The 125,470-nt window shown below is 39.4% G+C and overlaps 4 protein-coding genes and 1 non-coding gene across 10 annotated transcripts in view; 1 reads left to right on the forward strand and 4 right to left on the reverse strand.

Annotated features, from left to right (window-relative positions):
* Positions 1-652, reverse strand: part of LOC131525822 (E3 ubiquitin-protein ligase TRIM39-like) — a 13,118-nt gene extending 12,466 nt beyond the window's left edge. Inside the window, exon 1 of the mRNA XM_058753776.1 lies at positions 575-652. The gene's annotated coding sequence lies outside the window, so the exon portion shown is untranslated. The remainder of the gene's footprint in view (positions 1-574) is intronic.
* An 11,659-nt stretch (positions 653-12,311) lies between these two features.
* On the reverse strand, positions 12,312-16,526 carry LOC131526354 (nucleoside diphosphate kinase B). Of its 2 annotated transcripts, none has more exons than XM_058754617.1 (5): positions 16,372-16,526; positions 14,585-14,717; positions 13,747-13,848; positions 13,511-13,623; positions 12,312-12,555 (listed from the first exon to the last, which is right to left on the reverse strand). In XM_058754617.1, the coding sequence occupies exons 1-5, from the start codon at positions 16,503-16,505 to the stop codon at positions 12,438-12,440; spliced, it is 600 nt and encodes a 199-aa protein (XP_058610600.1). In that variant the 5' UTR covers positions 16,506-16,526; the 3' UTR covers positions 12,312-12,437. The 2 variants fall into 2 exon arrangements, with proteins under 2 accessions (XP_058610600.1, XP_058610601.1); XM_058754618.1 differs by having other exon boundaries at positions 16,358-16,495.
* Positions 16,527-21,270: 4,744 nt separating this feature from the next.
* Positions 21,271-91,343, reverse strand: LOC131525450 (NACHT, LRR and PYD domains-containing protein 12-like). 4 transcript variants are annotated; one of them, XM_058753069.1, is made up of 14 exons: positions 91,228-91,343; positions 81,061-81,160; positions 80,787-80,882; positions 74,990-75,118; positions 70,609-70,662; positions 68,687-70,399; positions 66,978-67,067; positions 50,239-50,412; positions 47,767-47,940; positions 47,203-47,376; positions 29,909-30,082; positions 27,166-27,339; positions 22,855-23,028; positions 21,271-22,231 (listed from the first exon to the last, which is right to left on the reverse strand). In XM_058753069.1, the coding sequence occupies exons 2-14, from the start codon at positions 81,108-81,110 to the stop codon at positions 22,216-22,218; spliced, it is 3,192 nt and encodes a 1,063-aa protein (XP_058609052.1). In that variant the 5' UTR covers positions 81,111-81,160; positions 91,228-91,343; the 3' UTR covers positions 21,271-22,215. The 4 variants fall into 4 exon arrangements, with proteins under 4 accessions (XP_058609052.1, XP_058609051.1, XP_058609053.1 ...); XM_058753068.1 differs by lacking the exon at positions 91,228-91,343 and adding an exon at positions 84,798-85,276; XM_058753070.1 differs by lacking the exon at positions 91,228-91,343 and adding an exon at positions 84,798-85,275 and having other exon boundaries at positions 74,990-75,103.
* trnaa-agc (transfer RNA alanine (anticodon AGC)) lies at positions 27,926-28,000 on the reverse strand. Its single transcript has one exon. It is a non-coding gene; the product is annotated as a tRNA-Ala (tRNA).
* A 19,233-nt stretch (positions 91,344-110,576) lies between the features above and the next one.
* Positions 110,577-120,854, forward strand: utp18 (UTP18 small subunit processome component). 2 transcript variants are annotated; one of them, XM_058753075.1, is made up of 13 exons: positions 110,577-110,995; positions 112,331-112,461; positions 112,555-112,650; positions 112,733-112,800; positions 113,518-113,615; positions 114,141-114,266; positions 114,888-115,062; positions 115,170-115,270; positions 116,100-116,190; positions 117,348-117,471; positions 118,975-119,149; positions 120,046-120,188; positions 120,713-120,854. In XM_058753075.1, the coding sequence occupies exons 1-13, from the start codon at positions 110,771-110,773 to the stop codon at positions 120,735-120,737; spliced, it is 1,578 nt and encodes a 525-aa protein (XP_058609058.1). In that variant the 5' UTR covers positions 110,577-110,770; the 3' UTR covers positions 120,738-120,854. The 2 variants fall into 2 exon arrangements, with proteins under 2 accessions (XP_058609058.1, XP_058609059.1); XM_058753076.1 differs by having other exon boundaries at positions 113,521-113,615.
* Positions 120,855-125,470: the final 4,616 nt, after the last annotated feature.

The raw sequence follows: 125,470 nt of genomic DNA on the forward strand, positions 1-125,470 counted from the left end.
TGAATGCTCAATCACACAGCACTAGATGTGCAGACACATCTCACAACAAAGGTCAATCTTGTAAAATGCTGAAAATCAGGTTTAACAACGTCTGGTTGAGTTCCTTTACTGATGTTCTAATTACTGTTTCAACATACAGCGCATAAACTGCATCTACTTCTTACTTATTCAGTTATAGACTCTTGCATGGCTCTCTTTATAAGTCGAGTATCTCGTTTAAGAGTACAGTGCTGGTAGTTGATGGATCTGATGAAGTGTAGACTCCAAACCAACACTGTGACTGAAGAACACTAACAGACAGTCCAACTGTAAATATAAAAAAACCCAAAACAAACAAACAAACAAACAAACAAACAAAAAAAACACTTGAAACCTAACACTCATTTTATACTCGTAATGAATGAATCATCTAACAATGAAATGGATTTAATTGAGAACTGTGATAATGATTTCTGATATCACGGTTATAAACTCTAGTGAGCAGCACCAGCCTACAAAAACAGAAACTTCATTTCTTGTTATACTGGAAGCAAAGCAGGCTTTATGGACAGATCCCCAGATTCAGCTGACTTACCTCTGATGTTGTGTTCAATCTTCTTGTATTGGTGTGCAGTGGATCTGTTTATCTTGACAGCGCAGGTCTCTGTGTGCATGCTGTCTTGTGTGCGATCCGGTCCAGTTGAACATGTTTTCCTTCAGCACTCACAGGGATTGGCCACGGCTCCCAAAAGCAGTCGAGTAAGTCTGACAGGCTAGGCCAGTGCGTATTAGACACAGCCAAAATATGTGAGAGGAACAGAAGTGTGTCAGGGAAGGAGAATTACCCTTTGAAACATGGGCAGATGTGACAGGATCAGTCAAAGTGATCCACTGAGTAACATACCAATTACAGAAGAGTCTGATTCAGCTTCAGATGCCTTCCGCCAGAGAACCTGCACAGAACCACACATCCAGCAACACTCCAGGCTTAGAATCTGGCTTTTAAAAAAGAAAAAAGAAACATTGGTTTGTGAGGAAAACATGTATTTCATAAAACAAACAAAAAAAGAACTTGAACACCTCAATAAATCAAGCCTCAGTAAAGCTCTTGCAACCACACGAATCATATTACAAATCAGGATCACAACAGAAAAAACAATAATAATAACAACTATTATAAAAGTAACAAAAACATATCAAAAGAAAATACATGCAGAATATTCACCGTAACTCATAATGGAGGAAAACAAAAACAACCATGCCCAATTTACATCACCGTATTTATATAACTAGATAAATAAATAGGGGTATGTAGATTTATATTTCATTTTTTCATATTACGGGTACCGTGCTGGGATCTTCACTAACCCCCAAAGATCTCAATGGTTCTTCCCACATTCTGTTAAATGACATAAGTTTACCCATAAGATGGAATAATAATGGCTTTCCTTGCCAGCATCAACAAAGGATGAATAATGTCTTTATGTTCCTGTAAAGGTGGAGGCAAAATTCAGAGTAAACACACAATAGGTGAAGCTTTAACTGTAACTGCAAACATCTGAAAGGGCCTTACAAATTACATTTTTACACTTCATATAGTTAGCTGACATCTGTTTGTTAAATTTGCTGTATCTATATGGTGACACATAGGCTTGATGTACTATGTAAAACTGCATTTCTCTAAATTGATTGCAAACAGAAATAGATACTGGGAGTTTAATAATGTTTTACCATGAAGCAGCATCAATATCATACCCAGTGTTTTTACTCCAAGATTTCTGAAGATCAGTAAGCTTATTCTGCCTATGCTCATATAACATTGTAGTTCAGACACTTTTTTTGTATCTAAATATTACTCAAAAAAACATTTCTTAAGAAAATGGTTGTAATTTCCAATGGAGAGTCCACCATTCCTAGTGCTAACATAATGCCTAACTTGTAAATATTTATAAAAATCTTTTTGCGCAATATGAAAATGAGACGTAATCTTATCAAATGTCATAAATTCACCTTTGTAGAATAGATCATATATATGATTTACACCAGCTTGTTTTCATGAGGAAAAATATGCTCCCATTTTAGGACACAGACCAGAATTTTCTCCCAGCGAGAAGAGAATAGATAAGGGTCGTTTATAATGAAGAAATCTTTTAATAGCAGACCAACCTTTCAACGTTGCAAATATAAAAGAAAAATGATTCAATTCAAAAGGAACTGACATCTTTTCATCTAAGAGATTTGCTAATTCAGAAGAACCCACGTCTGGCAGATCAGCGTGCTACCTGTTTCTTATCCAAAACAGAAGGAAGAACTGTTAGAGTATCTATAGTGTAAATGTAGACATATTATATATTCAGATATACCAAGATGGTGCATTCATAAGAGGAAGTGCCACGCCAGATATGGCAGAATAAGTGCCATGCATCACTCATTTAGGCCTGCACTTCTGAATTGCCTGGACCAACCTGAATTTTTTTCTAACACTATTTGAGCATAAGAAACAACATTTATGATACAGTTCATGTCAGATTGTGTTGCTGGTTTTGTAGAGATTTTAGGATTTTGCCATTCAGATGGCAAATACGGCTGCTAAATGAACAAACTTTCCTTAAAAGGGACTTTGGTAAAGGTCATCTGAAATATAGTGGATTAAAAATACATGCTTTTATTCAAAAATGCAGTCGAGCAATATCATTGATATTCCATCCAGTTGCAAAGAGGCCAAAAAGATACTAAAGTAATCAAGTACATTTACTGTAAACCTTTGCACCACTGCCTTCTGCACTTCCACAAAAAACACAATATCACCATTTCCATATGTTATGGTATCTGCATATGGTTTAGCCCTGGTTGGATGGCACTATGGGATACACTTCACCACACAATAAAGAAAGGCAATGTGTCATTCTAAACTCATCATTTTATTTATTCATTTTAACTAAAAATGTTTAATGAAACGCAGTTTTAGGAAATTCCTGTTCTATTAAAGAAAGCAAGACACCTACATTTTGGATGGGATGAGTAAATCTACTTAAACCTTATAATGCAGTTTTGTTTCATGTTTGTGTATTGTGTGTAGAGTCTGAGTCATGCTGACTTTGGCCTGATATTACAGCTTCTTTCTGCCGCATGCCATTGCATCACCACTGAAATATCTGAATAGATCTGTTTCTTTCCTTAAATGTCACTGTTGTTTGACATGCAATATTATGAATTTTGGAAAAATTTTGATAAACAAATGATGTGTTCATGCAATGTGATTGCTAACAACACCTATGTGATTTCGAACCCACTTTTCCGATGTGATATGTGATGAGAAAAGGAAGAAAAGCGAGTTTGGCTGAAGACAGTTTCGAACCCTAGTCGATCACATCACACGCTACGTCCCTGTGCATTACTCTCCAACCACTGCAGACGCTATTTGACTCTGTCCAACGAGATGATATGAATGACACCAGTGTGTTTATCCTTGACCTTTTTCTTGAAATGTAACAAGTTTTTTTTCTCGAAACACAATGACTTTTTTTTCTCACAATTAAATGAGTTTATTATCAACATTTTATCTCAACTTTTTTTCTTGAAATCTAATGAGTTTTATCTCAAAACATAATTTCAACATTTTATTTCAACATTTTTCTTGAAATTTAATGAGTTTTATCTCAAAACATAATTTCAACATTTTATTTCGACATTTTTCTTGAAATTTAATTACTTTAATCTCATATTATAATGACTTTAATCTCAAAATGTTTTTTTTATTTTTTATTATTGCTTGGCCTTAATCCTCTTCCATATCCTTCACTGTAGAATGCTTCAAGCATAGCCGCTACCATCTTGTGCTGATGACATCATTTGGAGTCTATGCAGTAGTGATTCATTTGGAGCCAGACTCTGTGCAGTAGTGATTCATTTGGAGCCAGACTCTGCGCAGTAGTGATTCATTTGGAGCCAGACTCTGTGCAGTAGTGATTCATTTGGAGCCAGACTCTGTGCAGTAGTGATTCATTTGGAGCCAGACTCTGTGCAGAAGTGATTCATTTGGAGCCAGACTCTGCGCAGTAGTGATTCATTTGGAGCCTGAGTCTGTGCAGTAGTGTTTGGAGCCTGAGTCTGCGCAGTAGTGATTCATTTAGAGCCAGACTCTGTGCAATAGTGATTCATTTGGAGCCAGACTCTGCGGAGTAGTGATTCATTTGGAGCCAGACTCTGCGCAGTAGTGATTCATTTGGAGCCAGAGTCTGTGCAGTAGTGATTCATTTGGAGCCAGACTCTGCGCAGTAGTGATTCATTTGGAGCCAGACTCTGTGCAGTAGTGATTCATTTAGAGCCAGACTCTGTGCAATAGTGATTCATTTGGAGCCAGACTCTGTGCAGTAGTGATTCATTTGGAGGCTGAGTCTGCGAGTAGTGATTCATTTGGAGCCAGAGTCTGTGCAGTAGTGATTCATTTGGAGCCTGAGTCTGCGCAGTAGTGATTCATTTGAGCCAGACTCTGTGCAATAGTGATTCATTTGAGCCAGACTCTGTGCAGTAGTGATTCATTTGGAGCCAGACTCTGTGCAGTAGTGATTCATTTGGAGCCAGACTCTGTGCAGTAGTGATTCATTTGGAGCCAGACTCTGCAGTAGTGATTCATTTGAGCCAGACTCTGCGCAGTAGTGATTCATTTGGAGCCAGAGTCTGTGCAGTAGTGATTCATTTGGAGCCTGAGTCTGCAGTAGTGATTCATTTGGAGCTGAGTCTGTGCAGTAGTGATTCATTTGGAGCCTGAGTCTGTGCAGTAGTGATTCATTTAGAGCCAGACTCTGTGCAGTAGTGATTCATTTGGAGCCAGACTCTGCAGTAGTGATTCATTTGGAGCCTGAGTCTGTGCAGTAGTGATTAGTTTGTAGGCTGAGTCTGCGCAGTAGTGATTAGTTTGTAGGCTGAGTCTGCGCAGTAGTGATTCATTTGGAGCCTGAGTCTGTGCAGTAGTGATTCAGTTTGTAGGCTGAGTCTGCGCAGTAGTGATTCATTTGGAGCCTGAGTCTGTGCAGTAGTGATTCATTTGGAGCCTGAGTCTGCGCAGTAGTGATTAGTTTGTAGGCTGAGTCTGCGCAGTAGTGATTCATTTGGAGCCAGAGTCTGTGCAGTAGTGATTCATTTAGAGCCAGACTCTGTGCAGTAGTCATTCATTTGGAGCCAGACTCTGTGCAGTAGTGATTCAGTTTGTAGGCTGAGTCTGTGCAGTAGTGATTAGTTTGTAGGCTGAGTCTGCGCAGTAGTGATTCATTTGTAGGCTGAGTCTGCGCAGTAGTGATTAGTTTGTAGGCTGAGTCTGCGCAGTAGTGATTCATTTGGAGCCAGAGTCTGTGCAGTAGTGATTCATTTGTAGGCCAGACTCTGTGCAGTAGTGATTCATTTGGAGCCAGAGTCTGTGCAGTAGTGATTCATTTGGAGCCAGAGTCTGCGCAGTAGTGATTCAGTTTGTAGGCTGAGTCTGCGCAGTAGTGATTCATTTAGAGCCAGACTCTGTGCAGTAGTCATTCATTTGGAGCCAGACTCTGTGCAGTAGTGATTCATTTGTAGGCTGAGTCTGCGCAGTAGTGATTAGTTTGTAGGCTGAGTCTGCGCAGTAGTGATTCATTTAGAGCCAGACTCTGTGCAGTAGTGATTCATTTAGAGCCAGACTCTGTGCAGTAGTGATTCATTTGGAGCCAGACTCTGTGCAGTAGTGATTCATTTGGAGCCAGAGTAGTGATTCATTTGAGCCTGAGTCTGCGCAGTAGTGATTAGTTTGTAGGCTGAGTCTGCGCAGTAGTGATTAGTTTGTAGGCTGAGTCTGTGCAGTAGTGATTAGTTTGTAGGCTGAGTCTGCGCAGTAGTGATTCATTTGGAGCCTGAGTCTGTGCAGTAGTGATTCATTTAGAGCCAGACTCTGTGCAGTAGTGATTCATTTGGAGCCAGACTCTGTGCAGTAGTGATTCATTTGGAGCCTGAGTCTGTGCAGTAGTGATTAGTTTGTAGGCTGAGTCTGCGCAGTAGTGATTAGTTTGTAGGCTGAGTCTGCGCAGTAGTGATTAGTTTGTAGGCTGAGTCTGCGCAGTAGTGATTCATTTGGAGCCTGAGTCTGTGCAGTAGTGATTAGTTTGTAGGCTGAGTCTGCGCAGTAGTGATTCATTTGGAGCCTGAGTCTGTGCAGTAGTGATTAGTTTGTAGGCTGAGTCTGTGCAGTAGTGATTAGTTTGTAGGCTGAGTCTGCGCAGTAGTAATTCATTTAGAGCCAGACTCTGTGCAGTAGTGATTCATTTAGAGCCAGACTCTGTGCAGTAGTCATTCATTTGGAGCCAGACTCTGTGCAGTAGTGATTCATTTGTAGGCTGAGTCTGCGCAGTAGTGATTAGTTTGTAGGCTGAGTCTGCGCAGTAGTGATTCATTTAGAGCCAGACTCTGTGCAGTAGTGATTCATTTAGAGCCAGACTCTGTGCAGTAGTCATTCATTTAGAGCCAGACTCTGTGCAGTAGTGATTCATTTGGAGCCAGACTCTGTGCAGTAGTGATTCATTTGGAGCCTGAGTCTGCGCAGTAGTGATTAGTTTGTAGGCTGAGTCTGCGCAGTAGTGATTAGTTTGTAGGCTGAGTCTGTGCAGTAGTGATTAGTTTGTAGGCTGAGTCTGCGCAGTAGTGATTAGTTTGTAGGCTGAGTCTGCGCAGTAGTGATTCATTTGGAGCCTGAGTCTGTGCAGTAGTGATTAGTTTGTAGGCTGAGTCTGCGCAGTAGTGATTCATTTGGAACCAGACTCTGCGCAGTAGTGATTCATTTGGAGCCAGACTCTGCGCAGTAGTGATTCATTTGGAGCCTGAGTCTGTGCAGTAGTGATTAGATGGTAGGCTGAGTCTGCGCAGTAGTGATTAGTTTGTAGGCTGAGTCTGCGCAGTAGTGATTAGTTTGTAGGCTGAGTCTGCGCAGTAGTGATTAGTTTGTAGGCTGAGTCTGTGCAGTAGTGATTCATTTAGAGCCAGACTCTGTGCAGTAGTGATTCATTTGGAGCCAGACTCTGTGCAGTAGTGATTCATTTGGAGCCTGAGTCTGTGCAGTAGTGATTAGTCTGTAGGCTGAGTCTGCGCAGTAGTGATTAGTTTGTAGGCTGAGTCTGCGCAGTAGTGATTAGTTTGTAGGCTGAGTCTGCGCAGTAGTGATTCATTTAGAGCCAGACTCTGTGCAGTAGTGATTCATTTAGAGCCAGACTCTGTGCAGTAGTCATTCATTTGGAGCCAGACTCTGTGCAGTAGTGATTCATTTGTAGGCTGAGTCTGTGCAGTAGTGATTAGTTTGTAGGCTGAGTCTGCGCAGTAGTGATTCATTTAGAGCCAGACTCTGTGCAGTAGTGATTCATTTAGAGCCAGACTCTGTGCAGTAGTGATTCATTGGAGCCAGACTCTGTGCAGTAGTGATTCATTTGGAGCCTGAGTCTGCGCAGTAGTGATTAGTTTGTAGGCTGAGTCTGCGCAGTAGTGATTAGTTTGTAGGCTGAGTCTGCGCAGTAGTGATTAGTTTGTAGGCTGAGTCTGCGCAGTAGTGATTCATTTGGAACCAGACTCTGCGCAGTAGTGATTCATTTGGAGCCAGACTCTGCGCAGTAGTGATTCATTTGGAGCCAGACTCTGCGCAGTAGTGATTCATTTGGAGCCAGACTCTGCGCAGTAGTGATTCATTTGGAGCCAGACTCTGCGCAGTAGTGATTCATTTGGAGCCTGAGTCTGTGCAGTAGTGATTAGATGGTAGGCTGAGTCTGCGCAGTAGTGATTAGTTTGTAGGCTGAGTCTGCGCAGTAGTGATTAGTTTGTAGGCTGAGTCTGCGCAGTAGTGATTAGTTTGTAGGCTGAGTCTGCGCAGTAGTGATTCATTTGGAGCCTGAGTCTGTGCAGTAGTGATTAGTTTGTAGGCTGAGTCTGCGCAGTAGTGATTCATTTGGAGCCTGAGTCTGCGCAGTAGTGATTAGTTTGTAGGCTGAGTCTGTGCAGTAGTGATTCATTTAGAGCCAGACTGTGCAGTAGTGATTCATTTGGAGCCAGACTCTGTGCAGTAGTGATTCATTTGGAGCCTGAGTCTGTGCAGTAGTGATTAGTTTGTAGGCTGAGTCTGCGCAGTAGTGATTAGTTTGTAGGCTGAGTCTGCGCAGTAGTGATTCATTTAGAGCCAGACTCTGTGCAGTAGTGATTCATTTAGAGCCAGACTCTGTGCAGTAGTGATTCATTTGGAGCCAGACTCTGTGCAGTAGTGATTCATTTGGAGCCTGAGTCTGCGCAGTAGTGATTAGTTTGTAGGCTGAGTCTGCGCAGTAGTGATTAGTTTGTAGGCTGAGTCTGCGCAGTAGTGATTAGTTTGTAGGCTGAGTCTGCGCAGTAGTGATTCATTTGGAGCCAGACTCTGTGCAGTAGTGATTCATTTGGAGCCAGACTCTGCGCAGTAGTGATTCATTTGGAGCCAGACTCTGTGCAGTAGTGATTCATTTGGAGCCAGACTCTGCGCAGTAGTGATTCATTTGGAGCCAGACTCTGCGCAGTAGTGATTCATTTGGAGCCAGACTCTGCGCAGTAGTGATTCATTTGGAGCCTGAGTCTGTGCAGTAGTGATTAGATGGTAGGCTGAGTCTGCGCAGTAGTGATTAGTTTGTAGGCTGAGTCTGCGCAGTAGTGATTCATTTGGAGCCTGAGTCTGCGCAGTAGTGATTAGTTTGTAGGCTGAGTCTGTGCAGTAGTGATTAGTTTGTAGGCTGAGTCTGTGCAGTAGTGATTAGTTTGTAGGCTGAGTCTGTGCAGTAGTGATTAGTTTGTAGGCTGAGTCTGCGCAGTAGTGATTAGTTTGTAGGCTGAGTCTGCGCAGTAGTGATTCATTTGGAGCCAGACTCTGTGCAGTAGTGATTAGTTTGTAGGCTGAGTCTGCGCAGTAGTGATTCATTTAGAGCCAGACTCTGTGCAGTAGTGATTCATTTGTAGGCTGAGTCTGTGCAGTAGTGATTAGTTTGTAGGCTGAGTCTGCGCAGTAGTGATTCATTTAGAGCCAGACTCTGTGCAGTAGTGATTCATTTGTAGGCTGAGTCTGTGCAGTAGTGATTAGTTTGTAGGCTGAGTCTGTGCAGTAGTGATTCATTTGGAGCCAGACTCTGTGCAGTAGTGATTAGTTTGTAGGCTGAGTCTGCGCAGTAGTGATTCATTTGGAGCCAGACTCTGTGCAGTAGTGATTAGTTTGTAGGCTGAGTCTGTGCAGTAGTGATTAGTTTGTAGGCTGAGTCTGTGCAGTAGTGATTAGTTTGTAGGCTGAGTCTGTGCAGTAGTGATTAGTTTGCAGGCCGAGTCTTTGCAGTAGTGATCATGAGTTGGAGCCGCAGTATCAAAGTCCCACCCAAACTCCCACAGACCCAAACGCAAGGAAACAATCATGAGTATCAAATTACAAAATAAAAGCAAACTTATTAGAAAATTTAACATGCATCAGCGTGATAAGAACTACCTACAATGATGGAAACCATCTTTGTGAAAAATGTATTTGAAGAGTAATTGATTTTTTAGTTTGCCTCACGTCCCATTTGTTTACACAGAGAGGGTGGGGTTTATGACCTATTCTGCAGCCAGCTATCAGATGGTGATTGAAATGTTTTGGCTTCACTTTTCAGGACGTGTGCGGCACATTTGCCTGGGACAGAAGACTCCCCAGTGAGGTCATCCAGATTGGAAATAACTGAAAAAGGGCCTGTTCATGTGTTCTTCTCCAAAAACAAATCTCCTTATGTTTGCATCACTTTTAGCCCATGGCAGCATACTTCCTGCATAATACTTACTCAAATGCATGTTTTCTTCTCTCTTTTGAGCATAAAGCTGTCTGTAGTTGTCAACAGCTGTGATCTTATGTGCCACAGCTTTGAGATGTAGATGGTGACCAGCAATCTCTGGTGATGGTATCCCTGACCTGTCATCTGGAAACATGTCACATTCAATTATGCTGGGTAAGGAGATTTTGGTTTTACCATCAGATGATTCCACTACAAAGTTTCTTGCAGTGCAGTGCAAAATAACTGCAGGCCATGTTTTTTTCTTTAATGTCAAAGAGTTGTTGCTTTGTTCATCAAAGACAACATATAGCTTTCTCTTGCTGGATATGCTTTCCCTATGAACAACTTCAGTCAGCTGATGCTACAGCAGAGGAAGAACTAGCCAAACTTTAAAGCATCAAAACCAACTACATGTATTCTGGATCCTATACCTACTAACCTACTAAGAGTTTGTGCGCGTGTTGCAGGGCGTGGGCTGGTGTTTTGTCTGGCCGGATCCTGTTGAGCACCCTGTCTAAATCAGAGTTACAATTACTTTGCTTGTATCATCTGACCTTGGCTTTTCTAGCACTATCAGATTGAAACTACAGACCATGACATTCTGTTGAATAGGCTCGAGAATTATGTTGGCATTTGTGGACCCACCACAAATCTATTACCCAGCTGCTACTAGTTTGTGTGTGTGTTAAGGATAAGTTATCAGTCCAAACACAAATTAAGTACGGAGTGCCACAGGGATCAGTCTTAAGTTCTTACTTTTCTTCTTGTATATACTTCCATTGGAGGACATTATGGCTGCTTTTACATTACATTTCAATTCTGATTTTTTTCCGTCCCATGTGAGACAGATCAGATACGACCCATGAATGTAGAAGCAGGAAAAAAAGCACATGGATTCAGACTGGATAGTCCCATCAGTGAGTTGTATGTAATTGTAAAAATGACAGTGACGAATGATCTCAGTTCAAGTGGACAGTTATCCTGGTGTTGGGATACCTTTACGCAGTTGCTGCGGATTAAAGCAATCTTCCCCTCCCCTGGGATGTGATTTCAACGGAAGGGAAAACAGCAGAAGAAACACGATTGGCCCCAGGTTTGGGCTGGTTTTATGCAGGCCTGGTAACCCTGTTTCCGGATCAGTAAATCTACCTTGGGTTATTTCGCCAAGTGTGCAGTGTAAAAGCAGATATCAGATATGGGTCCCTTTTGAAAGTAGATGTAAGATGGATGGTCTTCACATCAAAAGAAATTGGATGTGTTCAACAAATCAGAATTGGTTATCAAGACCTGCAGTGTAAATCAGGTACTATAGCATTAGTTTCCACTGATGATACTCAGCTTTGTATTTTCTCCAGACCTCCACATTGGCCAAGTTGGCTAAGTGTATTAGGGATCTCAAAGACAAAAGTATTTGTTTCTTTTTATTGGACCAAAAACCCCTGAACACAAGACTATAGAATATAAATATAGTCTTTAGATGTATTATTGTTTCTCTGTTTTCTACATTTATGAGTGTTATTTTTGATTGTAATCTGTGCTGATCATAATTTCAGTGTCTGCAGAACAGCCTTTTTCCACCGTAGAAATACCCTAGTGAGACTTAAATGTACAGTATGTGTATTTCAAATACATTTTAGTATATGTACTTAATAAAAATACCCTGCAATGGTTCTTTAGCTATACTAAGCTGGTATACTTACAGTATTAAAAATTGAAACTAATTTTGTACTTAATGCATTTTAATTGTGCTGAAGTCCAATACATACTGAAGTATATTTGGTTGTGCTAAAGTGGAACTATTGCAAGTATATTTCAGGTACACTTCAAATATCTTGCATTTAAAGACTGATATTATTCAAAGAGCATAGTCCTCATCAATAATGACATTAAAACACATTTTAGACTCAACATTAAGAAATGTGTATTGTGCAGAAGTAGTACTCCAAAAAGTTTAATTATTTTTATATAAGCCTCAAGTGATAGGTCAGTAAATATGTTAACATATTTGAACTATACTTTGTGAGAAAAACGCATTTTAAATATTAAATTTGTACCCAAGACAGATGCAGTCTGTTCAGTGACTACAACTGAGAAACAATCATATCATCCCAAATTTCATCACTTCATTGGTTGTCAGTTAATATTGGTTTTAAAATTCTGCTTATTTAACAAAGCTTTCAATGGTCTAGCACCATTACTGGTTACATTTGGCGCTACAGTTGTGTAACGCAAACTTAACACTGTGAAAAATAAGGTCAGAATTATGAAATGAGATGTTGCAAATCCCTTAAAAAAAAAAAACCTTTGATGGAAACTGATTTGACGCATTTTGTAATTTAGGCATGCGATAAAGTGGCAGAACTTCAGTTGGGACTTTAAAAAGTTCACATTAGGGAATTCTTCACGTAACACTTAGTTGGTATAGAAGTGTCAATATTTGAGCTAGCTTATACCCGGCTAGCTTAGACAGTCACTGTGCTTTTAAGAATAAAGTGAAGAATATAAAGATGACTCCAAAAATGCGAGATATCACAATTTATTTGAACAAGTGCTTCAGAAAAGACGGGATCACAAATAAACTCGGGTCCATTACTGATAACTGGTCTGGGAAGAAAGGCATTCAGTGTTTGGTAGGTGGTCTGCAGTTTACTCATAGATCCAGCTTTGAGCACAGCTCTTGTAAGACACCAGCTCCTCAGGCTTGAACCACAAGCTGATCTCTTTATTTGCACTGTCCACAGAGTCACTGCCGTGGATGATGTTCCTGGAGGAAAAGAAAAGAAAAGTCAGTCATCTGACTATTGCCTTCTCTTATCTTCATAGATCACACTGAAAGCCTAATGGAGGTACCACGAGTACACGGACGATCAATCATGAAAGCGGGGTGATTACAAAAAATAAATAAAAAATTCTGATTGGTTGTGCCATTTTGGGTGATATCTGAGGTCTGATTTGTTGGCGTTAGAGAGCATGTTGTCCAGACCAGCAAAATAAAGTGAAACTGGATTTAAAAGGCCACAGTGATCCTGGAATGACTTTGCTCATGAAATACAGTTAAGTGCATGATGTGCAGCGCCACATACATAGCGTTATAATGAGATCAGGATCGTAAAGTTGTGAATTCTTTTTGCTTTACTTGCCAGTATTTCAGCGTGCTGCTATGGGAAGAGCTCATGCACAGTGGGAGAAACCCTCACTGGATATCACCAAACTCAGCTGAAGCTATCTGCATCCTTTTGTGCAGACAGAAGCTGTAATGTTACATTTATGTAGTCTCTCTAGGATTAATCTCACAGAACGGTTTGAGTCTACTGGAGTTCATCTCTTCAGCTTCACCTCACACAGCTGATCCTTTTCCAACAACACTGATGCATCAATCTAGCAGTGCTGACTTTTAAAAAAAAAAAAAAAAAAACAAACAAACACTACTGTGTGCACATTTTCATTGACATGTTCATGTCAAAATTAATTTTGGCAAGACTTAAAATATTTTCATTATCTGCACAAACATTCATTTTTCTGAGACCTGTCAAAGATCGGAATGAGAAATTGACAAATACAAAAAAACAACATCATGGCCACCAAGTGAGAGAAACCCCCCCCAAAACAATCGTTTACAAAACCAGCTATTATGGCGATGAACAAACGGGCCCAAGCCCCAGGGTTGGCGGAAACGAAACCAACCTGGTTAGCTCAGTCAAGCGGGTTCATAGACTCACCTGCCCACTTCAATGCAGAAGTCTCCCCTGATGGTGCCGGGTTTGGAGTCCGCAGGGTTGGTCTCTCCCAGCATCACTCTTCCCGTCTTCACAACATTCAGACCCTCCCACACCTGAGAGAGAGAGAGAGAGAGAGAGAGAGAGAGAGAGAGAGAGAGAGAGAGAGAGAGAGAGACTGTCTGTAAGAGACTCGAGCGCAGGCTTCAGCGTTCAGCTCAGCGGAGAGCAGCTCTTACCATCGCAGCCACCGGCCCGGAGCCCATGTACTTCACCAGTCCTGGGTAGAACGGCCGGTCCTTCAGGTCGATGTAATGCTGCTTCAGCAGGTCCTCAGACGCCTGTCACCAAACCACGGCACACCGTTAACCATCTGCACCACTCCAGAGGAACTCACTCACTCACCCCCGGTCAATAAACCAGCACTACAGCGAAGTCTACGGTCCAGTCAGGACCATCTGCTCCACACATCAGCTTTATTAACGCCTCACAAACATAAAAACTGAAGTACGGCAGAGAAGTCTTTGATTATCTAATAAATATTCAATTCCATGAACTTTGAAACAGCCATAAAAACCACGTGTTCTTCTCACTGGAGAACAACGCCACACGATCTGATTTTTAGGTGCTGCTCAAACCAACCTGCACTTTTTTCCTTTTTTAAAGAAAATATAAGTTACAGAGTACATTTAATGTGTTTACAACGTCAGGTTTCTTTAATACTAAAATAGGCATTTAATAATAGCAATGTCATCAAGTTATTACTTTAAAGAGATTTTTTTTAAATAAGTTTTAAGTTAATTATATATTTAATAGTTTCAGATTTCTAATTCACTTGAGTAAATATTACATCAAATATGAATTTAAATGCAGCAATTGTAATGCACGTTATTTACCATCTTTAATTTAACAGTAAATACAGTAGTCAACATTTGAAGAGGATCATTATAGTGTAAGTGAAATAATAATGTATATACTGATCTACCACTACAGATTACATGAAGCTCAGCAGGTCTGTGAATAAAGGGCTGATGGCAGATCAAGCAGAATAATCTTCCAGATCAGAGGTCGACGCACCTGGAGAAACTTCAAGGCCACCAGCCTGAAGCCCTTCTGCTCGAAGCGCTTGATGATGTCTCCGATCAGGCCTCTCTGGACGCCGTCCGGTTTGATGGCAATGAAGGTGCGCTCGGTTTTGGCAGCCATAGTTCTGAGAGACAAGAACACATCAATCCATGATACTGGTTACACAGATGAGCGGTCCGAGAAGCATCTGAAGGACGTCGACGGCACAGATGAAGCCACGGGGGCCAAACACGTGCGATCGACAGGAACGAAGGGACACGAGATGTTGGAGTAATGAACAAAATAAGCCCACAATTAGATAATTGATATTTACATTGTCAGTAAAAAGGATGTTGAAATTTGAGTTGACTGCACTGGAGATTAATAACTACTCAGAAAACTGTCATCAATAGATTAATCTAGATCAATATTAATCTTCAAGATAAAGAGGTCACCGCTCACGCACGCGAACGCAAGCTTTCTGAAGAGCACTTAAGACCCAAATGAAGAAAGACCTGCACAAATTAAACCGCATGGTATCACAGAAAATCTCTAAATAAATCTGGCATCATTTTCCTTAAACATGCTACGGCACATTCAGCTGCAAAACAGGGTTACATGAGACATGCTTTAATATTTACAAGCGTACTGAAATTTGTTTATGTTCTCATATCAAAAGACATGAGGCAGAGTCCATCAATACTGGATTATACTGATGTGATCAGGTTTAAGAGAAAGGCAATAAAAAGATTGAGCCGATACTAATAAAATCTGTTCAGAACGTGTTACACAATGTTCTCAGTCTCTAAAGCCAGATACAGTTTATTGTGCAATCAAAATAACTTCTAAGTAATTACGCATGCATTATGGGGGACTTTTGATCATAAAGGAGCCCAAAACACACTGACTCTTAAAAGCCTGTGCTTTATGACTTGCAGCTGCTCATTTACACACATGAGCCGTGAAGCATGTAACCCAAGCATGCGCAGCTTTAACTGTGAGAGGGTCCCCATGTGACGTCACGGGTGCTCATGCCTGCTGTTAGACGACGTCACTATCCTGACGTGTCAGGCCGGTCACGTGACCCCCATTCTGGAAACACTCGCGCGGTCAAAGAAGGTTAGGGTTAGAAGGCATACAGCAAGGACTACTGGGCATGCGCACATCAATATAGCGAAATTTGTCACTGTACAATAATTATTATTTTTGCATTGTTGTAAGGGGTAGGCTTAGGGTTGGAGTAGACGTTAATAAAACTAATAGGTAGAAGATTTCATTTATTATTAACTTCCGGTTTTAGCGGTATAGTTCCTAAGATGTCAGCCTGCAGATGGCGTGCACGCGCCGGTATGCAGCGGTTCTGGCCCGTTATAACGCTACTGTAGAAAGCCCTGGTTTCTGTGGAGCAGCTGCACCGGTGCGAACAAACACGCCTGCATTCACCGTACAGCACGAGCTTAAAACACACTTCACACCGAACCCGAGCTCAAGTCAAACACGAGAGACGCGCGAGCCAGGAACAGCCGCGGCAGCCATATTCGCCACGTTACCGCGCTGCTGCACGACGCGCGTCCTCCTCGACGCTTTTACAGGATTCCGTCGTGTGTGTGAAAGCGACAGAAACGCAGAAAACAAGTGTTCGCTTGTAAAAACGAAGGCAGTTGCTCGACCACACAAGTAACGTGACTTCAGCGTGTTCCGTGACCGCTTCAAATGAGAAAGCGCTAGTCTGCATATGATTAGCACGACCTTCCGTGAACAAAACAGCGCAGCACAGGCACTTACACACAGACACACACCTGACGGATGAGCTGGAGCTTCTGTGGAGCGGATCTGAGGACGCAGAGGCGAGGCGAGGCGAGCGGAAGAGCGACGCGTCGCCGCAGAGCTCATATAAACGCGGCTGCGGGGGCGGGGCTGATGACGCACACATTACATATTCATATTCATATCTAAAATCACTGCTCCAGCCTCATGACGTTTAATCTCGGATTCTGAATATACAGATTAAAGACCAAAAAAAAAAAAAACTAATTCATCTGGATTATAGATTGAAAATGACTTTAATACTTTAAAACGAATTTAATTTAGGGCAGTGTGGGGTAACCCCTCCCACATACATTTTAATTTTAACTATGGACTACGTTGACGAGAGTGATGTAGAAGTTTTCATGATGAAGTTTACACTGGTGATGTACCGGAGAGAAAACTGATTTCACAGTAAATAATCTAACTTTCAGCAGCAAGAAAAAAGAAGTGTTTAAAGCTTGTTGTTTTGTAGAACATCACAGTTATATGAGAACAGTAGTAGGGCCTGTAGATAGAGAGTACGTGTTATTTAATAAACATATAATTCAGTCATTTTTGAGACATGGGACAAAGCATTTGTAACTGCTATCAGGTTTAAAAAAATAAACATATTTTCAATTGTAAATGTTATGGGGATTAATAACATCACCTCCAGCTCAACCTGGCAAAGACTGAGCTTCTTGTCTTTCCCGCCGCTGCAACTCTACAGCATGACATCACGATCCAGTTAGGTTCATCAACAATTACCCCATCAACTTCGGTCAGAAATCTTGGTGTAATCTTTGATGACCAGCTGACCTTCAAAGACCACATTGCAAAGACTGCTCGATCTTGCAGGTTTGCACTACACAACATCAGAAAGATCAGGCCCTTTCTGACGGAGCATGCTGCACAACTTCTTGTCCAGGCCCTTGTCATTTCTAGGCTGGACTACTGCAATGCTCTTCTGGCTGGACTTCCATCAAACACAGTCAAACCTCTACAAATGATTCAGAATGCAGCGGCACGACTGGTCTTCAAGGAACCCAAAAGAGCCCATGTTACACCTCTCTTTATCTCCTGCACTGGCTCCCGGTCGCAGCTCGCATCAAGTTCAAGACACTGATGCTTGCTCATAGAACAACCACAGGCTCAGCACCCGCCTACATGCACTCACTATTAAGAATCTACATCCCCTCCAGAAGTCTGAGATCTGCTAGTGAGCGACGCCTCGTGGTACCATCACAGAGAGGCTCACAATCACTCTCCAGAACATTCTCCTTCACCGCTCCTGGCTGCTGGAATGATCTTCCCACCCGATCCGGAGCGCGGGATCCCTGCCAATCTTCAAGCAACAGCTGAAAACTCATCTCTTTCTCTTTATTTATTCCTTCCCTTGCTAGCTTGTACTTATTTAAACAATGCCTGAGACTCGGTGTTACGAGCACTTCGTCTGTCTGACTGCCTCTTCAAGATGAATCGCTTTATGTGTTCCCCAATTGTAAGTTGCTTTGGATAAAAGTGTCTGCAACATGACTAAATGTAATAATAGAATGTATTTAACACAATTATCCCCTTCAATTTAATTGTATTATTATTATATCAAATCCATGACACTTATTGTCTTCTCACTACATCTAAAGCGGTGTGTCCACAGAGAAGGGTCCAATCATTCATATGCTATAAAATGAATAAAAATGTTTTTAATGATGAAAAAGCTTGTTTTATCAAAAGTAACACTTAACAGTATCACATATCAAAGCAAGGTTGTTTTTCAGTGACAAGTGCGTGTTTAATAAGGTTTCAAAGTTGTGTCCACACTTTTTGTCAACACCGTCAGACATTTATTAAAATGTAATAAAATCAGGGAATATCAGGGGCAGCTGTCGCTCTAAAGGACCCCTCGTCACAGTCCTCCTCTGCAGAGTACATCACTGTCAGACAGGCTCTGGTCAATTTTATAATTGTAGAATATTTTAAATTTTAATATTTTAAATATTGCCAAATTTGTCAACACCGTCAGATTTTGTGTTCCAATAATATATCAAAATACTTAAATGTGACTCTTGAACAAAAGCTTTACAAAAAATAACATACTCACTGTTTGTTGTGTTTATTTTAATACAGTAATTGATTGATCCAATGTATTTGATAGTTAAAAAGACCACAAATTCAGGTTTTCGTCGCAGATCTGTCAACTCCATCAGATGTTCAAAATATGTACATCATCGAAAGAATACATCAGGAATTGTTTCTTCAGAAGAACTGAGACATCTGCTGGAAAGCCACAAGCGTGCATCTGGCACATCTTACACTGTTTGGTCATTTAACATTCATATATTTACTTCATGTATTCTCCTTATGGCAAATATTTCTGTACCTATTACTGCTTTATGGAAATATCTAGTGCATTTTATTTGCCATGATATAAGGAATTTGTCTTGTTTCAGATTCACTACAGAAAACACATTAACACAAATACAGTATAACTCTCTGTATAGAAAAATATGCAATGTAAGAAGATAATATGTAGCAGAGGGTAACACTTTACAGCAACGCCTCATTTAATAACATTAGTTAAAGCATTAACTAACATGAACTTACAGTGAGCAATAAATTAATTACTACATTATTTATTTATATTAATAATTACATTATTTATTAATGCTGTGCTTGTCAGTTTTTCTTTAATTTTTAATGTTAATTGTCTTTTTCCTTATAACAGGTCTGATAACAGTAACAGAAAGTGACTCCACGCTGTCTACGGCGAGTGGAAGGCTACTCAGAACACGTCCCACTCTCTGTGAAAAGAAGAGAGATATATGCTTGTCAGCACGGAAAGAACTACAAGAAGACTCCCACAACAGATGATTTGGTATGTACCGCTACACATCTTGTTCACCACACTGGTGATGAATTCAGTGTGGAGGTGTCTAATTCTGATCCTGGAGGGCCACTTTGCCACAGATTTGAGTGATTTTGAAGACCTTTATTAGCTGATATAAGCAATCACAGCTTAGGGCTGTAAATAAACTTCTGTAAGGTGGCCCTCCAGGTGCAGGTTTGGACACCCCTGGTTTAGTTTATGTTATGCTAAAGTAGTAAAAAAAATAACAAATGTAAGTTTGAGAATTGTTAAATGGTTAGTTTACCCAAAAATGACAATTCTGTCATTAATTACTCCAAGACTTTTGTTCATCTGAGAGATGTCTGTCCCGCCATTGAGAGCTACGTAATTACCACTTTCAAGCTCCAGAAAGATAGTAAAGACATCACTAGTAATCTACGTGACTCCAATGGTTTAACCTCGGTTGTAAATGTTTTCTTTTTTTCTTTTAAAAAAAAAAAAATAACACACTTTATTTGGCCCAAAGTATGTGGACAGTCCAGTCTAATTAACAGGTTTGGCTATACCAGTAATTTCTGTGTGAACAAATCTTGATTCTGCACTGCACAGTGGCTTTGTTGGAATAGCCAAGCCTGTATATTAAAAGGAGGTGTCCAAGTACATTTGCATTAAATTCAGGTAAAGTAAATTAGAAAATACAAGTTGTACCCCTTTTCCATTGACTTTTAATCTCCCCTGTACTCTCCCTGACAGCCAAGATCAAGTTGCCCCCCTCTGAGCAAAAATAACTACTCGACCACCTTCGTGACACAGCTAGCGCACCAAGTGAATCAGCTTGTGATAGGGAGGTGGAAAGACTGAAGGAGAGCAAAGTTTACAAATCCCGTGAAGTCAGGAATTATGTTGATAGAAGGTGGTTATGTGTTCGGGAGGTGAGGTTCTGCACTGGACATGTTCTGTATTCCACATTTCATGTTCAGTTGTTGTACATTTAGACAGGTAGAAGGTAAAAGGACAAGGCAGGCATTTAGAGAACTTCCATTCTCTTTGTGCTTGTTATTTACTTGTTCCATTCTTTCTGCAGAACCTATTTGTATCAAGGTAATGTTTTTGTTGTTGTTTTCCAGAGGTGGTGTAGGGCCTATGCACCGCATGGATTCTCTGTGGCAGTCACCACCAACAATGGAGTTGAGGCGCTCAATAAATCACCGAAGAACTTCTAACTCAGATTTTCTGGCACAGGAAGTCTTTCATCTATGCTTGAAACTCTAGTATGTTGCTGTCATACAGTAGACTCAACTTCATCTACAGTAGTGAATGCAAGACTTACAATCCAGCTGTTCCAGCATTCCTGAAAGATAGACCCAGAAGTTTTGTCAAACATTGCTTGAACAGCATCAAGGCAGCTTCCAGCTATTCCAAAGAGCACATAGAGGTGCTTGGAAAGGAATCTTTTAAGGTCAAGAGTGAGACAACTTCTGCATGGTACAAAGTAGAACTTGGTAACTCTGAAAAATATCCGTCATGTGCAGGGGCGTGTCTATATGGTGCCCAGGGGTGGCACCGGCCCCCCCTGAAATTTGGCTGGCCACCCCAGGTGCCCCCCGTACCAGTTGTCTTGCGATGGGCTTGTTTTTAGTACATTTCTAACTGCATCTGGCGGATCTTGGCATGTGTAGGCAGCTGCCTAGGGCCGCTTTCTTCTCTTCTTTTTAATTTTAGGGTGATCTAAATGACAAATGTTGAGAGCGCATAATGTTATGCGATCATGTAATGCGCGAGCACGAATCTCTCCACTCGCAAGCGGATTTCCTTCACTCACACAAAACTGGACGTGTGCTTTTAAATATACATTGTTCTTTTATGAATTGACTCGGGTTTCGCTCAGATATTGCTTGTATACTCAAACGTTATCCTCGAGAAGAATTTTTAAATATATTTTCACAAAATATACAGGTGCATCTCAATAAATTAGAATGTCGTGGAAAAGTTCATTTATTTCAGTAATTCAACTCAAATTGTGAAACTCGTATTAAATAAATTCAATGCACACAGACTGAAGTAGTTTAAATCTTTGGTTCTTTTAATTGTGATGATTTAGGCTCACATTTAACAAAAACCCACCAATTCACTCTCAACACTCTTTTTTCCCACAAATTTATTCACAGACTCATTTATTAATATATTGTGTAAAACAATGACTGGCATGTAAAAGACTTATTTATATAGAGTGAATACTTTCTTTGCTTTATTTTCATAGCACAAACTGATTTATTATCTGAAACAATACAAAAATGGCTGGCTCGTCTGGGACGTAAAGGCAGCTTTTTCCACCTTTTGATCACAAGATGTCGTTAGTGTGCATTGTCTTGAAAAGCTTCGAGTAATGAACCTTTTTAAGATACAGTTGAGGGGATGCCTCTGTGCTTCACAAAGCTTCATTTTTCCATCACTACGTAATGGTGTCGAATGAACACGCAAGAAAATGAAGATGATGAAAAACAGTCTTTAACTAATCTACCCACCAGGAATATCCACATGGAGGAAAGTAAATGACACATGTTGACTTTAACAATATCTGACAAAACTAAACTGAACAAACAGGAACTTAAGTACACCAGCAAACTATTATAATTAACAAGACACAGGTGAACCAAATGACATAATCAGACATGAGGGAAAACTAGGTCAAGGAACACAAGAGGAATGAAAAACAAACAAAAGTCCATGTGGTGGTGACATGAGTGTCTATGTATCATATTGAATCAAGATTAATAAAAATATTCCACAATCCCTACATTTTTTTATTTATACTGTACATTTATACAAATAAAATGGTTAATCTATGAATGAAAAACTGTAATTTGCTGCTCCGAAAATAAAAGGCGTTTCAGAGGATCACTGAAATCTAAATTAATTCTTAAATTATAACAATGAAGTCACTGCATCTTCAGTCTCTGTAGTGGATCCATATTCACCATCAGATGATCATGAGAAGATAAGACTGTCATCTAATATAAGTCCTAAAATAAAACACAAAGAGTATGAGACATTATGTTTTTCACATCTTTCATAAGAAAACTTAGCACTAACTAGATAAGGTATATTAATTCATTCTCAAACATGATAATATAGCTTCTATCTGATGCTGAAAGTCAACGTCACAAAATCAAAAGGACATGAAAGGTTATTTTCACACAACAGACAGCTGATACAGAACCAGCAGAAATGACCATTACACACATATTGGTAACACTTTAGAATACTGTTCCGTCGTTAATGAATAACTACACAGGAACGAGTGACTAATGCATTATTAACATTGTAGTAACTACTATTAACTAACAAGAAACTCTGATTAATGATTTATTAAGTAATAGTGCTCAGTTGAAACTGGTAGCTCACTATTAGCTAACCAATAACTACTATTTTTTTCATATATCCTGAGAACTCCTAAGAACTACTGTATACAGGTTCATATATGACATACAAAAACTTAAGATGAATTTAAGAATCATTATCTCATGGTCTAAGACCTAAATATTCACAAACACATGGTGTGACTGACCCTGGTACAATTCCCTTTTATTTCTAGTGGGTAAAACGGCCATTTGAACTTAAAATGAAAAGTGTTAACTATTGTTACCATAATGTCTCCAGTTTGTAATTGGGATCATCCTTCATAGCAGAGAGCAGCTTCACTCCTGAGTCTCTTAGTTTATTCCCAGACAGATTCAGGAATCTCAAGTGTGAGGGGTTTGATCTCAGAGCTGAAGCCAAAGCAGCACAACCTTCATCTGTGATGCCACAGTCATACAGCCTGTAGAGAACAAAGACACAACGTTTCACTCTCTCAGATCAAACATGAAGAAATGCATACCTTGACTCTAGGGGTCAAACAACTAAAAATCAAGTCAAAATTCTTGGGGTGATTCTGGAGACAGACCTTAATTTTAGTAGTCATGTCAAAGCAGTAACTAAATCAGCATACTATCATCTCAAAAATATTGCAAGAATTAGATGTTTTGTTTCCAGTCAAGACTTGGAGAAACTTGCTCATGCCTTTATCACAAGCAGGGTGGGTTATTGCAATGGTCTTCTCACCGGCCTTCCAAAGAAGACCATTAGACAGCTGCAGCTCATCCAGAACGCTGCTGCCAGGATTCTGACTAGAACCAGAAAATCTGAGCATATTACACCAGTCCTCAGGTCCTTACACTGGCTTCCAGTTACATTTAGGAGTGATTTTAAAGTACTTTTACTCGTTTAGAAATCACTCAATGGCCTAGGACCTAAATACATTGCAGATATGCTCACTGAATATAAACCTAACAGACCACTCAGATCATTAGGACTGAGTCAGTTAGAAATACCAAAGGTTCACACAAAACAAGGGGAGTCCGCTTTTAGCTATTATGCCGCCCGCAGCTGGAACCAGCTTCCAGAAGAGATCAGATGTGCTAAAACATTAGCCACATTTAAATCCTGACTCAAAACTCATCTGTTTAGCTATGCATTTTTTGAATGAGCACTGTGCTACGTCTGAACTAATTACACTGTATTTATGTATAATCATTTTCAATTCTTAGCTGTTTTAAATTCATTTAATAATTTCCTTGTTTTCATTGCTGTGATTATTTTTATTTTTATTGTTACTTTTTTTAATGACTATTTCACTTGCTTTTATGTAAAGCACTTTGAATTACCACTGTGTATGAAATGTGCTATATAAATAAACTTGCGTTGCCTTGCCTAAATTGACATGTTTCCCTTACACATGCAAACAAACGGCCACTCTTATCATGTTCCTTTTGTGATCGCGCTAGTTCCAGTGATTTATTTCTTATTCGTTTTCTGATAATGCATCTTGATTTTGGGCTCGGTGCTACAGGTCCGAGGCTATTAGCCCCGCCCGGTCCGTTTGAAGCACTGGCTCGCACTGGCCTGACAGTGGAAAAGTGGCTAATGGTAGTCAGGGCTGGTTCTAGACATTTGGAGGCCCTAGGCAAAATTAATGTTGGAGGCCCCTCACAACACCTAACCTTTGTATTTATACAACATTTAATTTTCAAATTTGTATATTTTTTACATATGTACATATTAATCAAACTTTATTATTATTATTATTATTATTATTACTACTATTATCAGTTGGATTCCTACATCAGTATGTCCAATGTTTTGGATACTTTCCAGTCGGGTTATCTACAAAGCACAGAAACTGTATTGTTGAAAGTTAACAATGACCTTTTGCAAGTTCTTGATACTGGTTCACATGCGGTTCTTGTTTTGTTGGATTTAAGTGCGGCATTCGATTCAATTGATCATAGTATTCTCCTACATCGGTTGGGAAAGTTGGTGGTTATTCAGGGTGTCGCTTTGCAGTGGTTGGCTTCTTATCTCAAAGACAGAACCTTCTCAGTGAGCATTGGGAAGTATTTTTCTTTGTCGGCTCCGTTGTCATGCGGTGTGCCCCAAGGGTCCATTTTAGGACCTCTTCTCTTTTCACTTTACATGCTTCCCCTGGGTGCCATTTTTAAAAAATATAAATATATCTCCTACCACTGCTATGCAGACGATACCCAGTTTTATCTTCCAGCAAAAACTGACAGCAGTGACTCTTTGGATGTGCTTTACAACTGTTTTGAGGAGATAAAAGGTTGGATGGCTAATCATTTTCTACAATTAAACAAAAGCAAAAGTGAAATTCTGATTTTAGGCCACTCTAGAACTTCATCTGTTTTTAATTTAGGGTCTCTCTCTGAAATCTTAGGGTTGCATTCGATTCGTTACTCAACTTTGAGAAACAAATTAGCACAGTGGTAAAGGGCAGCTTTTTCCATCTGAGATTAATTGCTAAACTAAAACAGTCATTGCCCCACAAAGATTTGGAGACTGTAATCCATTCTTTCATAACATCACGTACTGTAACTCCCTTTATTGTGGCCTAACTTACGGTTATATCAAACCAGTAACATATGCTCAAATCACCACGTTAGATGGATCTTGGTCTGTGTCACTGAGCGCAAAATGTATTTATAACACACCTGGGTAACACTTTATAATAGCGTTCTGTTGTAAGTCATTTATAAGTGATTAGTTAATGATTAACTAATAATTTACAAAACATGACTTTATGTTCACAAATCATTATTAAGTAATATGCTAACGATTTACAAATCTATGGTAAGTTATCTTAAAAAAAATAGCATATCATAAAATTATCAAACAGATCCTTAGTAAATGGTTAATAAGTTACTAATTAATATATTATTAATCACTTAAAAATCATTCAAATGTCAATATTGTACCATTATCTCACTGCGTTAAAAATACTCCATGTGTGTCAGAGAAGACATCTGTCTACACCCTCACTAGTCAGCCCTTACATTGCAGTACACACTACAAAGTATTCAAAACCTGTTGTGTAAACGCATGAATAAATCATTTACAAAGTTTTCTGCATCCCCTAATCTAAAGTGTAAACTAGTTATTGGATGCTAGTTGCTAGCATGGATGCTTTCATAACATCACGCCTGGATTAATTACCAAAAGGGTGTATTCACACCTGTCTTGTTTGGTTCAATTGAATCAAACTCAAGTTTGTTTCCTCCTTTGGTGCGGTTCTTTTTGGAAGGTGTGAATACAGTAAATCGCACTCGGGTGCAGACCAAACAACCGTACTGAGACCCATCTGAAGAGGTGGTCTTGGTCCACTTCCAAACGAACTCTGGTACAGTTGAATCGATGAATGGATGACCTGAAGCACACGTGTGGTTTTTGTTTACAGTTTCTGGTTCACTTGCAAAAAGGGCAGTGTGAAAGTGAACCGCAGCAAAGTAAAACAATCAACATTGTATTTGGTCCAGACCAAAGCAAGTGAACTAGTGGACTTTCCTGGTGTGGATACATCCTAAGTGTTATGTTAAAGCAGTAATGTAATCATCAGCAGAATTTAGAAGATACACACATCTGAGGTACTTTTGAGGTACATTTTTGACTTTTTGATTTTAAAACAAAATTTTTTTTAGTTATCTTGCTACCAAAATTAGCTCCCAACATGATGTCATTGATTTTAAACACAAATTCAAAGTGCTGTGTCTGGGCATGCTAGCGGCACCTGCTTTTTTAAACTCGTAATTAACCACCGAATTATCTATCCAGAAATTACTCCGACCCGACAGAAAAAGTTTATATTTAGAATACATTGCAATAACTCCAAAATAATGATGACAACTTGAAAACCTGCATTAGGAGGAGTACGGGGTGCCGTAACGGGGGGGTGGGGGTGGGCATTTCTGCCAAGGGTGACCCCCTCCCCCGGAACACAATCACAGGGGGGGCCCAAGTCAATATGCTTTTCAGGGGGCCCAGAAACTATAGCAGCGTCCCTGGGAGGAATACTCCTGTGCGTGCCTATTTAGCCTTTTCCTTCAGCACCGGAAGGATATGTTCTTTTCAGTGAACATTCAGAAGGTGGGACCCACTTTGAAATGGCTACATTAATTGGTTTAACTGCAGGAGAGTGAAAGTTCAACTATATGCAATGAACAAAGAGGCTAGTATTTTGCTGGCCATCTTGGATGGTACGGTTATGGAGGCCCAGCCACAAAGCCCTAGGCAATTGCCTGCTCTGCCCATAGGTAGCGCCAGCCCCAAAGTAAGTTGATTTACACCAAACATTTGCAACATTACAACAAAAACTCTTTACAGTAACCTGTGTCTGTCATCTTGTTTGCAGCTTGTTTGGTTTATTTAACTGTTAGTTTTACTTTCTTTTGGACGATAGTAATAAATTCAGATCTAAATTGTCCTTTTCAGGTAGACTCCTCACCCCTGCCTTCAACTGCTGACAGGATCTGACGGTTCAAGCAGGAATTTGTTGCTGAACGCCAAAGGAGATACTGTATTGTATGCACTATCTACAAGTGAGTTTTTATGGTAGAGATGATCTTACCTCAATTCCTCCAGTTTACAGTGAGGATTCTCCAGTCCAGCAGAGAGCAGCTTTAATCCTGTATCTCCAAGCTGATTATATGACAGATGTAGTTTTATCAGGTGTGAGGGGTTTGATCTCAGAGCTGAAGCCAGAGCAGCACAACTTTCATCTGCTACACCACAATCCAACAACCTGTAGAGAACAATGACACTCTTCACAACCTCAGATCAACAGAAACTTTGTTATCAAAAAGAAACCAGCAACATATGCTCAAATCACCATGTTAGATGGATCTTGGTCTGTGTCACTGACCGCAAAATTGATTTATAACACACCTGGGTAACACTTTATAATAGCGTTCTGTTATAAGTAATTTATAAGTGATTAGTTAATGATTAACTAATAATTTACAAAACATGACTTTGTTCACAAATGATTATTAAGTAATATGCTAAAGATTTACAAATCTGTGGTAAGTTATCTTAAAAAAATAGCGTATCATGAAATAATCAAACAGATCCTTAGTAAATGGTTAAGTTACTAATTAATATATTATTAATCACTTAAAAATCATTCAAATGATCTGCAAGTGTATACAAGGCATTTACAACACTTTCTGCATCAAAGATCTACGAATGATGAGTAAAACATTTACAACTGATTAATAGTTTACATTTATGCATTTTTACATTTTACATTTATGCATTTAGCAGACGCTTTTATCCAAAGCGACTTACATTGCATTCAAGTTACAGTTTTTACATTTTTTATCAGCTCTTGCTTTCCCTGGGAATCGAACCCATGATCTTGGCGTTGCTAGCGCCATGCTCTACTATTTGAGCTACAGGAAAGCCTACACTTTAGAATAGGGGATGCAGAAAGTGTTGTAAATGCCTTGTATACACTTACAGATAATTTGTAATAGGTAAGAAAAATATACAAATAATGTGTAACACATTTACAAGTAATGAATAGTTTACACTTTAGGGGATGCAGAAACTTTGTAAATGATTTATTAATGTGTTTACACAACAGGTTTTGAATACTTTGTAGTGTGTACTGTAAAGGCTGACTAGTGAGGGTGTAGACAGATGTCTTCTCTGACACACATGGAGTATTTTTAACGCAGTGAAATAATAGTACAATATTGACATTTGAATGATTTTAAAGTGATTAATAATATATTAACTAGTAACTTATTAACCATTTACTAAGGATCTGTTTGATTATTTCATGATATGCTATTTTTTTTAAGTTAACTTACCACAGATTTGTAAATCATTAGCTATTTCTTAATCATTTGTGAACGTATAGTCATGTTTTGTAAATGATTAGTTAATCATCATCTAATCACTTGTAAATTATTTATAACAATCTACAAAACATAGATATAAATATTAACATATCACTTATTAATCATTTATGAACGCATAGTCATGTTTTGAAAATGATTAGTTCATCATTAACTAATTACTTGTAAATTACTTGTAAATGAATTAACAAAACATACACAAATTGTTAGCATATCACTTATTAATCGCTTATGAATGTTTTGTAAATGATTAGTTCATCATTAACTCATCACTTATAACTTACAACTGAACGTTATTATAAAGTGTTACCCACACCTGCAGTCAAGAAGGAAAAATATATTTTTTGGTAACACTTTAGAATAGGGAACACTAATTCACTATTAACTATGACTTTTCCCTCAATAAATTACTAATTTGCTGCTTATTAATAGTTAGTAAGGTAGTTGTTAAGTTTAGGTATTGGGTAGGATTAGGGATGTAGAATAAGGTCATGTAGAATAAGGCATTAATATGTGCTTAATTAGTTCTAATAAATGGCTAATATTCTAGTAATATGCATGCTAATAAGCAACTAGTTAAGAGACCCTAAAATAAAGTGTTACCTATTTTTCTTGTATGTTCATCATTTGTGCAATATCTTTTCTAAATAGTTCAATATGTCATTGAGTTTTTCTGTTATTCTAAGAGATTACGTCTGTGTGAGAGAGAAAGATTATACATAACTGATAAAACAAATTAAAACAGAAAAATAACAGAAAACATATTTTTAAAAATAACAGAATGGGTTATCTTTCAGCTCAAGTCTACCTCACAGTCATTCCGAAAAATCAACTTAAATGGGTGTGGATGGCTGTGAGAAGGAGGGGAGAAAACGGGCATGAGCATCTGTCATCTGTCAGTGACCAATGCCGGCTTGCATTAAACAAGGGTAAGTTGTAGTATTTTTGTGTCTGGTGAAGTTAAATTCCTATTAAATACATTACAGTAAATATCATCTGTTTTTTGTTTTTCTTCCATGTAAAAGATTACATACATGCACTATAAATGCATATATTGGAAAATAATTTAAATAATTATTATTTAATTATTAAATAATTATTAATAATTTAAATTTAATTAACCGGTACAAAGTACCTTCATGACACTGACAATAAAGTTGGACAGTGGTTTAAATTGTTTGTGTGTAGCAACCATTTTTCTAATGAGAGCTACAAGAATCTTCTATGCCAAAGTAAACGCTTCAAACTGAAAAAATATTAATTCTCTTACATCATGAGCAGACGTGATATTAAATTTACAAATTATAATTTGATCACGTTGTTAAAATAGTTTTGCTTGTAATGAATGAAATAATAGTTTCTCCTTAATTTTAATTTTGATGTTACTTTATGAATCATTAAAATTGCAAAATTCACAGTGACTCAGGTGAGAGTCACGTATGGTCTTACCACAGTCCCTCCAGGTTACAATGAGGATTTTCTAGTACAGCAAAGAGCAGCTTCACTTTTGAGTCTCCGAGTTTATTCCCATTTAGATCCAGTTTTCTCAGGTGCGAGGGGTTTGATCTCAGAGCTGAAGCCAGAGCAGCACAACCTTCATCTGTGATACCACACTTACTCAACCTGTAGAGAACAATGACACACTCTTTAGTCTCTCTTTAGCCTATATGTTTTAAAACAGGAATGTTTTCTGATTGTAAGTCTTAAAAATGAATATCTTTACAAATTGTTGTTTAACATCTAACCATATATTTTCTGATGGGTTAGGATGAATCCATTTGTATATTTTGAATCTGACTGGCCAGAAAGTAGTGGCAGCAATGTGGTGCTTCCAGTCCGCCTTGTGGTTTTGGTTTCTGTAGAGTAGTCAATTTAATTCTTGGTGTCTTTTTTTTCCAGCAAAATTTGGCAATAATTGAGCCTATAGATTTTATCTCCTGGGTGGCAAAAGCACTGGCAATAATTCATACGATAATCATCTATGTGAGACAGGTGATCCTGTAAGCGCCCCCACATCACCTCCGTAAACAAAGTGTGAAGATCATCAAATTCTTCTAGAATACTTTGAATTTTTTGGAAGAAGACGCATTGTGAGGAATAAGCCTTGTGTTTACCTCAGAAGAAGAATATGATGCAACGCATGGCTTGATCCAGTGGAGGAGACCATTTCTGATGAGCAAGTAATTTATCCTTACTTATATTAGTGTTATTGTGGCATAAACTACACAATTTACTAATTGGACATTTCCCAAACTATAATTCCAGACTAAAATGTGTGAAATCGAGTGCAACATTTTGAAATATGATAGGCAACCTTTCATCACCTCTAAATGTTGTACGATGCGAGGATGTTTTTATACTCTATATACTATAAAATAATACAATCTAAAAGTAAGCTTATATGAAGTAAGACAGGCATGAGTGTTTGCACTGTAACATGATGAATGTTAGAGTCTAAGAATGCTTAGACCAATGTTTACTGTGAAATACTCTGTTTGCAAATATCTGAATGAATGAATAAATGATGCATTTATATAGCACTTTGTGCATTACTGTACACCCAAAGCGCTTTACAATCATGTGTGTGTGTGTGTGTGTTTGTGTGGGGGGGGGTCTCTCCGCAACCACCACCAGTGTGCAGCATCCACTTGGATAATGTGACAGCCACAGTACAACGGCGCCAGTGCGCTCACCACACACCAGCTGCAGGTGGAGAGGAGAGATAGAATCAATTCAGTGGATGGGGATTATTAGGAGGCCAAGATTGACAAGGGCCAGTGGCGGCAATTTGGCCAGGAAATCTGCTCAAATGTAGACGTTTATAACCTCCTTAACAATAATAATTTAGTTTCTCAGATATAAAAATATGTTTTTGTACTGTATGATAATACATACAAAGCATGTGTGCATCTATTACTACAAAATCTTTTTTTTGTTTGTTTTTGCCATGAGTGCCATATTAGTGATTGTTAATGTAATAATATAGTTGCTCCTCATATCAACATGCTCACTGATTTATGCATGCATTTATTTTAGGGCTGCCAAAATAACGCGTTAACTTAATTAGTTATGAAAAAATAACATGATTCAAATATTTTAACACAGTTAATGCACTGGCCCCGCCCCCAGACCTGTACATCATCTTACATTTCAGTTGACTGTTGACAAATATGATGCAGGGCAACAACTCCGTAAATGCAGTTATGCCATAAAATTCAAGATATTGGTGCAGAAATGCTGCTGTATAAATTTTTGCCTCATATTTATATCATACGATATCACACGAGCAGGGAGAGCAGTAACCTATTACATGAGAGCTGATTTTGTCACAGATTTTATACAACAGTTCAGCGAGGGGTAGCAAACACGTAGACCAAATAATAGCAGACAAAGAAACAAAGATGAACACAAGCTTTATATACTAAACGTAATCAAGAGGAAACAGAAACAGGTGTGGAGCTAATTAACTAATCAGGGGAACTAAGGAAACTAGGTCAAACTGTAACATTTCGCTCCCTTCCCGGAACAAACGAAGGACAAAAGCAGTCTAACAGAGGAGGGAGGGTGGGGGTTCTGGAGGTGGGTGTGGAGCAGGAGGGGGGCAGGTAACGGGAAGGGGGCACAGTTCATAGGGCCAGGGTGGAGTAGATGGAGGAAGGAGCCAGGGAGGAGCCCGGAGCAGGAGGAGCCAGGTGGCAATCCAGAGGTCAGCCAGGATGGCGGCCCACGGTGGAGTTGACGGCGGGAGGAGCCATGGTGGAGAAGGGCCTGACGACACCAGGGGACTGACTGACGGAGACTGAGCTGCTGGAGGTCGAGACCCAGGTGGAACTGAGCAGACTGGTAGTGGTTGAGGAGAGACCCCCCACATGATTGTAAAGCGCTTTGGGTGTATTGCAATACACAATAAAGCGCTATATAAAAATGCCTCATTCATTCATTCATTCAGACAGAGAGGGATCAAACTGAGGATCCGGAGGGCCAAGGCAGAACTGAAGGCTCAGGCGACTGAGGCGAGGATCCGGAAGACCGCAGTGGAGATGGTGCGACTGAGGCTGAAGGTGGAGCTGGAGGAAGGAGGAGCCTGACAGAGCCAGAGGGATGGAGTGAAGAAGCAAAGCCAGAGGAATGGAGTCGAGGAGGCGGATAGTCAACGACTGACCAAGGCAGGGCCGGAGGGACGAGGGAGCCTGGTGGAGCCAGTGGGATGACGAGCCATGGTGGAGATGAAGGAGCTAGGAGCCGAGGTGGAGCCGATGGGTCGGAGGACCGAAGTGTAGTCCAAGGCTTGAAGGCTGGAAGTGGAGACAGGGATCCGCATGTCTGGGCGGAGCTGGAGACTGGAAGTCCTGAGGCGGCGGAACAGAGTGCATGGCAAGCGCTGACTGAGGGTGAGCTGAGGGACTGACAGGCATCAGTGGAGATGGAAGTGAGGAACTAGCTGGTTTGAGAGGAGAGGTTGGGAGGGAACACAGGAGGACATGAACTGGACGGAACCAGCGGAGACGCAGGAGATTCAGGCTCAGGCTCTGTGGCGATGATGGGCTCAGTCACAGCGGGCTCAGGCTCTCCGTCTGCAGTGGGCTCAGGCAGTAGCCCCGTGTAGTGGGGTGACGGCTGGGTGGTCTCTGGTTCGGGAGTGGGGCTGGAGATATCCTCCTCTGAGGGGCAGACAGAAAAATACAGTCCATTATTCTCCAGCACCCACTCCACACAAGCGGCGAAATCCTCCTTGGGACCGTTCGCTGGCAGGCGTGCCTTACACCGCTTACTCAAGCTGGAGATGTAGAAGGCATGAAGCGGCGGTCGGGAAGTGGGTAAGGCACGCCAGATCGAGAAAGTCCCTGGTATGGTCCTCCAGCGAACGGTCCATCTGCTCCAGGCACAGGAGTTCGACGGCGGGCAGATTCATACCAGGAGAGGACCAAGAAAAAATAAACAGAAAGTAACAGAAAAGCTATTCTGTTACGTGTTGATACTAATAAAGAGCACGACGAAGAAGTATCCACAAAACAGAGTCTTTTAATGAGAATTCACACAAGAAACAGAAATAATCCAGGAGCAAGGGTAGCAAACACGTAGATCAAATAATAGCAGACAAAGAAACAAAGATGAACACAGGCTTTATATACTAAACGTAATCAAGGAAAAACAGAAACGGGTGTGGAGCTAATTAACTAATCAGGGGAACTAAGGAAACTAGGTCAAACTGTAACATTTCGCTCCTTCCCGGAACAAACGAAGGACAAAAGCAGTCTAACAGAGGAGGGAGGGTGGGGTTCTGGAGGTGGGTGTGGAGCAGGAGGGGCAGGTAACGGGAAGGGGCACAGTTCATAGGGCCAGGGTGGAGTAGATGGAGGAAGGAGCCAGGAGGAGCCGGAGCAGGAGGAGCCAGGTGGCAATCCAGAGGTCAGCCAGGATGGCGGCCCACGGTGGAGTTGACGGCGGGAGGAGCCATGGTGGAGAAGGGCCTGGCGACACCAGGGACTGACTGACGGAGACTGAGCTGCTGGAGGTCGAGACCCAGGTGGAACTGAGCAGACTGGTAGTGGTTGAGGAGAGACCCCCCACATGATTGTAAAGCGCTTTGGGTGTATTGCAATACACAATAAAGCGCTATATAAAAATGCCTCATTCATTCATTCATTCAGACAGAGAGGGATCAAACTGAGGATCCGGAGGGCCAAGGCAGAACTGAAGGCTCAGGCGACTGAGGCGAGGATCCGGAAGACCGCAGTGGAGATGGTGCGACTGAGGCTGAAGGTGGAGCTGGAGGGAAGGAGGAGCCTGACAGAGCCAGAGGGATGGAGTGAAGAAGCAAAGCCAGAGGAATGGAGTCCCGAGGAGGCGGATAGTCAACGACTGACCAAGGCAGGGCCGGAGGGACGAGGGAGCCTGGTGGAGCCAGTGGGATGACGAGCCATGGTGGAGATGAAGGAGCTAGGAGCCGAGGTGGAGCCGATGGGTCGGAGGACCGAAGTGTAGTCCAAGGCTTGAAGGCTGGAAGTGGAGACAGGGGATCCGCATGTCTGGGCGGAGCTGGAGACTGGAAGTCCTGAGGCGGCGGAACAGAGTGCATGGCAAGCGCTGACTGAGGGTGAGCTGAGGGACTGACAGGCATCAGTGGAGATGGAAGTGAGGAACTAGCTGGTTTGAGAGGAGAGGTTGGGAGGGAACACAGGAGGACATGAACTGGACGGAACCAGCGGAGACGCAGGAGATTCAGGCTCAGGCTCTGTGGCGATGATGGGCTCAGTCACAGCGGGCTCAGGCTCTCCGTCTGCAGTGGGCTCAGGCAGTAGCCCCGTGTAGTGGGGTGACGGCTGGGTGGTCTCTGGTTCGGGAGTGGGGCTGGAGATATCCTCCTCTGAGGGGCAGACAGAAAAATACAGTCCATTATTCTCCAGCACCCACTCCACACAAGCGGCGAAATCCTCCTTGGGACCGTTCGCTGGCAGGCGTGCCTTACACCGCTTACTCAAGCTGGAGATGTAGAAGACGCAGAGCGAGCGGTCGGGGAAGTGGGTAAGGCACGCCAGATCGAGAAAGTCCCTGGTATGGTCCTCCAGCGAACGGTCCATCTGCTCCAGGCACAGGAGTTCGACGGCGGGCAGATTCATACCAGGAGAGGACCAAGAAAAAAAAATAAACAGAAAGTAACAGAAAAGCTATTCTGTTACGTGTTGATACTAATAAAGAGCACGACGAAGAAGTATCCACAAAACAGAGTCTTTTAATGAGAATTCACACAAGAAACAGAAATAATCCAGGAGCAAGGGGTAGCAAACACGTAGATCAAATAATAGCAGACAAAGAAACAAAGATGAACACAGGCTTTATATACTAAACGTAATCAAGGAAAAACAGAAACGGGTGTGGAGCTAATGAACTAATCAGGGGAACTAAGGAAACTAGGTCAAACTGTAACTGTAAATGTTGTTTCAAACCTTTCTTTTGTGGAACATAAAAGAAGGTGTTTTGAAGACTGTTGACCAAAAGCTGACTTTCATTGTATGAAAAAAAAATATATATATATATTTTATGTTCCATAGTTTACGTTACGCCGTTGTAGCCTAAATGTTTGTGTAATACATTTTATGTTAAATCAAATAAAAGATTTCTTTCTAAAGCTAAATTGTGTAATGTTTACTAGATACCTTTTTTTTTGTTGGTATTTTTAAAATTTATTTTGCGATTAATTAGATTAATTAATCGACATGTAATTAATTTGATTAAAAATCTGAATCGACTGACAGCCCTAATTTATTTATTTATTTTTAGAGACCAGACACCTGCAGCACAGATAAGTCCTGCTGATTTTTTAATGAGTCTTTTCAAACAGTTTTTTCTTTGAGAGCTCTGCACCAACATCAGATGTTCAGCTACACTGGGCTGAAGTTCTACATGAATATGGTAAAATAAGCTCCATAACTATTGATGATGGGTTGTTGTTTTTCTTGAATCCATGGAAAGAAGCATGAAACACTCTGGAAATACCAGGTATGGTTTACTTGTTTCAACAGTTGAACAGTATCTATTTTCTCTAAATGGCACAAAGGTGCGTGACTGTTCAAGTCTCTGTGTTTAGATCAGTGTGCTCAATAATGTGTCCTTGACCGTCATTATGTATATGTTGATTACACTGTGTTAAACAGCCCCTCCTAACTTTAGTTTTACAAGTGTCTGCAGGACTGTTAGGAGAGGTGGAGGTGTAGCTGCTCTATTTAAAGATGTCTATCAATGCAAGCAAGTGTCATTTGGTCAGTATTTGTCTTTTGAATACCAAGGTATTGTGCTGAAAGGTGCTCCACACATTATTTATCATTATTTACAGGCCTCCAAAATACTCTCCAGCCATCAATGATTTTGATCAATGTTATCAATGATTTCCTCAGAGTTTGACTGTTTTGCTATTGCAGGGGATTTTAATATTCACATAGATAATGCAGAAATCAAAACTACAAAAGAAATTATAACTGTTTTAAACACTTTTGACCTGATTCAGCATGTGCTTGGACCCACACACAATCGTGGACACACTCTAGATTTACTAATCAGTAGAGGTCTGAACATCTGATCACTTCTGTATTTTCTTTGATATATTGATCTCTGTTACCACTGAATCTAGATCTGTCTCTGTCAGAAAGAGATGCATTAACGAGAACACTAGTGCGCTATTTATGAAGGCTATATCTTTAACACCAAGCATTTCTGCAGATCTTCTCCTGGATTCATTTAACTCAAAAGTTAAAATGTTATTGATGATATTGCTCCAGTAAAGGTCAGCAAAAAGACAAAAATCATCTTGGAGAAAATCAACAGCAGTTCAGAGTATGAAAAGACAATGCAGAAAAGCTGAGAGGATGTGGCGGAAGATGAAACTTGAAATTCACTATAGCATCTTTAAAGACAGCCTCACTTCTTTATGGGAAGTTTCCAAACTCCCTGAAAGCTACAGTTGTTAAGCCCCTTCTGAAAAAGCGCAATCTTGATAACACCATGTTGATCAACTATAGACCAATATCAAATCTTCCTTTCATATGTAAGATTATTGAAAAGGTAGTTTTTAATCAGCTGAACAACTACTTAAACTCAAATGGATACCTGGACAATTTTCAATCTGGTTTCCGAGCACATCATAGCACAGAGACTCGGACTGGAGCCGTATAAAGTACTCTCGATTCTGTAGTGGCTTCGACTGTAAGAGAAGCGATACTCTGTACTGACCCCAGCACTCCGTGATCTACATTTGGGATATACAAACGACCAACGATACTGTAAAAGAGCTAAAAGCAGAAGTTGAAAACAGACACGTGACCAGGTCGATTCTGTTCAAGCAGCTGCACGTGAGGATAAGAGGACAGTCACAAAATTAAGAAATCAGCTGGAGCAACTCACTGAAAAAATTACGAACATTGAAGATAGGACGTGTGACTAGTGGGGTTGCCGGAGGGGGCGTAAGGCTCCGATGCAGCTGTCTTCATCAGAACTAATCTTTCCAAGTGGATCCCTTCCCTGAAAGGCCGTGACATCGAGATTGACCGGGCCCATCGTGTGTATGACGGAAGGAAAAACTCTGATCGGCCGCATACTCTCATCTTCCGTGTACTAAGATGGCATGACAGATCGGCGATCCTGAAAGGTACTCAGCAGGCATATCTGGTGAAATATACGCAAGACAATGTCACGCTACTATTTTTTCCCGACTTTAGTCCAGCCACAACTAGCCCAAGAAAAAGAGCTTTAATCCAGTCTTGAAGATGACAGCACTTGGTCTCCAGCGTTTCTTTGGGATGCGGATGATGGTGGAGCGTTTGAAGCAGGAAGGGACTTCGCACAGCTCCAATGATCTGTTGAAGATCTGTGTGAAGATGGGGGCCAGCTGGTCAGCACAGGATTTCAGACAGGCTGGTGTAACACAATCTGGGCCTGGTGCTTTCTTTCTCTTCTGCTTCCTGAAGATCTGACGCACATCATCTTCACTGATCTGAAGTGCAGGAGTGGGGGAGAGGGGATTGCAGGAGGTGTTAATGGATCCATGGAGAGAAGGTCAGAATGGGAGTGGGGTGTGAGACTTTTTTCAAACCTGTAATAAAATTCATTCAAATCGTCGGCCAGTTGTTGATTCACCACAGTGCGGTGTCACACAGATGGTGTCTTGTAGTTGGTGATGTCTTTCAGATCTTTCCACACTGATGCAGGGTCGCTGGCAGAAAACTGATTTCTCAGCTTTTCAGAATAGTTTCTCTTTGCCACTCTGATCTCCTTTGTCAGTGTGTTTTTGGCCCGTTTATACAAGACTCTGTCCTAGGGCTGCACGATTAATCGAATGCGAATGCTTTCAGATGGAGCAGCATTTACTACACAGAGCTGTAGTTCAATGAAAAACTACACAAAATTGCATTCATAATTGCAGAAATCAAAGATATCGCTCTGCGATTATGAAAGTTGTTTGTGTAGCTGGTCAGTAAACTATGTCTCTGTGTAGTAAATGCTGCTCCTTCTGAAAGCACATGAAAATGCCACATTTAATAAAATGCTTTTACTCCAAACTCACTTCATAACGTCAGTCGAGTGTTTGAAATAAATCCTTCTGTGAGATGATGTGGCTTCTTAAACAGAATAATTAAGGCACGGAATATTTCATAGTATTCTAAGCAGTGATAAAAGCTCTCGATTAGCATTGCATTATTATATACTTTATTATAATAAAAATTATAATAAGACAAACTCAGATGAACCACATATTGTCGTAGTCATGTGTTTATTAGTCACATTGAATCAATGAAAGCAGTTAAATCTTTTCCTGGATTTCCTAGATTTCTTCTGCGGGGTGGTATTTGGAGTTTCTGCGTGAGAGTGCCCTCTGGCCTCCAGATGGAGATTTACTACTGATCACAGAACCGTGCTTCACTGAACGATACGCATGACAATCGCAGCTTCTGCCTAATTGCGATTTATCACCTTTACGATTTAATTTCGATTAATTATGCAGCCCTACTGTAAGAGGATCCTCACTCCTGTAAGAATCTTCTTTGGCCTGACAGAGCTGTCTGAGTTTTGCAGTGAACCACAGTTTGTCATTGTTGTAAGTCAAATGAGTCCTGTCAGGAATGCACATATTCTCACAGAAACTGATATATGATATTGCAGAATCTGTGAGCTCATCAAGATCGTTGGCAGCAGCTTCAAAAACACTCCAATCAGTGCAGTCGAACCAGGCTTGTAAATCTCACTCTGCTTCATTAGTCCATCTTTTTACAGTCCTTATTAAAGATTTAGCTGATTTCAGCTGATTTCTCCCTGTAGGTCGGCATCAGATGAATCAAACAGTGATCAGAGAGCCCCAAAACTGCCCGTGGGACAGTGATATGCATCCTTTATTGTGGTGTAACAGTTCTCCAATACATGTGACCCATGCTAGCAAAATGAGTTGGAATGCACACGGGTTAATTTTGAGCTACAGACAAAAAAAGTGAAAAATGTTGATTTTGGTCGAATTTCAGGTTTTCACAAAAATGATTTCATTAAGCCCTCGTCTACCAATCTCAATGCTCCAAATAGTAATTAAACATCTAAAATTATCTATATTTCTATGTTTTCTGAGAGGAGTACCTTTTTCTCTGCTCGCTTCTTGCGCTACCACTGACTGACATATGAATTGCGCACATAATGGCGCTTCCGCCATTGAAGTATACTATTCACGCAAACAATCTTTTGTCTTCAATTTCAAATCTGAAGAAGATACCATGAAAAATTTGATTTTTAACTATATCTAGCCACGCCCCAATACATTTGGTAAATAAAGAAAATTTACCAAATGTATTGAGTTCTACAAATTATTTTAGTCATTATACATACCACTGCATGTTTTTCAATTATAAAATTATTATAGACAGATTATTCTTATTGTATTTTTTTAGTGGTCAATTAAATAACTTATATGATGTCTAAGATTCTGAGTAATAAAAAGAAAGAGAAAAAAAAATTGCTCGCGTACATACTCTGATTGCCAGCCATACACTGATATTGCCAGACATTCACACTGATTGTTGGTAATAGCCAGTAATCACACGCTGATGTGCGGTAATACAGATGATAATCATACAGATATGGGCCATATAGTCCATAATAGCCGATCCATATTCATACTGATAGCTGCCATTCAGAGTAATCACACGCTGATTATCAGCAGTGTTGGGCATGTTACTTAAAAAAATTAATTAGTTATAGTTACTAGTTACTTCTCACAAATAGTAACTGAGTAAGTGACTCAGTTACATCATTATAAAAGTAACTAATTACCACGGAAAGTAACTATTGTGTTACTTAAAAAAAAAAAAAAGTTCAAATATGTCAAATAACTTGGATGCCCCCAATATTAAATTTATGTTAAATGAAGGAAATGGACACTAAATAGAATAAATTATTATTACAATACATTGTACACTAATCTACACTATTTTAATGTTACTGTGGGACAATGTGAGAGACACCCATCAAATTCAATATATTATTGTAAATATTATCAACCCTCTATGGGCACCTTGGCAATAGAATTGTCTTTGGCTAGTAAATTTTTACCATTGGCTAGTTTACTCACCAGACTAATATTAATTATCTGATATACTATTTTATATCATATACAGTCTGTGTATATATATATATATATATATTATATCTTATGTTTGTAAAATGGAAATTTTTTTTTAAGTATCTGACACAGCATCAGTCAGTCAAGCATCATAATATGATATTATGATAATTTAGCATTGTATGATATAACTTTAGTAATTATAATAACCATGTATGTATGCATTTTTGTCATGTTGACTGAACTTAGGACTGGTGGTGGTGCTTAAGATATTGTTTGTCATTTAGTGTTTCTATAAAAAAGGGGGGAAAACTAAAAATAATAGGCTAATGATAAGATAACAAAACTACTACGAATTCTACTACTAATAACAATATAAAACACACTAAGGATTAATGAGCTGCTGGGTTCATGAATATTAATCACGTTGTCTGCGTTCGCTCAAATTGATTTGCTGAAATCAAAACAGGGACGATAATAGGTGAGCGCCAGCCAATGAGAGTGTCGTTTGCGCATTAGTTCCGCCCACTACAAGAGAACCCGGCAGTTCTTAAAAGCTGAAGAATTCCAAAGGAACTCCGTTATTTTGACAGGAAAATATAACAAAGAATATTGTTTACATGTAGCGCATCACTTCTGCATGTCTCTTTCTATGTGTGTGAGAGACAAAGCAACAGCGAGGTGTCCTCCTTCACACTAGAGTTTATGGTACGTCAAATACAGGTACACTGCGCATCCATTCAGATGAACTGAAAAATAAAATTATAGTAATATTATAATAAATTATAGTAACGCCGCATTTTATTGTAACGGTAACGGCGTTGTAACGGGGGAAACAGTAATTCGTTTGATTACTCGTTACTGAAAAAAATAATGCCGTTAGTAACGCCATTTATTTATAACGCCGTTATTCCCATCATTGATTATCAGCCACACAGATGCTAATCATACAGGTACAGCCACATTACCCACAAAACACAAACACACATATATGAAAAAAAAAAAAGAAAAAAAAAAAAGTTTATTTTGTCCAAAAAGCCGATCGCTAAGTTCCGCCCCCATAAGATGACAGGTGCGTCACAGCCGTCACGAGAGAGCGCCAAATTCAAATATACAATTTTCCCCCTTTATTTGGATGGTCTCATTCTGTGTGTAACACTGTATACTACAAAACCATGTGTTTTTTTACAACGAAACGATATATATATATATATATTAGTGCTGTCAATCGATTAAATTTTTTTAATCGTGTTAATCGCAGTCGTGGACTGTGATTAATCATGATTAATCACAAATTTAAAATACTAGGATTTACCTGTAAATGTGTTGAAAAAGAAATGCATGACAAACTAGTTTAAGGAAACAGAACCTTTCACACTTCCGCGAGGTATGAGACATAATCCTTATTATTCTTTTATCATTACTCTTTTGTTTTTATTCAGCCATTATCAGCCTTTAAACTGGCAATAAAACGTTTACCAAGCCACATCACTTCAGTCCCAGTATACATTTACCCAACTATTATCAAAAGTATTTCTAAATAAATACAACAAACATTTCTTGCGTCCTTACATGAAGTACTATGACAAAATGCATTATAAAGAATAATTGGACCTGTTCTGCAGCTGCATTAGAGCTAACATTAGCATCATGCTACATAAGACAGTTTATGAGATTAATAATACACTTTTACTCAGAACTCACTTCAAACCACCATCGAGTGTTTGTAATAACTTCCTTTAACGATCACGTGTGGAATTTGGTCGTTTACTGTTGTTAAAATATGCTATAGCCTTTTATATCACTGCACAAAATAGCATTTCAGATGTACACATTCATTCAAAAAAAAAAAATCACATACGAATATCCTATCGTAATCGTGTGTTTATTATCTTATATAATCTATAGTGGCTGTTGTCAAGTTTATTTCTGCTGTGTAAAAGACATGCATGCTCTGCTGAAACTCACGTTGTTTGATGTTACAACTGCCTCTCCGTTCTTAAATTGCCAGGTATACATTCCAAGTATAATACACATTCCGAGTATAATATTATTTGTCTATATACACTTTGGGTGGCCGCGGTACATTACAAAAGTAGCCCAAAAAACCGCAAACCACGGCTCTGTAATTTTTCCCGCGACTGTATTTTCAAAATAGCCCACTTGTGTCGTTACCCTGGCAACACTGGTTCGCTGTACCCTCATCACACAATGATAGATAACCTTCCGCGCTGCGATGACGGGAAGAAGTTGGGGTCAAACCTTATCAAACGATTAATTTGCTATATATATATAGTTCTATTTGTGTTTTAAAGTTATTTATAATAAGTCATGTGAAGTGTACTGTTAAGGCTCATTTTAGATAATAAAGTTTGTTAAATTGTTAAATACCCTGCCTCCATTACATATTTTGTGACATCATTATAAGTGTTTGATCACCACATGAGTTATTATTGCTAAAAATATGTTTATGTACAGTGCCGTGAAAAGGTTTTTGCCCCCTTCCTGTTTTTTTTTTGTTTGTTTTTTTTAAATTGCATATTTGTCACACTTGAATGATTTAGATTATCAAACAAATTTTGATATTACACAAAGGTAACCCGAGTAAATACAAAATGCAGTTTTGAAATAATGATTTCATTTATTAAGGGAAAAAAAGCTGTCCAAACCTGCCTGGCACTACGTGAGAAAGTAATTGCCCCTTAAATCTAATAACTGGTTGTGCCACCCTTTGCAGTAGCAAATGCAATCAAGAATTTCGTGATAACTGGCAATGAGTCTTTCACATCACTGTGGAGGAATTTTGGTCCACTCTTCTTTGCAGAATTGTTTTAATTCAGCAACATTGGAGGGTTTTCAAGCATGAATAGACTGTTTAAGGTCATGCCACAGCATCTCAATTGGATTTAAGTCCAGACTTTGACTTGGTCACTCCAAAACCTTATTTTTGTTTTTCTTGAGCCATTCAGAGGTGGACTTGCTGGTGTGTGTGGGATCATTTTCCTGCTGCATAATCCAAGTGTACTTGAGCTTGAGGTCACAAACTGACGTCTGGACATTCTCCTTCAGGATTTTCTGATAGAGTGCAGAATTTGTGGTTCCATCAATTATGGCAAGTCATCCAGGTCCTGAAGCTTCAAAGCAGCCCCACACCATCACATTACCACCACCATGTTTGACTGTTGGTATGATGTTCTTTTTATGCTGTGTTGGTTTTAAGCCAGATGTAACGGGACACACACCTTCCAAAAAGTTCAACTTTTGTCTCATTAGTCCACAGAAACATATCTAAATTGCGACCTATGCTCTCAACGTCAAATGCAGAAATATTAATTCATGCGTTTATGACCTCAAGTTTAGACTATTGTAATGCTTTATTGGGTGGTTGTTCTGCACGCTTGATCAACAAACTACAGTTAGTCCAAAACGCAGCAGCTAGAGTCCTTACTAGAACCAGGAAATATGACCATATTAGCCCGGTTCTGTCAACACTGCACTGGCTCCCTATCAAACATCGGATAGATTTTAAAATCTTGTTAATTACTTATAAAGCCCTGAATGGTTTAGCTCCTCAGTACTTGAGCGAGCTCTTGTCACATTATAGTCCTCCACGACCGCAGCGTTTTCGAAACTCTGGCCGTTTGATAATACCTAGAATATCAAAATCTACTGCGGGCGGCAGATCCTTTTCCTATTTAGCACCCAAACTCTGGAACAATCTACCTAACACTGTTCGGGAGGCAGACACACTCTGTCAGTTTAAATCTAGATTAAAGACCCATCTCTTTAGCCTGGCTTACACATAACACACTAATACGCTTCTATTATTCAAATCCGTTAAAGGATTGTTAGGCTGCATTAATTAGATCAACCGGAACCGGGAACACTCCCCATAACACGCGATGTACTCATTACATTGTAAGAAGAATGGCATCTACGCTAATATTTGTCTGTTTCTTTCTTATTCCAAGGTCACCATAGCCACCCGATCCTGTCCGTATCCTGCCCAGATGGCCACTGCAGTCACCAGATCCAGTTCGCATCCAGATCAGATGGTGGATCAGCACCCAGAGACAACCTCTACAGCCCTGAATGTCAGTGGAGACCAGGACACCTAGATGAGCCCCAGAGACAGATCCCCAGTGAGGACCCCGCCACCTAGACAGCCATCGGGAAAAGACCACTGGAACCAGTTGAGCCCTTACAATCTGACTTTGCTGCAGTTGGAACAAACTGCTGGTTCGTCTGGCCAGAGGAGAACTGGCCCCCCGACTGAGCCTGGTTTCTCCCAATGTTTTTTTCTCCATTCTGTCACCAATGGAGGTTTGGTTCCTTGCCGCTGTCGCCTCTGGCTTGCTTAGTTGGGGACACTTCATTTCCAGAGATATCGCCGACCTGATTGACACTATTTAAACTGAACTGAGCTGGACGATGACATCACTGAATTCAATAATGAAATGCCTTTGACTGAAAATTGAGTGTTTAATCTCGTCATTTTACATTATTGACACACTATTTTCCTATTTTGATATTGTGCAGTTGCTTTGACACAATTTGTATTGTTAAAAGTGCTATATACAGGTGCATCTCAATAAATTTGAATGTTGTGAAAGTGTTCATTTTTTCTTGTAAGTTATTTCAAAAAGTGAAACTTTCATATATTTTAGATTCATTGCATGTAAAGTAAAATATTTCAAAAGTTTTTTGTGTTTTAATTTTGATGATTAGAGCTTATAGCTCATGAAAGTCAAAAATCAGTATCTCAAAATATTAGAATATTTACATTTGAGTTTCAATAAATGACCATCCCTACAGTATAAATTCCGGGTATCTCTTGTTCTTTGAAACCACAATAATGAAGAAGACTGCTGACTTGGCAATCAAATTAGTTAGATTAGTTTGAAAGATAACAAGAAATATGGTGGGAATTAAGTTATATATTATCACTTTAAACAACAGGGAGTGAAAGTAAGGTAGAGATTCAATAAAAAGCGAAGCTACACGGAGCTACAATTGCAAACCTCTCAGCAGCACAACAGACAGGAACAGACTGAAGCAATCGATAACAGACTCAGCAATCCAACTGAAACCCACCGATGGTGTGTGTACTGCCGAATGTTCAGCAATTCATCCCTGGTGAAATTGATTGTAGGAATATAGCTAAAAACAGGACAAACTAACAAAAACATAAAAACAACTGTGGAGCATGCCACCGAGGCTGCCATCTGCGGCACCATCTTGGCATCAAGCATTTTGCTATAATTTGATCGCAACATATAATCACTGCTTGTCTGAATACGTCATTAATGTACTGCATGTTTTTTTTCTGTACATATCTGCCATATAGACATCACCTTGATAGAGTCACCACTGATAAGCTACTCCTAAATATAATATAAAAACTTAAATTTTCTATGAAGATGCCTTGCAACGATTTTTACTGTGATAAGCACATACAAATAAACGTAATTTTAATTGAATTAAATTGAATCTAGGCAGTGTTATTATAAAGCTTAGCAATATGATTGCTCACTGTATCCCGGGAAGGGAAATTATACCATAGGTTGAGTGCTCAAACAAAGTTTTGAAAGTATTTGCCATCCACGATACTGATCGGGCGCATATCTTTACAGATTATTTTTTGTTTTTGTTTTTGAGTGATTTCTTCTTCTTTTGCTGGAGGTAGCAGTTTTGTGGTATCCATGGTGTAAAATCAAGTTACCCAGGACTGTTTTAATGCTGGCCCTTCGTCATGACACTCGAGAAAACCGCTAAGGATGAATGTGCGTTCTCAAGTCAGATGTTATGGAGCGAAATAGCAGCGGTTTTGTAGTGGAACCCAACGATAAATAGAGGACACTCTAGTTCAAAATAAGAAATATAGAGAAAGGTATCGAGGGAGATTGAGATTAATAAAAGGAGTGTGCGGTTATTGAGCTGTGCATGTCCTGATGTCCCACCTATGAACATTTGAGATATAACAATCTGTTACATGGTGTCATAAATGGGATTGACGACCTGCAAAGAAAAATTAAGTGAAAAAGAGCCATGCTGGATACGGACTGCTAGGGGAAAAAAATCAGCACGGAGGTGATAGAGAACTAGCTTGCGAAAAGAAAAGAAAAGAAAAGAAACAACGGAGCAGTGCGCCCAGAATCACGAGTGAGTGAACACTGTATAAATATGGATCAGATATTGTCACTGACACCTCCGGGAGGTGATTTCGATGAGCCCAGTTCATGGCCACAGTGGATGGGTCACTTTGAACAATTCAGCGTAGCATCGGGCCTTGCAGATAAAGACTCCGAATATCAGGTAAACTCGCTTCTTTACATTATGGGGGAGAAAAGTGACAATATTTTAACGACAATATTTAAACCTTATTTTACAAATCTGTACATACAGTATATGCTGCTCACAGTTCGTGCTGAATACAGTGTAATCAGAATTTAACCATTAATATGTTTATAAGAAACTGAAAAAAGCATAAATGTCAGAGCATGTCAAAACTTCCCCAGGGCCCAAAAACACCTCCAGACCCCCAGAGGGTTAAATACAATCCCAAACACTGATTTTTCTCACTATAAGCTATTTAAAAAATGTCTCTCTGAGCACCAGATCATGTGACTATCAAGAGAGATGATCTTACCTCAAATTCTCCAGTTTACAGTGAGGATTCTCCAGTACACCAGAGAGCACCTTCACTCCTGAATCTCCAAGCTCATTCACAGAAAGATCCAGTATTCTCAGGTGTGAGGGGTTGGATCTCAGAGCTGAAGCCAGAGCAGCACAACCTCCATCTCTTACACCACAATTACTCAACCTGTAGAGAACAATGACACACTCTTTAGTCTCTCTGTAGTCTATATGTTTTAAAGATTACTAATAATGTATCTCTGTATGATATAATGTAACTGATATTCATCTAATCATTTTTGCACTAACAGTGTTATAGATGGAAACAGACAATGAGAAAAGATTAATTTGATCAATGTAAATGTGAATTAAATGAGATTCCTCTTCAGATATCAGAAATTAATATTCTTCATTTTGCTCATGTTTCTGCACCTATTTTTTCATCATATTTATCATTATTGCTTGTTTCTTTGTGTACTATTTTTATTTCATTAGTTTACTTTTGGTTTTACTATAAACTATTTAAAAATATTTATCTCTGAGCACCAGATCACTTGACTATCAGAGATGATCTTACCTCAAATTCTCCAGTTTACAGTTAGGATCTTCCAGTGCATCAGAGAACGGCTTCACTCCTGAGTCTCCTAGGTTATTTTCAGACAAATCCAGTATTCTCAGGTGTGAGGGGTTTGATCTCAGAGCTGAAGCCAGAGTAGCACAACCTTCATCTCTGACACCACACTTCCACAACCTGTAGAAAACATTGACACACTCTTCATTCTCTCAGTAGCCATATATCTTAAAGTTTACTAATAAACCATCTCTGTATGATAATATGCATGTATGTTTTGGGGTGTGTATTTTACCCTTTGTGGATGTGTTTTTGCCATGTGCTTTTTGCATCTGATGCTAGTGTGCTGCAAAGAGCAACCACTTTAGCTGTGTCCCAACTCTGTCCTTCGAAGGCTGCATTCGAAGACCGAATGAGTCATACTGGTGCAACAAAGGCTGTCCCTATTTGAAGCCTCCTTCAAATGTGGCTTCAAATTGTGTCTTTCGTACAAAAACAATTTAAAGTGGTTTAAATAATTAGTTCTCAACTCCAGTCCTCAGAACCCACTGCTCTGCACATTTTGTATGTCTCTCTTATCTGTTCATTTCATGGAGCTCTCTACTAATGAGCTGATGAGCTGAATCAGGTGTGTTAAACAAGTCCCGAGGACTGGTGTTGAGAACCACTGGTTTAAATGTTGACATATCTTACTAAGAAGAAATTTAATAAATAGTTTTCACTTTTTATTATGTACATAAATGGACCATGGTGAAAATATTCAAACAGGTTGTGAATCCAGTTTTGTTTTCAGATAGTTGAAATGTAACTTTTTTTTTTTAAAGTCCAGTACAAACGTCACTGCTGCTCATCAACAGCAGCTGTCACTGTTGCTAGCGACAAGTGCAATCCTCCGTCAGCTAGACCATCCCATTTAACAAGCCTCAGTCTGACCTTCACAGCCTTCGAAGGCATGGCCTATACGGTCTAAGTCCTTCAAAGAATGCTGTCTCTGAATTGGGACACAGCTTATAAGAGGGCAGTAAGAAGACTGCTTCAGAGAGGTTCACTTCCTCCCTGCACCAGACTTGTATAAAGCTGTTGAGTGTGAAAACTTGCATGTTGTCCTACTGAATTACAATGGGTGTGCACACTTTGTGGATACATGTTCTATGGTGATTAAACAGTGCTGTAGTGTTCTCATTCAGGTATAGTAATATTTTTTGACTATTGTTACAGTATTTGAAGGTCTTGTATCTGTCATAATAATTATTTTTGTTTTGCTGTAGGGTGAGGGTGCCATTTTATTTTGAAATACTAAATGTTTATCCCTGTTTTTGTTAGTAAGGGAGTAGAGGGAAGCCTATATGTTGTTTATATATTTTCTTTAACATATAGGACATTTAATTCCCCTCTTAGCAATTAGTAACTCTTTTTGTTTGTTGTTTGGCCAGGCCTTCTTCTGAAGACATTGATTGCTTCCATTTTCTTTGTATAATTAAAAATAAACTATTTTTATTTGCTACGCAAGTGGTTGCTTTACATTTCTGGGGAAGAGGACTGAAGGGAATCCTCCATGGTTTACATTTATGTTTCTTCTTTTGGTTTAATTTTCACATTTTACTCCCTCTCCCAACTCTAGACTGATTAACATTGGCTACGTTTACATGCAACCAAATAATCTGTTAGTAATCAGATTGATGGCTCAATTGGACTGAAAAGCCTACACCTTAATCGATCCGACTGAGCTCGATCTGAATGAAATTTTCATCAGATTGAAAGGGGTGGTTTATTCCTTTTCTAGTATGATTGAGAATGCGTAAACACTTGATCGGACTGAAAACCGAAACTGAAAGGACTGATCATGTGTAATGACATAGAAATAGCGTATGACTCCGGGAATGAGCCGTTCCTTTTGAATAAAATGTTGCATAAATGACTCTGTCATTATAAATCTCTTTTCATTCATCATCTATGAAGTGGAGCAGGACAAGCTATTCTCCTACACTGTTTCTTTATTTGTTTTAAAGAGCTGACTTAATATTTATCTCTTCTGGTCATAATTTGGTGACAATGAGCATATAAACCTCTGTGCTGTCCTGCTTATATTTATCATGCAGTAAAAAATAAAAGAAGAAAAAAAGGAATAAACCACCCTTTTCAATCTGATTGAAATTTCATTCAGATTGAGCTCAATTGGATTAATTAAGGTGTTTACATGAAGGCTTTTCAGTCCAATTGAGCCATCAATCCACTGAGAAAAGATTAATTTGATCAATATAAAATGTCAATTAAATGAGATTTCAGTTATCAGATATTAATATTCTTCATTTTGCTCATGTTTCTGCACCTATTCTTTTCATCATCATATTTATCGTTAGTACTTGGTTCTTTGTGTACTATTTTTATTTCATTAGTTTACTTCTGGTTTGACTATAAACTATTTAAAAATATGTCTCTCCGAGCACTAGATCATGTAACTATGAGAGATAATCTTACCTCAAATTCTCCAGTTTACTTTGAGGATTCTCCAGTACAGCAGAGAACAGCTTCAGTCCTGAGTCTCCAATTTTATTCTCAGACAGATCCAGTATTCTCAGGTATGAGGGGTTTGATCTCAGAGCTGAAGCCAGAGCAGCACAACCTCCATCTGTGATACCACAACTACTCAACCTGTAGAGAACATTAACACAACTCTTCACTCTCTCAGATCAAAACATACATTTCCCAAAAGTATAATAAATCGAAATCAATCTTTTTGTGAGTCAGGGCTACCTCGGGGCATGAAATCATCTAGAAGGCTTTTAGTTTGTTGTACTGATCAATATTTAATTTATTCTATATATAACATGGTGGTGTTTAAAAAAAACTTTTACTTTGCTTTTAATCTCCATCATATGCATAGTGAATAAATGAAATATACTGATATCCTGATTCAATCTTACAAACGTTTAAGGTTCTTTTTTATTCAACAACCATTCCTGATTTAAAAAAAAAAAAAATTATATATTTTATCGGCGGTTAACGTGCTGCGTTAACGCGAGACTCTTATCGGGCGATAAAAAAAATATCGCCGTTAATCTATTCTCAAAGTTGGGCTGGGAGCTGGGTCTATACTACGCAAGCTATGATGACTTTCACCTGATATTTTAGCGCGGATGTATACCTAGCCGAATTGCACTGTAGGGGGCAAGAACGAGTCTTCGAACCTGTGTGTATGCGTGCTAACATGGATGCAGCTATGAAGCCGCCGGGTTTGCTTCAGGGAAAATTTATTTTTAAGAAGCTTCCCAATGGAAATCGGCAAGTCATTTCTGTCTCTACGTTACATGGTCGCGCTCTCTGTATCGCGCGCACAGCGGAGTTCCGCCCCGGTTCGCACACACACACACACGTAAGCGCACACACAAGTAAGCACACTCCCACTCCTATTTGTAAATATTAAGCCGCAAAACGTCTATTTAAATATGACTTCTGCGTGTCTCTGTGTTAATGTATGGTACAGACGCGCGGGTTTGTTCACTACTCATACAGAAGACCGCGTGACGCTTGCGGCGATATTAACGTCTGTCGTCTCACTAAATGAGGACATAAATACATGAACAACATCTCCAGAACTGCTCTGAGAGTCACTTCACGAGCACTCGAGCATTTCATTTGAGAAAAACTATCCTCATATCATATACACAGAAACGTAAAGGTATTCACGGCAACCCGTCAAAAAAAAAAAGTTCGGTTTCACTTGAAGACATCGGGCAGAACATAATAGGCTTTTATTAAAACCTTATCTTTAAGGAATAATCATACAATGTCTTCAATGTTATTATCAATATTAAATTCTTGATGACTGCTAGTTGTTTACTACTAGTAGTGAACTTATTCTGATCTACTTGGCAGAATTCAAATGAGCCATTTTAATCTAGATTAATTCCAAGATTAATCTAGATTAAAAAAAATTAATCTATGCCCACCACTAATATATATATATATATATATATATATATATATATATATATATATATATACACACATACATATACATATATATATATATATATATATATATATATATATATATATATATATATATATATATATATATATATATACACGCACATATACATATATACACACACTGAAATATGTGCATTTATAATTTTCTGAATATTTCACTGCCACAAATTTTAAGTGTCATTTCAGTGGCAACAATAAGTGTTGGATTTTTGCTTTTGGTCGAAAATTAGTTTTTTTTTTTTTTTGGAACATTCCAAACCTTACACTCTTAAAAGTGCTGGGTTATTTCTGTAAACACATTGTTGGGTTAATTGTGCTGGGTCAAAATTCTGGGTTGTTTGAGATACTGTAAACACATAGTTGGGTTGTTAGTGCTGGGTCAAATGGACAGCAAGGGGTTCTTTCACCACTGAACACCTGGGTTGGGTTATTTTGACCCAACCAGTTTGTTTATTTTTCCTCTTCATCGAATTTTCTAGATTCTTCACTCGTCTCGTCGTCAGACGGTCAAGCAACTCGCAGCAAGCAGGATTATGAGGTAAATTAATATGATGATATGATTATTTACCTCTATTTTTAATAAACTGTGGTAATAGCACAGCACACTGATTTCATGGTTAATGTGATATTTGATCTGTCGCTTGCGGGTTAAAGTTATTCTGTGAATGAAGTTGCCGCCTACATTTTTTTTTTTGTTGACAAAAAAGGCCTCAACAATCTCTTTATAGTTATATAAAAGTTATGTGTATAAATTATATATATATATATATATATATATATATATATATATGTATGTGTATATGTGTGTGTGTGTGTGTGTGTGTGTGTGCGCATGCATGCGCTAAGTTGTATATACTTATTTTAACGCCTCATGGAAAAGGTATGAACTATCGTTACGTCAGAAATACAGGGTTAAGTTAACTTACTGTCTGTGTAACGTTTCTTTATGGCTTTGTAATGTTTTGTCAGAATTATATCATTTCGTACTAAAATTGTTCTTTTAAGGTTTTTTGGTTTTTTTCAAATTAATGTCTGCGACGTGCCGAATCCAACAATAACTTCCATTTTTCAAGCTCTTTTTTCTCAGGTAACGTTAGCTGCATAGCTACCCTTAACCTTAGATCGATAGCTTCAGTCTGTTGTGCTGCTGAGAGGTTTGTGTTTGTAGCTCCGTGTACCTTCGCTATTTATTGAATCTCTACCTTACTTTCACTCCCTTTTGTCTAAAGTGATAATATATAACTTAATTCCCACCATATTTCTGGTGTTATCTTTCAAACTAATCTAACTAATTTGATCGTCCGCTTTTAAAACCGTGAGTGCAGCTTGTTAGTCAGTTAGCTTTTCACTCGCGGTTCCATTTGCATTTCTATTCGCGCCTATTATTATTTTATTTTTTTTCTTTTTCTTCCTTGCTCCGTTTTTCACTAGCTCATCAAACAACAGTGGTAAGTTGGTATCATTCATCAATCACGGCGAGTAATGGCTTCTTCTCCTGCTATTGTTGTTTGCACTGTTTGCCACATGTATAGTTTATCTGTCTCTGTCAGCAGCGAGGGATTCACATGTGATAAATGCAGGGAAATAGTTACAGTGAGGAAAATAAGTATTTGAACACCCTGCTATTTTGCAAGTTCTCCCACTTAGAAATCATGGAGGGGTCTGAAATTGTCATCGTAGGTGCATGTTCCACTGTGAGAGACATAATCTAAAAAAAAATCCAGAAATCACAATGTATGATTTTTAACTATTTATTTGTATGATACAGCTGCAAATAAGTATTTGAACACCTGAGAAAATCAATGTTAATATTTGGTACAGTAGCCTTTGTTTGCAATTACAGCGGTCAAACGTTTCCTGTAGTTTTTCAGCAGGTTTGCACACACTGCAGGAGGGATTTTGGCCCACTCCTCCACACAGATCTTCTCTAGATCAGTCAGGTTTCTGGCCTGTCGCTGAGAAACACGGAGTTTGAGCTCCCTCCAAAGATTCTCTATTGGGTTTAGGTCTGGAGACTGGCTAGGCCACGCCAGAACCTTGATATGCTTCTTACAGAGCCACTCCTTGGTTATCCTGGCTGTGTGCTTGGTCATTGTCATGTTGGAAGACCCAGCCTCGACCCATCTTCAATGCTCTAACTGAGGGAAGGAGGTTGTTCCCCAAAATCTCGCAATACATGGCCCCGGTCATCCTCTCCTTAATACAGTGCAGTCGCCCTGTCCCATGTGCAGAAAAACACCCCAAAGCATGATGCTACCACCCCATGCTTCACAGTAGGGATGGTGTTGTTGGGATGGTACTCATCATTCTTCTTCCTCCAAACACGTTTAGTGGAATTATGACCAAAAGTTCTATTTTGGTCTCATCTGACCACATGACTTTCTCCCATGACTCCTCTGGATCATCCAAATGGTCATTGGCAAACTTAAGTCGGGCTGGACATGTGCTGGTTTAAGCAGGGGAACCTTCCGTGCCATGCATGATTTCAAACCATGACGCCTTAGTGTATTACCAACAGTAACCTTGGAAACGGTGGTCCCAGCTCTTTTCAGGTCATTGACCAGCTCCTCCCGTGTAGTTCTGGGCTGATTTCTCATCTTTCTTAGGATCATTGAGACCCCACGAGGTGAGATCTTGCATGGAGCCCCAGTCCGAGGGAGATTGACAGTCATGATTAGCTTCTTCCATTTTCTAATGATTGCTCCAACAGTGGACCTTTTTCACCAAGCTGCTTGGCAATTTCCCGTAGCCCTTTCCAGCCTTGTGGAGGTGTACAATTTTGTCTCTAGTGTCTTTGGACAGCTCTTTGGTCTTGGCCATGTTAGTAGTTGGATTCTTACTGATTGTATGGGGTGGACAGGTGTCTTTATGCAGCTAACGACCTCAAACAGGTGCATCTAATTTAGGAAAATAAATGGAGTGGAGGTGGACATTTTAAAGGCAGACTAACAGGTCTTTGAGGGTCAGAATTCTAGCTGATAGACAGGTGTTCAAATACTTATTTGCAGCTGTATCATACAAATAAATAGTTAAAAATCATACATTGTGATTTCTGGATTTTTTTTAGATTATGTCTCTCACAGTGGACATGCACCCACGATGACAATTTCAGACCCCTCCATGATTTCTAAGTGGGAGAACTTGCAAAATAGCAGGGTGTTCAAATACTTATTTTCCTCACTGTAGGCTGACAGAGAAGGTTTTAGAACTAGAGACATGCATCCAAACTTTAGTTGAGGACAGTAAGAATGTGAGGGCTGTAGATACTGCTTTGGATGTGACTAGCTCAGGGAGTCTTGTACATTGTTTGGTTTCGGTTGAGCCCGTGCAGCAGGGCCTGCACCTGGGTGACTGTGAGGCGGCCTAGTTGCGGGTCAAAACACCACTCTTCCGTTCCGATCAGAATATCAAACAGGTTCTCCTCACTCAGTGAAGCACCCACTGAGAAACCTGATGAAAGTGCTCTAGTTATTGGCGATTCTATTGTACGGAACGTGAAAATAGAGACACCAGCCACCATAGTCCATTGTTTACTGGGAGCCAGAGCGCCTGACATCTTGGCAAATTTAAAAGTGCTGACTAATGCTAAACGTAAATTCAGTAAGATTGTTATCCACGTCGGTGCTAATGATGTTCGACTTCGCCAGTCGGAGATCACCAAAAATAATGTTAAAGAGGTGTGTGAACTTGCAAATACGATGTCAGACACTGTAATATGCTCTGGTCCGCTCCCTGCTTACCGGGGTGATGAGATTCATAGCAGACTGTCGTCACTTAATGGCTGGATGTCTAAGTGGTGCCCGCAAAATAAGAATTTTTGGGGCAGACCTGACCTGTTGAAAAGAGATGGTGTTCATCCCTCCTGGGGTGGTGTCGCTCTTCTCTCTAGAAATATGGCACATAGTCTTAGAGTTTGTACTTGACTAACTGGGGCCCAGGTCAGGAAGCAGACAGACTGGCTAAACCGATCGTCTGCTAGCCGCCTCACGTCACAGAAGTCAGTTAACTCTCAGCACATAGAGACTCCTTCACCTAGATATCACTCTATAGAGACTGTGTCTGTTCCCCGAACTAGAAAATACAGAAAACATGTGTAGACCTCAAGGTTAGACTATTGTAATGCTTTATTGGGTGGTTGTTCTGCACGCTTGATCAACAAACTACAGTTGGTCCAAAATGCAGCAGCTAGAGTCCTTACTAGAACCAGGAAATATGACCATATTAGCCCGGTTCTGTCAACACTGCACTGGCTCCCTATCAAACATCGGATAGATTTTAAAATCTTGTTAATTACTTATAAAGCCCTGAATGGTTTAGCTCCTCAGTACTTGAGCGAGCTCTTATCGCATTATAGTCCTCCACGTCCGCTGCGTTCTCAAAACTCTGGCCGTTTGATAATACCTAGAATATCAAAATCGACTGCGGGCGGCAGATCCTTTTCCTATTTAGCACCCAAACTCTGGAACAATCTACCTAACACTGTTCGGGAGGCAGACACACTCTGTCAGTTTAAATCTAGATTAAAGACCCATCTCTTTATCCTGGCGTACACATAACACATTAATACGCTTCTATTATTCAAATCCGTTAAAGGATTGTTAGGCTGCATTAATTAGATCAACCGAACCGAACACTCCCCATAACACACGATGTACTCGTTACATCGTAAGTAGAATGGCATTTACGCTAATATTTGTCTGTTTCTTTCCTAGTCTGTTTCTCAGTCCGTATCAGATCAGATGGTGGATCAGCACCAAGAGATGATGTCTACAGCCCTGATCGTCAGCGGAGACCAGGACACCTAGATGACCCCCAGATGACCCCCAGAGACATATCCCCAGTGATGACCTCGATTAAAATACAATAAAACTAAAAATATAACAATTAACTAAAAATATAATAAAATACCTAACTACATAATACTATTATTGTTAGAAACTGCAACAAAATAAAGAATAGAAATATAAACTTTTGAACTGCGGGTTTCGTCTGGTCAGAGGAGAACTGACCCCCGACTGAGTCTGGTTTCTCTCAAGGTTTTTTTCTCCATTCTGTCTCGGAGGGAGTTTTGGTTCCTTGCCGCTGTCGCCTCTGGCTTGCTCAGTTGGGGACACTTAATTTCTAGCGATTATCGCCGATTTGATTGCACAGATACTATTTAAACTAAACTGAGCTAGACAATGACATCTCTGAATTCAATAATGAAATGCCTTTAACTGAAAATTGAGTGTTTAATCTTATCATTATACATTACTGACACTCTATCCTCCAATTTGATGCTGTTAAGTGTTTTGACACAATCTGTATTGTTAAAAGCGCTATATAAATAAAGGTGACTTGACTTGACTTGACTATTGATGATAGTCAGAGATATGGCTGAGAGCTGATGTCGATAGTCAAGGCGATATTACAGGAGCTGCCCCACATCTTTAAAATTTGAGCACATTATTTTCTGCGAGTGTACACAGCAGCAGCACCTCTGCCAGAACGTCACTAACATATTCCTAATAAATTGCATTATGTTTGTCACAGGAAGTCATAAATGTAGGTTAACTAAGTCACACTTCAGCCATGCCATTGTCACATGGTTTGCCTGTGTCATTTGTTTCTGATCCAATCCATTTAAATCCAATCCAATCTGATCCAAGCTACTGTATTTAAAGGAATGAAGACATTTTCACAGAAAAAGTGGTTCAATGTGTCATTTTGATAGTGAGATCAGTTTCACAGTTTGCACTGTATTATTCTTATGGTTTAAATGCTGAAAGGGAGAGTGCTTTCAAAGTCCTGCCCACTCTGCTTCCCCAATCAATATACAAGAACGGAGGAAAGGTCTTCAGACCCACAACCAGAATCCTGGAAGTTATTCATTTGATGTACAACCTGTAAGTATTTTATTTTATTTTATTTTTTTTAGGCCACTAGTATTTTCAGCAGTTAAAAAAATGTTTTTAAGTCAGTTATTTCTATCTTTTGCTGTAGTGTCAGTATGAAATATCAGTTTACATTTCCAAACATTCATTTTGTCATTAATTGCAATAATCCAGTGAATGTCTGACAACAGCCAGTGCTCCACACAGATCTGATCAGATCATCTTCCAGTCTTATCTGATGCTTCAAGAAACCTACCTGAAAAGCTACAGTACTGTTAAAAGTTTTAGACACTTGTGAAAAAATGCTGTAAAATGGGGATACTGTCAAAAATAATGTAATAAATAGATTTCCTTCATCAATTAATTTCTATTAACTAAATTAAATCAACATTTGGTGTGAACATCCTTTGCATTTAAAGCAGATTTTGCCCTCGGTGCACTTGTGCATAGTTTTTCAGGAAGCTTTACAGGGAGGTTTCTTGAAGCGTTTTGGAGACACAGTTCTTCTGGATTGAGTCTCAGTTTGTTCGGTTTCTTCATGTCATTCCAGACAGACTGATGATGATCAGATCACATCTCTGTGTGGAGCACTGGCTGTTTTCAAACTCTTTGTGCAAACAAAAATCTCACTGGATTATTACAATTAATGGCAAAATCAATGTTTGGAAATGTAAACTGATATTTCCTACAGACACATTACAGCAAAATATCAAAAACTTTGATCAAAAGACTTAAAACCTTTTTTATTTTAGCTGGCTAAAATACTAGTGGCCTAAAACTTTTGCACAGTACTGTATATATATATATATATATATATATATATATAGGGCGCTTTAAATATCCCATAATTTATGCCAAGTTGGTTGGATGAAATTTAGGTAGACAACCAAGAAGTGCCAGTAAGCAGAAAGAAACCTAATCAGTAACACAATAAATATTTAGTTTGAGCAACCTTTACCAGACCCAGTTCACAGGAGATCTCAGATGGTTTGGCTGATTTCCATAAAATACACTTAAACGTTATTTATTTAAGTCAACTTAAATGTTACAACTTGTAAAGTTATGTTGCAAGACTAAGTGTCGTGTAATTAACAGGTGGGGACCGACATGGTGATGCATTCCTGCACATTCTGTGCCTTGGTGACGAGACAGCGACATCCCACACCTTCACCATTGTTTCGGGGCATGCCATTGAAACAGACTTGTTTCTTGAGGCTTTTATCTTTTTCAAGTCCTTTTTTGTGCTTGATGTTAGCTACACTAACATCTTCCTTCCTGGGAATTTCTCCAGCATGCAGTATATCATATTGATGGACATGAGTCTTCATGTGTGAGGTATTTGAGGGCAACAGTTTTTTCTGGCCACTTGTAACGTTTTAATTTTTTGTCACATGTGTTGTCTGTTGTAGGTCTCTTTGTTTGGCTCAGGTTTAATGGCACAATGTTTGGACTGATTCTCATGTGGCAATAATCAATTTCATAGTGTTATGATGCTGCAATGTTGACAAAGAATAGGAATCTACAGTACCTAGTTTACAAAGTTTTGTGTTTTAAAGAAACTGATCTACAAAAAACATCGTTTTATTTGTGTCTGTAGGGGTTGGGTGTAATGTGTAACAGTAGCACTCATTCACAAATTGTTTTAAAAAGAAGTGTGAAAACTCATTAAATTGATAAACAGTTGCATTTTTTGTGTTGTGTAACTGTTTTACAGAAAAATAATAATTTTACATTCCTTTGTGATTGTTATTTATTATTATTGGTAATATTGGTAAATATAAAGGTAACAAGGCAATGAGACAACAAATGACCACGGCATGCCGCCATTCTTCTAATGGAATGCCGCTGAATCCCGTGAGCATGTTTAGAATTTAAATAAATGTGTTGTGCTTCACAGAATATCCACCTGATGGCGCATGGAACAACATACTGGATCTACAGGCCAGACCAAATTGCTCGTAAACACTGCAATTATTTGTCTTTATCACCGAGTGTTAAATATGCTTATATATTATTACAGTACGTTTCATTTTAAAAATAGAATTAACATAATTATCAGTGTCTGATAAATTGACTTGATGTAATGTTGTGATTGTGAGAAAACATTCACAATAAAATATAAATAAAATAGTATTAGACAAATGTTTGATATGGTAATACGGACACTGAAAAAATGTATTTACACATGACTGCATGAGTGTAAAGCGGATCTTTATTTAATGTCCTTTCTAAACAATTTCTTGCGCTAGCACTGTAGCCTATGCAACTTTTTAATAAACTGGGTAAATTCCTGACAAATAACAGTTTACATGCTTATGACGTTTGCGTTGTATGAATGTACAGACTTCTACGGTGACTGGGAGGGGACATGTTTGGTAGTTTTGTCGTGGCCACAACATTAACTCGTGGGAACGTGATAATATGTCATGGTCATGAGTTCATTTTTGTATCCTTTTCTAGAAACCAGGAATTATTCGAAATGGATATAGGCTACATTAATATTTTATTTTGAATATTTCATTTCATTCGCATTTTAAAACAAATGTGAATGGAAACGAAATGAAATGAAAAACCGCTGTTTACACGGCCTAGACCTATTAATTACGAGCCAAAACAGAATTAAATATTATAGCCATATGTTCAATTTCCTTTAAAGTGAACTTCCAGTAAAATTCCTGTAAGCACCAGAAATAAAGCCTAATAAAAGCTTTACTGGCATGTTGGACATTTACAGTATTTATAAAACATTAAGTATGAACGTTAAGCAAGAGATCTAAATGTAAGGAAAGTAAATAAAATGCAGAACGAATATAAAAACCAATCATCATCAAATATTATGGAAAAAAAGACGATCTGTTAATGGATTTACAGGACTGTGGGATGGATGGAAATGTTTTCTTGTATATTCTTTTAACATGTATGCATGATACACGTCATTGGAATGCTGTAGGCGATGTTGCGCGCACAGTCTGTAACGTTAGCCTATAGCTACCTATGGTTAATATAATAATTTCTAAATTACGCACTTTTAGCATTCTTAATTCAAAACAAAATATTAATTTATCTATTTCTGTTAATCACCGTTTTCTATGGTCACGCAGGGTTGTTTACGCATTAAACTCGAGAAAAAAAAACTCTTATTACTGTGATATATTTTTTACAATTGTATTGCAAAAGAACTGCAGCATTGCCGCGTTCAATTAGCTAAAACAGTACAAAAATAAAAGAGTGCAAAATTAAAATAGTACAAAGACGCATCACATAAATTGCAGACACGCGTCTTTTCAGGGCAGTCTCTTCGTCTCTCTCACAGTCTCTCATAAAACAAAACAAAACGAAGCATCAGTGCATATTATACATATAATTTTGTACATTGCACGCCAATTGCAAAAAAAGCAAACAAACAAAAAACAAAACAAACGAGGCTTTTCCTGAAACAGACACTTTGCCTAAACTTGCTCTGCAAGTTTGAAACACTCATCAGCCACCAGACGCTCTCCGTATGAAAGAGCAGCGATTTACTATCTTTCACAACAACAATCCTCTGCGAATTCATCAGTCATCGCGTGGTCATAATTCCCACATTACGGTGACGGTATCTGCGTTCTGTCTCATAATTCACTTATGTGTCCGTACAATACATTATTTGCATTGGGTCACAGTAGAGTAAGTTTTGAGCAAAAACATGACTCTCATACTGTCACTCTGAAATACACTATGACTTTCTGAAAAGCCCTGCATGGATTGAGGCGCGTGAACCGGCGGTCTCTATTAAGCGGGAGCGCTGTTAAAGTCTCTTTCTAAACGTATTGTTGTTTGTATTGTCATGTTCCAGTGTTTCACTTGCTGATGCTATTTTCACACACACTCGCGCTTCTGTGAACAGAGAAAACATAATAAAACTATAAATAAAAAAAGGAATGTTTAGGCCTATATGCAAAATATATTTCATTTAAATATTACAGATAAAAAAAATGAAAGAAAACAGAGTTTCGGTTCATTGTGGCGCGCTCCAAATATCTAGGAAAGGAAACAGATACATTCATTTTCTTTTCGTTATTTTACAAAATTTGAATATCTTTGGTAATTTATGAATTATGTCTTAGAGCCCTGCACGGGCTAATGCAGAGATGGATCATCATCTTTGCAACACTGACACAGAAAACACTAGTTTATTAGTAAGTAATTCAAATATCTCCTTACTATTTCCTGCGTACACATTTATGGTAATTACTTTTGCTGTGGCTTTACTTTTACTTTTATTTGAGCGCAGAACTCTTCATCTGCGCTGACGGCGCGCGCGCTGCTGCTGCGGGACTCTAAACACCGTCGAGCCGCTCTTCACAGTCGCGGCACGGTCTCGTGTTGTTTCCACCAGCTCGGCAATTTCTTTTCATCACTAACTGATGGATGTCTAAAATATAAAAATAAGGAGAAAACTAAAACAGGCCCGAGGCCCGGCCCGCGTCTGAACTATGACGTGAAAATTGGCCCGAGGACCGGCCCTAGGGATGTAAAAAAGTCGGGGCCCGTCGGGCCCGGGCCGAAATGCAGGGCTCTATTATGTCTTGCTTTTATCTGCATGACCACAAATTCCAGAGCAACAGTTTACTCTCTTGGAAGTAAAAAAATCCAGTGGTCGAGCCGCCGCCTCACACACGCACACACAAAATATTATTGTTCACCAGACTAAAAATTAAATAATCATGTGAACTTAATAACACAATATAAGCACAACAATAATGTTCAAACATGACAAGCAAAAACATTAACAACTGAATCATTAATATTTTATTTCTTTCAGCTGTACATAAACAATATAGGCTAGGCTACATAAAAAAATGTGGTTCTCACGTTTATGAGCTCTGTCACTTGCTGTCAATAGGCACCTGACAGAGGCGTGTAACACATTTGTTGCATATTATTGGCTTTAGGACATGCTATAACTGAGAATAAAACAATACTGCCCCCTACTGTTAACGTACTTCATGTGCCAGAGGACTTCACTACTGGCCACATCTAGCAGCGGCAGGTCATGGGATCCCTTTCCCTATGATGCACATTTTTTATGGCCACATCTGTAATGGGTTGTCTTAAGAATAACTTTCAAAAGCCTAGGAGAAACCACGGCAGAACACTGTATAACGTCTCGGTTAAGTATGTAACCCTTGTTCTCTAAAGGAGGGAACAGAGACTATGTCAGAACGATGGACGAATTGGGATCTTGCCTGCGAGCCCTATCAAAACGAGTCAATGCCCATTGGTGTGCAAGATTTGCATCGTGCACCATGCCCCGCATAGCAGGTATATAAGAAAGAGCACAATCGCACATTCAGTTTTTCGCTAAGGAGCCAAGACTGTGTCCTGGCCGTTCAGCAGTGGTTCAGCAATAGTGGCGACAGGACGTAACGTTTCTGGTCCCTCCTTCAGGAAATGAGGGTTACATACGTAACCGAGACATGTAGGAGGTAACATGTGGAAATTACACACATCGACTGACCAGGGTAGTACTACATATGGAAAGTCTCACGTAACCGAGTTTGATGGTCTGAGTGAGCCAGCGAGATGGCCTGGGGAGCACTAGCCAGGCCCCCAGAGACCATGCAAGCAGGAACACATGGGGTGCTTTTTATCCCTGTGTTCACCAAACCCATCTTGAGTGTTTGCTGCTAAAAAGCTCATTTTTTAGTTTCATCTGACCATAGAAGCCAGTCCCATTTGAAGTTCCAGTCGTGTCTGATACTGAATATGCTGGAGTATGTGTTTGGATGAGCGAGGAGAATTTCTCTTGAAACCCTCCCAAACAACATGTGCTGATGTAGCTGCTGTTTGACTATTTATTTTTAAGGTTTTCTGACCCCGAGACTCAACTATTTTCTGCAATTCTCCAGCTGTGGTCCTCGGAGAGTCTTTAGCTGCTCAAACTCTCCTCCTCACCGTGCATTAGGACGATATAGACACACGTCCTCTTCCAGGCAGTTTCCTAACATTTTATGTTGATTGGAAATTCTTAATTATTGCTCTGATGGTGGAGATGGGAATTTTCACTGCTCTAGCTCTGTTCTTAAAGCCACTTCACTAATTTGTGAAGCTCAATTATCTTTTGCTGCACATCAGAAATGTATTATTTGTTTTTTTCATTGTGATGGATGATTAAGGGAATTTGGGCTTTGTTTTTCCTCCTATTTATATTTTTTAAAGTTTTAAATAGAAGATATTTACAGTTATAATTTTAATAAAAAATAATACTTTCTTTAGTTATACAAGGCATATTTGTTAAATGAAAACTACGAATCGAACAGATTTGCATTTAAAATGGTATTTTCATGTAATTTGACGAACTTCCGGTTTAAGCCACGCCCACATCCGGATCTATCCGAATACAGATACAAATAATTTTGAGATTGTCACAGATACAGATAATGGCTCCGCTGCACACCCCTATTTATTACTTTTTGTCTGTATTGTTTTGAAAATTTAATAAATCTTAAGAAAAAAATAATAATACTTGATGGCTGCTCTGTCAATTCTTCGTCATCAGTTAGGAACCTGTGCTATTTGATGGCTTTCCTTTTGAAAACCACGTTTCTAGCATCTGTAAAACTGCATTTTCCAATCTCGTTTTAAAAACTTGCTAATTACTTAAAGCCCTGAATGATTTAGCACCTCAGTACTTGAGCGAGATCCTTTTCCTCTTTAGTGCCTCTGGAATATAGAGGCGCTAAATAGTAACTCTGGAATAATCTTCCTAACATTGTTTGACGCACTCTGTGAGTTTAAATCTAGATTAAAGACCCATCTCTTTAACCTGTCTTACACATAACACACTAATACGTTTTTATAATATTAAAATCCGTTAAAGAATTATTAGGCCTCACTAATTAGGTCAACCGGGAATGGGAAGACTTCCCATAACACACAATGTACTTGTTACATCGTAAGAAGAATGGCATCTACGCTAATATTAGTCTGTTTATTTCTTATTCCGAGGTCACCGTAGCCACCAGGTCCAGTCCGTATCCAGATCAGATGGTGGATCAGCACTTAGAGATGACCTCTACAGCCCTGAATGTCAGCGGAGACCAGGACAACTAGATGAGCCCCAGAGACAGATCTCTAGTGAAGACCTCGTCACATAGATGGCCATTGGGACAAGACCACGGGAACCAGATGAGTCCTTTGCACAATCTGACTTTGCTGCAGCATGGAACAAACTGCCGTTTCATCTGGTCAGAGGAGAACTGACCCCCGACTGAGCCTGGTTTCTCCCAAGGTTTTTTCTCCATTCTGTCACCGATGGAGTTTTGTTTCCTTGCCGCTGTCGTCTCGGTCTTGCTTAGTTGGGTACACTTAATTTCCAGCGATATCGTCGACTTGATTGCACAGATACTATTTAATTAGCTGGGCGATGACATTACTGAACTCAATGATGCACTGCCTTTAACTGAAAATTGAGTGTTTACTATTGTCCTTTTTCATTATTGACACTATTTTCCTATTTGATACTGTAAAGCTGCTTTATAAATAAAGGTGACTTGACTTGACTAGGACCTTTTCAGTTAATATCAGTCAGTCTTATTCTAAATCTGCTTCATTGTGGTGTTCCCCAAGGTTCAATTCTTGGTCCAATCTTGTTCTTACGGTATATGCTGCCCTTAGGTTCTATTTTTCAAAAGCATGGAATTTCTTTTCACTGTTTTGCTGACAACACTCAGGTGCAACTACCTTTACAGAAACAGGACAAGAGGACAATTACATCTGTACTAAACTGTCTGTATGAAGTTAAACTATGGATGTCAGCAATTATTTTTTTATTTAAAATGAAAGACCAAGGTAATTTGGTTCGGAAACTCGGAGTCTCAAGTCCTCTCTGATTTGGGGAACCTGGCTCCTTTCTGTAAATCGATAGTTAAGAATCTTGGGGTTCAGTTTAAAGTCTCTCTGAAATTTGATAAACAGATCATCTCTGTGGTTAAATCTTGTTTCTTTCATTTGAGATTACTAACTAAGGTAAAACCATTTCTGTCACCTAGCAATTTTGAAAATCTTATTCATGCCTTTATTTTTGTAAGACTGGACTACTGTAATTCTCTGTATGCGGGTGTGAGCCAATCGCTGCTAACTCTCTTACAATTAGTGCAGAATGCTGCTGATAGATTACTGACAGGTGTTTGTAAACACCAGCATGTGACACCTATTTTAGCTACTTTACATTGGATTCTAATTCATTACAGGGTCGATTTTAAACTACTTATCTTAGTATATAAAGTTTTACACAATTTTGCACCCTCTTATTTAATTGATCTTTTACATGTACACAAACCTCAATGGAATTTAAGGTCATCAAACCAGATGAGTCCCTAGATCAGTCCCTAGGACACGATTAAAATTGAGTGGTGACCGGGCGTTTTCAGTGGTGGCCCCAAAGCACTGGAATAGCTTGCCTTTATATCTTAGACTTTTACCTACATTGGGTTCTTTTAAAATAAATTTGAGATTGCATTTATTAGAGTTGGCTTTTGACTCTACAGATTGATTTAACAAAGTGTCTCTCGTTCTTTCAATGTTTGATTTACTTGCTAATTATGTATTAGTCTTTTTCTTTCTGTGATGTTGGTCTCATTTTTATTAGTTGTTGTTATTGTACACCACATTGGTCAACCTTGCATTGTTTTAATTGTGCTCTATGAATAAAACAAACAAAAACAAAAAATCCTGTTTCTGAGCTCTACATGCAGTTATTTTGACCTCAGGGCTTGGTTTTTGCTCTGATAAGCATTTTGAGCTGTTAAGACATTTATTTTATTTTGGCATTTTGCCTTTAAGATGAATTTGCCACAGGTTAACTTCACTTGAAGTGTAGTAACATCTACAAGCAATATAAATACTCCTGAGCTAAATTTCAACTGTCCCAGATAAGGGTTTAAATACTTATGCAATGGAATCTTTTTTTCCTTTTTTTTTTTAAAATAAATTTGCCAAGATGTTAAACCTGTTTTAACTTTGCCATTATGGTGTATGGAGTTTAGAATGATGTGGGGAAAAAAGTAATTAAGGCAGCAACATAAAATGTGAAAAAATTAAGGGTATGAATACTTTCGCAAGGCACTGTATTTACCTCCGCTAAAACATTACACAGAAAGTAATTTTAATCATGTCTCAGTTTCTAAAAATGAAAAGAAACACATTTCCAACAATGCTGTTAAATCAGAAGCCTAGCAGGTCAGATAGGGACAGGGTTTAAAAGCTGAAGTGTGACACTCATACATTTTTTAAGCCATTATTATATAATTTTTAAGTATGAAATGTTATAAGGTTTTAACAGTGATGACTGTTGTCAGTGTTACTTACTCAACTGATCTAGTTGCTGTAACCACAGGCAGCAGTTTCTGAAGAACTTCATCTGCTGTATTTTGTGCTTTCTGGGAGACAAATGCATCACTATTTGAAAATAAAAATAAATAAAAGTAAATTATTCATGCCAATAAAGCTAATAATATTCATAATAAAATACATAAAACATTAATAAATAATACATTCCTTAAATACCCTCAAATATATTTCAATTAAATAAACATTGCTTTAAAAGCAACGTGAAAAAGTGTTTATTTAGACATATCAGATTTTTGTCCATCCTTAAAGTTGAGCTAACTTAAGTAAATAAATAAATAAATAAATAAATAAATAAATAAATAAGTAGGTAGGTAGGACAACCTATTGGATTCAAATTTTAAAGTTAACTCCAACAATTAGCTACAGTTAAAATCAACTTAAATACTTTTGTTCACCTAATGAGTACCAGGTAGTCTTTTGAACTTCTGAACTAAAGAATGTTTAGCAATGCAAGTAGTAACAATCTTTTATTTTTATTTATTTTTTAATCTCCAAGCAAGAATTGTAGCTGCTTGCATGGCTAAATACTCAATATTCTTTAGTTGCCTTGAAAAGACGCTTTACTGTAAGTTCAAAAGACTTCTTGTTGCTCATTATATGAACAGAAGTATTTAAGTTGACTTTAACTGAAGTGAATTAGATGAGTTAACTCAAAAAGTTAAATGTGAGAGGTTGCCTTATTTTTTCTTTATTTTTTATTTTTTCTTCAGTGCATGGTTATCATTATGTCAACCATGGCAGTTTCAGGTGTGGCAGAACAATAATTTAGCAATTTCACTCCCATAATCAGATATCGCCCCCTCTCCCGGAAGCTCCGAGAATCTCCCGCATATTGATATTGGGTGCTTCTCAAACGGAAGGCTGCATCCTAGTGAGGTTGCCTCTTTCCTAGTCCAGTCCTTCTGAGGCTTGTAGGCTCACATGTACTCACACATGTTCCTGCCCCCACGGTCATGGCACAGACATACTATTAAAACTTAATTTTGAAAAAAAATTCTTTGTATTAAAAATCTGATAGCACTTTAATTTTACAGTCCTGTTCCCAATGTGCATACTATTACTAACTGGGTAATAACTACTGTAGGTATTAACCCAGAACCTGCCCCCTAAACCTAACCCATGTAGTTACTTTATTTTAACCAGTACTTTCTTAGGCGTCTGTGGTCTTCCAGTTGCTTACATTAATGGCAGTTCAGTGTTAAGTGATTAATTCATACCCAAAACAAAATAAAACATGTATGCCTTCAACTTCAAAAACATTATTTTTGTCTTACATTTCATAATGAACTCAGATAAGTTCAGTTCCAACTCATTTTCCATCAGTTCTTTTTTGTGAATTGGAAAAAGTGTGCAAAGGATTGAGGGTGACTGAAGGACAAAAAGGATACACTTTATGCATTCTTCAAAATGAGCTACATTAAGGATGCGAAGAGAAAGGCTGCTTTCAAAGGTTCCTTAAAATTGAGACGGCCTTCTGCGGCACATGATGACATGGCAGCCGAGATAGCCTTACTTGGACGCAGCCTTCTGCTTGAGAAGCAACTGCAAATTACGCACAATATCCCCGCCCCAAAAAACTGCCCCACAATTTAAAAACCTCATCTCTTTGTTTCTTTTTGTTCATAAAGTTTTACACTAATGATTGTTCTCTGTGTTACTTTACTTACCTATCATGTTCTGCTCCAATTAAGCTCCTCAGCTTAAACTCCTGCATTGTCTGCTCTGAGGTCAACAACACAAAAACTAAAGCTGACCACTGAGATGAGGAGAGTTTCACATGACGTAATCCTCCACGACTCATACGAGGTTCAGCTTCGTTCATTAGTGAAAGATCACCCAGCTCATTCAGGCAGTGAAACAGATTGATGTATTTATCTGGAGAGGGATTCTTACTGATCTTTTCTTTAATATAGTGAACTGTTTTCTCATTGTTGTGAGAGCGGTTTCCTGTAGGTGTCATTACTTTGTGTAAGAGACTCTGATTAGACTCCACTGAGAGACCCAGAAGGAAACGAAGGAAAAGGTCCAGATGCCCATTTTTACTGCCTAAAGCCTCATCCACAGCTCTCTGATGGAGATCAGAAATGTTAGTTTGTTTGGTAATCTGGTCAAACACACTGATGTTATTGTTTGTAAAGGAGAGGTGCGCATATAGAGCTGCTAGATGTTCCTGAACGCTCAGATGAACAAAGCAGAAGACTTTCCCCTGATACAAGCACAACTCCTCTCTGAAGATCTGAGAGCACAATCCTGAGTACACTGATGCTTCTGCCACATCAATGCCACACTCTCTCAGGTCTTCCTCATAGAAGATCAGGTTTCCTTTCACAAGCTGCTCAAAAGCCACTTTCCCCAGTTTGAGGATCATGTCTTCATCTGTCAGCTTCTTCTCATAGTCCTTCTCACGTTTGATGTTGGTCTGAAGGATCAGGAAGTGTGTGTACATTTGAGTGAGAGTCTTGGGAATCTCTCCGCTCTCTGCTCGACTCACCATCTTCTCCAGAACAGCGGCTGAGATCCAGCAGAACACAGGGATGTGGCACATGATGTAGAGGCTCCTTGATGACTTCAGGTGTGAGATGATCCTGTCGGCCAGACTCTGATCACTGATTCTCTTCCTGAAGTATTCCTCCTTCTGTGGCTCATTGAAGCCTCGTACCTCTGTCACTCGATGGACACACTTAGAGGGGACGAGATCAGCTGCTGCTGGTCTGGAGGTGATCCAGATGAGAGCAGAGGGAAGCAGATTCCCCACAATCAGGTTCATCAGCAGCACGCCCACTGAGGCTGATTCAGATATATTACACAACCTCACAGTGCTCTGAAAGTCCAGAGACAGACGACACTCATCCAGACCATCAAAGATGAACAACACTTTATATTCATCACTGGATATTTCCATTTCTTTAGTTTCAGGGAAAAACACATGAAGAAGATCTGAAAGACTGAGTGTTTTGTCCTTCATCAGGTTGATTTCTCTGAAAGGAAGTGGAAATATGAGCTGGATGTCCTGATTCTCTTTCCCTTCGGCCCAGTCCAGGATGAACTTCTGCACAGAGACTGTTTTTCCAATGCCAGCGACTCCCTTTGTCAGCACAGTTCTGATGGCTTTGTCTTGTCCAGGTAAAGGTCTAAAGATGTCCTTACATTTGATGGCGGTGTCCTCTGTTGCTGCTCTCCTGGATTGTGTCTCAATCTGTCTCACCTCATGCTCATTACTGATCTCTCCACTCTCACTCTCTGTGATGTAGAGCTCTGTGTAGATCTCATTCAGGAGTGTTGGGTTTCCCTGCGTCGCTGTTCCCTCATACAGATGACCAAACTTCTTCAGCAGATTTAATCTTAATGTGTTGAGGCCTTCAGAAAGTTTAGAGTCATGGCTGTAAGATTAAAATGCCAGGTTATTACACAAGTTAGAAAGGTTAATAGCCATAAATTACAAAATGGATTATTTGTTTGCTGTATTATGGTACAAAGAACATCATTATGTTTCTGAAATGTTTCAATTATTAATCATGTGTTTGAGTGATGTGTGATGTGCATTGCAGCACTTCAAATTAAACAACAACAAAAAAGTCCTACATTTTACCTGAAACCAGGATACATGCTTTTGAAGTCTTGTGGTTGAGTGACAGGCGCTGGACTGGATAGAAGTGTTAAATCAGAATGAAGAGGGTAAAGAGTCAGACACACGACTGTTTCACACATACTCCATCTGCAGTGCATATGCAGTACATATTTTTTTCCGCACCCATGTTAACGGATTAGAGCATTCACACTGCATGCAGTTGCGGTCCAGCAGTGTGTTCCAGGGCCCTCATTTATCAACAGTGCGTAGAAAAGTTTATATACAGGTGCATCTCAAAAAATTTGAATGTTGTGGAAAAGTTCATTTATTTTAGTAATTCAACTCAAATTGTGAAACTCGTGTATTAAATAAATTCAATGCACACAGACTGAAGTAGTTTAAGTCTTTGGTTCTTTTAATTGTGATGATTTTGGCTCACATTTAACAAAAACCCACCAATTCACTATCTCAACAAATTAGAATACTTCATAAGACCAATAAAAAAAAACATTTTTAGTGAATTGTTGGCCTTCTGGAAAGTCTGTTCATTTATTGTATATGTACTCAATACTTGGTAGGGGCTCCTTTTGCTTTAATTACTGCCTCAATTCGGCGTGGCATGGAGGTGATCAGTTTGTGGCACTGCTGAGGTGGTATGGAAGCCCAGGTTTCTTTGACAGTGGCCTTCAGCTCATCTGCATTCTTTGGTCTCTTGTTTCTCATTTTCCTCTTGACAATACCCCATAGATTCTCTCTGGGGTTCAGGTCTGGTGAGTTTGCTGGCCAGTCAAGCACACCAACACCATGGTCATTTAACCAACTTTTGGTGCTTTTGGCAGTGTGGGCAGGTGCCAAATCCTGCTGAAAAATGAAATCAGCATCTTTAAAAAGCTGGTCAGCAGAAGGAAGCATGAAGTGCTCCAAAATTTCTTGGTAAACGGGTGCAGTGACTTTGGTTTTCAAAAAACACAATGGACCAACACCAGCAGATGACATTGCACCCCAAATCATCACAGACTGTGGAAACTTAACACTGGACTTCAAGCAACTTGGGCTATGAGCTTCTCCACCCTTCCTCCAGACTCTAGGACCTTGGTTTCCAAATGAAATACAAAACTTGCTCTCATCTGAAAAGAGGACTTTGGACCACTGGGCAACAGTCCAGTTCTTCTTCTTAGCCCAGGTAAGATGCCTCTGACGTTGTCTGTGGTTCAGGAGTGGCTTAACAAGAGGAATACGACAACTGTAGCCAAATTCCTCGACACGTCTGTGTGTGGTGGCTCTTGATGCCTTGACCCCAGCCTCAGTCCATTCCTTGTGAAGTTCACCCAAATTCTTGAATGGATTTTGCTTGACAATCATCATAAGGCTGCGGTTCTCGGTTGGTTGTGAATCTTTTTCTTCCACACTTTTTCCTTCCACTCAACTTTCTGTTAACATGCTTGGATACAGCACTCTGTGAACAGCCAGCTTCTTTGGCAATGAATGTTTGTGGCTTACCCTCCTTGTGAAGGGTGTCAATGATTGTCTTCTGGACAACTGTCAGATCAGCAGTCTTCCCTATGATTGTGTAGCCTAGTGAACCAAACTGAGAGACCATTTTGAAGGCTCAGGAAACCTTTGCAGGTGTTTTGTGTTGATTAGCTGATTGGCATGTCACCATATTATAATTTGTTGAGAGTGAATTGGTGGGTTTTTGTTAAATGTGAGCCAAAATTTATTTAATACACAAGTTTCATAATTTGAGTTGAATTACTGAAATAAATGAACTTTTCCACGACATTCTAATTTATTGAGATGCACCTGTATGTTGTCCTACAAATGCAATTTAGAATGTGTGTAAGTACAAAAAAATCCAAATTTATTAAATGTGCACACGTGGTTCTTGCGCACAGCAGTAAGTAATCATTGTTTATAAATCCCACATGTTCTTAAGCACCATGCTCGTTCATGTTCATTTGCATTCAGAAACACCTCCTAATGAACCATATATGGTGACAACACCTCCCTTTATAAATCACATGAATGTTTATGTCCTCACCAAAATCATGGCAAAAAAAAGCGATACCAACCGAGAAGCCATTTTGTGCTCACACTAAACAAATCAGTGCAGTCTTTGAAAATATGTTCTCTGCACAGCATTGTCACACACCTGGACTGTCTGTGTGTTTTTCTCCCCATGTGCTTCATTGACCTAGTTTTTCCTCTTGTTTGATTAGTCATTGTATTCACCTGTGTCTAGTTAATTACCCTCGTTTAGTTGAATACTTATAGTGTGTTTGCCCCATGATTCCTTGGTCCGGTGTTAAGCGGAGGGCGAGTGAAAGTGGAGGGAGGCCTTATAGCCTCGAATTCCGACCTGCCCCCTCTCCTCCCTCCTTCATTGGGAGCCCTCTGTCACTCCTGACCCCAAGCCCAGCCCAGACAGGGCTCTTGTTTCTATGTCCAGCCCAAACGTCTATTCCCTGTGCTACGTGCGTGTTCCTGCCTGCCCTACGTGAGTCTTTGTTTGGACGAATAAAGACTGTTCTTGGTGAATTCTCCTACATCTCCGAACTCCTTCGCTCCTACACAGTAGACAGTGTGACAACACCGGACCGAACAAAGAAAAGGAAAATAGTTGCGTGTTTTCCCCTCCGTTTTTGTTTATGCGTTTCGACAGTGTTTGGTTTTCTGTTTTCCCGTGTTTCCCCATGAACCCCCTTGACCTCCCAGACACCACCGGAATGAGCTGGAGAGAGGCTATTATCCCGTGTCTGGAGAGTGTCTATCCCCGATCCAGAGTAGAGCCAGACCTAGAGCCCAGCCCACCATCTCCCCACTGTGCTGAGGCCAAGCCCAAGCCCACCGATGACAGAGAGACGGAGCCCGCCGCGACCGACGAGCCATCACATCTAGGAGCGACAGAGCTGAAGATCGCCGCAAAGCCAGAGCTGCATGTAACGTCAGACCAGGTGCGAGAGCCGGCAACCATGCTGAAGGATGAAGGATCGTGGCTGAAGCCGGCAATCGTGGCTGAAGGATCCCGTCCTGGACTCCACCTTGGCCCGTCGACCCAACGACTCCAACATGGCCCTTAGCTCCCTCCTCTCCGCCGTGGCCCGGCAGTCCACTTGCTCCGTCGGGCTCCCTCGTCCCTCCGGCTCCTCCTCGGTCCTCTGTCGCTCTGGCTCCACCACGGCCTTTCGGATCCCTGCCTCTGCATCGGTCACCTGAGCCATCTGTTCCACCTCGGCCCTCCGGATCCTCCTTGTCACTCTGGCTCATCGGCTCTCCGCCTCAGGCTCCTCCGCCACCAGCTCTGCCACCGTTGGTCATTTAGTTGAGCACTTATAGTGTGTTTGCACCATGATTCCTTGGTCCGTTGTTAAACGGAGGGCGAGTGAAAGTGGAGGGAGGCCTTATAGACTCGTATGCCGACCTGCCCCCTCTCCTCCCTCCTTCATTGGGAGCCCTCTGTCACTCCTGACCCCAAGCCCAGCCCAGACAGGGCTCTTGTTTCTACGTCCAGCCCAGAGAGGGCTCCTGTTCCTGAGTTTAGTCCAAAGAGGGCTCTGGTCCCCCCGTCCAGCCCAGAGAGGGCTCCTGTTTCCACGTCCTGCTCAGTTCCCGAGTTCAGCCCTGTCGTTCCTGTCAAGTCGCCCTTCCCGTGCTGAGAGTCGTAATTTGGGGTGTGTGTGTGTGTGTGTGTGTGTGTGTGTGTGTGTGTGTGTGTGTGTGTGTGTGTGTGTGTGTGTGTGTGTGTGTGTGTGTGTGTGTGTGTGTGTGTGTGTGTGTGTGTGTGTGTGTAGCGCACACCATCCCTGAAAGCCCGGAGGTTCACAAATAATCTAAGAAAGGTAGGCTACATGCTGTGTTTAAATGTGTTGCCACTTGCTTGAGCAACTTAATACAAATCTAGAAGTCAAATGCATTGAATAATATGTTTATATTTATTGAGTTTAAACGTGAATAGGCTATGTCTATGAAAGATTGTAATACTGTACTGTGATAAAAGAGGATCACAATGCTGAAAAGGCATTTTCAGTAACAACGTTTGGATTTGAAATCAAAATAATGGATGAACGTGTTTGTTGTAAACAGCCACATATCAGGAGCGGACTGTAAATTTGTTTAAATTTGTTAAATTTGCTTCTGCACAGCATACGTAAAGCACAAGGACTGCATACACACTGCAAATGAAATATGTGTGAAACAGGCGACACTGATATCGATGCAATTGTATAATAATTAACTGAGTAACAGACCAACAGCTTTTACAGTGTGTGAATGTATTGACAATACAATACAATACAATACAATACATAGAGCTTTGCACAAGTATGCAATGGTAATCATTAATAGAAAGTTTTTGGTACAAATACAGATCATTACACATACATTTTTTTTTAAAATTATTTACCTGAGATCAGGCTGTTTGTCTGCACTTTTCAAATTTCCTTGCTGAACCATAGATTGGTTACTCTTCATAGACACACAGCTGGACTCTGTCTTTAATCTCTTCTTCTGGACTGGACTGTAACAGAACAGACTGGCCAATGAGAATGACTGGTCAATGAACACATACGAATCAAATAATTTAAAATTTATGTTTGTCAATACATGAAAAATTTTAACTGCAATAAATTGCAAACTTATCGTAAAATTAAGCATACACAATTTATCTTGTTTATCATGTTCATTTTGTCATCATTTGCAATATCCAACAAAGGGTGATTCACACAAAACAGTATTTTCTGCAAGGTTTAATTTTCAAGATGTCTATCCAAAGGAAAAAAATAAAGACTCCCCATACAGAAATGCATTATATGACACACATATATATTAGGTATTGTCATATATGTTTTCATGTACGACAATTGTCACAGCTACGGTGAATGAAACGCACGAAGAAGAAGATGATTAATGCAAATAGTCTTTAATAGTCCACAAAAGGGCAAACACAGGTTGGACAGGCAGGATCACACGTAGGGACGTAGTAGACCGGACAACAAACATCGAACAGAACACAACTTAAATAAGAGGGCTGACGAGGGTAATTAATGACACACACCTGAAACCAATGACAATAATCAGACAGAGACAGAAACTAGGTCAAACACAAACTTTGTGTGAAACTATTCTATGCACTCATTACGCACACATCTGTGTGTACGCACTGTTGATAAATGAGGGCCCAGGAGCTGTGAATCCACAGCAGTGCAGCGATCAACTCTATTTTTGCTGTGCTGCACGCAACAGGAGGAAACAGGAGGAGCCAGGGCGGATCAGATGGAGGGTGGAGCTAGGAAGACGACAGAAGGGACTTGGAGCAGGAGGAGCCTGGTGGGACCCAGGTGGGACCCAGGCCACAGCCATGATTACAACCCATGGTGGAGCCGACGGAGGGAGGAGCCATGGAGGAGGAGGAAGGGCTGACGACTCCAGGGGGCCGACCAACGGCGGCAGAGCATGCGGACATCCGGAAGACTGCGGTGGAGCTGGAGTGACAGAGGACTGAGATGAAGGAGGAGGCAGGAGCGAGCGAGCGAGCAGGCGGGCAGGAGGGTGGGCATTTGTGAGCCTCCGGGCTCTCGGGGCTACCCTTGGGAATAGAAATCCTCCTTTGACAGGACTTAGGAACAGTCCTCCCTCCACTTTCCATTCACCCAGATCCATTGGGTCATTGACTGGTGCAGTGGGCGGAGCTCCTCTCCACGATCACACTGGCCACGGCTTTCTCCCTTGTGGCGGGCGTGGTTGCTGGCACTCACACCTGGTCTGATGGTAAACACAGCTCTGGCTCCGTGGCGATCCTCAGCTCTGTCGCTCTGTGCGGCGATGGCTCATCGGTCGCGGAGCTTTCTTCTGCGCTCTCGCTGTCCATCGTGCCCTCCCCCGTGGCGAGCTCTGTAGCTAGCTCTCGCACCTGGTCTGACGTGTTGGGCTCTTGCTCCGGGGCGATCCTCAGCACTGTCGCTCCATATGGCGATGGCTCATCGGTCGCAGCCATCCGTCAGCAGTGGGCGGGGTGATGGTGGGCTCGGCTCCGGGTTGAGCGGCGTTCGTGATCGGGGCTAGACACTTTCCAGACACCGGACGATCGCCTCCCTCTAGTTCAATCCCATGGTGTCTGGGAGATCAACGGGGCGATGGCAGTTTGCCCCAATCTTAAACAGGCACTTCAGCGCTTCATCGTCCAAGGTGGTGGTGACGGCGAGAAGGCTTAAGTCCCCCGCGAAACTCACAAGATCCTGGAATCTCGCGGTTAGCTCCATAAAGAAAAAAAAAAAAAACTTTCAAAAACGAATAACAAAACACGGGGTAACACCACGTATTTTCACTTTTGGTCCGGTCTTCTGTCACAGCTATGGTGAATGAAACGCACAAAGAATATGATCAATGCAAATAGTTTTTAATAATCCACAAAAGGGCAAACACAGTTTGGACAGGCAGGATCACATGTAGGGACGTAGTAGACCGGACAACAAATATTGAACAGAACACAACTTCAATAAGAGGGATGACGAGGGTAATTAATGACACACACAGAGATTAATGACAGAGACAGAAACTAGGTCAAACAGAGCACATGGGGAAGGAAATGTGAAGAAACAAGCGAGGACAACAGCGAAAATGGCAGATCATGGAAATAAATGTTATGTTCCAGGCTGTGCAGGGGATGTGATGTGCAGGGATGGATTGGTGTCTGTATTCAGAAAGGCACGGACAGCAAATAAAACGCGAACGCGATAAAACAAAACGCGAGCCACTAAAGGGACATTGCTAGCTGTAGCCTGTTACATTACAGTACAGTAAGGAGAGATGACTGAGGATGATGGCGAATGATTTACAGATCCTGAGCACCACTGAGAAGCATCTGATCTTGTAAAATGTGTGGTAAGTACTGCTGCTCCATAGTATAAACAGAAGTACGTGCGATCACAAATCGCGAAAGTGAAAGTAAAAAGCTATCGTGCATTTGAAAGCAGTTTCAGTGCCCCGCATTTTAATAGCGGCTCCCTGATGCCCGCATTTTATTTACAGTATAATTACCCAACGATATAACTGCGCAAGAAAGTATTGAAATACATATTTTCCCTGTGTTTCCTTCCTGCCGTACGAGCTACTGAAATGAGTTGCACTGTGAAACGGCCAATCAGAGCAGAGCTCAACATTGAGCCACACTGAGAAACAGCTAATCAGAGCAGAGCTCAAACATTATTATTCATGACCCTCCCAAATAAGCCAATAACAAACCATTTAATTCTAGGGAGAAATCCTAGGGTTGTAAATGCACATGTAAAACCGTTTCTGCAGAATTTTTGCCCTTACCTAAGCTACATACCTTCTACAGTATGTAGATATCAGAGAACAACTTAAAATATTGTATCAATGCATTCTATGGCACCTTTAATGCATAGTTTATATTTCGCAGGTATATTCTCCATCTGTAAATGTTAAAAAGTCATAGAAACATTTCCATTTTGCTGCATGAGTCTTCTGCTTTTCTGAGGCCCTTTCACACAGGACTCGGCATGCGCTGCGCCTGCCGCTGGGTTCAGCGCAGCCCTTCAGATACAAGGAGATTTGCGCTATGCTCGCCAGAGCGAAGTAGGCAGAGTTTTCTAAATTTTTAGTGGGAGTACTATACATCTAGTCATTGGATTGATGTTCCACCTTTCGGTCAGCAGCAAAACATGTATCTGTCCCGTGCTAAGAAGCGAGCGATAGCAGTAGCCCTGCTAGTAATAAGAAGAAAGAGCAGCAAGGAAGAAGAGGCTGTGGGTGCATGAAATCCTGAGGTCCAGAGAACAGTTTGGGGAATTCAGGCTTGCAAAGGAGCTCTGTTTTCACAGCGACCGGTTCCAGGTGTACTTTCGGCTCAGTAGGGAGCAGTTTGACAGCTTGTTGAGCAGAGTCAGACCTAGAAACTCAAGGATCCATACAAATTACAGAGAGCCAGTTTCTTCAATGGAGTGTCTGGCAATTTGTCTGAGGTGGGTGATTTATATTGAAATAAAATGTGATAAAAAAAAAGATCTACTTTTATTTCACAAGCTACACACAGTAGGCTATATACCCCATACATGTCTTTACCCCACTCCCGCCCACACATCAGTTTCTTAATTGGAGGTGGTTAAAAGTTTAAAAGTAAAAAGGTTTTGCTGTTTTATTTGTACTGATAGTTAGATTTTACTGAACATTATAATGTTTTACTGAACATTATAATGCTAAGCCCCCCTGAGGATGAAATCCTAGAACTGCCCCTGTTCATAGCCTTTAATATGTATTGTTTCACTGGACCAGTGTTAATTTCGTCGACGAAGACGAAAAATATTCGTCAACGAACCTTTTTTCTGTGACTAAGACGAGACGTTGACGAGCTAAAATTAATATCTGATGATAAAAACTATGACGAAATTTATGCCGCGTCTTCATTAACAAGACGAGACGGGACTAAAATGTTATTTGAGGACTACCGAACATTCAAAATACATCCTATAGGCTAAGTGAACTGTATTGTCTTTCAAAATGTGCGTCTCTGTCATTGGATTGCAATCAGATGAGGAGCGTTTATATCTAGTCTCAGTATGGCAGCCGCAGCAGACGGATAGGCTACCAAAACGCGAACTAGCGACCTGAAACAATGGCCTCAGCACCTGAAGGTTTTTTTTTTTAGGGATAGAGTGACCAGACGTCCCGTTTTTCCCGGGAGTCACAGTTCGTTATCGATAAACTTAAAGTTAGTGAGTCGCGCTGATAGAAGCGCTCTCTCTCGCGCACGCTCCACTTCTTCGGTTCTCAGCGCTCAAATACACACACAGCAGTCCTGTGTCTATCGTGTAGAGTCAGAGTCTCTCACATAAATACAGTCGGTTATGGCTTACGTGAGCGTAAACAGGTGGGTGAAAACTGAATGTGTGTCAGTATTACATGCATGCCTTCCGTCTTAAAGGGACAGCATTCCTATCCGTGTCATAAATGTTAACCAACAAAAGATGTTAAATAAATGTATAATTAAGTAAAGCTACTGTATCTGTAAAATGAGTTTAATTTGTATCTCTACCAAAAAATGAAAATGTATTCCAGTTTTTCCAAATTCAATCCTTGATTCAAATTTCTCATAAGCTTAATTGATTTGGTCTAAAGAGAGAAGAATTGATGCCTATTTTTGTTTGAATACTACATATAAAATAGCTACCAAAATAAATGTTGTTAACTGCACTTTGACTAAAAGTAAAGACTAAAAGTTGACAAAAATACAATGACTTTTCGTCGACTAAAAAGACTATTAAGCATTTTCGTCTCAAGATAAAGACTAAGACTAAATCAAAAATGCCTGCCAAAATTAACACTGCACTGGACAACATTGGGAAGGATGTGAAAAAATAAAATAAATAAAATAATAATAATAATAATATACATTGATTTTGTGCATTCATTATAACAGACATGCATGCTTACTGTACAATTCAGTACATCTCGAAATTGTCTTTACCTTGATAACAATCCTTGGTGATCAAAACTTCACTAACAAGATGCTGGTTTGCTGTATCCAGCCTAGAAACATTGTTTGTGTATCATCTGGTCATACAGCGGTGGGATGTTTTGACATTCTGTTCTGTCTGTATTTCACACAGCATCATGTGCGAGAGCTCGCGCTTTTCAGAAACAACTACAGAATATGATGGAACTTGTGTTTTAAAATTGCAACACACTGGAATAAAGAATTAACAGAAAACTTATTCTTTCTGCCATCTCTGATGATTTTCTTTATATTAGCGCTGATTTGGACTGATTGTTTGAATGCATTCTCTTACGGGATCATTGGACATAAAACTTGCCTGGAGTTTAGCAGCTTAACATGACTGATCCCAAACAGAGAAGCGAATTTGGTTAAAAGGTTGTAATATAAATTTCTTCCTACCAGAGTTACAGCTGTTTGCGGCATTTATAAACCACCAACTTCTGAGATCATCTAACTGTGTGCCATAAATTAAGTTAATGGCACAATTCCATGTGCTTCAGCAATTTATTTGTGCTATTTGCGTTAAATTATTTGAACATGCTAAAGGATTTTAAATTAATTGCATTTAACGTGTTAACGTCGACAACCCTAATACCAACTAACCCTTTGAGCTAAACATTCCCTATATAATAAAACAAAAATCTAATATTATAAAGCACATTTTTTATGGAAATGTTATTCTGAGTACCTGAGATCAGGCTGTGTGTCTTCAGTCTTCAAATATATTGGCACATCCATAGAGTGGCTACTCTTGACAGACACACAGCTAGGCTCTGGGTTTGAGCTGTAACAGAGAACAGATTCAGGTTAATATTTTAGATTACTGTGTTCATTCTTTATGATAGGAACCATATTAATATAAATACATTCAACTTTCATCAAAAAGCACTTTTTCTTTTCTTTTTTCTCTTCTGTACACGGTTTCTATGATCAGTGAGCTTTTTTTTCTGTAACGGAGTTACCTGCATTCTGGAGACAAATCTCCATCTCTTGATCCTTGTGAATCACTCATGATGATGAAGCTGCAGGTGAATCTGAGGAGTTTGATCTCATCTACTGACTCTGAGTAAAAATAAAATAAAATAAAACATTCAGACACAAAATTAAATGATTAAATTGATTTAATAGCTTTATAATTCAGCTGAACATATCTGGAGTGTGGGAGAAAAAGGATCATGTGACTGTGTAAACACAAGCTCAGTCATACATTAACACGTACAGTGTGGTGGAACTATGATAGGCAAAACCCTAGAAGCGAGTTAGCATTTTAGCACTTGTTCCATCGTCCCAGAGTCAATGGGTTTTTGGTTAAATCCCTTAAATAAGGTCTGTTGTTCAGACAGGCTCAAGATACTTTCACGTTTTATTCTACGACATAAAACACACCAGTTACAACCCACTCGTGATTTTTTTAAAACTTATTTTTCTTAAAAAAGACGGTTGCTAACAAGTTGCTAAATGGGACTACAGGCGCTGTCGGAGACATTCAACGTCATCACGCCGAACAGTTTATCAATTTACAGTATTTTCCAATCGTAGTATAATTTGTAATGCAATTATTTGTAGGATAACCAATGAATAGTTTCCCGCATTTTATATTTTGTTCGACAATGTTTTTTTGCTTTGCCCCGAAATGCGACATGTCTTCGGAAGATGCTCGAGTTTATCGCTTACTGATGCGGAGACTCTGGGTTTGGACCATAAGATAAACTCATATTACGATTATTATTACACCACATTTATGCTTTACGTGGTGAAAGCGAAACTTTAATTTTAATGTGGCTTTAAGCACTATGCATCATTAAATGTTTACAGCCACATGAGGCTGTTAGAAAGCATATAGATTGAGGATTTTCTCGAAGCAAGGATAAAATAACTTGTGTAACCACCCTAACAAAATGAGAGCTGAAATGTGGGACACGTTCAAGCTCACGACTATACCCAACGTTTTGCTACGGTTTCCGGGTTGAACGACATGTTTCCTGAAAACGGTGTGCAACAGGGTTCGAGATACGTTTTCTCTTGTTTGGTGGGTGTGTCAAATGTCAGCCCAATCAGCAGCAACTTGTATATAAACCACGCGGTGGGCAGCTCGCACAGTGGGTCCAAGTGAAGTCATTTAATATGTGTCTGCTGCAGCTCGGTATACTCAACAATTGAAGATATTAGAAGACATGTTTGGCGTAAGAGTTTTATAGTAACATATGTTACATGATGATGATGAATTTGTAAGTAAATGTAATTAACATCAAAATAAATTCACAAGAGCAAGTATATTGTTTGCACATGTTTATTTACATTAAAGGCAAAATAACTGAAATAATAAGAGCACAAGTATAGTATAAGTATAAGAACTTCTTTAAGTCTGTCTAAATATCATGTAGTAATTGCAATGTCTTCTGGTCCATATCCTTTCCTTAGGAAGGTGTGCTAGACACTGATTAATGTAACAAATACTATACATATTTATATATTTTGCTATTGTATTGTGGGTGACACTTTCATAAACTTTTCTCATATTTTTTAAATGTGTAGGTTTTAGTGATATAGTGGTTTTCTAATTATTTGACTGGAAGGACTCAATGTGTGTCCATAGATAATTATGTTTCTGCTCCTTTAATAGTGAAGACAGGTGTTCCTCAAGGATCAATTTTGGGGCCGATTTTATTCTCTATTTATATAAATGAACTTGGTAAAGGAATTGAGCCAGCAAATGTACATTTTATGCAGATGACACAATTCTCTACACTATGGCTCCATCTTTAAAAGTGGCAATGGACTCTTTACAGAACGTTTTTAATTCATTTCAGACTTCTCTTGGTAACTTAATTAACGTTGCGGGAACGTTTCCAGAAGGTTTCCAGAACATTTCCCTAACCTAAAGGGAACGTTCTATTTACGTGAAGAAAAAAATACTGCAGCGTATTTTGCAGTATTAAACACATATTTATGCCGATTTCATCAGGCTCCGAAAATTCTTCAAAAAGAACACAAAGACTGGCCTTCAGCTGTAGTTGCAGCACGTCATCAGAACAGGGTGTTCAATGCACCACCGTTTCCATTAAAAAAAAGTTTTGTACCGTTTTTTCGGGGCTGAACACAGCCGTGGTACTTTATTCACTAAAATAAGTTTAATCTTACCATATCCAAAAACTCGCTCACTCTGCTGTTATTTAATAGATTAAATGCATTAGAATTTTATTGAAGGTGGGGATACGTTTTTAATTAAAATATTCATATTAATCAAGGATTTATTGACTTTTAATGCAACTTATTTTGAAATGTACAGAAAGACGTGCTTTCAAATGTCCTTTAGATTATTTTATTTATTCACTATACTATTTATTACTAATGTCTCATTTCAGTTTGGCTCTAGTTTTGTATTTATTCCATATGAAAATGTTCATGTATGTGGATTCAAATTCATATACAGAGTAAATCCTTTTCACTGAACATGTTAAAAATAAGTTTGAGAGAGTTGTCTGGAGCTGGTGGTGACGACCGTGCTGCTGGAGTTCCTCTATAGCCTAAGTTTAGCCGTTTAGTTCTGCCGCTTGTATTTATGCTTCAAATTTCATCAAAGTTATATTATTTTGTGAAGATTATCTTGATGGACAAAACATGCAAGTTTCATGAACTATATGGTTGAACACAGAGCTTATTTTTTGCGATAGAGGCTACTAAGTGAAAATAGCAGTATTCTTTAGTGATATGCTATTTACACAGTGCAAATAGCTTTAGGTTCTATTTATTCTATGTTAAAATAGCAGGATCCTGCCAATTACTTATTGCAGATATTGAATAAAAGGGTATGATTAATTGTGGCGACAAACATGATTAGAGAAAAACATTACTTATTGCAAATAGTGGCAATTATCTGCACCTCTGCATTGTAATACGTTATAAAATAGTATGCAATAACTTATTGAGTGTAATTTTTTAAGTTTATTTCAAATTATTAAATGGATGCCACCTTATTGGGACAAAAGCTCTCACTACACCTACCCTAACCCTACCCGATACTTTATGTTCAACTTTTTGATTATTTCCTTCATTTTTCTTAAAAAAAGAAATGCTTTTCTGATGTGATTTGAAATTTAAAAAGGGAGAAAAAAAAAGTTCGCCAAAAGGCAGATTCGAACCCCGGTCGATCGTGTCAACAACACGGTAACACACGCTTTTCCGTCTGCGCCACTGAATCTGACAAATAGCGGCCGTCTTTTGCAAATTTGACTATCCAAATCATACGTTTATGGGTGGAGTTAGTGTAAATAGCCTCTTCCAACAACATGGCTATTTGCACTTAAATAGACACTCCGATTTTTTTTTTTTTTAATATTCCCAACAATTAAACAGTTGCCCACAGAAAAAAATCAGGGGGTGCTGCAGCCCCCTCAGCACCCCCACTTCCCGCACCCCTGCACACTTATTAAATAAAAACAGGCCTGTATTCATTCAGTTACTGATTACTGTAGATCATATGACATGCACTCTGTGGCTGCCTGTCTCACAACAAACAAAAAACAAGACTGGGGAAACAAATACAAATGAGAGCATAATACATATACTGTTAAACTTCTGAAGAGTCACAGACATCGCCAAACATACAAGAAACCTCGAGGGTCAAGGGGAAATAAACCCTTTATTACATTGTATTTATTGTTTGTTTGATTTTATATCAGCACACATGAACACTCACCTTGACCAAACTTTTACACTATTCTCAAATCCTCCAGCTTTAACACCATAACAGAAATCCCTGACGCTTCTATTAAACACTTTGATGCTCGGTTTTTCCGTGTCGTAGTTGTATTTTGCTGGCTTAAAATGGCGACAGGAGAACTCTAACTTGCTTTCACTTTTCATTTGTGACGAGAGAGTTGTTTTTTTTTTTTTTTAAATGCCCAGTGTTTCCCAATCCCAGTAACGCCCCATTCACACATGTCCGGTTCTTGAACGAATCGTTCTTTTGAGCCGGTTCTCAAGAAGTAACCGGTCGAGCCGGTTCACAAAGTCGAACTGAATCGAACTTTAGTTCTGGGTCGATGACGCAGCACGCACAACTCAAAAGAACCGAGTGAGCCGGTTCAACCAGCTGTCGAAGTTTGCCGAGGATGCTGACACTGCGTGCGCATCGATGTCTGTAACGTGCGGTGTAGGAGCGAGACTTTCAGGAATCTTATCCAGGTTGTAGGGATTCGCGGATGAAACTGTGACCACAAACACCATCAAGTGAATGAAAAGCCATCATCAGCTATATGTGTTCACAAAAATAGCTTTTTACTTGAATGTTTCATTATGTGTTGAAATGACTTTGATTTATTGATACAACATGGCACTGAGTTGTTAGAAAAAAAATATATATATATATATTATATATTTATATTTTTTATTTATTTTTTATTATTATTATTATTATTTAACCTCTCTAGCAGAGCAAAATCTGGCAGAACCGATCACCGGTGATCACCGCGAGATGCATGCCGGTTACAAAAGTGTCCGAGTTACGTCCGCCTTGCTCTGATGTCATGCTGACGTGTGCCAAAAAACTCTGGCGACGGCGAGGCGGCTGTGTCGGATCGATTATCTAATAACCTCCCTGGAAAAATAATACAGTCAAGGATTGACTCGAGCCAGGCGCGCAGATGGCACTAGGGACGGGGGGGACATGACCCCCCCAAATTCATAGTGACCCGATCCGTCCCCCGCCCTCACTATCGCTACGAAAGGCGACAAAAATCGGTAAAACAGAGGATTAACCAGTGTTTGCACTCTCTCTGAGTGACGCCGGGGCGCGAATCTTTTTTTCCCAGGATGGTATGGGAAGGTCCCGCCTTTTTCGCCTCTGATTGGCTAGAAGGGTCTCCTCCTATTGGGTAGGTTTAGGGGTCGAGTTAGTGTAGCCAATCGGAGAGAGCCCTTCTAGCCAATCAGAGGCGATAAAGGCGGGACCTCGTGCCTGTATGAGCGGTAACCATAGTGATCATATACAATTTATGACTGAGCTGAGTCGGTGATTTTCTGAACTGAAAAAAATCGACTGCAAGTGCCACATAAAGGCAATGAAGAGACAAAAAACAATCACCTCGTTTTTTCAAAAAACAATCAATGTAAGTATCCTATGCCTGTTGACTTTCCCAGATGTGGCAGATTAGATTTGTTAAGGGAATAACTAGTCTGACAAAATGGCAAGAATGCTTTTGCACTTAGCAAACACAGCAAAAACTATTTATCGTCAGGAAATAATGTTTTATCTTATCATTTAACCCATTGTACTGTATAAATTGACTGAGGTATGTTCACTGTCGTGAAAGCCACTATAAAAATAATTATAAGTAAATTTGTGTGGTGGAAGGTTTATGCAAACAACAAATAAAGGCCTACATAAACTTTTGACATCCTCTTATAGCAGGAAATCGGAGGATATAGATTCTTAAATTATGGACTATGAAAAACATTTCATTTTTTGTTCATAATGATAGACTTTGTATGCTGAGATAAGCAAATGTTTAAATAAAACATACTTTGCTGAAGACATGAAGTTTTGGTGGGTGATTGGCATACTAGTCAAATAACAGTCTGATCATGAATTGCTAGTGGTGATCAGGTAGGCCTTTGTTTACCTTTGTTCATTGTTGTTTATCCATGATTTCAAATAAGAATCCCCCAATGGCTTTTTAGTGCAAATCATTAGCCCAAATTACGCAAAGCAACTACTTGAGCACTAGTTAAAGCCCAAATTACGCAAAATAACGAATTGAGTTTAAATAATTTGCTGACAGCTTGGTCCCCCCCAGTTAAAAAATCCTATCTGCGCCCCTGACTCGAGCGGGCATTGGATTTCAGTTGCTACAATAGCTGTACTCGTAACAACAAACTACTATCTGAAATCTCAAATCTTTTGTTTGAATTGAAACTCTGGTACCCGTCGGAGGAGATTTCAGTGGCGATGGATGAGACATTAGATCGTTACCCACCTAAATTTAGTAACTCGTACTCGAACCTTCAATTCACAGACTTCTGTTTAGATAACAATGTGGTAGACATCTGGAGGGCTGGGAATCCAAATCTGAGACAATTCTCTTGGTTTAAACCAAATGGGATTTCCAAATCCAGGATTGATTATTGGCTAATTTCTTCTAATTTAACTGAATTTATCAAAGACATCTCAATCACATCAGCACCCTTAACTGATCATTGCTGCATTTCTTTATCTTTCTGTTCGAATAAAAGAGAATCGCGAAATAAGGCTTACTGGAAATTTAATTCTCGCAAATTAAATCACTGATAATTAGAGCAAAGTTAGATAAAGACCATCCTTCGTTCACAAGTACTGTTCACAAGCACCTAAAACACAAGAGTCGGGAATTATCTACACATTTCAGTAAAAATTTGAGTAAAACTAGATTTGGAGGAATTAACAAGAGAGTTAAGTGAGTTATGTAATAGAAGTGAAATGGATGATGAAACTAAACTAAAAATCTCATCTTTACAATCTCAACTTGATCATTTGTGTATTCAAAAAGCCAAAGGAGCTTATGTGAGATCTGGAGCAAGACGGATAGAGAAAGGGGAAAAAAGCAATAGCTATTTTTGTAGACTCGAAAAAAGGCGACAGGAAAAAAATACTATACTTTATGTTAATGGAATTACAAATAATTGCCCCAAAATTATGTCTTCTGAGATCTTTAAATTTTATAGTACTTTATATAGCTCAAATTTTTCTGCACAAGATTGTAAATTTCTTTTTGATAGAATACATACTGATATACCACAGATTGGCGAAGATTTTAGAGATTTATGTGAGGCGGACGTTAAAACTGAAGAACTTGATAAAGCCATAGATAAATGATCCTCAGGAAAATCTCCAGGCCCTGATGGCCTCACTCCTGAATTGTATAAATTCTTTCAGGAAGACTTGAGGGATTTATTGTTTCAAGTCCTTCTTGAATGTATTAACAGTAATGCACATTACTCTGATGCCCGAGCCAGGCACGCATGCGCGACACATAGATCATCTGCGCCCATTACTCTTCTTAACGTGATTATAAGGCTTTAGCTCTCGATTTGCAAACAGATTAAAGGAAGGACTAGACCAAATAATAAGTGAATCACATCTGGTTTTATGAAAGGCAGATCAATACATAATAATATTAGGCTAGTTTTAGATATTTTAGATTATCATGAATGGATTGAGGATGATGGTTACATTATGTTTTTGGATTTTAGAAAAGCATTTGACACCATTGAACACAATTTCATATTTGATTCTCTTAGTAAATACGCTTTTGGCAACAATTTCACATCTTTTGTTAAAATGTTATATAAAGACATTAATAGTTCTGTATCACTATTGCATGGGACGTCTCAGAGATTTAATATCACACGAGGCATTAGGCAAGGCTGTCCCATTTCCCCCTTCTTGTTCATCTTGGCTGTAGAAGTGCTTGCTATTTTGATCAATAATGACAATAGTTTTGACAAACTCAGGGTATGTGGAAGACACATTTCTATTAGTCAGTTGGCAGACGATACGACTCTTTTTTTAAAGGATAAACATCAAATTGATAGAGCTATTAAATTAGTTAATTTCTTCTCCAGTGCTTCTGGTTTGCACTTAAATATAAACAAATGTGAATTAATTGCAATTCATGACTTTTTATGTAATATCCCTGTTAAAACTTCTGTAAAATACCTGGGTATTACTGAAGATAATAATCATAACATTCAGGAAAATTTTGTAAACAAATTTCTAAAAGCAAAATTAATTCTCAACAGTTGATTACAAAGAGATGTATCTATTTTTGGAAGAATCTTATGAACCAAAATTGAACTTCTCTAGATTGGTTTACCCAGCCTCTTCACTTGGTATCCCTCTTCATTTAATAAAGGAATATGACAGCACAATTTTTAATTTTATTTGGAAAAATAGGCATCACTATGTAAACAACAATGATTTGATTCGCAGTTTTGAAGAAGGAGGTCTGAATGTTATTGACAATGTCTTAAAAACTCAATGGTTAAGATCATTTCTTCACAAAACAAACAGTATATGGTTTACAATATCTTCTTCAGTGTTTGGGAAGACAGGTGGTCTCGAATTTTTAATCAAGTGTGATTTTGAATCGTCTAAGCTGCCTCTCTTTCATCAACAGGTTTTATTGTGTTGCAAACTAGCTTTTTCCCACAATTTCAGTCCTCACAAGACTTGTATTTGGAACAATCGTTTTATTTTACATCGCAATAAGTCTTTATTTTATGAAAGTTGGTTTAAATATAATATTCTTTCTTTATTGGATATGATGGATAACCATGGTGACATTCTCAGTTACACTGATTTCTGCCTGAAACATGGCTTTGTATGTCATCCTAAAGAGTTTTATACAGCTGTAAATGCCATTCCTAAAAGTATAATATTATTGATCAAAGGAACTCGTTCTCATTATTCTGTGACATTTTCTCCTGCGTCTCTGAAATTGGATACTTTGTCTATTAGACATCAAAAATGTACCAACATATTTATAAGAAATATTTTCATTAATAGACTTTCTCCAAATCAACTCAGACGTCACCATCTTTTTAAAGATTTTGACTCAAAGGAGTTAAAAGAAATTATAATGAGCTACCTCTCTTTTCCAATCTTCCCAAAAGTAAAAGAACTTCAATTTAAAATAATGAATGATATATATATCCATCGAAAGAATTCCTTCGATCAAAATTAATATTGAGGAAAACTCTTGTCAGTTCTGTGAAAGTCACACTGAAACCACTGAGAATATTTTCTTCAACTGTATTCACTCAAAGCTGTTCTGGTCTCATGTGAATAACAGAATGTATTTAATCAATATACATATTAACCCTCTTAACTATAAACAAATTAAGTTTGGAGTATTTAAAAAAGACTGTATGCAATACTACTTAATTAACAACCTTATTTGTTGTGGTAAATTCTTTATTCATAAGTGTAGATTTTTGAAATGCACCCCTTCTTTCCCTCATTTCATAAACGACCTTCAAATTATTGCTTCTTCCTTACATTCACTGTCAAGCCATAAAGCTATTACATTAGCTAATTTTTTCAACCAATTTAGTGATTCATAATATCTCGTAACCCCATCTGCATGGATTTTATTTATTTATTTACTTATTTTTTTTCATCTGGATTTCTAACTTGTATTTATTTATTGATGTTAATGATGTACAACATATATAACTTATAATTATGTCTGCCTTGTATCTGCAATTGTTTTTTTTTCCCTTTATGTCTTATGACCTAATTTTGTTAATTTAAAGCCTGTTTTGCATGTACATTTTCATTAAAAAAATAAATAAAATAAAAATAAATAAAAATCTACTACACACCCAAAAGTGTGTACTTTTTCTGCACCAAAAGAGTACACATTCTTTAAGGGCGTAGTAGGCACATTGGGACGCAGCACTAGTGTTAGAAAAATAAATGCGTAGTGACATCATTGCTTGATGACGTCAGGAACAGATGAACCGGCTCAATGAACCGAACGGTCCAAAAAGATCCGGTTCGCGGATCACTGAATCCCAGTCCTCGCACAGTCCTGCATATTTCAGGATATCCTAGCTTCACGATAAAATAAATACCTTTGACACGTTCGCTGATCACACTCCATTAAAGGGCTACAATCATCACCATATACTTCCTAAAGAAGGGACTCTTTTAACACTCTTGCACAAAAGGGTGTCAGCTTAGCGCGTACAAAGGTATAACTTACTGTTAATCATTTCACGCAATAAAACGATCTGTGGATCGTCAGCAGTGCAGTATGCTGTTCAGCCGCAGATACACAGCATGACAGTTTAAGACATCTGCAATCGACTAACAGCAATCACAATCAAACATTACTTCTCCACAGAAGTGCAACAAATCATTTCACACAATAACACGTTCACACACATCGATCATTCGATCTCCAGCAAATATTCAATGCAGAACAACCTGCATGAAAACGTGTAAGGCACACATCTGAAATCAGCTAAAAGAGCAGCTGCATGATTCATCCCACACGGTTTACATGATAGCAGTCACTGGCTTTTGACCAGCATTCATTTCGAAAACGATAACATTCATTAAAAAAAGAAAGAAGAAGAAGACCTACCAAGAGATTGTGCCAAACAATTGAAACGCAGCTGGTCTGCTGCTCGTAAGTGCGTATTTAAAGAGAAACCTGCCAACTATCGTCGGTTCACCAGCGCCTCGCAGTGTCCGGTCGCGGTCAATAACCGCACTGACGTCTTTAATTACTCACCGACTTAGACATGGTTGAGGAATACAGTTTCATTTGCGGTGTAAATGGGAGGTTTGGGGTCAGAGATATTGGTGCCAGGTTATTAACTATTTAGCATGGTGAATCGTGATTGATACAGATGATTATGATAATAAAAATATGATTAGTATAATTACTCTTATCAGTTACTAATAATCTATCAGACAACCAGTGTTGGGCACGTTACTTTAAAAAAGTAATTAGTTATAGTTACTAGTTACTTCTCACAAATAGTAACTGAGTTACATCATTGTAAAAGTAACTAATTACCAGGGAAAGTAACTATTGCGTTACTTTAAAAAAATGTAAAAAAGAAAATGTTCAAATATGTCAAATAACTTGGACGCCCCCAATATTAAATGAATGAAATGGACACTAAATAGAATAAATTATTATTGTAAAACATTGTACACTGATCTATTTTAATATTTCTGTGGGAGAGACACCTATCAAATTAAATATATTATTGTAAATAGTATCAACCAATTATATATATATAAAGCTTATGTTTGTAAAATGGCACAGTTTTTTTTTATTTTATTTTTTTTTAATATCTGACACTTAGCATCAGTCGGTCAAGCATTATAATCTGATATTATGATAATTTAGCATTATATGATGATATAACTTTAGTAATTATTTGTCATGTTGACTGAACTTAGGACTGGTGGTGGTGCTTAAAATATTGTTTGTCATGTGTTTCGATTAAAAAAAGGGGGGAAAAAAACCTAAAAATAATAACAACAATAATAATAATAATAATAATATGTTTAATTTATATAGCGCCTCTTCTAAGCTCAAGGACGCTGTACAAAAGCAGGAACACAACAGACAGTCGATTCACATAATCGTAACAGTCCTTTCAAAATCATTAATCAGTTAAGTGGACAGTAGACAGATGCACAGTCACATACACATGATTGCAGTCGCATATCATGATACAATAATGTACAGAAAATAGAGATACAGACATAGTATAAGTAACAATAAAAAAGGCAATGTAAATAAGTAGTTTATGGTGCGTCAAATACAGCTACACTGCATCCATTCAGATCAACTGAAAAATAAAATTATAATAATATAATATAGTAACGCCACATTGTATTGTCAGTATCGGTAACGGCGTTGTAACGGGGGAAACAGTAATTCGTTTGATTACTCGTTACTGAAAAAATAACGCCGTTAGTAACGCCGTTTATTTATAACGCCGTTATTCCCATCACTGCAGACAACAGAAACAAGTAAAATGCATGCCAACATCTTCAGCCAAGCTCAGTCAAGCGTAATGTAGGGTGAATTCGGGTAATCTGGGACACCTAAACTCCAGTGTGTTTATTTCCTGTTCTAATCAAATTTAGTCAACAGGACTTTTACTATAATTTTAGCATGGATGTCATGTGACAAAAATCACATGACTTCATGGGGGTGAGTCCACAGAAAGGGGCGAGCAAAGCAAGCAAAGGTATCAGGATGAAGTAAACCGTTAATTTCATTTCCCAAATTCCCAGTTAGTTTAGTATATACAACGGTTCAAATCACTGAGCAGGCCAGTTCACAATGTTCTGTTCACAAACACACACACACACACACACACACACACACACACACACACACACACACACACAGTCATTAAATCAGCTAAAATATGAAAATATCCATGGCCTTTAATTAACTCAATGAAATGTATTACAAAATGCAATGGCACCACAGCGTCAGGAAAAGAGATGGCAATAGAAAGAGCGAGGAAGAGAGAGAGAGAGAGAGAGAGAAATACGAAGAAGCTAAACCAATGCAATGAGAGTAGAATGAAGGGAGCTATTGGTGATATTGTGTTTGGCATGCATAAAGTATGGTGAATATAGGCTTTTTTTAGGCCTAATACATATGTCCCAGATTATAAAGTGACCTGTCCCAGATTATCAAATTCAGGCAGAATTTTTTTGGGGGCACAAAAACACTTAATAGGTGTGGCACGTCTCCTCTGGGCAAAATATCTACATTATTTATTCTGGTGTGGTTAGAAAACATCTTAGGGATTTCAGAAAAGTCTAATGTGTTGATCTAATGTGTTAGATATCAAATAAATCACAGAAATCAAAATTGCAAAAAATGTCCCAGATTACCTGAATTCACCCTATATATATTTTTTTTTTAATAACTTTGATGTTTTGTTGGAGTAACATGTAATGTTATAGGCAACAGTCTATATGATTTTAGTCTATACATCGTCAAGAAGTAGGCTAACACATTATTGAATCAAATGTAGGTGATTTCTTGCAGCTCTACAGTGTGGTCCACTTGTCTTTGCACCCTGGGAAGGGCACTGCTGACACAAGGCAGTTTTTACACTTGACAGTTTACATACACTTGATTCTTAATAAAAGTTTAAAACTTTTGAATTCAACTGTATTTATTTTCTATGCTTGTCATTCACTACTTTCCCTGTGCTGTCTGTTCATCTTTATTGGTGCTGTGGATAACAGGTTTTGTCTTTATGTGTGTGTTTCATGACTGTGTTTCAGCTTCACCACCGATGGGAAGAAATGTACTGGCTGACAGCGAATGAGCAGTGTCACGAATCCGGTCCATGGGCCAATGAGAATAAATCTAGATTTAAATTCGAAAAGACACGATATTGTCAGACCTGACGTTTTTTTATTATCCAAAACAACTGGATGCAATGATACATATCTACTCTAGCAGTCAAAAGTTACTGAACTGTAAGATTTTGAATGTTTTTTTTTTTTAAGAAGTCTCTTCTGATCACCAAGCCTGCATTTATTTGATCCAAAATACAGCAAAAGCAGTAATATTGTGAAATATTTTTACTATTTAAAATAACTGCTTTCTATTTGAATTTATTTTAAAATGTAATTTATTTCTGTGATGCGCAGCTGTATTTTCAGCATCATTACTGCAGTCTTCAGTGTCACATGATCTTCAGAAATCATTCTAATATGCTGATTTGCTGCTCAAGAAATTTTATTATTATTAATGGATTCTTTGATGAATAGAAAGACCCAAAGATCAGAATTTATCTGAAATAAAGCTTTTGTAACATTAATACACCATTCAAAAGATTGGAGTCCGTATAATTTTTTTGTTTTGTTTTTTGGGAAAGAAATTATGGAAATTAACACTTTTATTTAGCAAGGATGCTTTAAATTGATCAAAAATGATGATAAAGACAAAATATTTCTATTTCAGATAAATGCTGTTCTTCTGAACTTTCTATTCATCAAAGAAACCTGAAAAAACATTATACTCAGCTGTTTTCAACATAATAATAAATGTATTTTGAGCCACAAATCAGAATATTAGAATGATTTCTGAAGAATCATGTGACACTGAAGACTGGAGTAATGATGCTGAAAATTCAGCTTTGATCACAGGAATAAATTACATTTTAAAATATATTCAAATAGAAAACAGTTATTTTAAATAGTAAAAATATTTCGCAATATTACCGTTTTTGCTGTATTCAGACTTGGTTAGCAGAAGAGACTTCTTTCAAAAAAAAAAAAGAAAAACTTACTGTTCAAAAACTTTTGAATGGTAGTGTATATCATATTTTAAATATATATATGCAAGGGCCGATTTTTTTTGTCCCAGTCCAGCCCTGATTGTATGCACATATCCCTCTCCTAGCGTTAGCTACTCTACAGAGCCCTTGTTAGTTATCCTAGTCTTGCCTTGCCTGTTTTCGTATTCAAGCCCGTGTTTCCTGGATTAACCCTTTCCGTGCCATTCTGTGTTTCTGTTCAGTTCCTGTATTGTCCTGCGTTTTTCACTCCCCTAGTGTCAGCTGCTTTACAGAACGTTTGTTGTTTTCTAGTCTGTGTTCCCAGTATTTACCCCGTCTCACTGTTCGGACTCTGTTTATTCCCTTGCCTGGATTATAGCCCGTGTACCTGGATTATCTCTCTGCATTGCCCTTTTGGATACTGTTCACCCATCGTCGACCTTCGCTTGCCCTAGGATTACTCTTTTGTCTTATCCCTGCCATACCTGTTTGCCATTGTTTCGACCCTGCCTGTATATGACCATGCCTTTAAATAAAAGCTTGCACTTGGAGCCGCACGTCTCACGTCTCGTCAGCCACGTTACAGAATACTCGGCCACACGAGGACCCAAGAATTTTGTTAGCCCTTAAACAAGGCTCGCGATCGCTGGAATATCCGCAAATTCTTAGCCATTACAAATTACTCTGATCTACCGGACTGTCTGTTAATAGAGTTTTTTTTTTTTTCAAGTCACAGTCAATCTACATGAGCCAAGTCAAGTCACAGTTGATCTTAAAGAGCCGAGCCAAGTCAAGTCACAGCTGATCTTCACGTCACAGCTGTCCGTCCAGAGTCACTTCACATCGCAGCTGATCGTCACAAGTCAAATCACATCTCAGCTGAACTCCTAGAGTCTCGTCACATCTCAGCTGATCTCCTAGAGTCTCGTCACATTACAGCTGGTCATCCAGAGTCACATCATGAGTCAAGTCACGTCTCCGCTGATCCTCCAGAGTCACAGCCTGTCACGGCTGATCTTCCAGAGTCACGTCACCTCCAGGCTGACACACCCAGATCATCAAGGTCAGTTTTTCACTATCCTAGTCTGGTATCCAGTGTGAGGGATTCACCGCTGGTGTCTGCATGTGCAGCTGGTATCCCCAAACCCACTCACTCTAACCCTCCTGTTCTTATGCATATTCCCCTGTCCGAGGCACTTCCCCTGATGGGAATCGCTTTGTGTTGCGTTTGGGCTGCGTACACCACCGCAGAACTGCCCGAGGTGGCAGCGCCCGCTGTAGCTTCTCCAGAGGTGGCGGTCTCTCGTCCTGTCCGGTCACGGCTATGGAAGCCGTCAATGAACTCTCGTTCTGTCTTATCACGGCCACAAGCCCTGGTGGGCTCCAGGTCTTGAACTTTTTCCCTGCCGGCCGAGGAGGCTATCTCTAAACTATTGCCCTGTTCGGAACTGACCAAGGTAACAAATTTTGAATTGCCTGTCTGGCCAGTCACTGTCTATGAGTCAGATTATGGACTGTGTGCCCTCTCAGTTGCCACCAGGGAATATATTGATGGACTTCCCATGTTCCCTACCTCAGTCCGTGTGTCTGTGCATGTTCTTTCTCCTCCTTGTGTCTCAGTTTTCCCTAGGTCCCAGTCTCTGCTGTGGGTTCCTGATTCGTCGTGGTGTGCTCCTGCTCTATCTGCTCCGCCGTGGTGGTCTTCAGGTCCTTCTGCTCCGCTCTGGTGGTCTTCTGCTCCACCTGTTCCATCTGATCCGCCGTCGTGGTCTTCTGCTCCGCCATGGAGGTCTCCGGTTCTGTCTACTCCGCTCTGGTGGGCTCCTGCTCCGTCTGCTCTGCACTGGTGGGCTCCTGTTCCGTCCTGGTCTCCGCTTGGGTTCTCTGCTTCGCCGGTTCTGCGTGGGTGTCCTGCTCTGCCGGCTCTGCCTCAGTCCCCGGTCTTCCTACTTCCACGTGGACCTGGCCCTCCATCCCTCCCCCTGTTCCACCTCCGCTCCACCACCCTCCTGGATTGTGTAATGTTTGGAGCGTCTGGAAGCCACTCCTTGGGGGGGGGCTCCGTCACGAATCCGGTCTATGAACTTCCGTTCACTCACCACCAGAGGTCACTTGCTCACCACATTGACTCTCACAGCACACATCACACTGGACTCAATTTCCCATCATCCATTGCACTGATTGCACACACAGCTGATTGCACTGATCACTCTGCTGCTATCACCAATCACACACTCTACTTAAGCCATGGTCTTTCTCTCCCTCACTGCCGAGTATTGTATGCACATATCCCTCTCCTAGCGTTAGCTACTCTACAGAGCCCTTGTTAGTTATCCTAGTCTTGCCTTGCTTACCCTAGGATTACTCTTTTGTCTTATCCCTGCCATACCTGTTTGCCATTGTTTCGACCCTGCCTGTATATGACCATGCCTTTAAATAAAAGCTTGCACTTGGAGCCGCACGTCTCACGTCTCACGTCTCGTCAGCCATGTTACAAGCAGAAGATCAGGATGGTGGTGCAGAGTGATAGCCATCAACCCTGCATGTCAACAGCTTCATTCAGTCCAAAATGTTGGAGGACTTCACAGAGAGGATCAGTGGCCTGTTTGCCACCACCCACATGCCCTGCATTTAGGGGCGACGGTTGTGAGACACTTTGTTTTTGCTACATTTTAAGATAGTTTTAAGATAAATCAAATTCTTTCTTAGGACAGTGATTCCCAATCCAGCCGTCAAGATGCATGTGTGTTTGTTTCATTTATATTCTTGCACACTTAAAATGCTTTCCTGTAAATTGTTGATGCACTGTACTCTGGGTAGCAAACACAGTACTAAAATATTTTCTGTTTTAACATAAATACTTTTGTAAATATGTTTGGATTGCCTTTTGATTTGTAATGTTATTTTGAAGTATAGTAGTATCATAATATGAATAACTATATGTATGTACTATTCCAACTACACACACACACATATATATACAGTGGGGCAAAAAAGTATTTAGTCAGCCACCAATTGTGCAAGTTCTCCCACTTAAAAAGATGAGAGAGGCCTGTACTTTTCATCATAGGTATACCTCAACTATGAGAGACAAAATGAGAAAAAAAAAAAATCCAGAAAATCACATTGTAGGATTTTTAAAGAATTTATTTGCAAATTATGGTGGAAAATAAGTATTTGGTCAATAACAAAATTTAATCTCAATACTTTGTTATATACCCTTTGTTGGCAATGACAGAGGTCAAACGTTTTCTGTAAGTCTTCACAAGGTTTTCACACACTGTTGCTGGTATTTTGGCCCATTCCTCCATGCAGATCTCCTCTAGAGCAGTAATGTTTTGGGGCTGTCGCTGGGCAACATGGACTTTCAACTCCCTCCAAAGATTTTCGATGGGGTTGAGATCTGGAGACTGGCTAGGCCACTCCAGGACCTTGAAATGCTTCTTACGAAGCCACTCCTTCGTTGCCTGGGTGGTGTGTTTGGGATCATTGTCATGCTGAAAGACCCAGCCACATTTCATCTTCAATGCCCTTGCTGATGGAAGGAGGTTTTCACTCAAAATCTCACGATACATGGCCCCATTCATTCTTTCGTTTACACGGATCAGTCGTCTTGCTCCCTTTGCAGAAAAACAGCCCCAAAGCATGATGTTTCCACCCCCATGCTTCACAGTAGGTATGGTGTTCTTTCTCCTCCAAACACGACAAGTTGAGTTTTTACCAAAAAGTTCTATTTTGGTTTCATCTGACCATCTGACATTCTCCCAATCCTCTTCTGGATCATCCAAATGCTCTCTAGCAAACTTCAGACGGGCCGGACATGTACTGGCTTAAGCAGGGGGACACGTCTGGCACTGCAGGATTTGAGTCCCTGGCAGCGCAGTGTGTTACTGATGGTAGCCTTTGTTACTTTGGTCCCAGCTCTCTGCAGGTCATTCACTAGGTCCCCCGTGTGGTTCTGGGATTTTTGCTCACAGTTCTTGTGATCATTTTGATTGGGGTGAGATCTTGCGTGGAGCCCCAGATCGAGGGAGATTATCAGTGGTCTTGTATGTCTTCCATTTTCTAATAATTGCTCCCACAGTTGATTTCTTCACACCAAGCTGCTTACCTATTGCAGATTCAGTCTTCCCAGCCTGGTGCAGGTCTACAATTTTGTTTCTGGTGTCCTTTGACAGCTCTTTGGTCTTGGCCATGGTGGAGTTTGGAGTTGGACTGTTTGAGGTTGTGGACAGGTGTCTTTTATACTGATAACGAGTTCAAACAGATGCCATTAATACAGGCAACGAGTGGAGGACAGAGGAGCCTCTTAAAGAAGAAGTTACAGGTCTGTGAGAGCCAGAAATCTTGCTTGTTTGTAGGTGACCAAATACTTATTTTACCGAGGAATTTACCAATTAATTCTTTAAAAATACTACAATGAGATTTTCTGGATTTTTTTCTCATTTTGTCTCTCATAGTTGAGGTATACCTATGATGAAAATTACAGGCCTCTCTCATCTTTTTAAGTGGGAGAACTTGCACAATTGGTGGCTGACTAAATACTTTTTTGCCCCACTGTATAATATATTACACAATAGCAAAATACAGTAGAATTACAAAGTACTGTGAAAATGGCAAAGTACTGTAAAAATACAGTATAATACTGTTTTGTAGTTATACAGTACACTGTTTTACATACTGTAAAGTTGCATTACAGTACATTGCTGTAAAACCAAAATTCAGTAACTTACTTGCGACCGTGCTGTCAGTAACTTACGGTGAATATACAGGAAAATTGTTAACAGTGTACGGTTCGGTACAGTATGAAATTATGTCCGTTTCCATTGTCAGAAGTTGTGAATGGTACCAAAATATCGAACCGTACCGTACCACTTTTTTGGTACCCTTCCGTTGGGGTACCTAGGCAAGGCAAGTTTATTTATATAGCACATTTCATACACAATGGTATTCAAAATGCTTTGCATAAAAGGAAGTAAAATAGTCATTTAAAAAAAAAAAATAATAATTATAACAACAATAAAAATAAGGAATGAAAAAAATAGTAATAATAATAATAATAACAAGAAATTTAAAAACAAATTTTCTCAAGATTTGTTCAAACTCTTCCGCACTAAGTGAAAAAAAAAAAACTTCTAAAACATCTAATTATTCCACTACTTCACCCCCTACTTACTTTGACCATCATACCTGACCTATTCGCTAAAACTCGGAGCGCACCCCTGTCTGTAATGGTAGGAATTTAGAGTTGGTAGAACGATTTACGACTAGAATCTCCCTTCTAGCGTCTCACATTCTCTCTGTATTTCCAGTACCTTCTAATGCACTATTTGCCTCTATGGCTCTTAGTGTCTTAGAGAATGCATTTTGCCCTGATCTCTTCTGGAAGCTGGTTCCAACTGCGGGCAGCATAATAGCTAAAAGCGGACTCCTCTTGTTTTGTGTGAACCCTTGGTATTTCTAACTGACTCGATCCTAATGATCTGAGCGGTCTGTTAGGTTTATATTCTGTGAGCATATCTGCAATGTATTTAGGTCCTAGGCCATTGAGTGATTTGTAAATGAGTGAATATACAGTACTTTAAAATCAATCCTAAATGTAACTGGAAGCCGGTGTAAGGAACTGAGGACTGGTGTGATATGCTCAGATTTTCTGGTTCTAGTCAGAATCCTGGCAGCAGCGTTCTGGATGAGCTGCAGCTGTCTAATGGTCTTCTTCGGAAGGCCGGTGAGGAGACCATTACAATAATCCACCCTGCTGGTGATAAAGGCATGAACTAGTTTTTCCAAGTCTTGACTGGACACAAAACATCTAATACTTGCAATGTTTTTGAGATGATAGTATGCTGATTTAGTTACTGCTTTGACATGACTACTAAAACTAAGGTCTGTCTCCAGAATCACGCCGAGATTTTTGACTTGGTTTTTAGTTGATTGACCCCTAGAGTCAAGGTATGCGTTCACTTTGAGAACTTTGTTTCCAAGTGTAATGACTTCAGTTTTCTCCTTGTTTAACTGGAGAAAGTTCTGGCACATCCAACTGTTAATTTCATCAGTGCATTGGCAGAGGGAGTCGATGGGGCAATAGTCATCTGGAGATAAGGCTAGGTAAATCTGGGTATCATCAGCATAGCTGTGATAGGCAATTTGGCTCTCTCTCATTATTTGACTTAGTGAGAGCATATACAGGCTAAACAGGAGTGGTGCAAGGACTGAGCCTTGTGGGACTCCACATGTCATGGACGTCCACTTAGACTTATGCTCTCCTATACTCACATAATAACCTCTCCCTTCTAAGTATGACCTGAACCATTTGAGTTCCATCCCAGAAAGCCCGACCCAGTTTTCCAGTCTCTCTAGAAGTATGTTATGATCAACAGTGTCAAACGCAGCACTAAGATCTAGTAGTACCAGCACTGATATTTTGCCAGAATCAGAATTAAATCAAATATAATTTATTATCTTAATAAGCGCGGTCTCTGTGCTGTGACGCACTCGGAAACCAGATTGGAAATTGTCCAGGTATCCATTTGAGTTTAAGTAGTGTTTTGCGGTGCTAAATTTGATACACCTTCTACCTTATTTTATTTATTCTCAGGTTAGGTAAAGAAAGTCGAGTCTGTCCTCTCCTATAAGCATGTAAATTTTCATACTCACAAAATAGGTCTCAGAAGACTTCTCCGTGGTCTGTTCTTGCTCAAGTCTATAAATCAGACTCTTCAGGCAGGCGAGCTTCTTAGTTATAATTAAATATAGTTTTATTGTATATAGGTTAAATACATTACAAATAAAATACTAATATAAAAAATATAGAAATTAAAACAAAGGTATATATAATTTTCTAGCTCGGTTGTCTAGAGGCATCTCTGGCAAGGCCGCTGGCACCGGAGAAGCTGTCACACAGAACCAGCATCTGATTTTATTCATCGTACTTCAGTCCTTTATAGACAGCAGGTGGATTCCAATGTCTTGATGTCATGAGGTCTGGAAATTCCCTAAGAAGACTCCTATATAAAGTCCTCCATTTTCTAATTTTTCTTCTCCGGGACTTTCTTCTAAGATGTCTCCTTCGCTTCACTTTCAATAAAACATATACAATAACATGTTTGGTGTATTTCTTAATAAACTACTTTCAATAAAACATATACAATAAAATGTTTGGTGTATTTCTTAATAAACTACTTTCAATAAAACATATACAATAACATGTTTGGTGTATTTCTTAATAAACTACTTTCAATAAAACATATACAATAACATGTTTGGTGTATTTCTTAATAAACTACTTTCAATAAAACATACAATAACATGTTTGGTGTCTTAATAAACTACTTTCAATAAAACAAATACAATAACGTGTGGTCTCTTTCTTAATAAACCAACACATATAATAACTTGTATTTACAATAAAAAGGTATTAAAGAAATAAAAAGGCAAACTTGCAATAGGACAATTGCTCATTTTCCTTAACAGTAGTTGATCAGCTGATTAAAACTACCTTTCCAATAATCTTACCTATGAAAGGAAGATTTGATATTGGTCTATAGTTGTTCAACATGGTGTTATCAAGATTAACAGCTGCAGTTTTCAGGGAGTTTGGAAAAGTCCCAGAAAGAAGTGAAGCGTTCACCACTTCTAAGAGATCTGCTTCTAAACAGTTAAGCACACTTTTGAAAAAAGATGTGGGAAGTATGTCAAGATAGCATGTTGACGATGTAAGGTGCTGTATTATTTCTTTCAAAATTTTGCTATCAATTGCTTCAAAAACAGACATAGTCACTTCTTTTTGAAATTGCGGTCGAATCTGTGTGACCTCTGCATAACTTGAGGATGTGCCAATCTCCTTTCTGATATTATTGATCTTCTCAGAAAAGAAGGAAGCAAACTCATTGCATTTGCTGTCGGAGAGCATTTCACTGGGAATCTGACTTGGGGGGTTTGTTAGTCTCTCAACAGTAGCAAAAAGAGTGCGAGAGTTGTTTAAGTTACTGTTTATAAGGTTTGAGAAGAAGGTCTGTCTAGCTGTGGCTAGTTCCACATTGAAAGCATGAAGGCTGTCTTTATAGATGCTATAGTGAATTTCAAGTTTTGTCTTCCGCCACATCCGCTCAGCTTTTCTGCATTGTCTTTTCATACTCTGAACTGCTGTTGATTTTCTCCATGGTGATTTTTGTCTGCCATTCTTCTTGCAGACCCTTGCCGGAGCAATATCATCAATAACATTCTTAACTTTTGAGTTAAAGGAATCCAGGAGAAGATCAACAGAGTCTGCAGAAATGCTTGGTGTTAAAGATATAGCCTTCATTAATAGCGTACTAGTGTTCTCGTTACTGCATCTCTTTCTGACAGAGACAGATCTAGATTCAGTGGTAACAGAGATCAATATATCAAAGAAAATACAGAAGTGATCAGATAGTGCTACATCCTTAATAACAATGGATGAAATGTTTAGACCTCTACTGATGAGTAAATCTAGAGTGTGTCCACGATTGTGTGTGGGTTCATGCACATGCTGGATCAGATCAAAAGTGTTTAAAACAGTAATAATTTCTTTTGCAGTTTTGATTTCTGCATTATCTATGTGAATATTAAAGTCCCCTGCAATAGTAAAACAGTCAAACTCTGAGGAAATCATTGATAACAGTTCTGTGAACTCTTCAATAAAGGCTGGAGAGTATTTTGGAGGCCTGTAAATAATGATAAACAGAATGCGTGGAGCACCTTTCAGCACAATACCTAGATATTCAAAGGACAAATACTGACCAAATGACACTTGCTTGCATTGATAAACATCTTTAAATAGAGCAGCTACACCTCCACCTCTCCTAACTGTCCTGCAGACACTTGTAAAGTTAAAGTTAGGAGGGCTGTTTCATTGAGGACTGTTGCACTGCAGCTGTCTTCAAGCCATGTTTCATTTAGAAACATAAAATCCAGGTTGTTTGTGGTTATTAAATCATTGATCAGAAATGATTTATTTTTTAGTGAGCGAATGTTTAAAAATGCTAACTTGATGGAATTACATTTAGTCTCTACAGCAATCTTAGATTGGTGCATTACAGGCCGCAGATTAGATGGGTCAGCCGTACGGCTTGAGAAGGCCTTAGACTTTCTATCACGTGCTAAAACAGAAATATAGAAAGCTACAGGCACACTGGGTTCCCGCTTGTTCTGTGAACATTTGTGAGTGTTGCTGCTAATATAGCGGGGACCCGACACATATCACTGAGAGCTGTTATCAGTTGTTTTTGGTTCACCTACAGCTGATGGAGGAGGGTTTGGGCCTGGCGTTGTGGCACGGACGGAGAGCTCTCACAGGAGGAGGAGGGAGAGCTGGGCCTGCAGTCTTTGGTGGTTGTGGGGCCCGCCGTTTTTTAGTTGATATCTGGGGGCTTGCAGTGAAAGAGTGGGAGAGTTTGGTCCCAGCATACACCAGTTCCTCCATTTTCTGTGAGAAGCTTAGAAGTGGAGATTCTGGAGAGAGGGATAGTGTGTCTGGTGAGATGGGCTCTGGCTCTGGTGTTTCCGGTGGCTGTGAAATGTTGTCCTGGCTTCCCTGGCTGTTTTCCAGATAGTTGTCCTTGGGTGCTGAGTCTTGGAGCTGATGTAGTACGTCACAGTCTGTCTGTGATGAGCTCGTTGGGCAGGGCTCAGCTGGGATAGTTTCCATGAGAAGAGCTTGTTTTGGCTGCGTGGTGTTATCAGTGTCCTTGTGGGATGTGTCAACCATATGATGACTCTGAGGCTGACATGAAGTCCTGTGGTCACTCATATTCTGTCCAGGTGTGTGTGTGCCATCCAGGCTGAGTGGATTGGCACACACCACTGAAGGATGACGGAGGGAGAAATAGATATTGTCCTTTAGGACTCTTGCACCAAGTTTGTTTGGGTGGAAGCCATCCAGTTTGAACAGTTGTCTATGGCCCCAGAAAAGATTGAAGTTGTCGATGAAGTTGACTCCTTTTGTACTGCAGGTTCTTTGTAGCCATGTATTCAGCCCAAGCAGCCGTGAAAACATGTTAGTTCCCCTTGCTGGGAGTACCTAGCACAGCAAAGGGTACCAAAAGGGTGGAGCTAAACTCACAGCAGAACGTTGATTGGTTGACTAGAATTGTCACTTTTGCATTATGCAAGGGGATAAAGCTTCTCCTTCTCTCATTCCGCTCTGCTGTCCATGAGTGTTGGGCTTATTTACATCAGAGTGCACAAACACAAACAAATATAACAATGTATTCTATAATTTTATATTTTCAAGAATATGCATTCTTTTCTGTTCTTGTGGACTTGTGAAACATCATTGCCCAAAACCCGCATCATTTGCAAAATATTATTGTCATGAAATGTATTTTTAAGAGTTTTTCAGGCAAGAATGTAGTTGTCTAAAACTCAAATCTGTGGTTTATTTATAAAGATAGTGAAAATTTGCTATGCCGCATATTTGATATGCATCTGAATAGAGCAGCCTTAGCTCGGCTAGTCCTTCTGACATTTGCCGCTGGCTCTGATGTCTTTGCAGTGATTAAACATGAGATACAATTCTTTTTGGGTATATTTAACAGGCATTCGTGGTCTCGTGAATCTATTATTTGTTCCTGGTCATATCGTTTTGACTGAGCACAAAGTTATGTTTAACTTTGAACTGTACTGTTTTATTTCCTCTTATATAAGCCTCTTAGACTTTGTACTTATACTTTTATAATGGCTATTATTGTTCATTAAAAAGAGGCAGAGTTGTGCTTATTATCATGCTTTATTGTTGATAGCTACTTTCCAGCATACACCACGCCAAGTAAGGGTACGGTTGGTTTTGGAAACGGAAGCTGGATCAGGGTGTTCGGTCCCGTACCGTACCGTACTGACCCGTACCGCTCGGTGGAAACCAAGAGATTTCTCCCTTTGAAGCTTAAGTCACAATCTTCTCATCAAACACACTTCACTGCCAGAAATGTCTCCTGTAGCAGTATAATTTTGGCAGGTGAATTAATACTGCCCCCACTGGAAATCTCTTATCTTTGTGTCTCCTCAGCAAACACTCTTCATAGCCAGAAATCAGCAGCATGCATGTGATGTGCTTGTGAACTGGGGATTGCACAAGGGATTGTATTGTACTCATAGAAATTACACATGGTAATAAATGTTACATCGGGGGTTATAAACTCAAAAGACAGAATGGCAAGTTGATTTTTCTTATCAGAATTGTGAGATATAATCTCAGAATTGCAAGAATAAAGTCAGAGTTTTGAAATATTGAAATTTTAATGCTGCTGCCACTGCCAGACAAAGAAAAACTGACGCCAGCTGTGGTTAAACGAGATAAACTGAGTGGACTGGACAGAAACGATCGCCAAAAATGCTCGTGTTTGCAGCGCACACTTCTTATGAGAAAAGGTTCAATAAAGTATTGTCTTTTGTTGTTATGGGCGCGTCTAAAAATATCTTATGTTTCTCACTACTATGTCGTGTATGAACTAATGTCTGTGTGCATGTGTGTAAAACAACAAACTGACGATTTATATGCTTAATCATATGTAATTGTATATTCATTGTTATGAGTAATTGTGGCTGGAATAATAATGTAGCTGTAAAAATAGTTGCCTGCTGAAATTGAAATACATCTTCATGACTAGATAGACACGGTGAGTTTGTCTGTACTATACACGTTAGATGCGAGTCACTCAACCGAAGGGAATCCTGTCCGATCGTCCAAGCGTTGAGTACAAGCGCGTGCGGGTCAGCCAATCTGGATTCATCCATTAAAGTTAACCTTTTCAAATAACAATTGTGGTCCCGGACAGTGAGTGACCGTACATATGCAGGTAAAATCGGAATTTCTCCAGTTATTGTTAAAAAAAACAGCTAACAGACTTCATAGCTAGCGTTAGTGAAGCGGTCAGGGGCATCTTTCTGCCTCCACCTAAGCTCCGCCCACAGGAAGACATCACAATGTTTACTAACAGAAAAAGGGTCTATAGAGAGGGGGAACTATGACATCACTCTGTAGGCGGATCGGCGGTTAGCATGAAGCTGGTTCCTCGACAAAAAGCCAATAGGATTTTTCCACAGGCTTTTGGATAATCGCAAAACATAAGCTGTGTTCAATCAGAGTTCATGAAACTTACAGGTTTTGTCTATCAAGATAATCTTCACAAAATAATATAACTTTGATGAAATTTGAAGCATAAATACAAGCGGCAGAACTAAACGGCTAAACTTAGGCTATAGAGGAACTCCAGCAGCACGGTCGTCACCACCAGCTCCAGACAACTCTCTCAAACTTATTTTTAACATGTTCAGTGAAAAGGATTTACTCTGTATATGAATTTGAATCCACATACATGAACATTTTCATATGGAATAAATACAAAACTAGAGCCAAACTGAAATGAGACATTAGTAATAAATAGTATAGTGAATAAATGAAATAATCATAACTAAAGGACATTTGAAACCATGTATTTTGTACATTTCAAAATAAGGTGCATTAAGTCAATAAATCCTTGATTAATATGAATATTTTAATTAAAAACGTATCCCCACGTACTATTCAATAAAATTCTAGTGCATTTAATCTATTGAATAACAGCAGAGTGAGCGAGTTTTTGGATATGGTAAGATTACATTTATTTTAGTGAACAAAGTACCACATTTCAGCACATTTTCAGCTTAATATGTGACATTCTCTTTAACGGGAATATTACAGATAGAAGATGCAGCACATTTTTTAACTGGAAGTAACTCACATTTATTAAAGTTAAGCAGAAGGCCAGATGCATTTGAGAAAGATAAGAGAGACGTCAAGGCAATTAGGATCTGAGAGGCATCTTTTACAAACAATGCCGTATCGTCAGCCAACTGGCTAATAATTAATCCCGTTCCTGCAACAGAAATTCAAAATTTAGAGGAATATAAATCACTATAAAATCTGGCACAAAAATCTGCAATTACCTTAAAGTCATCAGTTACCTTTCCATCAATACATAGCTGCTGAATAGAATTATTAACTCGCTGCCTTTCCAGCCTAAAGAAATAGAGTTCTGCTCACCGTCCTCGAACCTCTTCCAGCGAGATCTGATGAGGCACTTCAGCTTTCAGTGTTCAGATATTCTCTACGTGAAGTTTCTGATCTATGAGCTCAGTTCTCTCTGAATCCGCTGTTTATGTGATAAAGCAGTGACTCTAGCCATAATATGGTCTTCATTATTTTTCCTAGTTTTTGCTAATAAACTACAATATTTCCGACAATACATTCCTATTTCAAATTTAAGAAGTTCCCAATTACTGCAAAAATTATTCTCTTTATTAGCTTTAACCCAATAAAAACAATCAATTAAGGTATCAATTTTAGTTTGAACTTCATTATGAAGAAGAATTGAAATATTAAGTTTCCAATATGATGACCTTTTACTCAGGGAAGTAGAAGATACAAGTGGAACACAAATAAAAATGGCCTTATGGTCAGAAAACAGAGAGGGAACTATATCTGCCTTAATATTTGATCATTCAGCTGAAGTTAACCAAAAATCAAGACGAGATTGACTAGAGAGTGAATTATTGTTCCAATTTAATTACTTGATTATTGTTCCAAGTGAACACTTTTTGCAAGGAATGTGTTTCTCGCCACACATTAATAACAGAACATTTTTGCATAAAGGATAACAAATAATCAGAATTAGCATTAATGGGTTGAGGGGGCCATCTATCTAAGGTGTTATTCAAAACCACATTAAAATCACCACCCAAAATTAAGGAAGAGTTTGGGAATTTAGATAACATACGATTTACACGTGTTCCTAAATTATCAAAAAAAATCTTGTTATCTTTTGGTGAATTATACCCATAAATATTGGCAATAACATATGTCAAACTTGCAAACTGTAAAGCAAGTCATATATAATGACCATTAGCGTCACAATCAGAAAACAACATTTTTCCACTAAAAAGATTTTTTAAAATACAAACTCCGGCAGAATGTTCATTTCCACGAGACATCCACAAATCTAACCCACTGTAGTTCTGCCCAGTATTACGAATATGCTAAATAATTCAAGGTATAATAACGATGGTATACAAAGATGAACTGAAAGGCAGATGACGGTGCTCTCTGGAAAAGAGGTAAAAATGTTCAGTTCATTGTTAAAAATGTGCAAAAAGCTATCGACTCTGTTGAAGAATGGGCTGGGAGATGGGGATTTAGGTTCTCTGTTGGAAAAACCAAGGCAGTATTTTTTTCGTTTAAAAAAATTGAAAAAAGGTTTAAATTGCAATTGTACGGTAGAGATTTAGAAAGAGTAAATTGTATGAGATTTTTAGGTATGCATTTTGATTCTAAGCTTACCTGGCATAATCATATTGAAAAGGTAGTTAACAAATGTAAAAAAGTCATTAACATAATTAGGTGCTTGTGCAATAAGGAGTGGGGAGCAGATATGACTGAAAAGATTATATGTTGGATCAATTAGGTCTATTGTTGACTTCGGGTGCATGGCTTATGGGTCTGCTACAAAGTCTGAATTAAAGAAGCTTGATGTTGATGAATTTCTAATTTAGTCCATCAGTGGTCTATCCACCGTGGCTGCTACCGGATCCAGACGTTGATATAGCTTTGCATGAAAAGATTAAAAATGATAAGGGGGATAGTGGACAAATGGCTATGGGATATGTGGATAACTATTATGGGTACGTGCAAATCTTTACTGATGGGTCAAAGCAGCCAGACACAGGGAAAGTGGCAATCGCATATGTGATACCAGAGTTTGATATTACGTTTTCTGCAAGAGTTTCGGATCAGTTATCAGTGTACTCAGCAGAACAGTGGGTAGAACAAATTAAACCACTAAGAGTAGTTGTATGTTCAGATTCGTTGTCAGCCTTAGAACATTTTCAATTAGGCAATTCTTTGATAAATTAGGAAAGACTTTGCTTCATAGTATTCAAAATGGGGGGACGCATGTAAAGTTTGTTTGGGTTCCGGCTCGTGTAGGTATGGTTGGTAATGATTGGCAGACCAGTTTGCTAAACAGGCTTTGAAAGCGACAAATGTGTCTATTCAATGTAAAATATCAAAGTCAGAGGCTAAGTCAATGATTAAAAAACAAGTTAAAAAGCTGTGGCAAGATAAATGGGATAGGGGAGATAAAGGGAGGGGTTTTTACATTGTAAATCCTGAGGTTGGTAATAAGATGTCGAAGGGAAGAGGAAATGTTTACAAGAATGAGAATAGGGCACACCGGACTAAACAAAACATTACAGCTAATAGGAAAACATAATTCAGGAAAATGTGAGATTTGTAATGTGCCAGAAACAGTGGAACATGTCTTTATGATGTGTAGGAAATTTAACAGAGAAAGGGTTTTAATTAAAAGGAAAATAGAGGACAGTGGGGAAAAGTTTATCTTTAGAGATATTTTGTCTAAGGCTTCTGATCATAGAGTAATAAAATATATGTTTGAATATTTAAAGAACACCGGACTCATTGACAGAATATAGTAATTTTCTTGTATTTTATTTTTTGTGTAGCTTGCAGGCTACATTATTCCCAAAGATGTAAGTCATAGTGATGATCAAGCACAATTTATCAGGAGGGTGGCGGTAGTGCGCTAAGTTAGTCCGCATCCGCCGTTAAGCAACCAAAGAAGAAGAAGAAGAAGAAGAAGAAGAAGATGAACTGAAAGGATTAGTCCCCGCCGTCGCTTCACACTCCTCCTCGGTAGGAGGCGCCATGAGCTGGTTTGGCAGTCGCCATCATAGAAGAAGAAGTAGTTCCGCTCACATGTTTTGGTAGGAGCTCGTGCTGTAGTTTAGATCTGCGGGACGCACAGATAAAGCAGCGGTGTTTACTCTGCTGTGTTCGCAATGTCTTCGTCGGAGTCCCCCGTCAGAAAGCAGAGGAAGGCGGTGAAGAGGCCGCAGAGCGAGGACCCGGACTGCAGCGCGGCGGCGGCGGCGGAGGAGGAGTGCGGGCAGCAGCAGCAGCAGCACGCGGCTCTGTGCGCGACGCTCCGCGGGGAGGACGCGTCAGTGCGGCTGCTGGAGGACCTGGTGTTCGGCGCGGAGGAGCGGCTCGCGGAGCGTCTCACGGTGCGGCTCGCTTCTAACACATGCGTCGCATAACGCGTGCTTGTCTGTGTAGTCGTAGTTGCTAAGTTTAGGTATGAGGAAGGGATCTAAAATATGATCATGCGGAATAAGACATTAATATGTGCTTCATAAGTACTAATACACAGCCAGTATGTTAGTAATACGCATGCTAGGAAACAACTAAAGTTAGTTCAGGGCATTAGGCTTGCTTTTCTTTCTAGCAGCACTTGTGGTCATAATTTAAAACATTTAGGGGCATATTTGTGACCCTGGACCACAAAACCAGTCATAAGGGTTTATACAAGCTGAATAAATAAGCTTTCATTGATGTATGGTTTGTTGGACAATATTTGTCTGAGATGCAACTATTTGAAAATCTGGAATCTGAGGGTGCAAAAAAATCAAAATATTGAGAAAATCTCCTTTAAAGTTGTTCAAATGAAGTTCTTAGCAATGCATATTACTAATCAAAAATGAAGTTTTGATATATTTTCGGTAATAAATTTACAAAATGTCTTCATGGAACATGATCTTAATATCCTAATGATTTTTGGCATAAAAGACAAATGTATAATTTTGAGCCATACAGTGTATTGTTGGCTATTGCTACAGATATAGCTGTGCTGCTTATGACTGCTTCTGTGCTGCAGGGACACATATACAAATGTTGAAGCACCTTCTGATCAATGACAAAAAACCTTCCCGTTACGAGGCGATATTTGATTTCCTTAAAGTAGTTTGTAATTGCATTTCTTCTTAGTGCTGTCAAACAATTAATCGCATACAAAGCGATTTTTTTTTGTTTTGTTTACATGATACATCTGTGTGCTTTATATATATTTATTATGTATATGAATATAAATACACACAGACATATGTTGAAAATGTTTACATGTTTAATTAATAAAATTCATATATATATATATATATATATATATATATATATATATATATATATATATATATATATATATATATATATATAATTTTTATTTTTTTCTTAAATGTATACATGCATGTGTGTACTTGTATATACATAATAAATATACACAGTACACACATATATATATATATATGTAAACGCAAACATTTATTTTGGATGCAATTAATTGTTTGACGGCACTACATTTTTTCCTAACCTCATTAAATGTACGTCATCTTTTGTCAAATTCATACATTTATTTTTATAAACTTTCTCAACCTTTTTAAATAAATCCAACCTGAATAAGACTAAAGCTGTGATAACATCTCGTGAGCGCGCTCTGTTCGTCCGCTCGGCGCCGTGTGGCGTGTTCTGAAGCGTGTGTGTGTGTGTGTGTGTGTGTGTGAGAGCAGGACAGCAGTGTGTTTCTGGAGGATGAAGACGCCTGCAGCGTGTGCTCGGAGAACAGCGGCTCGGAGAGCGGGACGCAGCCGGCGGGCCGGAGCGCAGCGTGGGAGGATGAGGAGGATGAGCAGGAGGAAGAGTGAGGCACTGCTCCATCCACTCGTGATAACCTCACAACCTTCCTGGCGGTATGCTTGTGTGCCACTTATTTTATTTGTTTCATTTTTTTAAGGATTGACATGACACATCGGTTTCTCAGAGACTTTAAAAAGAGTGAAGCGGAGAATAAAATGACAAAACAGAGGCTACAGCAGCGTCTAAAGGAACAGTAAGTTACAGCAAAATAAAATGATTAGTTTGAACAAACAAAAGCACTCTTGTGAGCCGAATGTGTCTGGTTTGTTTGACAGGTTTCAGAAAGCCATGGGCGGCACACCCAGCTGGGCAGAAGCCACAGACACGAAGAGCCAGAAGAAAGGTATTACTGCATACGTTTGTTTGTCGAGGGATGTCTTTGTTCATTTAAGCTGCAGTAAATCTTTTATGCCGTCTGCTTATGGTTGTGTTATCATGCCTCTGAGACCTGTAAGGCTGTGTTTACACACTGCAGGTCTTGATGACCAATTCCAATTTTGTGACTATATCCGATTGTTTTTTTTGGACGACGTGCTTGCATTTCTTTTAAAAGTGACCCGTGTCTGATGTGTGCAGTTTACACTGCACTTAGTGAATCAAGCCAAAAATAGCATATAGGACATCACAAATCAATTTGAATAGTACATTGAGTTTAATTTATTGACGTGGAATTCATATAGAAACGTTTTCAGTGCAATAGTTACATCTATACATCAAAGTAATTATACATCCTTGTACAAATTCTGCAGGACAGTGATGTACGCAGCTCCGCTGAACGCTTGCGAGTGGAATAATACTCAGTGGGTGATATTGTTAAACATGTCACATCCTCTGTGTTTTTTTTAGTAGGCTAATTAAAACCAAATGCGTTCATCAGTGATTTGTATATCACTGTATATTTATGTATGTTTGTGGTTTCAATGGAAGGAACGGGACAGAAGCGCTCGTCCGTGCACGAGCCGTAACTGACAACATGCAGCGTAAATGCATCCTAAGATGTTCGTTCCCTGTTGTTAACCCGCAGAGTGGTCATCATGACTGTTTATACGTTTCTTCCCAGCAGAGCACGAGAGTGAAGATGAGGATGATGAAGATCTGTTGCGAAGGACGGGTAACTTCATCGGCTCGTCCGACAGCCTGCCCAAGGGAATTATTAAGGTCTGCTGCTCAACATGTGACCGCTGTAGACATAGAAAACATGCTTTTATTGTTCCATGTGTGTAAGTGAGAGCAACAGCTTATAAAAATATAGAATTTGTGACCCTGGACCACAAAACCAGTCATAAGGGTCAATTTTTTAAATGGATATTTATGCATGAAATACTGAATAAATGTATTCAGTTTACATACATGAAAGCTGAATGAATAATCTTTCCATTGATGTATGGTTTGTTGGACAATATTTGTCTGAGATACAACTATTTGTAAATCTGGAATCTGAGGGTGCAAAAAAATCCAAATATTGAGAAAATCACCTTTAAAGTTGTTCAAATGAAGTTCTTAGCAATGCATATTACTAATCAAAAATTACATATTGATATGTTCACGGTAGGAAATTTACAAAATACATTCATGGAACATGATCTTTACTTAATATCCTAATGATTTTTGGCATAAAAGAAAAATGTGCTACTTAATAATAGTAATAATATCAGTGGTAATTGTGTGATGTTTGGCCGGCAGATGAAGAAGTGTGTGAATGTGAACAGTGAGTGTCCCGGCGGGGATCAGCTGACCTCAGTGCAGTTTCACCCGTCTGCTCAGATCGTGATGACCGCAGGTCTGGATCACTCCGTATCACTCTTTCAGGTGAAGCACGCTCGCATCCTCACGGTCCAGCCGCTCTCCTTCAGGGATTCGTCTCAAAGCATTCACTCCATCACTGATCCCTACGCAGTGTGTTATATGAGAGAGGACTGGAATCAGACGCTGTCATGTACTCCTCACATCGGCGATCGGTCACAGACACTGTGCTTTACTCACGTGGACAACATAGGTCTGACGTTCCCCTGATTGTTGATGTATTGTAATCGTGTGTGTGCGCCAGCTCTCATCAGTGGTGTCTTAAAGGGGTCATCATGTCTGGAAATCATCATTTGTTATTTAGTCTCGAGTCGTACTGAACAAACACTTGCTCAGCTCACTGAAAGGAGAATTGCTGTACTGATTCATGAAACACGCTGTCGTTCAGATGCGTAAGCTGTTCTATTCTAAATATTAAACGTGTATGGATTGCTGAGGCAGTATCTTAATTTTCCGGCCCTGTGGGTCAGTTACAGATGAGGAGACAAACATACTGCAAATGAACGTCAAAAACAAAATGAACAACAAAATAGTCAATGCGAGTCAGACTGCTTGATGTAAGGTCAAAATCTGTTGTGAATGACCTTCACTACTTAAAATAACCTTGAAGTTCCTTCTTCTCGACAGGTGGATGGCAAGAGCAACCCAAAGATCCAGACCATCCATCTGGAGAACTTCCCAGTGAGCAAGGCTTCGTTTAGCGCTGATGGGGAGCATATAGTGGCCACCGGACTGAGGAACAAACTCTTCTACATCTACGACATGATGGAGGGCAGAGTTGTCCCTGTGACTAGTGTGCGAGGTGAGACCTGCAGTCTCAGAAGAGCTTTTTCTTTCTGATGACTGAAGTGATTAAGCTCATTTACACTGAACTTGTGCTGGAATGTAATGTTTTAATGCTTCTGTTAGGTCTGAATGAGCAGAGGGTGTCAGACTTCCAGGTTTCTCCGGATGGAAAGTATCTTCTTCTCTCGGGATCCTCAGGATATCTCCATCTCATGACCACAAAGGTGCGATTGATCCCATTACATCTGCTCGTGATGTCTGTGCTCACTCTGTGAAGATAAACGGTCCAGCTGCAGCCATACATGTGCTGTTTTCACTCTTAAGTGTCATTTATCTGGTGTTAAAGGCTTAGTCACCCTCAAGACCTTTGTTTGTCTTCGAAACAAATTAATGTATTTTTAATATGCGATATGCTCAATTCTCACATCGTCCTATAACCATCCTGCGAGACCACCGATACACGATATTATCGTGCTAATTTAATTATTTACTTTGTTTCATTGCCTGAATGTGAACCGACTCCAGCGTAAGGCTAAAAGCAGCATTATTTTTTTTTAAATTTAACATAATTCAATAGAAACATTGCGAGTTACTAATCATAACACTTACATTTCCTCAGGTTTTCAAAAAGCAACTACAAAGAACATTACATTACCAAAGAACATCATCACAAGCTCAGTCTAGCACTTTAAAAACACTCCCGCTATAATCAGAGAAGCTATCTACACCGTATGATGAGTACATCTCTTATACTGACATCGCACGCACTTCTGCACTTTGTAGTTAACTGATTGGCCACTGCATTCATGAACTCAACATAATCATGCGATTGGTTATAACACTGTAAAAATGCAGAAAAAGAAATATAATGGAACAAATAAGCCCTAATATTAAGTAGAAATATTACTAGCCTGATAATAATAATCATGATGGTCTTGCCATCAGCCACAGGTGATATCTCTGACTGTCATCGATACACGATACTGTCCACGAGTGTGTGTCTCTGTAATCAGCGCGCTGCTGTGAGAATGAAGTGTGGCGTGTCTCTTCCAGACCCGAGAGGTGATCCGGAGCATGAAGATGAACGGGAGCGTGTGTGCTGCAGCGTTCACCACAGACAGCAGCAAGATCTACGCCAACTCCCGTATGTCCACACAAACACCGCTTATCCCTGCAATGAAAGTCTGGCGTGCATCTAATAAATGATTAGTTCAAGAACGTTGTGCGGGTTTAGTACTGTAACAGTGGCGCTGTGAGCTTTGAGCCCGATCATTGCGCTCTCATCGAGAGTGTGTGTATAATCAATCTGTGTAAATTCACTACAAACTGAGATGCACCAGGAGTGACGGGGAAATACATTCACTTTAGGACTGGATGTTCTTCATCTGCTGTGGCAAGAGCGGAAAAACTACCGGGTCACGGGCAAAAGTTTACTTTAAGAATGATCATGCCAGGTGTTTACAACAAACAAGCAAACAGAGAGAGAAAGCGTGATCTATATTATAGCTCTATAAATAAAGCATATTTTATTAGAGCCACAGAAAGACAAACGTCTCAATACACAATCTTTCAGCCCAGGGTCAAGTCTTTATGTACATTAACAATGATTTGGGACAGATATGATGTAATGTAAAACTCTATGAATGGTGCTCTCCAGCACGACAGGAATTATTGTGGCTAAATGCATTAATGTGACCAGATGGATATAAACTAATGCAAATAGATGGCAACAATGGTGACATTAAACATTTAAGACTGACTTGTTTTAACCGCTTTAGGTGCTAATGTGCACGTCTCTCTTCACTAATGCAGCGTCTAGTCAACAAATCAATTACCAAGTAATGATATGAAAACATGCACTACAGTTTGTTGTCGATGTATTTTAAATGTGCATCTGAAGTGTCCCACTCTGTTCAGCGCACAGTCTCGTGCTGTCAGTGATCGCCGTTCTCGTATTATAAAGACTGTAGGGACTTTTCTGAATAATGAGGACCTTCTCAGCCGCTCCAGCAATGGTCCCAACACAGAAACACTATCGGCGTGGATTTTTGCCGATAAACAATAGTTCTGCCAATTGACTATCGGTGCAGATTAATTGGGCAAAACCGATACATCGGTCGACCTGTCAGTCATTTACTTTACCTCAGAAATAGCAAGAGCAGCCTCAGTCTCTCGGGACAGTTGGTCTGCGGTCACACCAGGCTTTATTCAGTCAGAGACCTCGTGTTTGGACAGACTGTGATCCTCTGAATCCCCCCCCTGTGTGCGATAAACACTGATTCCCGTGTGTGTGTGTCGCAGAGGAAGGTGAGGTGTTTATCTGGGACGTGCAGAGCAGTAAGTGTCTGAAGAAGTTCGCGGATGACGGCTGTGTCAGAGGAACGTCTCTTGCTCTGTCCGGGGATGGCCTGTATCTGGCCTGTGGGTGAGTAACGTCAGAACACCGTTTGTCTGTCACTTACTGAACACAGAAGCTGATATCAGCGTCCCATCCTGCATTTATTAAGTCACCAAATCTGTGGCCTACTCAGGTGAATGTGCAAATACTTACTGTAGTAAACACTGAAGTAGAGGTGTTAATAATGACCCGAGTTACTTTTCATTGGACTCTTCTTTACTCTTACTCAAGTATTACTAGCGAATTTGGATCTGATTCAGAACAAGCAGGATAATGAAGATGAAGTCATTGAAGAAATATCTGGTTCTGTTGATGCTTTTTGTCTGTATGTGTGGCACAAATGCTGAAAGCAGCCCATAAATATGATTTCAAATACAGTGCGTTTCTGGTTGTTACATACTGTATGTTTGTTAGAATATATTATGACAGTTATTACATCTAATGTGGTCAAAATTCATAATGTGTATGCTTTGCCTGTGTTAGTCATAGGCTTGAGTTTAATAAAGGTAACATGAATGCTTACTATTGATCCTGCACATGCTTTCTGAAATAGAGCTAGAAAAATCACCCCTGAATCATTTTGAGTTGAATTGATGAATCTGAAGTTTTTGTGCCATATTTTCTATACAGTAGTCAACATTTGAAGTAGATTATAAAAGTTAATCAAAGTTGTCCTAAGACAAGAACACATTTTGGTTTTATGACAACTTTGTTGAAAGGTTTTGATCCACTTCAAATGTTGACAACTGTATTGGTGTTTTTAAACAGCAGATGCACTGTTTGTTTTTTAAAGTGCCCCTATTATGGGTTAAAAAACTTTCATATTTTGGTTTTGTGAGTCTCCAACAACAGGTCGACATGCATGCAAGGTCAAAAAACACTTGCATTTTCTTACATGCATTTATTTTTACCTTATTTGCTCAACTCCCAAACAATTCGTTTAACGATTGATTTTTCCAAACGCCGCCTCTGTGTGATGCTAATCTGCGGTGATTGGTCGATTTCATTTAAAGCAGTGTTTGTGAGTTTTTAACGCTCCAAAAGCGGCACCTACTGACACAGAATGAATTTGCATTTTCATTCAGACCAATGCGAAAAGACCAACAAGTGGGCGGACAATATGCTAATGTTTCATGTTGACGTCAGCATGAAAAACGGCTTGGGATTCGTTTTAAAAGCGACTTGTTTAAATGATTCAGAGTCGAATCTTTCTTTTGAGAGACAATAACTTCATACACGGTGCACTTCCATATTTAAAACTGTGTTTTCATTCACTTACACACTGCATGAAAGGTCATTTTCAAAAATCCATAATAGGGGCACTTTAAATAATTTTACTTCTAAAGAACAAAATAACTTGTTTAAAAATACGTATCTGCAAAAAACACTCATTTCAACTGTAGATTATTAACATCTGTGATGGAGAACTGTTACTACCTGGAGTAATGTGTTGCTCCTGCCAGAGCTGTGGTCCGGATGGTGTTGTGTGTTAGTTGTAAGATGTAATGCACAGGTGCTGCTCTTCTGCAGGTCTCAGAGCGGCGTGGTGAACATCTACTCGCAGCAGGACTGCCTGCAGAAGCTGGAGCCCAGACCTCTGAAGGCCGTCATGAACCTGGTGACAGCGGCGAGCTCCCTGTGCTTCAACAGCACCTCAGAGATCCTGGCCATCGGGTCCAGAGCGGACGACGAGGCCAACCGACTGGTGCGTCTCGCAGGAGCGACTCTAAATCAGCTGTGTGCATATGACAACAAATCAGCATATGCCATTTGTATATCATGTCATTTGGATTATATTTCATAGTTTTTTAATAATGCTAAAGTTTTATACTACATTTTCTAAATTGAAGAGAAAACATGGCTGGAAAAACACTATGAAAGTGTTTCTCGTCAGCGCTGCATGAATAATAATAAATGACAGTAAATAGTGTAGACACACTGCTCTTTTTTTTTAGGAACACTATACTTGTTCTCCGCCTTTAACACAGCCTCAATTCTTCAAGTTCATGAATAGGATTATTCAGATTCATAGAGTTTCTGATTATTCTAAAATTAAAACGAATATACATGCTGTGGCCGTTAATGGATGCAGATGTTGAGAAACAGTGCTGTGGCGTTCCAGTGATGATTGATGGGTATGAACAGACCTAAAGAAAGCATTGCTCTCACCATTACACCAGCAGCAGTCTGGACTCCTGACACGAGTGCATGGATTCATGCTGTTTGTGCAAATTATGAGCAACGCTCAACATTACTGAGATCACATGAACTGAAGCTCCTGACCCATGTCTGCATAATCACGTATTGCACTGCCGAAGCATGATTGGCAGATCTGATAATTGCACAAGTATCTGTACAGCTGCCCCTAATAAATTGCTGAGCAGTGTGTGTATATATGTATACATCGACAAACTTCATATTGTAATGAATTGTAGATGACTCGGAGAGTGCATGTTTTCTGTGTTCATAAGCTGCAGAATGGGATTTCAGATACAGTTCTTGGTGTAATCTGGCTTGTCTTTAGTTATTCACAATAATGGGGTAGTTGGGTTTTTTAGTTGCAGAATAATTTAGATAACTTTTTTTTTTTTTCCTTTTAAGGTCCATCTTCCAAGTTTCACGGTGTTCTCCAATTTTCCACAATTCCAAAAGAAGACTATATTTCAAACCCGTTGTGTGGATTTCTCCCCGCGGAGCGGATTCTACTCTGTGGCCAATAATAAAGGCCATGCGCTGCTCTTCAGGTGAGAACAAACAACACCGATATGTTGCCGTCATACCAGTTACATTAGTTTCCTTTTGTTTTTGCTACATGTGCAGTGTTAATTTATGATTCACAGGTTTGGCATTTAGACACTACTTTTCCAGATTAAGAACATTTAATGAACTTTTATTCTGTGTATTTTAAAATGCATTAATAGGTCTCTTTAAATGTAATGTAATTAGGTTCATACATTTTAGGAAAGAAAAAGACTAACAATTTTAGATTGTCCAGTGCTCTAAATGTAATTGGAAAGGAAAAGCATACCCTACATGAACACAAGCGGTGTTTGGGCAGAGATGGGAAGACTGCTTTAGAAATCTATTGCGGTGTCATTAGCCACTGCTCTCCAGGAAACCAGACACTGCTCCATTTCTTGAAGGAATGACTTTAAATGAATGGATCTAGAAAACAAGAGAATTGTTACACCTCTTTTACACTGATGGTTTTGCTATGCTAGTGTTATCCAGGTGTTGTATAAGCATGTGTATTGTTGTTTGTCTCTAGGCTTCTGCATTACACTGACTTCTAGAGATGAAGCACCGCGTTCCACAAAGCAAACGGCTCAGACTGAATACATGTTGTACCTCTGTCAGCTCCTCTGATTTCAGCTCAATAAACCTTTTCCACATTACTGTGAGGACTATTATGCTGTTGTACAAGTGTGCATTATTTACAGTTTGCTCATCCTAATACTGTCTGTCTTTGACACTTGTCCTTGTCTTCAGGCCTGCAGTAGAGCTCTTAAAGTGACTGTTTGATTTTTATTCAGTTTAATGGAATAAAACTTCACACATATATTCTTCCTGAGCAGCTTTACCAAGAGTGGCCATATAAATGCAGCACTTAGCAACAGTGGTGAGAAGAGCTCACTAAGATGTTAAAGAAGAATAAACATTCGGAAGTAGAGATGCGTCTGAAACTGAAAACCTTATTGGAAAAGGCATGGAAAATTACTTTAAAAAGAATAATGAATTGTATAATAGAAGGCACATTCAGCAGACACAGTCTGGTTTGCTGATAACAGGTAGAGGGTGACACGGAAGTAGATTTTCAAACCTCTCCCGTCCCACTCCCACTAAAATACTGGGGGGAAATCCCATCCCGTTGCAGTCCCGGAAGAATAACTCCCATTCCCTCCCACTCCCGTGTTGTTGTATTTTTTTTTTCGTTTTGTTTTTTACAGTAAAAATACTGTACAGATAACATCGTGCCCACCTTAGTTGAATAAAAATACAAAATGTAGTTTTTTGTTATTGAACTGAAAGCCAGCTTAAACAATGCACAGTGTGCATTGCACACACACTAAATTTCATGTAAATCATCCATGCTAACAAACGTTTTCTATTTGAATTTATTTTTTTATTTGAAAGTAGACATTTCACTCTCTATAGATATATATTTTCATAGACAGAATTTCGAAGTTTCTCACTCAAGTTCACAGAGACCTACGGCAGAAAGCGCATCCTATTTGCTTTAATTACTTTACAGAAGCGCAATGTTTTGTTATTGTTAATGTTTTATTTTTGTTATTCTGAGTGCACACAAATAAACGTAGAGTCTTTACAGATTCTAAAGATGTATTAGGCTACTTTTATCTGTATGACCGAATTACGGAGATTTTAAGAGCGAGTGAGTGCACCGGCGCCTGTCCTGCAGCGAGCCGCTATTCAGCTTCCACTCTCCACACAAACACATTTCTCTAGGTTAGCATCATATTGAGCGGCCATGTAAAGTTGCTACTACATCTTTCGGATGAAAAGCAATATTTGAGGTCGATGAATGATAGGCGAGCATTTGGCTGTCCATATTACCACATAGACCAGCTGTTAACAATCTGTCCATCACGGACTGCGTCATTCACTTGACCAGCCACACCAAAGCAAACAGGAGGAGAGCATAAAGAGACAGGGCAACTAGAATTGAGTTCAGAATTAAAATACACAGTTTATAGTTTATTTACATAAAAGGTATATTTGTATATAAAGTTGGGTATCATTACTATTCCCGGTCTCGCCCACTCCCGCTGACATTTTTTTCTGTCCCGTCCCAATCATGTGATTTGTAGCGATTTTGTTTCCCATCCCACGGGATTCCCGAAAAAATGTCAGCCTCTAATAACAGGTGAACTAGAGGATAGCGGGACGTTATACAATCACTTGTAAAACTGCAACACAATGAGTGTGTCAAGTGAATAACTCTATGAGGGAAATGAGTGGCATAACCCTCTCAGAAATCAGAGCTTGCCAAAAGAAAGCTTACTGAATCCATACACATTTTCTATTATTTGATATACAGTACATCCGGAAAGTATGCACATCACTTCACTTTTTCCACATTTTGTTGTTACAGCCTTATTCCAAAATGGATTAAATTCATTATTTTCCTCAAAATTCTACAAACAATACCCCATAATGACAAGATGAAAAATCTTTGTTTGAAATCTTTGCAAATTTATAAAAAATAAAAAAAAAATCACATGTACATAAGTATTCACAGCCTTTGCTCAATACTTTGTTGAAGCACCTTTGGCACCAATTACAGCCTCAAATCTTTTTGGGTGTGATGCGACAAGTTTTAAACATCATCATTTGGCAATTATCTGCCATTCTTCTCCTCATCTCTTCACCTCACAAGCTCTGGCAGGTTGGATGGGGTCAGATGCACATTTTCAGGTTTCTCCAGAAATATTTGATTGGGTTCAATCCTAGGCTGTGGCTGGGCTACTCAAGGACATTCACAGAGTTTTCTGTAAGCCACTCTTGCTGTGTACAGTCTAATAAAAAGTTTAATGCAGACTGGAAGATTGGATGAGTATAAAACTGAAAATGAATCATGGTCAGTGTATGCTGCACAACTTCTTGTCCAGGCCCTTGTCATTTCTAGGCTGGACTACTGCAATGCTCTTCTGGCTGGACTTCCATCAAACACAGTCAAACCTCTACAAATGATTCAGAATGCGGCGGCACGACTGGTCTTCAAGGAACCCAAAAGAGCCCATGTTACACCTCTCTTTATCTCCTGCACTGGCTCCCGGTCGCAGCTCGCATCAAGTTCAAGACACGGACGCTTGCTCATAGAACAACCACAGGCTCAGCACCCGCCTACATGCACTCACTATTAAGAATCTACATCCCCTCCAGAAGTCTGAGATCTGCTCGTGAGCGACGCCTCGTGGTACCATCACAGAGAGGCTCACAATCACTCTCCAGAACATTCTCCTTCACCGCTCCTGGCTGCTGGAATGATCTAGAGGTCTGCATTCCTGCGGCTGTCCCGCGGGACCCGATCAGATTTCTTGCGACGCGGGACTAAATTCCCGAATAAAACGCGGTTGCGGTCGGTAACTCTGGTGCAGTTTGAACGGGAGCGGGCGGTCTAACATTATCCCGTTCCCGACATCTTTTCAGAACAGCATATCTGCACTTTATTCAAGCACCGGTACAGCCTGCACTGGACTGTTATGCACGCACTGCACACATGAACCAGTGCTTCGTTTTATTTGCGAGGTCTGTGCGCATGTGCAACGATGCTCAGAGCAGGCTGTAGCCTACCAGTGAATATATGGCCCGCAGACAGAACAGGCAGGTTGTCGATGAGTGACAGAGCAGAATAAAGATGGAGCAAAGTGTGGATGCGCTGTCCTTGAAGAACGCTCAACTCGGTTTTGTTTATATTTTGCTTAGCCTATAAATTTTAAATGACAGATGTCCAATGTATTTATTTTTCTTCCGCGACACTTTTCCTAGGCTACTGTGTTTACAGCAAGATGTTAAACAATTTAGTATTTTGACAAGACGAATAAAATTATAATAGGCCGTTTTTATACAACCTACATTTTGTTTCCCTCTGCGACACTTGTTCCTATTGTGTTGTAAAGGTTAAACGAATTGTATCCTGACAAAACGATTAAAAATAAGGAATACAATTTTTGTACATTTTTATTTTCTCTGACACTTTTTTTTTTCCTACTGTGTTGGCAGCAAAATGTTAAACGAATTTCGTGTCTTAAGACACAAAATTCGTTTAACATTTTGCTGTCAATAAAAGACTCTTGACAAGACGAATAAAATAACAAATACAATTTTGTGCAGACTACACTTTTATTTGTTAGCCTATCTGTCTTTCTTTCAGTAGAGGAAATTTAAATGTGTGATTCTGGAAACTAGATCTAAATTTAGCGGGAACGGTCGGGTCGGGAAGAAAATTATTCAAAGCGGACAGCGGGTGAACAAAGAGTGAATATATCGCGGGAGCGGGCGGGTGCGGGATATAACCTCGCGGGAGCGGGCGGGTGTGGGATATAACCTCGCGGGAGCGGGCGGGTGCGGGATATAACCTCGCGGGAGCGGGCGGGTGCGGGATATAACCTCGCGGGAGCGGGATTTAAAAAATAGTCCCGCGCAGACCTCTAGAATGATCTTCCCACCCATATTCGGAGTACTGGATCCCTGTCAATCTTCAAGCAACAGCTGAAAACTCATCTCTTTCGACACTACTTGACTTCAACCTACACATAAAAAAAAAAAAAAAATCTTTCTCCTTACTAATTCCTTCCCTTGCTAGCTTGTACTTATTTAAACAATGCCTGAGACTTGGTGTTACAAGCACTTCCTTTGTCGAATTGCCTCTTCAAGATGAATCGCTTCATGTGTTCCCCAATTGTAAGTCGCTTTGGATAAAAGCGTCTGCAAAATGACTAAATGTAAATGTAAATCAGACACGACTGGAACTTCAAAATTAGCTTTTTAGCAGCAAACAAATATACTGCTGTATTTTTGATGTTGTGAGCCTATATTTCTGCTGGAGGTCCTGGACATCTTGTTTAGACACATTATTGGATTCTATCAAATACCTTATAATGGGCCATGTTTGGATCTTTCAACCGTACAATAATCCAAACACAAACCTCAAAAACAACACAAAAATGGGTCACTGAGCACAAAACCAAGCTTCTGCTGGTCATTCCAGTCCTCTGACCTGAACCCTGTAGAACATGAGTGACCTGAAGAGAAGCAGCACCAACATGGAGCTGTGAATCTACACTTAATTGTGGCCAATGTGTGTATTAGAGAAAAACATCTATTTCATAATGATACCCCCATTTAAATTTCTTATTCTCCAATGCAAGGTTAGATTTTTGTGATTTTTTAAAAAATTAAATAAAGGATTAACAATGCAGATAAATTTAGCTGAGTAGGAGGGTTTCAGTTGCCAGCCTATATATTTAAATATGGATTCATTCCATGTCTGCAAAACTAGCAT

Source organism: Onychostoma macrolepis, chromosome 19 (genome assembly GCF_012432095.1).
Source record: "Onychostoma macrolepis isolate SWU-2019 chromosome 19, ASM1243209v1, whole genome shotgun sequence".
NCBI classification, from domain to species: domain Eukaryota; kingdom Metazoa; phylum Chordata; class Actinopteri; order Cypriniformes; family Cyprinidae; genus Onychostoma; species Onychostoma macrolepis.

Coding starts and splice junctions, on each gene's coding strand:
- LOC131526354 (XM_058754617.1), bottom strand. CDS start 16,505: ATGTGTGCGTCATCAGCCCCGCCCCCGCAGCCGCGTTTATATGAGCTC. Junction 13,849..14,584: donor TGGCCTTGAAGTTTCTCCAG/GTGCGTCGACCT, acceptor GTTTGGTGACAG/GCGTCTGAGGACCTGCTGAA. Junction 13,624..13,746: donor CCGGGCCGGTGGCTGCGATG/GTAAGAGCTGCT, acceptor TCTCTCTCTCAG/GTGTGGGAGGGTCTGAATGT.
- LOC131525450 (XM_058753069.1), bottom strand. CDS start 81,110: ATGAGTGATTCACAAGGATCAAGAGATGGAGATTTGTCTCCAGAATGC. Junction 80,883..81,060: donor GATTTGTCTCCAGAATGCAG/GTAACTCCGTTA, acceptor TCTCTGTTACAG/CTCAAACCCAGAGCCTAGCT. Junction 23,029..27,165: donor TGTAAACTGGAGGAATTGAG/GTAAGATCATCT, acceptor TGTTCTCTACAG/GCTGTATGACTGTGGCATCA.
- utp18 (XM_058753075.1), top strand. CDS start 110,771: ATGTCTTCGTCGGAGTCCCCCGTCAGAAAGCAGAGGAAGGCGGTGAAG. Junction 114,267..114,887: donor ACTCCGTATCACTCTTTCAG/GTGAAGCACGCT, acceptor TCTTCTCGACAG/GTGGATGGCAAGAGCAACCC. Junction 120,189..120,712: donor GGCCATGCGCTGCTCTTCAG/GTGAGAACAAAC, acceptor GTTTGTCTCTAG/GCTTCTGCATTACACTGACT.